The sequence below is a fragment of the Manihot esculenta genome, chromosome 5, assembly GCF_001659605.2.
Source record: "Manihot esculenta cultivar AM560-2 chromosome 5, M.esculenta_v8, whole genome shotgun sequence".
In the NCBI taxonomy this organism is placed as follows: Eukaryota; Viridiplantae; Streptophyta; class Magnoliopsida; order Malpighiales; family Euphorbiaceae; genus Manihot; species Manihot esculenta.
The window spans coordinates 4,817,771-4,934,761 of NC_035165.2; the positions used below are offsets into that span (position 1 = coordinate 4,817,771).

At 33.2% G+C, this 116,991-nt stretch overlaps 17 protein-coding genes across 23 annotated transcripts; 11 read left to right on the forward strand and 6 right to left on the reverse strand.

Annotated features, from left to right (window-relative positions):
* The first annotated feature begins 12,107 nt into the window (after positions 1-12,107).
* LOC110615631 lies at positions 12,108-16,543 on the forward strand. Its single transcript, XM_043957103.1, has 3 exons — positions 12,108-14,536; positions 15,414-15,570; positions 16,107-16,543. The coding sequence occupies exons 1-3, from the start codon at positions 14,467-14,469 to the stop codon at positions 16,225-16,227; spliced, it is 348 nt and encodes a 115-aa protein (XP_043813038.1). The 5' UTR covers positions 12,108-14,466; the 3' UTR covers positions 16,228-16,543.
* Positions 16,544-17,891: 1,348 nt separating this feature from the next.
* Positions 17,892-20,169, forward strand: LOC110615630 (probable serine/threonine-protein kinase PBL19). Its single transcript, XM_021757614.2, has 4 exons — positions 17,892-18,591; positions 18,679-18,939; positions 19,051-19,173; positions 19,410-20,169. Exons 1-4 carry the CDS (start codon positions 18,229-18,231, stop codon positions 19,959-19,961), a joined length of 1,299 nt encoding a protein of 432 aa, XP_021613306.1. The 5' UTR covers positions 17,892-18,228; the 3' UTR covers positions 19,962-20,169.
* Positions 20,170-21,353: 1,184 nt separating this feature from the next.
* LOC110615676 (probable dolichyl pyrophosphate Glc1Man9GlcNAc2 alpha-1,3-glucosyltransferase) lies at positions 21,354-26,053 on the forward strand. Its single transcript, XM_021757678.2, has 5 exons — positions 21,354-21,512; positions 22,186-23,120; positions 24,173-24,379; positions 24,782-25,019; positions 25,435-26,053. The coding sequence occupies exons 2-5, from the start codon at positions 22,377-22,379 to the stop codon at positions 25,836-25,838; spliced, it is 1,593 nt and encodes a 530-aa protein (XP_021613370.1). The 5' UTR covers positions 21,354-21,512; positions 22,186-22,376; the 3' UTR covers positions 25,839-26,053.
* Positions 26,054-27,916: 1,863 nt separating this feature from the next.
* LOC110614712 (FCS-Like Zinc finger 3) lies at positions 27,917-28,778 on the reverse strand. The gene is made up of 2 exons (XM_021756350.2): positions 28,570-28,778; positions 27,917-28,382 (listed from the first exon to the last, which is right to left on the reverse strand). The coding sequence occupies exons 1-2, from the start codon at positions 28,761-28,763 to the stop codon at positions 28,205-28,207; spliced, it is 372 nt and encodes a 123-aa protein (XP_021612042.1). The 5' UTR covers positions 28,764-28,778; the 3' UTR covers positions 27,917-28,204.
* A 3,274-nt stretch (positions 28,779-32,052) lies between these two features.
* On the reverse strand, positions 32,053-35,953 carry LOC110615692 (ATP synthase subunit delta', mitochondrial). Its single transcript, XM_021757722.2, has 2 exons — positions 35,583-35,953; positions 32,053-32,564 (listed from the first exon to the last, which is right to left on the reverse strand). The coding sequence occupies exons 1-2, from the start codon at positions 35,838-35,840 to the stop codon at positions 32,220-32,222; spliced, it is 603 nt and encodes a 200-aa protein (XP_021613414.1). The 5' UTR covers positions 35,841-35,953; the 3' UTR covers positions 32,053-32,219.
* A 138-nt stretch (positions 35,954-36,091) lies between these two features.
* LOC110615693 (40S ribosomal protein S11) lies at positions 36,092-38,250 on the forward strand. The gene is made up of 6 exons (XM_021757723.2): positions 36,092-36,189; positions 36,441-36,481; positions 36,605-36,705; positions 37,448-37,592; positions 37,737-37,826; positions 37,930-38,250. Exons 1-6 carry the CDS (start codon positions 36,178-36,180, stop codon positions 38,018-38,020), a joined length of 480 nt encoding a protein of 159 aa, XP_021613415.1. The 5' UTR covers positions 36,092-36,177; the 3' UTR covers positions 38,021-38,250.
* A 3,218-nt stretch (positions 38,251-41,468) lies between these two features.
* On the forward strand, positions 41,469-45,204 carry LOC110615719 (E3 ubiquitin-protein ligase RNF12-A). Its single transcript, XM_021757766.2, has 7 exons — positions 41,469-41,668; positions 41,742-41,869; positions 42,374-43,165; positions 43,369-43,548; positions 43,980-44,125; positions 44,773-44,883; positions 45,004-45,204. Exons 1-7 carry the CDS (start codon positions 41,488-41,490, stop codon positions 45,083-45,085), a joined length of 1,620 nt encoding a protein of 539 aa, XP_021613458.1. The 5' UTR covers positions 41,469-41,487; the 3' UTR covers positions 45,086-45,204.
* A 1,520-nt stretch (positions 45,205-46,724) lies between these two features.
* LOC110615720 (E3 ubiquitin-protein ligase ATL4) lies at positions 46,725-48,564 on the forward strand. The gene has a single exon (XM_021757767.2). It carries the CDS (start codon positions 47,190-47,192, stop codon positions 48,183-48,185), a length of 996 nt encoding a protein of 331 aa, XP_021613459.1. The 5' UTR covers positions 46,725-47,189; the 3' UTR covers positions 48,186-48,564.
* A 2,215-nt stretch (positions 48,565-50,779) lies between these two features.
* Positions 50,780-53,205, reverse strand: LOC110614658. Of its 7 annotated transcripts, none has more exons than XM_043956769.1 (4): positions 52,819-53,204; positions 51,269-51,772; positions 51,119-51,153; positions 50,780-50,959 (listed from the first exon to the last, which is right to left on the reverse strand). In XM_043956769.1, exons 1-3 carry the CDS (start codon positions 52,901-52,903, stop codon positions 51,122-51,124), a joined length of 621 nt encoding a protein of 206 aa, XP_043812704.1. In that variant the 5' UTR covers positions 52,904-53,204; the 3' UTR covers positions 50,780-50,959; positions 51,119-51,121. The 7 variants fall into 7 exon arrangements, with proteins under 7 accessions (XP_043812704.1, XP_021611958.1, XP_043812703.1 ...); XM_021756266.2 differs by having other exon boundaries at positions 50,780-50,970; XM_043956768.1 differs by having other exon boundaries at positions 51,254-51,772.
* Positions 53,206-53,752: 547 nt separating this feature from the next.
* Positions 53,753-56,177, forward strand: LOC110614436 (10 kDa chaperonin 1, chloroplastic). The gene is made up of 7 exons (XM_021755969.2): positions 53,753-54,005; positions 54,117-54,175; positions 54,342-54,392; positions 54,595-54,660; positions 54,742-54,789; positions 54,898-54,927; positions 55,812-56,177. The coding sequence occupies exons 1-7, from the start codon at positions 53,921-53,923 to the stop codon at positions 55,878-55,880; spliced, it is 408 nt and encodes a 135-aa protein (XP_021611661.1). The 5' UTR covers positions 53,753-53,920; the 3' UTR covers positions 55,881-56,177.
* Positions 56,178-57,497: 1,320 nt separating this feature from the next.
* Positions 57,498-60,572, reverse strand: LOC110614489 (protein TRIGALACTOSYLDIACYLGLYCEROL 4, chloroplastic). Its single transcript, XM_021756037.2, has 5 exons — positions 60,225-60,572; positions 59,759-60,008; positions 58,857-59,238; positions 58,116-58,420; positions 57,498-57,880 (listed from the first exon to the last, which is right to left on the reverse strand). The coding sequence occupies exons 1-5, from the start codon at positions 60,494-60,496 to the stop codon at positions 57,683-57,685; spliced, it is 1,407 nt and encodes a 468-aa protein (XP_021611729.1). The 5' UTR covers positions 60,497-60,572; the 3' UTR covers positions 57,498-57,682.
* Positions 60,573-62,658: 2,086 nt separating this feature from the next.
* LOC110616133 (putative invertase inhibitor) lies at positions 62,659-63,491 on the forward strand. Its single transcript, XM_021758458.2, has one exon. The coding sequence runs from the start codon at positions 62,775-62,777 to the stop codon at positions 63,312-63,314; it is 540 nt and encodes a 179-aa protein (XP_021614150.1). The 5' UTR covers positions 62,659-62,774; the 3' UTR covers positions 63,315-63,491.
* Positions 63,492-69,614: 6,123 nt separating this feature from the next.
* On the reverse strand, positions 69,615-72,322 carry LOC110614570 (acyl carrier protein 1, mitochondrial). The gene is made up of 2 exons (XM_021756134.2): positions 72,051-72,322; positions 69,615-70,016 (listed from the first exon to the last, which is right to left on the reverse strand). Exons 1-2 carry the CDS (start codon positions 72,249-72,251, stop codon positions 69,840-69,842), a joined length of 378 nt encoding a protein of 125 aa, XP_021611826.1. The 5' UTR covers positions 72,252-72,322; the 3' UTR covers positions 69,615-69,839.
* Positions 72,323-72,479: 157 nt separating this feature from the next.
* LOC110616288 (ras-related protein RABH1b) lies at positions 72,480-75,623 on the forward strand. The gene is made up of 6 exons (XM_021758667.2): positions 72,480-72,805; positions 73,803-73,873; positions 74,207-74,295; positions 74,557-74,668; positions 75,104-75,194; positions 75,275-75,623. The coding sequence occupies exons 1-6, from the start codon at positions 72,689-72,691 to the stop codon at positions 75,416-75,418; spliced, it is 624 nt and encodes a 207-aa protein (XP_021614359.1). The 5' UTR covers positions 72,480-72,688; the 3' UTR covers positions 75,419-75,623.
* A 2,417-nt stretch (positions 75,624-78,040) lies between these two features.
* On the forward strand, positions 78,041-81,323 carry LOC110615730 (probable purine permease 11). Its single transcript, XM_021757782.2, has 3 exons — positions 78,041-78,375; positions 78,668-78,904; positions 79,826-81,323. Exons 2-3 carry the CDS (start codon positions 78,898-78,900, stop codon positions 80,908-80,910), a joined length of 1,092 nt encoding a protein of 363 aa, XP_021613474.1. The 5' UTR covers positions 78,041-78,375; positions 78,668-78,897; the 3' UTR covers positions 80,911-81,323.
* A 5,277-nt stretch (positions 81,324-86,600) lies between these two features.
* On the reverse strand, positions 86,601-88,246 carry LOC110616055. The gene has a single exon (XM_021758363.2). The coding sequence runs from the start codon at positions 87,874-87,876 to the stop codon at positions 86,911-86,913; it is 966 nt and encodes a 321-aa protein (XP_021614055.1). The 5' UTR covers positions 87,877-88,246; the 3' UTR covers positions 86,601-86,910.
* Positions 88,247-101,918: 13,672 nt separating this feature from the next.
* On the forward strand, positions 101,919-113,680 carry LOC110615778 (NAD-dependent malic enzyme 62 kDa isoform, mitochondrial). The gene is made up of 19 exons (XM_021757873.2): positions 101,919-102,266; positions 102,376-102,472; positions 102,824-102,942; positions 106,167-106,334; positions 106,560-106,688; positions 108,076-108,136; positions 109,322-109,425; positions 109,523-109,606; positions 110,348-110,454; positions 110,940-111,051; positions 111,405-111,518; positions 111,650-111,715; positions 111,882-111,954; positions 112,082-112,168; positions 112,355-112,409; positions 112,493-112,564; positions 112,732-112,794; positions 112,878-112,992; positions 113,342-113,680. The coding sequence occupies exons 1-19, from the start codon at positions 102,084-102,086 to the stop codon at positions 113,414-113,416; spliced, it is 1,884 nt and encodes a 627-aa protein (XP_021613565.1). The 5' UTR covers positions 101,919-102,083; the 3' UTR covers positions 113,417-113,680.
* The last annotated feature ends 3,311 nt before the right edge of the window (positions 113,681-116,991 follow it).

Sequence of the window (116,991 nt, forward strand, 5' to 3'; positions counted from 1 at the left end):
ACTTTCGGCGGCACCTTCGGCGGTCGAAAGTCCCTTCCAGAGATGAAACTCGGGTAGGTTCGGCGGCAGGTTCGGCGGCCGAAACCCCAGGACAGAAACGAAACTCAGCCTTCGGGGGCACGTTCGGCAGCCGAAAGACTGCCTCCCATGCAGGTTCGGCGGCCGAAACTCCTTTCGGCGGCCGAACCTGGTCCCCTCTGGACGACAGGTCCGATTCTGCCAAGCCAAAAACCAAGCTCAATACACCCAAATCCTTACATACTCTCTCCCAAACATGCATACTCACTCCCACATGCATCAACTAGCTTAAACCTTCAACAATACATCATAAAAGCATACATATAACATACATTGGCACAAAGCCCACATAATCCTTAAACATCAAACTCTATAAAACTTACTTAAAACTTCATTAAACATAAGGGAAACAAGGATCTACACTAACCTCTTAGAGATCGAGGGTGGGTGTGACCCGAACCTTGGAGATGTGGAGAAAACTAGCTCCGGGGTCCCCAAGCTCCAAATCCTTGATCCAAGCTTAAAACTCTTCAAAACCAAGGATAAAACTCATAAAAACCATAGAAGATTGAAGGAAAACGTGAAATCGACCAAGGGAGGACATGAACACACCTGGCACGAGAATGGGGAGAAACTCGCCCATTTTCGGTCTGAGAGCCTTTTATAGGCGACCGGCTGAGCCACATTCGGCGGCCAAACCAGCACCCTAAAGTCCCCCATGTTCGGCGGCCGAACTTGAGGTTCGGCAGCCGAACCTGGTTTCTGCCCAACTAAACTTTCGGAAGCCAAAAGTCCATCCGAAACCATCTCATGTTCGGCGGCCGAACATCACCTTCGGCGGCCGAACCTGGGTTCTTCCTCCTTGTCCTTTTCTCTTCAAAACTCAATTTTCTTTCAATTAAAACCCTTAAAATCATTTGAAAATATTTTTAGAAAACACATTTTACCCCTCTAGAAGCCTCTGGCATCTTCAGAACTCCCGATTCCAACGGTGATTCCGCCGGAAGGTAGGGATTCAGATGCCGGAATCTAGCCGGGTATTACACTAATACTCATATCTTTACATCACATTACACTTTATAACATTTCACGAATCATGTCCACACTAAACTATTACATAAACAACCTTTAGCCTCGAAGACTCCCTGGTCTATCCTGAACCTGCAAGCCTGGGGGTTAAGGGAGGGGGTGAGCTAAAAAAGCCCAGTGAAAAGAACAATAAAACATTAATATAAAACATGCTTTCATGGAATGCATCACAACACAATTAATTCACATCACGGATGGACTGACCCAAAATTCCCTCTACTCTGTACCCGGCCCTCGAAGGAGCTCCTCAGGACTTCTGTTACATACAATAAGCTCTGTGCCCGGCCTTCGGTGGGGCTCCTCAGGACTTCTGTTATATACAATGAAGATCTAGAGGGCTAGTGAGTCGTCCTGTTATCCATCCACACCCACAATGAATAATGCAATGCGTCATATTCATGAGTTCTAATGCAATCAACCTAATATATCTCATGATGCATGAATCAGGCTTAAAACATTTAATTTCTTGAAATAAGAGATTAGTTAGTTCTACTCACCTCTGGCTGACTCTGAACTGACTGAAAAGCAGCTATCTCACTACTGGGGTCCTCGGTTCCTCGGGTCCGAACCTGCACAGGTGGACTCAAATGAGGGACCATGAAACAGCCCGGAAACTGATACCCTACCGTAACGGCCCGAACCGCCACCGGCGCTAGGATCCAGATCGGCTTAAGGCCGCCGGGACCCGTAGCAAGCCAAACATACCTCCTATCACCTGGTCAAATCCCATACATGATCAAAACTTTAACATAAAAACTCAACATCTGATGTACAAACCGAACCTGACCTGTATGCGACATAACTGAAAACATAAAAGGATCCCCTACTAGAGCCCTCATCAAAACTCTAGCTGGGTCAACATAACATACATCAAGCCGGAGTCACATCCAAAGAACCAAACCTAACCTGTGCATGCATCAAACCACAACACAAGACCTCCACTAGGGTCCTCATCCATTACCATAGCGTGGTACACAACACATGCCGCAAGTTTAGTTCAACTCAACTCAACAATAAACCATACATACATCATGTACTAAAAAGGGACTAACCAAGTCTTAGGGCCAAGCACAGTACTAATCCATAAACATAACTTCACTTAACTTTATATTACATCCTCTTACAAAACATTATATCAAAGTATAATACATGTCCACACTAAAAGTACTAATCTAATACTATTACATAAGCAAAACCTTTACTCTTGAGACTTCCCGATCAACCTCAAACCTGCAACACTGGGGTTAGAGGAGAGGGGTGAGCTAAAAAGCCCAGTGAGTAGAAACAAAGAAAACAGTTCATTAATTACATGCTTTCATGGAATGCGTCACAGCACAAACAAATCATATCACGGATTGGACCTAACCCCAAAACATCCCTTCCAGTCTCAGTATGCCCGGCCCGGTCGGGTCTCACAACCTTCGTATGCCTGGCCCGGCCAGGTCTCATAATATTTCTAGGGCTAGTGGGGTCATCCTTGGTCCAATCTCCATCAACAGTAAATAATGCAATGCTTCATATTCGTGTAACTGGTGCAATCAACCTATATAAACATGATGCATGAGCATACTTTAGGCATTTGATTTCATAAAATAAAGATTGAGTTAGTTCTACTCACCTCTGGCAGACACTGGACTAACTCCGCAACAGCTAACTCTGATGGCCTCCTCGGTCCCTCGGGTCCGATCCTACACAGGTGGACTCGAATGAGGTGCCAAACACACTCTAAACAACTCATAAACAACTCCCCAAAAACCCTCTAAAACATCACTTAAACATGCATAGAAAACAACCATGAAAAGGCTGGACAGGGCACTTTCGGCGGCACCTTCGGCGGCCGAACCCTCCCTCCAGAGACGAAACTCGGGCACTTTCTGCGGCACCTTCGGCGGCCGAAAGTCCCACTCCAGAGACGAAAGTCAGGCACTTTCGGCGGCCGAATCCTTCCTTCGGCGGCCGAAAGTCTGCTTTCAAGCCAAAACTCAGCTTTCGGGGGCAAGGTTAGGCGGCCAATCCATGCATCCAAAGGCAGGTTCGACGGCCGAAACCACCTTCGGCGGCCGAACCTGAGTTCTTCCCAGAAGGGCAGAACTCAGCTTCTCATGCATTCAAGCCTCCCAAACCTTCCAAACACCCCAAAACAAGCACCCAACCTTACCAAATCATGCATAAACCCTTAACCATGCACAAAGGAGCTTAATAGCTTGATTAAACTCCAAAAACAACATCAAAACATACCTAGATAGTTTATGACCCACATAGGCCAAAACCATCAAAACAACCCAAATCCTCACATACTCTCTCCCCATCATGCATACTCACTCTCACATGCATAAAGGAGCATAAACTAACAACATATCATCATACATGAGCATCACATAACATACATTGGGCATAAAACCCATATAAATCCCAACATGCATATCTACCCATACTCAACCATCAAAACCTCTTAAAACTTCATTAAAACATAAAGGAAAACAAAGATCCACACTTACCTCTTGAAGATCGAGGGTTGTGCGATCCCTAACTCGGAGGTGTGGAGAATCCAAGCTCCAAAAGCCTCCAAGCTCCCAAAACTCCCTTTCAAGCTTCAAAACTCTTCAAGACAACCATGGAGCTCATGAAAACATGAAGGAGATTAAGAAAAACATAAAAACGGCCAAGGGAGGACAAAAACTCACCTGAGCTCGAGAATGGGGAGAAAACTCGCCCATTTCCGATCTGAGGGCCCTTTATAGGTGGCCTGGTCAGAGACCTTCGGCAGCCTAACGTGCCCCCTAAACTCATGCATGTTCGGCGGCCGAACTTGACTTTCGGCGGCCGAACCTTGGCTCGTTCAAACAAGACTTTCGGAGGCCAAAGGCGCTCCCGAAGCCTTTCCATGTTCGGCGGCCGAACTTCACTTTCGGCGGCCGAACCTGGCAAACGCCTCCTTGGTCTTTTCTTTTTAAAACTCAATTCTTTTTCATTTAAAACCATAAAATCAGTAAAAACCTTTTAGAAAACACATTTTACCCCTCTAGAAGCCTCTGGCATCTTCAGAATTCTAGATTCCAACGGAGATTCCGTCGGAAGGTAGGGATTCCGATGCCGGAATCTAGCCGGGTATTACAGACCAAACATACACTGACATAACTCTAAACAACTCCCCAAAAATCCCCCTAAAACATCACAAAACATTCAAAGAAAACATGCAAAGGAAGGCTGAACAGGGCACTCTTGGCGGCAGGTTCGGCGGCCGAAAGTCCCTCCAGAGCTGAAAGCCATGTACCTTTGGCGGCACCTTCGGCGGCCGAAACTGCCCTCCAGAGCCGAAAGTCCAAACTTTCGGGGGCAAGCTTAGGCGGCCAAAAGTGCCACCACAGGCAGGTTCGGCGGCCGAAAGTGCCTTCGGCTGCCGGACCTGAGTTCTTCCAGAAATGGCAGAACTCAGCCCTTATGCACGATTAAGCCTCCCTAGCCTTCCAAACATGCATTAAGCTATTCTACAACATACATAAATACATTCTCAAGCATATAGGGGCATAAAACTAACCTAAACCCCAACAAACATCAACATAGCAACTCATTTTAGCATACATTTATCCTTAAACTAACATTTTTACAACTAACCTATACATGCATTTCTACCCCATAAATCTTCATAAAACTTACTTAAGACATCGAAGGAGGCGAGGATCGATGCTTACCTCTTGAAGATCGAGAGAAGACGTGACCCAACTTAGAGATTTGGGGAAAACGGGTTCCGGAGGTCTCCAAGCTTCCAAACTTCGATCTTTGCTTAAAACTTCAAAACCAAGCTAAAACTTGTTAAAAACTTGTAGGATTTGAGGAGAAAACACAAAATCATCAAAGGGTGGCAGAGACTCACCTTGCCCGAAAATAGAAAGAGAAAACTCGCCCATTTTCGGACATGGGGCCTTTTATAAGTGGCTGGCCAGACCACCTTCGGAAGCCAAAAGTGCCTCCGCAACTCTACCAAGTTCGGTGGCCGAACCTGGATTTTTCTCCTTTGTCCTTCTTCTTTCAAAACTCAATTCTTTCTTACTTAAAACCTTAAAAACATGTAAAAATGTGTACAGGGGAAGTTCAACAGGGTACAGAAAGAGTAAAGAGCTTTGTAATAAACTAGTGTGGGCATGTAATATTAATGCTGTGTATAAAGTTAGAGTTGTGCTTGACTATATTATTACAAAACTCTTCTCTCTTCCTGAACTCTTCTGGATTTCCCCTGCACACTGGACCTGCAAGACTGGGGTTAAGGGAGTGGGATGAGCTCTATAGCCCAGTGAGTAGCCGGGTATAACAAAAACATTTATAAAAACATGATTTTTCCCTTCTAGAGGTTTTCGACATCCGAGATTCCACCGGAAAATAGAAATTTCGATGTCGGGGTCTAGCCGGGTATTACAAAGGCAGTGCAATCCATCCCCACCTAATAAATGATTTTCTTCGTCAGTAAAAGCATATTCATTCGATTCAAAATACCAAAGATAGTGATCACCGATAATGAAACTCAGTTTGCAAGCTCCAGGTTTAAAGACCTCTTCAAGAAATGGAAAATTGACTTCAGATTCAGCTCAGCCTATCATCCCCAAACCAATGGTATGACCGAAGTGATAAACAGGACCATCCTACAGGGGCTAAAAAAAAGACTTGACTAAGCTAAGGGTAACTAATCCAGAGAGTTATTCCACATACTATAGACATACAGAACTACCCCCAGGACAGTTACATGAGAAACACCCTTTGTTCTTGTATATGGGGCAAAGGCAGTCATTCCGTGGAAATCTAAATAAGCAGTTTCAGGACACAACACTCTGAGATTTCAGGGAACCCCGAAGAAATGTAATTCAATTTTGATCAAGCAAATTCCTGTGAGAAAAGACCACAATCAGAGTGGTAATTTATAGAAACAAGATGTTCAGAATGTTCAATAGTAAGGTCAGGCTATGTGTTTTTAATATGGGGGATCTAGTCCTCAAAATAATATATATAACGGGTGGCAGTGTCGAGTCTAGTAAGTTGGAAGAGAATTAGAAAGGACCATTTAGGGTCTCAAAGGTTATTCACCTAGGGTCAAATAAGCTGTCCAAATTAGATGGTCGAGTCATTCCCTATTCATGGTTTTATCAATAAAAAGTTAACGAGGTTTTTTTTTTCTCGTATTGTGTTCTTCAGTGACAAGGAACGATGGAATTGCCTTATTCAAAAAAGAGATAAGAAGATGTCACAAGACGGGTTCTACCAGACCATTCGAGCATTGGTCCCATTAAACAAGACCATAAGGCGGGTTCCGCCAGACCATTCGGGCATTGATCCTATTAAACAAGACTACAAGGTGGTTCCGCCAAACTAGGTCCTAAGACAGATTCAGCCATACTACATATCCGAGTATTGAATCCATCAATCAAGTCATCTACGCCAGACAGTCATAATGCTGGTATACCATAAGAAAAAGATGTCACTTAAAGATTAATATCAGTAAGGTGAGTCTCATGACCAATAATCAAGAAAGATTGACCGGGTAAAAGTCCCTTATTATTCCTCAAAAGCATTTTGTGATGGAAAGGTGGGAGTCTGCCAAGTCAAAGTCTACAGGTCTAGGTATTAGTCTTATTTTATAAATTATTTTATATCTATTAAACCGAGTGTTGAGCCCTAAACAGTAAATATGTTTTAGCCTTTTTTTAAGTAAAAAATGGTGGTCACTATATTCATAATTTGGTTGAGAGATAGTCCATTGGCTAAGTATTTAAATCATTGGTAGCAACAAGGAAAACAAATAAACACACAAGAGTAGATATACAAAATATGAATTTTTATTATGAAAGATCGCAAGGGGATAAGGTGGACTTCATCTATCCCTATCATATCAAAATGTTCTAAAAATCTATTAGTAAAGACTCGGCTGAAATGTCTTCTACCTCTCGACCTCACTCTTTGGGAAGATGTCACTTGTCCATGAGAAACCGCATGAAATGGACTATCTCTCCAGCCGTTTTTCTGGCCTGACTCTCAAAATTAATCTTGCACAAACTAGCTCCTCCCTAGGGGTCGTAGCACGAAAAAGACCTTATAGTCAAACTTATGGCAGCCTTCAAGCGATATACTAAGTAAAGCGATGTGCCTTCAGCTGCTTTTCAAATACCATGATGATATCCTTCATATAAATCTGGTTATCCTCATGAATAGAAAAGGAAGTACTCCTATTCATCTCTTCCATAGATGACAGTTGTGAACAAAATAAGAGAAAGGAAGGTTCTTATATAGTGGTATAGCTGGCAAAGCGTTGAATATGACACACAAAAATAAGACAAACATCGGCAAAACGACGCCAATAGTGAAGACCAACCAAAACACTACGTGTCCTAAACCGAAAAGACAGACTATCACCTTCGAACCTAAAGAATTGAAGCTCAGCAGGAGGACCTCCAATGCTACATAATAATCGCCCAAAATAAGTCATAAGTTGTCATCACAAGACAGGTCCATGTGGTAAGGATCAGACAAGTGGGAAACGCGGTCCCACTCAAGGAAAAAAAGACCCGAACACGTTAACACTCAACTCACTATCAAGATTCGTCCTTCCTTCGACAGGGCGAGCCTTGACACAAAATTACTTTTATCAGACACAATCCAACGTGTCCCTATTACGCCGGTAATCATGAGGTTACCAACCTATTAGCTGGCGATATCCCTTATCACGCAGCCAGCCACATCATTGCCGGATTATCGGGAGATGCTATATTTATTCCCAACTTCTTACAATATAAAAGGAGAAGAATTAGAGAGGCAAAAGTACACTATTCTCTCTCACCACAACTCTTGAAATCTAAATATTATACTCGTCCTTCTCTTCCTCTTACTGATTTGAGCATCGGAGTGCCCACCTCACATTCTCTTCTTTGCAGTTCTAACTAATCACAACGTAACTCCATTTCAGTCAAACCATCAATCTAATTTCTGCAACATGAATTATATAAGTAATGTATGTTTCGTTTAACATAATTTTTATTACGTACTATATTATATAAAATAAAATAAAATAAAATAAATATAAACATCATTATTAATATGGAGATTTACTATTCAGTCCTTGAGTATTGCCATTATTGATAAATTAGCCCCTCCATTTTCAGAAACCTATTAAAACGTCTTTATTTTTTTCTCTCCGTCAATAAAATAGTCATTTCATCATTTTTTCCGTTAAAATTAGATGAAAAATAAAAGAGAAAAATTTTAAAATATAATTTTATCCTCAAATAAAACCTCTTATTTAGTCACTGGATATTGCATTATTAATAAGTCAATACCTGCATTTTCAAAAATCTATTAAAATATTTTTATCTTTTCTCAAATATATTAAAAAGTCCTAATCTTTTTTTTTATCAACGAAATAGTCAATTCTCCTACTTTTCTTTAAAGAATAAGAAGAAGAAGAAAAATGAGGAAAATAAGAAAAAAGAGAAGAAGAAGGAGGAGGGGGTAATTTAGTCTTTTACTATAATTTTAATAGTAAAAATAGATGGAAGGAAGGAAGGAAGGAGGAGGGGGATAATTTGATGTTTTACTATAAATATATAATGATTATTTTATTGACGGAGAAAAAAAATAAGAATATTTTAATAGATATTTTAAAATTGAGAGACTGACTTGTTAATAATGTTAATACTTAAAGATTAAATAGTAAATTTTAATAAATTACAATTAAGAGTTTTTATAAATATTATTTATAACGTTAATAAACTCTAATAAATAAATGAGATTTTTTAATAAATATTAAAGAATACAAATTTATTATATATATTCGATTGTATAAGTTGATTTATTAAATTTAATTAATAAAAAATAAAATTTTATGTTAATATAAAAATATTATTATATTTTAAATAATATATTATTTTGATTTTAAATTAAATATCAATATTATATTGAATGGTGCAGATATATAGAAAATTTTATCTTACAAAATAGTGACAGCAAAATTATTATTATTTTTATCTGAAATCAATATATTGCCAACTAATATTAACTTGTAATTGAATAATACAAAAATACATGTATAAGAAACAAAGTTTTTCAACTTAATATAAAAAATTCAGTACGGTAAAATTAAAATAATTTAATCTATCCTTTTTATATTGAATATGGAAAGAGAATTAGCCAAATCATCACTTTATTTTTAATTTTTAATTTTATCAAAACAGGAATCAGTAGTTAAATTTACAAATGATATATACATATGAAGTATTTAAAAATAAATAAATAAATAAATAAAACGCCAATCTGTTCCTTTTTTATACCAAACAAAAATGATCCCTCTTTTTCTATTAATTGGATCCACCACGAATAACGTAAGTCCTAAGATTTTTATTACTCATTTCATTTTTTTTCGTACATTTTAAATTTTGATAATTATATTAATTTTTACATGAAACTCTGATCAAACTGGTTGACTAAAATAATTAAATAATATTATGAGATCCAAAAAAAATAGAAATTTTGAGTATTTGTCTAAATTTTGGTTGGAAGGATCATATGTATTTTTCTTTTATTTGTTTTTTTCTTATTTTTTAGTAATATATAACCGCTATTCTATTATAGTGTCACATGTATTAGTCATGTAGATTCGTATATATAGATGTATTGCTTGTCCATTCTCGTCAAATGGTCAATTAATTCACTTTCGGTACGCATACTGATAGGGCTGTGATATAGTTGGCATGCTTTTTACTCCTGTCATATCAAATAAGTTAGACTATTCTCTGGCGAATTCATACTCTCAATCAGTCAGACTTTAATCACGTATTGAATGACGCATTGATGATCTGCCTGTTTAATAGATTTTGGATCTACTCCTCTTTTAAAGATTCTGACTTTAAATTTGATATCAAAAATATTGTGGTTATTATTAATTAAAAAATAAAAATTTAATAATAATAATAATAATAATATAATATATTCTAATTTAATTTAATAAATAAAAATATATTACTCAACTGAAAAGTCTAGATTCGAGTCTCTTACTCTTAATCTCTTATTAAAAAATATAACATAAATTCATTTATTTGAGACTGCATTTTTTTCAAACCAATAAAATCATAAATAAAATTAGATGCCAATTTAAATATATATGCAATTAATGAACTTGGATTTTAAAAACTATAATTATTAATAATAAATAATTTATCATCAACATTTTTCTTACAAAATCTCAATAAGACTCACAATTTTGAAAACTAGGAAAAAAAATGGAATTTAAATTAAATTTTAGAGAATTCATTTAATTTCATTAATAAATACTACAAAATTAAATTTCTTTATGAAGAAATTAAATTAATTTTACTTCTTCATTGACATTATTCTATTTACTTATAATTAAGATAAGTATTAATGAACTTAAATAAAAATGCAAGTAATGAACTTAGAGAGGGATGCAATTAATGAATTTAGATTTTCAAAATTATAATTAACAAATTAATAAATCAATAACAACTTTTTAAACTTAAGAAATCCCAAATTATACAATAAAATAAAAAATAGAGGGAAAACTAAAAAAATTAGAAAAATAGATTACTTACTATACGTTATTTTATGGTCATAAATAAAATAATAATTCGTTGTTTTATAAATAATAATATAATAATATGTCATGTTATTTTGAGATTTTAAATTAATAATTTTTAATATTAAAAATCACTAAACAAAAAATTGCATAATGAACATTTCATATTCAATGATATAATTAATATGTTTAGAATACCAGAAGTTATAATTAATTATAAATATAAATAATTATTAATTTTAATTTTAATTTTAAAAAAATATTAATTAGTCCAATCAAAACATGGAAAAAATTAAGAAGAATCGAAAAATTCCTAAAAGAATACAAACACTAAACAAAGAGAAAATATTGATTTTATCCTTTACCTTCGTCTCTGTATATATATATATATAAATAATTACCTTTCGTGTGTATATATATATAAATAATTATTTATCATAAAAAAAAATTTACTATTTAGTCCGAATATTATTAGTATTAATAAGTCGATTATTATATTTTTAAAAAATTTATTGAAATATATATATATTTTTTTTAAATAATTTTTTTACAATTATTTTTATTAAAAATATATAAAAAATGAGGATAAATATTTTTAAATTTAAATTTATTCTAAATAAAATTTTTTATTTAGTTTATAAATATTATTATTATTAACAAATTAGTTCCTATATTTTTTAAAATATATTAAAATTTCTTTTTTAAAAATTTATTAAAATATTATTATTTTATATTTCTATTAATAAAGAGAAAAAAAGAATATTTTAATTTTTTACTTTAATAATAAAAATAGATAGAATAATTATTTTATTGATGAAAATAAAAATAAAAATATTTTAAAAAATTTTTAAAAATATAAAAATTAATTTATTAATAATGATAATATTTAAAGACTAAATAATAAATATCTCATTCGATCAACCATACAAATAGAAATAGAAAAAAAATCCTTAAGATTTTATTCAAATTTGCTTAAATTTTTTACTCCATTGTATAGAAAAGTTAAGCAATATTAGTTATACATATGGACAAATTTTTTATGGGGCTATTATGAAAAAAATAAAAAATATATACATTTCTAATCCACTATTTATTTATGAAAATAAATTTGTATTTAGAATTTTTTTTTTACAAAAAATATCTTATATAAAAAATATTTTTAATGAGATAATTTATTTTTTATTTTTTAATTTTTAATTTTAAAAATAAAATTTATTAATAAATTTATATATAAAAAATACTTTCAAATTATTTTTTAAATGATTTTTTTTATAAAAAATATTTTTTATCAATTAAATTTTATAAATGTTTAAATATAAAAAAATATAAAAAATGTTTTGGGAAATATTTTAAAATACAAAAGGGACAATCATTTTGAAATATTAAAAAATATGAGAGCTTGAAAATTGCTAGTGGACAGATGCACTCGAGGAGGTTTTGTAAATTATCCATAGTAGTGCTTCAATTAAGCCATAATTTTCATCCTAAAAGTAGGTATATAAACGACTCGTCGTTCAAGTGTGATATAATCATGCAGGCATTGCATCTCACAGATATAGCAGGAAAGAGGTAAAAGATTGGAGTGGAAAATGGGATAAAAATCAGCAGCGACTCCGCCACCGCCATAATCGAGTGTCAGCGAGAACCCCCGATTTTCCATCATACCGTCATTGCACTATCTTTGTCAAATATAAGCTCTACTCTCTCATTCTTCTTCTCCTTCTTCTTCTTTTCTAGCTAATCAGCTCTAACCATGGAAGGCCAAAAACTCCAAGTGCACGAGGGAACCACCATCTCACAGCATCTTTTAAGGTTCTTTGGCATAGCAGCATGCATAAAGCTCCTATTGAGCTCCACCAGTATTGGCTTGCTTTTATCTGACTCACTATCCCCCCTCTTGATGGTACTTTGATGATACGAGTCCATGGACTTGTTTACCCTCCACTGTTTGCCTATTAAGAAGATATTTTCTTCTTCTTTTCCCATTTGGTTCACCCCCCAATCCCAGTGGTTGACATCCGCAAAGGCTTCAATTGTAGATCAAACACAGTAGTTTACTCCAAAGGATCACTGTGATCGTCTCAGATTTGTTGTTTATGTGGGGTTTATAGATTGATTAAGAAATTGGAGTTTACACGAGAACTTTAATGTGGTTAGTGGTGGCTTGGTGGTCAGGGCTTATAGTTTTCAGTACAAATGGGTTTTTGTTAAGGCCGTTGACGATGTGCATTTCCTAATTGCAAGAAGGGAGGGATTTGGTAGGTGGCTTCTTTGCAGTTTTATTATGTTTTTAAGTACTTGTTTGCAATGGCTACACCAGTTTGTTTTGTTTACTTGTTGCTGCATTATTGCTGGAAATGTTTGTTAGGGGGTAGTGAGCTGCTTACTTGGGGGTTGTTGTCATGGTGGTTCTGCTGCATATGGTTCATTTTTGTGTCATGGGCAGATAATTTATGTCTCCTCTTATTCCAATTAGCAAAAAATCATTTTGGCATTTAATTAACATGTCATACTAATATGTTCAACTAATCACATAACTGTATTTTTTTTTTCTATTTATTTTCCTAGTTATGATTTTAGGTTCCTGCAAATGCCAGTATAATATTGGAGTTTTAACACTGTATAGTAAGATCATGCTTGTCATTTTCTATTTAGCAATCTGTAGATTTTTTCAGTTCTAGCATATATCATATACATGTACTATTTTTGGAATTTTTCATATATTTATACTATTTTTAGATTTCTAATTGGACAGGGTATTTTGTTTTTTTTTTAATCACATTTGTTAATGTGTTTTATGGTTCTTTTCCTAATATTTGAACTACATCGAGTTCTTACCAGCCTTTTCAGTTGCCCGGCATCAGCATATACTACATTGAGCAATCTGTCAATTGCATAAAATTAGGAATATAACCTAGTCAAAATCCCATAGTGTATTGGGCCAATATAAAGCAGAGGATTTGCTAATCAGGTGTTTGACAAATCTCATTTAAGATGGAGTTTAACATGTATATGTGTTGAATTCCACATCGGTTGTGGAAAGAGGTAATATGTTCCTTATATGGGCAATAGGCAATCTCCTCTTTGAACTAGCTTTTGGGTGAGTTAGGTCTGACCCAAATTTAACAATATGTTAGGCTACAAAATCTGTTTCCATGGCGCACATACACGCACCCATGAGTAGTTCCATGTGTTACTAAGAAGAGCTTCTAAGCTAACTGCTTGTGTAAATCTACGATTTGCATATTTTGTGAAAACAAATGTGTGGTAGACCTAATCTTTATATCTGATATATTCAAGTCATTTCCTTTTTTTGTGACAATGTGCTCTCTCTCTCCCTCTATGACACACACACATTCAAATGTTATTGCAGATGTAGCATAGCTTCCTAATTTCCCAATTCCTATACGTAATTCATATTCTGCAGATGCAAAAATAAAAAACTCTATCTATGCTTTGCAGATACAAATATAGTGTTCTTGCAGATTTAATTTGATGACTAAAAACTTAATCATTAGCATCTTTTTTTTTTTTACTTTTGCATAGAGCATTACTTATAAATTTGTACCTTGTAAATACAAGAAATGGTTAATTTTGTACCTTGTAAATACAAGAAGTTAACCATTGCATGTTTCTCTCTTGCAACAGATTTTGCCAGGGCCACAAACTTTTGGATTTTATGTTAAATTAGATAAAGGGCAGGCTAGCTATTTTGCTATGTAACTATTCATCATAATGAGTGCTTCCCATCTCTTACTTAGCACGGTGTTATTGAGACAAGACCTCTTATGCCCACTCTTCCAATTGAAACTTCTCTTCTTCCAAGCAGAGAACTTGGACTAAACATCCAAGCATTTGGTAATCTTTAATTTTACTACGGCAAAATCCATCATCTTTAAAAGCATTCATAAAAGTCATTCATCTTTAAAAATATTATATAAAAACCAATTAGATCATTTCCATTTATTTGTTTGATAGAACTGATATGTGGCAGTGCCATAGTATAGAAATAAGAAATTAAACATAAAAAATGTCGCATAAAATATTATGAATATCTTATGGCCACTTTTGATTTCTTAAATTTCTTACTCTTGCATCATGGCACTGCTATATATTAGTCCTACTATAGAAATGAATGGAAAATATCGTAAGGGATTTTTGTAACATTTTTTTAAAAGAAACGAAGAATTTTGTGGTAACAAATTGAAGATGAGGGGCTGAAGTGTAACAATCTACAAAGTTGAGAGTCAACTAGCATTAACTACCCTCCAAGCACTATAAACTTGATTAAGGTGTAAAAGAGATCGATACCAATAGTACCTCTAATCAGCTTGATTCCATATATCTATTAAAGCAATTGATAAATAGTATGTTTCTCCAATTTGGTTCTTCTCTCCTCTCTAGTTCAGCTGCTAAATGCTATAAGCTCTTGCTTGATTTTGAACAATATGACTTGGTAGTCAGAGGGATCTTGTATTTTAACATCTTTTATTGTCTGAGCCATGCCTATTAGAAAGTTAGTTCTATTGAAAGCGATTGATTATTGAACTGATAGGATTTATTTAAGGAATTAGTAGCTGAAATTGACCCTAACAATGTTTAATTTGTTAATAATTTGACTACCAAAACATGGGAAAGACATATATGTTACATTTGTAAATCTTATCAAATGGCAGATCACCCCATGACAATATTTAGCATTGTCTTACTTGTTGTATCTCCTTGCTTTTTTAAGGCTTCAAAGAATCCCCAACTGCAGTCGGTTGCTACATGGATTCCTTATGCTTATACATGTGCCTTTTTGTATGGGTGGTATCAGGCATGTCTATGAAAAAGCATCACACCATGTTGCCATCTCTTGGCTATTGTTCATTACTTCTTGTCTGCTATAGGTATGTTAGTTCTAGCCAAAGTCACATCCGTTAAAAGATAACAGGGAGTTTTTGGGATGACTATATAATTTTTACTAGCTATGCCTCTGTATGGTCCTTTCTTTTTTTTCTTGCCATCAATAAATTTTCTGAAAAATTATGATCTTTCTCATGCAATGACCAATAAGCATTTTGTTTGAGATGAGAACTCACCCTCAACCCCTCAAACATCACATTGCTAGTTGCTACCAACGGTGCATGTTATTTCACGTTTTTTTTTTTTCATGAACATTACCTTTTCCTGCCAAACATTATTTAGTCAAATCCCAGATTTTTGTTACCCTTTCAGTTCAAAATTTTTGCTAAAGGTTCATTGGAAGTGTTTCATGTCAATGCACAGCCAACTCGGAAAGGAATTAAGAAGTCCAGCATGGACCTAATTTCTTATTGAAGAATTTTTTTTGTTCTCATCATCAGTTCTGTAAACAGGCATTGAATATGATACTTTATATGCGGAGACATGATACTCATTGTTTCCACTTATATATGAGGTTCAGGAACATTCTAAGTGTTGATGTTGCTATTGCACTCCATTCTTATATGGCATGGCACAGTTTTTCTGCACAAATCACTAAGAAGGATGCAGCAGCTAGAGTGACTATCAGTGAAGAGAGGTGAACAATCAAGTTCACTGGGAACTTCATGTGGAACTGTTGAGTGAAGAAAGAAATTTTGAAATACTTACTTGGTGGCTTGGGAAGTGATTTAACAGCCAAAAGAAAGAATAGGTAACACTTCCCAATTCTTACCACCTTAGTGATAAGCTTCCCTTTGGATCCCTTTTAGTGGTTTCTATTCTATATATTACGCCTTGTAAGTTATTTACTCAAGGATATGGCGGGTGAGACGTCTCATGATATCCACCTATTTTTCAATCGTTTAAGTGATGTTTACAGGCATCCGAGAATAAATCTTTTTTTTTTTTTACTTTTTCTGAAATCCTTAAGACAATTTTTTATAGCTTCACATTTTGATATAATTTCGTCAATAGAACTTGATGGACTAAGAAAGTATGCTACAACGTCTCGTCTCTTTGTTTAACAGGGAAGTCAAAGTCATCTTCCAATATTTTAGAATTAAATCAATTTTTATTTTTTTTTACTAATATGTTCAAAAGAGATATATTTAAGGAGATATTTTTTTTTTTTATCAGCTGTTTTAATAGAAATGTCAAATGTAAAAGGTATAGTAATCTTCCTGACAGCCAATTTTATCCAACAACTAAAGTTGAAATGCTTGCATTGACTTGTCAGAGCTGAGTTGGCTCACAAATTTTGTTCAACATGGACTCTCTTGATAGGAATCCTCCCTATTTTGGCAGGAAAGACAGGAGAATAGACTTCTGGGGGGATCTCTCAAAAGGATGAATTGACTATTGAGAAACCACATGTATAAATCAACCAAGCACGGATAGACAGTTGAAAAAAATACCATCACTGAAGCTAGACCTGTCCCAGATTGCTTATCAATGTTATATAAAATTGCAAGTATTGAAGAGATTGCATCAGCTTGCAAATAAATTATCATATGAAAAAAAAAATCTCTGTTCCTCTTTGATGAATGATGCTGACAAAGAAAATAGATACTTAAATCTTATCATGCTCAATTCTTTCCAAGGAAGAAATAAACAAGATTATATTGCAACTGTCAAAGATTTGGACACCTTGTCTTGATAATTGACTTAGCCAAAAAGCCAAAGTTGTACCTACTTGATCATTTTATTCTTTTATTTATTTATTTATTTTGAACAATCTATCTTTTATTCAATATAATATTAGCTCAACAACTGATTTACATTACTTTGCTATTTAATCGCTTCACTGTTTCAAAGGCTCAAGAGTTTTGGAACCTAACTGATATGAAAGATGGTGTTAGTAAAAATTTGAACAAATTATTAAAATTTATATGTTGGATTCAACGCTTTTAAGTAATAAACATTCGAAATAGTTGCTGATTTTTAAATGAAACCCTTGTGTGCATTTGCATCTAAAAACTTAAGTTGGTTGAACTATTCTTTTTCATTGAATTTATTATGTGTTAGGCACTGCTCTGTTTTCTCTTGCAATGAGTTGCCAACAGGGTAAAAAAATTTTATTGACTTCAATTAAAATTAAATGAATAAAAAATAAAAATCCTTCTGCTTTGTTTTTTTTTGGTTTAAACTTCTGACTTGAGTATTTTAATGCATAAATTGTTACCCAAGTCTCCATTTCAAGTAAATCGATGCAAGTCAACCCCCACCAGCTCTTTTGGATATTCTAGATTATAAAATATAATATAATAACTTGTTATGCGGACCAGTCTAGTTCATTCTCCTGTTTCCCATCTGGGGTTGCTTCGTCTCATCCTTTATTTGTCAAATATTCATCTGGGTTTCCTGTTGCTTCTTGCTAAAATTTAGAAAAGAAAGAGAGAAAATTTTCCTCAATCAAATTGCTAATTTGTCTTGCCCTATTTCTGTATCTATTCAGCCTTCTTCTTTGACGATAACAATATTCAACGCTTGCCTAACTTAATTTCACTTTGTTTCCTTTTTTGTTTTTAATTTAGTTCCCCTCTTTTGATCTCTATACTATTTGGCATTCTGGAGAAGCTTGCAGCCATCACAATTATTGAAAAATGAAGTGTTTTAACTACTTCAAGGACAAATCCAGAAGCAGGCAACAAAGATCAGCACCAGAGTTGAAAGAGCGATCAAAATCGGATTATTCAGGGTCAGGGACACGCACAATAGCAAAATCGGATTATTCATGCTCGGAAACTTCACCGCGTGGTATACCACAATTATATGAGGAGAAGGCTCATAACCTGCGAGTTTTCTCCTTTTCAGAGCTCAGGCATGCAACCCATGATTTCGAGAGACTACTAAAGATTGGGGAAGGTGGATTTGGGAGTGTCTATAAAGGCTCAATCAAGCCTGCTGATGGGAATGGTGACCCAATTGTGGTCGCAATTAAGAAGCTTAACAAAGATGGTTTGCAGGTTTGAGTTCTAAACATGTTAGAGTAAATTAATTTAGGATTTGCTCAAAGATATTTGTTTGTAAACTGTTCCTCCTTTTCATATTAGGGTCATAAACAATGGGTTGCAGAAGTTCAATTTCTGGGTGTGGTAGAGCATCCAAATCTTGTCAAACTCATAGGATATTGTGCTGCCGACGGAGAAAGAGGAATGCAGAGACTACTTGTATATGAGTTTATGCCAAACAAAAGCTTAGAAGATCATCTTTTTAACAGGGCATACCCTGTTCTTCCTTGGAAAAGAAGATTACAAATAATACTTGGAGCAGCTCAAGGATTGGCTTACTTACACGAGGGCTTGGAAATTCAGGTTATCTTCTACATATCATCTTTTGGTGTGTGATATTGCGTTGCCGTTGAGACCTACTTTTGCTTCATCTGTAGATTATGCATCTGTTGGTAAATCTGATTACTTGTGTAGGTCATCTATCGAGATTTTAAATCTTCCAATGTTTTATTGGATGAGAATTTTAATCCAAAGCTGTCAGACTTTGGGCTTGCTAGGGAGGGACCAGTGGCTGGACGAACGCACGTCTCAACAGCAGTAAGTTCCCCCCCCCCCCCCCCCCCTAAATTAAGCATTAATAGCCTGCAATAATGCAGACTACTCTCCGAGTCGAGCAAAACCCATTTTCCTTAGTTGATTGGGCTCCCACTGTAATTAAAAAAGAATACATTTTGATAACACTGGAGAGGCCTTCTTAGTGATGCAATTTTATGGATGTCCATGAACAATTGCTTGACATTAATGGCAATGGGAACTTGTTTTTTTATGATCAGGTGATGGGGACATATGGATATGCCGCTCCTGATTACATAGAGACGGGGCATCTCACGGCTAAAAGTGATGTATGGAGCTTTGGGGTTGTACTATACGAGATCATTACTGGCAGGCGTTCAATGGAAAGAAAACGCCCGAGAGCAGAACAGAGGTTGCTGGAGTGGGTAAAGCAGTTCCCCGCTGATAGTAAAAAATTTGCGTTGATAATTGACACACGACTTGAAAACCAGTATTCTATAGCTGCAGCTCGAAAAATTGCCAGGTTAGCAGACAGCTGTTTGCTGAAGAGTGCTAAGGATCGACCAAAGATGAGTCAAGTGGTAGAGTCTTTGAAGCAAATAATCCAGAATTCAGATGAAGAAGCAAGCATTTCAAAGGAAAGTTTTGAATCCTCAGAAACTGAGTCGATTGACTCGAGTAAGAAGCAAGATCAACTGGTGGCCGCCGAGTCTTGGAAAAGGAGGATGGCCCATTTGGCAAAACTTGGTGATCATGTAGAGGGAGCAAGTAGAAGAAGATATATGATCATGCAGAGAGCCAAAGTACCCTAGAAGATTTTCCATTTGTAGATTGAGTCGCACTTTACTGAGATCATCTAATGGATTCGTTATTTGTTTTCGAGCTGATCGGATGGATTGATCAACCACCCAATTTGGTGTATGGTGATGCCATTTGTACTGAATATGATGCCAATTTCATTTTGTATAGAGGCCTTTTCTGTGGACGGGAAATTATGTAATAGCATTTGTAACACCATATTTTGTCTGGGTAAATTAACCAAAAAAAAAAAAAATTAAAAATTAAAATAAATTGATTCGATTTTTCCAATATAAAATTTTCTCCTCCAACACTCAAACCTCAATTCAAAGCCAAATTCACCATAAAGTTCAAACAAACATTCGCACGAGACTGTATAAACAAATTTCCCTTACCAAATTCATATACAAAATACATTAACACATGATCACAATTACTCAAGCAAGATAAGGTTAACAGAAAATAAAATAAAATAAAAAATAATGAAAAAAGAAAGGGGGTGGCTGTGGTGCTCCGATCCTGCCATTGTTTGTCATGCTAAGATGCTTTGATGATGCAGCAAGTGAGGCTGCTGTTGTGCAAGTTACTGTGGCGTGTGGTGTGCGAAACTGCCATTGTGATGCGACGTTGCGACAAGTGAGGCTATTGTGACGTGCGATGTTGCTGCGACGGGCACTGTTGCTGTGACGCCATGGCCAAGCTGGGTGACACGGCCAATGTTCGCTAAGGGTTTTGAAAGTATAAATATATACTTTATCTTGAATGGCTTAGATTAATTGTGTGAGATGGACAGTTAGATTTTTCAAAATAAAAAGAAAAATAGGGTCAGTTGTACTTAGGAGCGTGGAACCTGAAACTCAAAACACTTGTGAGAAAATAGTAACTACAAAACTAAACTAGTAGTTGTTAAACTTTTTAACCTTTAGCTTGATATAGTGTAATTCAATAAATTAAATCAAATTGAATTAATTAATTTATTAAATATTTTAAATTAATCCAATCCATATTTTGTAAAAACTAATATATATTTTTAAATTTAATCAATTTAATTAATTTTTTTGATTTACACGTAATAATACTCATCCTTGCACAAAAATATTGACAACTTAAAAAAGAAAAGAATGACTTTCTTTCTTTTAGAAGAGAGAATATTGCGCAATTTTTCGGCCGTGTTAATGTCACTGTCCAAATACGAAGCCAGCTCCTTACAAACAATAGGCCATAGGGTGGCTTCGGCAGAAATCTTTTTAAATTTACTTCCGATTTTAATTAATTTGAGTGGCATTTTTATTTTAAAAAAACTTTTAAATTGAATTTAGTTGAATTAACTAATTTAAATTTATATAAAATAATTATGATGATTTTATTTTTAGTTAAATCGGTGCGTTTTGATTCCCAACAGAACACCAGTGTCGCTCTTACCTCGCCATCTAAATGAAACGACTCGTTGCTCATATAGAAGCAACTGAGGAGGTAAGTAGCGAGGAAAACATGAGTGGCAAATGGGATCGAAAAGCAGCAGCGCCTATGACCACCGTACCATCAGTCCACTGCCTTTTTCAAATGTAAGCTCTACTCAACTCTCCTCCTCTCAATTACTAAAATCAATCATCAAATTTCTCTTTTCCAGTTTCAATTTCCCTTTTGTATGCTTAGTAGACGTCGCTTGCCCTTGATTTTCCATTTATTCCCATCTTCCTCATCTCTTTCTCGGGCTATTTCGTTTAAAGACTGGTTATTTAGATTTTCTAATTTCCTTACAAGAGAAGCCGCCACATCTGCAAAATAACTCTTTGTTCTTTATATTTTATTTTATATTTCGGTATTATTGCCGACTGAATGCTCTTTTGTTATCTGCCATCAATTCCATCCTTGTGTAAGTTAGTTGTGCAGATCTCTCTCTACTGTATCTTTTCAAATGTAGTGTTTGTCTGAGACTTTGAGCTCTGTGCTTGGTTTGCTTACCCTGATTGTGTGACCATATCATTCACATGTATATAGGCGATTTCAACCTTAGCTATGTTATTCTCCAAAAAAAAGAAAAGTTACTAATAATAATAAGGAAATGGGTCATCTCCTTCCAGAATCCAGATGTTTATTATTTTTATCAGAAGGACTTTGAATGCAAATCAATATATTATGTTTAATTTGTGTTATTTTGCTTTCTCTGTAACAAAACAATGTGTTGTTTATGTAATTTCATCTTTCTTGCTCATTTAGTATCGCTTCTTTTTGCAGACTGAGAAGGCATTTTTGAACGAAGTGAAAAGTTTCCTACTCCTCTGCCTCCCATTTTACTAATTTTATCAATACATTGGTTTGACGCTGATAGCATTGACAAGCAATTATTGGATTCACATATAGATTCTTAGCCTAGTTATTGGATTCTCGCTATCCACATTTTCCATCTCAGCTAATCAGCTTCCACCATGGAAGGCCAAAAATTCCAAATGCATGAGACATCCACCAACTCACAGCTGCTTTTTTGGTTCTTTGGCATAGCAGCATGCATAAAGCTCCTATTGGTCCCATCATACCACAGCACAGACTTTGAGGTCCACCGACATTGGCTGGCTTTAACCCACTCTCTCCCTCTGACTCAGTGGTACTTTGATGAGACTAGCCCATGGACTCTTGATTACCCTCCATTCTTTGCCTATTATGAATACATTCTCTCCTTCTTTGCCCATTTGATTGACCCTCAAATAGTTGACATCCACAGAGGCCTCAATTATAAATCAAACACTGTAGTTTATTTCCAAAGGATCAGCGTGATTGTCTCAGATTTGTGTCTCTTATATGGGGTTTATAGATTGACTAAGAATTTGGAGTCTAGAAAAAGAACTTTAATGTGGGTATTGGTGGTTTGGTCCCCAGGCCTTATTATGGTGGACTCTATGCATTTCCAGTACAATGGGTTTTTGCTAGGGCTATTGATGTTGTCCATTTCCTACTTGCAAGAAGGGAGAGATTTGATGGGTGGCTTCTTTTTTGCAGTTTTATTATGTTTTAAACACTTGTTTGCTGTAGCTGCACCAGTTTATTTTGTGTACTTGTTGAGACATTATTGTTGGAAAGGTTTTTTAAGGGGTTTTGGGCGGCTTACGTCTATGGGTGTTGTCGTCATGGTGGTTTTTGCCGCTGCATATGGTCCATTTTTGTATCATGGACAGGTAATTCCTGTCTACTATTTTTTTTAACTTGTAAAAATTTCAAGTCAATGTGAAATTTAGTTCCCATGTTCTGCAATCTTTTGCAACTAACCACATATGCCGTTTTATTTTTCTGGTTTATTTATTTCTTTCCCTTCTTTGATTTTAACTTTTTGCAAATGTTTATCTCAAATGAACAAAATTTTTTTGCAAATATTGGTTTCATTATGGGGACTTCTAACACTATATACTAGAATCATGGTATCATAGTTTCATCTAGCTGCCTGTAATTTTGCCTAGTTTCAGTATAACCTTGATGACACTGCAGGAAATTTATGTACTTGAACTATTTTTAGAATGTTTATTGGATAGTTGTACTTGTTTTATACTTTTCCATTGGACTGTGCGACTTTTTTGATATTGCGCTAGTTAATGATTCTTCTGGTTATTTTCCTCAAACATTTAAAACATATTGAGTTGTTACCAGTCTCTTTAGGTTCCAACCATGTAATTGTGTTGAGCAATTTGTCACAAGCATGGATTTGGGAATATCCCTCTAGTGTTTTGGGCTAATACAATGCAGAGGTTTTGCTAAGCAGGCCACTTGTATGATGCATCTCTCATTTAATATGGCACTTTGTGTATATACCATATAGGCATATGTTAAGCTATATTATCTGTTTTCATGGAGCAGATGCTCACACCTATGAATAGTTCTATGTGTTTTAAAGAAGAGACGAACTGATTGTGCTGATCTCCAGTCCATAAATTTATGACAATCTGCATATTCTGTGAAAAACAAAGGTGTGGCAGACCTAATATATATTAGACATATTCAAGAAATTTTTTTTTTTCGGGCAATGCTCTCTCTCTCTTCCTTGTGTGCATGTGCGCACACACACACTCAAATGTTGTTTTAGGCGTAGCATGGCTTCCTGAATTCTATACATGATTCATTTTCTGTGGATACACATCTAATGTTCTTGCAGATATAATTTGACAATGGTTAAGTCATTGATGTCTCTTGTAATTCTTTTGCATGGTGCATTCATTATATAATTTGTGCTTTGCAGATACAACAAGTTATCAGCCGTATGTTTCCCTTTGGCAGGGGACTTTGCCATGCATACTGGGCCCCAAACTTTTGGGTGTTTTATATTACATTAGATAAAGGGCTATCTATCTTTCTCAAAAAACTTGGATTGGACATCCAAGCGCCAGCAGCTTCATTTACTGGTGGTTTGGTGGGGGATTCACCATCTTTTGCTGTATTGCCTAAGGTAATTTTACACTAAAAACTTGATTGGCGTTTGAAAGAGATTGATCCAAGTAGTACCTCTTATCGGACTGATGCCATATATGTGCTAAAGCAATTGATAAATAATATATTCAACATGTTATTTCTTCTTCTTTGGTCATTCACATATCAGTATAAGTCCTACTCGTGCATGCATTATGGTCTTAATTGATTTTGAATAACATGACCTAGTGATGAGAGAGATGCTCGAATGTTAAAAACATTGATAATCTGAGCCATGCCTTTGGAAACATAGTTACTGAAATTGTCATTATTGAACATGGGATTCATTTATGGAATTAGTAGCTGAAATTGACTATTTTCTAATTTGACTCTCAAAGCATTGGAAAGACAACGTTATATCTCTAAATTAATTAACTGGCAGATAACCCCCATTGCAACCTTCATCATGGTCTTGCTTGCCTTATTTCCTTGCCTCTTCAAGGCTTGGAAGAATCCCCAGCCGCAGTTGGTTGCCAGATGGATCGCTTATGCTTATACATGTGGCTTTTTATTTGGGTGGCATGTTCATGAAAAAGCATCGCTCCACTTTGTCATCCCTTTGGCTCTTGTTGCAGTGCACAGTTTGGAAGATGCAAGGCATTACTTCTTGCTAGCCATAGGTATGATCATTCATGCGAAAGTTCTATTTGTTAAAAGATGATAGGGAGTTTCTAGGATGAATATTGGATTTTTACCAGCCAGATTTTTGTGGTGCTAAGATTTGTATATGATTCAGTGTCCCCTTCATTTTCTTCTCGGGCATCAATAGATTTTCTGAACAAGCATGTGATTTTCTCATGTAATTAGTGTATTGTTTGAGAAGAACTCGCCCCACCCCAAGTATCACTCTCTCTGCATTGGTTCACGTTGTTTAAGTATTTTTCATGAACATCACATTTTTCCTGCTAGACATTATTTATTCAATCCCTGATTTTCGTTTCCTATGAGTTCATGATTTGTGTTAAACGTTAACTTTATGTATTTTCTCATAATCAGTTTTATTAACTGTTGCTGAATATGATGCTTTATGTGCAGTGTCATGCTACTCATTGTTTCCACTTCTATACGAGGTTCAGGAATATCCTATCAAAGTGCTGTTATTGCTATTACATTCAATTCTAATGTGGCACAGCTTTTCTGCGCAAACAACCAAGGATCCAGCAGCTAAAATGGCTGTATCAGCCAAGAGAGAGAAACGATCGAGTTCACTGGGAGCTTTAGATGCCACTGTTGAAAAAGAAAGGATCCTTATTGGGTGGATTGGGAAGTGTTACCTGTTCGGCCTTTTGGGCATTGAAATATGGGGTCAGTTTTTGCATCCATACCTCCTTGGCGATAAGCTTCCCTTTGTACCTCTATTGCTTGTTTCTTTGTATTGCGCGTTCGGAATGATTTACTCATGGATATGGCAGCTGAGATGTATCATGATATCCACCTGATTTTTAATCCCAAAGCGTGATGTTTACAAGGTACCTGATAATGCATCTTCAGCATTTCTTTATAATTCAGGTTGGCTTTCAGACTGTGTTCTACAATGTGGGTTGATTAAGAAAAACTAGGAACTTGTACTTGAAATTCTTGAGCTAAAATCCACCTGCCAGTCACTGAGCCATTGGCTCTTGACTTGCTATTTTAGTGAGGTCACTTTTTCGTATCTTTCCATTTTTATTGGACTACAAGACCTTTGAATGGAGCTGTTAAATACAGTGCCAACAATAACTCTTTGCTCTTAATCAATAACCAGTACCAGTTGAAGATAACTGGTAATTTCCTGTGACGCATTAATATTAGAGTAAATGCTGTTTTTGACAGACAAATGTATCCAACAACTGAATGGAATTGAATTTTGACATTTTCCCCATCAGAAGTTTTAAATGCTTTCGTTGACTCTATGGAGTTCGGTTGGTTCTTAAATTTTGGTCAGCAGGACTCTCACTCTGCGTTCGAGGGACCATCACAACACCAGGCAGCGGCCCAGAAACGAACGAGAGCCCATTATTAATTATCTGCTTTGCTCGTAAGAATACATGCTTGTATCTCCAACAAGAGAAATTCAAATTGATCGTTAATTATCATTGTTAACTAAGATCAAGGAAGCTCTGATTGGCCTATTGCACGCTAGAGGAATTAACTAGATATGTCTGAAAATTCACTGCTAATTAGGATTTGATTCTCCTACTGCTCTCTAAATAGATATCAACAAAAACAATAATGATAATAATAAGCGCCAGCTATTAGCCAACAAGAATCAAGTCAGGTTTTATCCTGAAGACATGAAGAGGGTCCCTCTGCTCCATCTTGTGCCAAATCATCTGTCAACTCATGTCTTGCACACGTATTATCATGGACTTTTCCTGTTCTTCTTTCTGTCTCCTCCTAGTGTTAGAATACCATCTCAAACAAGACACTCAAATCTTGAGACTCCAAATTCAGATCCTTTCGTGCCAGGCATCCCTGCTTGCAAAAACAATTGGTTGGATTTGAAACAATGGCCTGGCGCGATCCAATATATCAGTACATACAGCGTTCTGCATGGTTTCTTTGTCTGAAGCAACTCCCACTGAGATAGGCTCATTTTTTTATGCAAACCCAATGTATCGAGTCCTCTAATCCTTTAATCACACGTGTTTTACATATACACAACGTTAAATTGAATTTATTTCGTTTATTAATTTAAGAGCAAACAAACCCTCATTTAAGAATTTAAGCTTAATTTCCTATTGCTGCCTATTCAAAGGAATACAACAACCTTTAATCCTTAAAAATTGTGATTTTATTACACACGGAAGAGATGTCATGGTTATTTGCCTGTTTCTTATTGTTACAACAGCGAATCAAAGTGAAATTGAAACAAGAAGAAGATGAAGGTTGGTTGCAAATGGGAGGACCAAGTGAGCACAAGAAGCAAGCCCATAAATTAGATGGTAAGACTACAATGTTAGTTAGACAGAAGCTTTTATTACACATGGAAGGATTGAGGCTATGGTTCATTGCCTGGTTTCCATATCTCTTCCAAGATTACACGATAAGTATGCTAATCTCTGCAGTCCTTTTTCAATCATTTAAGGACAAGGATCAACCTTAAGGGAAGTGAATATGCTAATGAGTTCTTAATATCTCAGTTTGGTATCATTCGTTTTTTTTTCAAAAAGAAATTAAAAATAATAGATGATTTTATTTTCATTAAAAATAAAAATTTTATAGATTAAAAAAAGAAATCAATTACTTCATTTTAAATAAGAAAATGGATAGAAAATTTATAATTTCAAATACGGGAAATCGGATTGCTGGTGAAGTAGATTAGCAATTTTTAACTCATCGTTAACAAATATAAATAACAATCACATGCAAAGAAAATCATTAATCAAATGGTAACAGAATCAACAAGCTAACTTAATAGTTTAAGAATCAGGACATGTGGTTCTTATAAAGTGAATTTTATTTATTTCTAAAATTAATTTTTTAGGTTTTTTGAAAGAGAAACATGAAATTCAGAAGCAATTTTTCCTTCTGAACATGAAACTGAAATCTACCCTGTTGTAAGATTTCATTGCCTCAAAATTTTCTTTCAACAATACACAATATCCATGTCCATTCACTCCTTCTTCAACCCCATGAACATTCACCACCAACTCAAATAGAAAAAGAAAAATCTAAATCTGTGATGGCTCTTAGTTCCTTTCTTTCCATCTCTCAAATCTTAATTACCATTCAACCATCACTTCATTACAGATCAAGAAGAAATGAACCTCTCCCAATTCTTACATTGGATCATGGAAATTCAAATCTGGCTTTGTATTCTTAATTAAGCGACAGCAACCGTGTCTGTACGTACAGTTTTATTGGGCGAAGTTTCCTCCGCCTCTGATTTCCTCAGAGATCTACTAGAGGAAGATGACAATTTCCAGTTCTTATTCTTTCTGCACTCATCCATCTCTATCTGCTCTTGTCTGCACTCTTTGCTACAAAAAGGTGTATTCCCTCTGCAATACAATTTCAAATTCCCATCAGAGAACGAATAAATCCATTTCATCATTAACAATCATCAAAACAAAGTTAGTCGCAGGTCTTCGATCCAAAATTGATTCCTCAAATTGAAATCTATCCTAATTCGCTTCACAAATAGAGTATAGAGAGAAAATAAAAAAAGCAAATCGACGGCCGGCTAACCTGTACATGAAGATGTCAGCGTTACAGCCAAGCGGTTTCCGGCAAAGAAAACAAGCTTCAAGGAAATGAGGCTTGTGGCCGTAGAAAGACATGATTGATGTTTTTACGTTAAAGAAAAAAAAGGAATCACTGCGAAGAATGAAGCAATTCCGGGAAGGAGAGAAGAGCTTAGCACTAAGAACTGCGAATGGCATCCGCGGTATATAAAGTGAAGTTCCACATAATCAGGTGCTCGAAGGACCACAATAGTAGGGTGGTCTACGGCAACCACGTCCCTTGATATAGTATGAAGATGAATTTGATTGGTTGACAAGAATAGAAAAAGTGAATTCCGGGTGGGGTCAAGTAAATTTAATAAAACCAGCGGCCATCTCACGGAATCGAAAAGGGTAGTACTGGTTTTCTATTGAATCCACTGACGAATGGAATAGTTCATGCATCCTTCTGGAAAGTCACTTTTGGAATACTACCTTTTGTCTATTTAGCATTTGGTGCTTCCTCTTTTTAAGTATTTCTAACAGACACCCCATGAGTTTTAGGTATTCTCTTCTATGTGCATCAAATTAAATATATTTGCAATCACAGTCTATCTTTGCTTCTCATATGTTCATGAATCAATTCTTTTTGGGTATCCTTTAAAATGGAACCTAATTGAAAGAATTTAAAAGTATATAATTGAATTTTAAATAAATTTAGATTATAAATAATATCTATATTAAGTTTAAATTTTATATATTGGATATTTTTTATCAAATCTGTTTATATAAATAAATAATTAAATATTATTTTAATATAAATAATTTCAGTTTTGAATGGAACAATTTTTATGGATAATTTATCCGATTACTATACCTATCTGTAATATAAAAACTCATCTTTAATAATTGAAAATATTATTCTTTTAATTTTTAGCTAATAGTTATTAAAAATAAAATAAAAATTAATAAGCAGCTAATATACCATCAAATATTGCCTTAATTATGGAGAGTAATTTTATATTTTAAATTTTTATGCTTACTTATTTTCAGTCTTTACATTATTTTGTTAATGTAATTCAATATTTTTACCTGAATTTTATTTATGATAAATTAAAAAATAATATATAATAAAATTTGTATAGACAATAAATGAAATTTATATAGTTATATCCTAAATTTGCCATCATCCTGATTCAGTTTAGATACATTTCGTAATTTGATATACTATTGCAGCTAAATTTGAGATTTGTAAAGAGTGGGAGGAGCAGGATAGCAAATAAAAACTTATTGGGTCCAGGATCACAGGTCCACTTGTCAGTTATTTGCACTGTGACCTTGATTTGATGATGAGGAGGCCCCACAGTCCCATAAAAAACAATATAAACGAACTTGGAGCTGAGTAGATGTAGGACCCATGACTACACAATAACCCAACAAAAGGCCATGGAATCCAGGCCCCACCTGACAGGCACAACTTTCAAGGTCCACGTCTCTCGGCCCCACAACCCTTGCCCGTGTGCTCCGCTCAAACGTCTCTATTAACACGTGCCCTCATGCGCTCACCAGCGCATCTCTACATAATTAAAACCTCCAGCTACGTGGCAGCCGATTACAAAAATAAATGCTGTCTTTTATTGCGTAGTCGCGATACTCGAGGTCTATCAGATCAACGATGCAGATCGTGCCACGACGAAAATTTCAATGTGGGCTCAATTATTTTGGGTAGTAAAGTGACCATGCTGTGACGAAGATATACGTTACTCAAGTTGATGTCTTTTTCCCCCTTTATTATTGGTCGCCACAAGTTGATTTTATATAAATTTGATTTTTATTTGATAATAAATTAATATTGTGTATCATATTTCTAGAGAAACTTATTGTAATGTGTAATTAATATAATTAATGTCAAATTTATTATTACATAAAACTTCGTAGTTGTCAAATTTTTTTTAAATAGAGGAATCTTAATAATTCCATTTGGGCATGTGAAATAAGCCACCCACTTATCAATATTGAACACAACCTATCATTTGATGGGTACTATATATTTTATAAATGTGAGATTTACTATTTATTTTTTTATATATTATTATTATTATTATTAATTTAATTTTTATATTTTTAAAAAATTTATTAAAATGTTTTTTTTAAATTTTTCTTTATATGACAATATATAAATATATAAATTTTAATTATAAATAAATTATTAAAATTATATGACAATATATAAATATAATAATACTATCAAAACAATAATTATACTAATTACAATATTTATTTTTATCGGATAAACACATAATGTATTTATAAAAACTATATCTTAAAAATTACATATGTTATATAATAAATTAATAATTTTATGTTCATTGTATTAATAAATAAAATGTTATATATTCTTATTGAAAAGAATTGAACTCAACAATATCAATTTCATTTTAGCTCATAAACATTTACTTTAATTCGTTACTAATGAGAGTGATTAATTTTAAAAAATATATTAAAATATTTCTAATATTTTAAAAAATTTATTAAATTTTTTAATTAATTTATCGGTTATATATTATAAAAAATATAAATATTTTTAATATGAAAGAATTAATTATTATATTTTTTATAAAATTAAAAGATTAATTAATAAATTTTTTTAAATTATAAAATTATATAGTAAAATATTTAATAATTAAAATTAATATAATGATTAATTAATATATTTTTAAATATTAAAAAATTTAATATATTTTTAAAAATTAAAAAAATTATTAGTAAATAGGGACTAAATAATATTTTCTTAATTTTATTTATATAACAAGTCAATATTTGGGAGTCGTCCATAATTAAATTCTTGATGTGCTTTATAAAAAATAAATAAAAAAAAAAAGGCTTCTGATGTTCTTTTTCTTTTATTTGGGAGTTAAAAAAAAAAAAGACCCATTCCTGTGGTTGTCCACGTCTCAAACATTTTGGGATCCATTTTGATTCTGATGACAGTTTTATTCTTATAATATTGAGTTAAACAAGAGGACGACCATCGCTGACAACCACACCTGTACAATTTTTTATTTTAATTATTATTAAATAGAAAAACCCACACCGTATCATAGAGACAAGCCGCGCAAATTGCTATAGTAAAAGTGATATTATTTATTTATATTCACCCTCTCAATAGTTTTTTATTTTTTTATTTTTTTACGTGGCTGTGATTCATTCTGCGTTTAATCTTTTGTTAATATTTTTGAAATTAAATTCATAACTATACATATAAAGCTAATTCGGCCATCAATTTTTTTTTATTAAAATTAGATTAATAAATGTATAATGATTCTATGATTATTTTTTTTATTAAAAGAACAATCTATCTCCTCTGTTTTGTCCATTGCTTTTTATTACTTTATTAAAATAGATATCCTAATCAATTTGCTGAAATCATTGAAGGATTGGAATAAAATATATTAAGAACATATTTAATTCTTAATATTTCAATGTTTTATAAGTTAAGTCACCGCAATTCGAAAAAACTGGCGACTCCATCACAACCAGATGAATGCATTCAATTTTTAGTTGAGAAAATTCACGAGATTGAGAAAAGTTAACAATTCAGGCCACCAAGTTTCAAAGAGTCGATAAGGCAGACTTAATAGAGCAAAATAGGAGGCATAAGCAAGACGGTTAAAACTATCCTGTGAGAGCAGCGTTGAGAGCACTATGAACATCAACTCCAATTTGGGCTTCAGCTTTCTCAAGGTCAGTTGAGGCTGAGCTCAGTTTCTGGGTGAACTCTGCAAGTCCCTTCTGCACTAAGCTGGCATCAATTTGATCAAGGGGCACTGCCTCAACTGCAATTATATCAGCAAAAGAATTTGCATGGATAAATGCAAAGCCACTGCTAACAAAATACTTTGTTACTTCGTTTCCTTCATGCACAGATAACAACCCAGGTTTCAACTCTGCAATTGTTGATACGTGTCCAGGAAGAACACCCATTTGCCCTGTCGTTGATGGAATTATGACCATGTCAACCTGCACAAAGCATTCAAGAAATGTAATACTTGATGGTCATTACATATTCCTTTAGCTAATTGACTTTAAAGTTTCAGTTAACAAATTTAATCACATTATAAAATTAAAAATACGACCCTCCCTTGCAATAACGGAATCTGGTTATGAATCCTCAATAACACCATGTGAAGAATGAAATTACATATTTTTTAACAAGATTAAGGAAGATAACGTATTTCAATGCCAAAGTTCAATTGCATGAATCCCAGGCCTATCCATCACTTGTCATCATATTGCTCGTGAAGATCCATTGAAAATAATCGATGAAACAAGAAAAAAAAAAAAGTAATCTGTACTGAAGTAGAATAATTTCTTAATCATCATAATTTCAATAGCTATTAATCATATAGTTAGTGTAATTAAGTGGAACAGAACTCTCCCACCATTCAACTCAACTGCAGTTTATGCTCTCAAAACTTTGGGGAAAGGCAGCAGCATATCCAATTAATCTTTTATCCGAACAGATAATTTCAATATTTCATAAACTGTAATCAAACAAAACCTCTATAAAGTTTTAGATCTCCCCCCCCCCCTCTCCACCCCCTGTTTTCTAAGCCCACAAACAAAACCAGATAGAACAAAAGACAGTCACCAAAAGAGAGAGGGAAAACGGCAGGAGAAAGAGAAAAGGAGGGCCACAGTAGAAGTTCACCAGGAGGGAGTGTTAGGTTATGACGATGGCAATAAAGACAGAATAAAGCATGTGTTAGGTCACAAGTTGAAGAAGTAAATTCTACAAAAGAAGTCTATTACTCTGTTAGGTTCATGGGCAATGTAAATTCTACAAAAGAAGTCTATTACTCTGTTAGGTTCATGGGCAATGCACCATGGAGTGAACTACAAGAAGAAGAAAGGGGAAAAGAGGAAATTTCACCATTATGTTCATTTTCATCAGCTGAACCTCAATGAGTAAAACAGTGACAAGTTTATCATCAGAATGTGTTGACCAACAACATGATTAAGAACTCTCACAAATATCTACAGTCATTTCCACCACGCACTGTAGTAGCACAGAATTAATTTAGAGCTTGATCATGGAAATGCACGTGACACTTACCACTCTTTCACAGATATTTCTCCAGCAAATGATTTACAATTAAATTCAGTTCATCGAAACCATGTATTATTGAAGGAATATTGTGGTAAGTGCCTCATTCATCTTCACGATCAAGCTCTAAGTTAATTTTGTGCCTCATAGCGACTTTAGTATTTTTTTTTTCTCAATTCTGATCCGTTTAGAGCAAAATTGTGGTGCCATGAGATCGAGATTACCATGATAAAATAAGTGATAAGCTGTATTCCATTATTTGCTTGTCAAAGCTAAAACAAGAAGCTCATACTACCTGTCCTAGTTCTACGTGTCAAAGATGAAGCCACTTTCAGACAAGCTGTTTCTAATTTTCTCTCGCAAGATGAAACACTTCTAAGTATGGATTCTGTTTAGTGTTTATCTATTTCCCCAACCAGGCAACAAGAGTGACCATTCAACAAATCCACAGATTCCATGAAAATCATAGGCCCTCTCCACTTGTGAAAAATGGGTTAGTTTTCTAAGAAAATTGAGTGTAAATAGCATTAGCCATTCATCAACTTTGAAGATTTTCACTTGCAGTCCCTCATTGTTAATTTAACGTAAAAACCATTATCCTTAAAAATATTACATAAAAATTCCCTAAGCCATTCATTATATTTTCTCCAACAGAATGGATATATATCAATGCCATAGTATGAAATGAGAAATTAAAAAATAAAAAAATGTCTGATAAGATATTCAAAACATTTTTCTCCTCGCATACACCTCAGGAGAGAGAGAGTGTGTGTGTGAGAATGTTACTAAAATTTTATGTGATCCTTTTGCTTTTTTTAGTTCTTATTTTTACATCATGGCACCGCAACACATTAATTCCATCGAACAAATGAATAGAATTGTATGATTGATTTTTATGTGATGTTTTTAAAGAAGAAGGATTTTTGTGTAACATTTTTAAAGATGGAAGATTGTGTACAATTTTTTTAAAGATGAGTAATTTTGTGAAACAATTTAAAAATTAGGATTTTGTGATTGGTACTAAAAGTAATAAACTTCAACTCATATAAAATTAACCGAGAACTAAAATACATGTGTCAGTTCTCCAAATGATAAAGTGGGAAAGTTGTTTTTTATTTTTATTTTTTTAAATTTAATTAAGATTTGAAAAATAATTTTAAGTTGTTTCCCCCAATTTCCTTTTGCAACAATTTTTTTCAACTGTTTTGAAATGAAAAATAATGACTTCTCTATAATCAAAATTATACTATATAAAGAAAAAAACTTTTCATAATTAAAATTAAATAATTATTTTAAGAAAATATTTATTTCTAATAAATTTTATTATATAAATAAATGAATAACACACTAAAAAATTTTAAAATAAAATAAGTTTTTAAACACATTTTACAATGATTTATTTAAATAAAAAAACTGTTTTATATTATTTACGAGTTAAAAGTGTTGGAAATATTAACAACAGCATAATCTTTTGACACAAACAGGAAGGCGAGCATAAGCAATTTTCCTTAAAGTGTGAGTGGATGAAGTGAAGTGAAGTGAAGTGAAGTGAGGTTTTAAAAAGGAAGGTAAAGTAAGATGATAGAAGGTAATGGAAGGTATGATATCAGCTTAGGGGGATGAAGAAATTGCTTTAAAAACTTAAGCCCAAACAAATACATTATTCTGCAATCCCTTACCTAATTGAAAACGATAGGAACCCAAGAATTCGAGAATTAACGGGTCGGAAATCATCAGGAAGATCGGACAACCAACGAAAAGGTAAGCTTCAAAAGCAGAATTTAGGCGTTCCGCAGATACTCATATTGACAAATCCCCAGGATGAACATCAATAGCATTTCTATCCTAATCAAACAGGCAATCAAAGAAAAGGGCCAATTTCTATGCACATTAATTGAGAAAAGTTTTTAAAAAATCGAGCATATACGCACCTCTTTATTGGACAACTCAGAAGCATAGGGGAGCACGAAGTTAACAGTGAGTTTGGAAGGGATAGAAGAGGGAGTAGGAGGGCGGGGCTGCATGAAGGAGAGAGGGGTCTTGGGTGGCTCCATATTTGGGATCACTTTCTTCCACGCTTCAACGAAGTTGGAGTCAGTCGTCTGGGCGGCCGGGAGATCCGTCGAGAAGGGTCGAGCCCTGCTGCTAATAATGGGTCGGGCCAGGAGTCCGGTGGCTCGGCGCAGCATTTTCAGATAGTTGAGTCGCTCGGATCTCGCAAGGTCGGAGTGGAGAAACGAGAGCGTTTGGAATTGGCACTTGACAGCGATTGAATGCCTAATGTGATTGGTTACTGACAGTAGAACATCTAAATCTACAAAAAGAGATACGACATCGTATCAGACGCAATAAAAATAGAGGGGCGTGCAGGGCAGGCCTTATTTTCGAGTCTTTTTCAAGGGAAGGCCCAACCCGTATAAAATACAAAGCCCATACAGCCCACTATATAAGCAACCGTCTAGGGTTTTCACTTTCTCGTCATTTGCTTCCTGCTTCCTAGTTCCTATCATCAGCCAATACTCGACCATGGCGGAACAGGTACTGCTCTGTTCTCTGTATTTCACTCTAGCTTTGTGCTCTGTTTGTCTGCTGAGAAAAGGTTATCTGTTGGAAATTGTATTGAGCTATATTTTTTAATGTTTTATATGCTTTCTTTTATTATGCCAAAAAGTATTTGAGACATGACAGTTTCTAACAATCGTTTTGCTCAAGCGAGATGAGTTTATCAATGTTTTTGCTGTTTTATTAATATTTAAACAATTATCTGGTACCTACTTTTGTTGATGCAGACGGAGAAAGCATTTTTGAAGCAACCCAAGATTTTCCTAAGGTATATATATATGTATACACATTTTCTCTAATTCAGTAAACTGTCGGGTTCCTTTTTTCTGTGTTTAATTTATTTTGTTGTATTTGAACCTGCCTTTTATTTTTTATTTTTTAATTTCTATAGCTCTAAGAAATCTGGAAAAGGAAAGAGGCCTGGTAAAGGTGGAAACCGTTTCTGGAAAAGCATTGGATTGGGTTTTAAGACACCCAGAGAGGCCATTGAAGGTTTGTTAATTTTTACTCGCAGTTTTCTCCTCCTCCATTGCTTTTTTTATCCACTGTTTCTTTTGAATTTAAACTGTTATATATTTACTCCTTTCATTTTCACTTTTCTTATTGTTATTTATTATTATTGCTATTGGAATTTGGATTAGTTTTTTTTCATTTTTGGGTTGAGATCTTTGAGAAGAGAAATTGTTGATCTGTTAAAGAAAAATCTTGATGCTTTTGTCGGAGCAATTTTCTGAACTGCAAATGATTTCTGTTAAATTTAACCCATTTATAAGCATTCTTAGCCAGGTTTGGGAATACGAATACTATTGAAATGAGGCAACTATAAGCTTGTGTGTGTTATTTTGCAAAATACAAAATTGTTGCATTTTTCTTTTTTATTGTTATTTTGTATTTTGAGCCTTGCCTAGTCTTAAACAATTTATAACTAAATTATTATTCTGTCTGAATTATTTGGCTTGTGTTCTTGAGTTTCTTATAAATTATGTACTGCATGAGGTGCTTGGTCAAGGTACTTTGATCATGTGCATTTGTATACCTAAAATTACTGCCTTTATCATGTGGATGTTCTATACCTAAATACAACCCAGCTTCCATACTTTGTTGCTGCTTTCTAAACAAAGAAAGTACACAGTAGTTACTAGGTAGTGACCCCCTACAAGCTGTAGAGTTGATTGCATTGATAAGGTCATGCGGAATTGTGTTTTGATGGTCTTGACCTCATTGTCATTGACAGGAACTTATATTGATAAGAAATGCCCTTTTACTGGCACTGTTTCTATCAGAGGCCGTATCCTTGCCGGCACTTGCCACAGTGCAAAAATGAACAGAACCATTATTGTTCGGAGGAATTATCTTCACTTCATCAAGAAATACCAGAGGCAAGAAAATTTTCATTTATATAATTCCTCATGATTAATGTCAGCCACCATACTTCTATTCAGTTTCAGTGTTCATTACCTGTTTCTGCCTGCATTTCTTATTCCTTGTCTTTGAGCTAATTACCATGCTGGCAACTCTTTCAGGTATGAGAAACGGCACTCAAATATCCCAGCACACATATCCCCTTGTTTCCGTGTCAAAGAAGGAGATCATGTTATCATTGGCCAGTGCAGGTGTGTATTCTAATGTACATTAAATTTATTCATGTTTCAGAACATGCATTAAGACAGTGGGATGACAAAATCTTTCTCTGAATATCTGTTGTCTATTTTGCAGGCCATTGTCAAAGACCGTGAGGTTTAATGTTCTGAAGGTCATTCCAGCAGGGTCTTCTACTGGTGCAAAGAAGGCTTTCACAGCCATTTGAGAGGCATCATTTTATGTTACCTTATAATGCTGGAGACAGCTATCAAAAACTTATATGAGAGAATAGTGGCTGTTTCATGATCATTTAGATGAATTCCATGAAAGAGCTTAGTCCTTGTTTCCTCTAGATTTGTTCTAGTCCTTTATATTGTTGGAAATGAGACTGATTGATGCTAAATGTATGTTGACGCAATTTTGAGTGCATTTTTTCGACTTTTTTGTTGTGGGTGATGAATTGTATTCGGTTCTTCTCGAGTGTTTACATCTTTTTAGTATTCTAACCCTTTATTTGGATTGGAAAAAATGTAGAGAAAAAAGGAAATTTGGGATTGATTTTTTCTCCCCTAGTCTGCTCTAGGCTTAAATTATTATTTATATTAGTTTCTTTTTTGGAATGCTTTTTACATTGGTGAGAAATAAAAAGAATTTAATGTTATTTATATAAAATATTTAAATATCTTTATGTTTTTTAAAGTTTTGTGACAGTTTTTTTTTTATTTTCTAAAAGAGTGAAGTAAATCAAATTGTTATTTGTGTTTTAAATTTTCACAATTTTTGGTTAAGATTTGAAGTGGAGGGTTTCGTTTATTTATTTGTTTCTATTATTATTATTATTATTATTATTATTGGTTTTCAAATGCTTGATTGGATACCTGCGTACAATTGTTATGGTTGTTAGAAATAATTTACTATCGTGCTGCTTTAATATTCGTAAAATATTTCTATAGTTTGATTTTATCAATTAAAATGGACGTTTATTAATTTTTTTTATTCTTATCATTAATTTTCTATAAAAAATAATAATATTTATTTTCATACTCAAATTATTCCTTTTTATAACAAATAAAACTCTACTCCTTTTATTTTTTATTCTTTTCTATTTTTTTGCATCCTTATCAAAATTAAGATAGCTGAGTATATGCGATAAGTCAAAAAACCTATAAATTAGGAAGTAAGCTCATTCACAGTAATTATTTCCATGTAGCTTTGAGAGGTTTTTCATGTATTCACTCATTTTAATTCTAACCTTTGTAAGTGGGATCAGAACCTGCACTTAATATCTGTAATGCTGAGAGCATATAAAAGGAGTGGATTTTGAATTACTGGATTAAGAATGATTCGATCTCTCAATCCGCTGTTGTGATTGAAAGGTAAAATTGGAAAACTTTTAGCAATTTCTCTTCTCCTTTTAACTCTACACATCTCCTTAAAAATTTTATCCAAACCATAATTGAAGAATTTTAGCCTTTAAACTAAACTTTCCTTTCACACTTTCATTTATTATTTGAGTGCAGTCTTGCTGTATTTTTCAGTAGAATTTTAATTCTCCAACTTACAATGAAAAATCTATCTTCCAAGCCTCCTATTTTTAATATTCAAAAGCCATAACTAATTAAATAAGAACTTAAAGATCACTCACACTAGATTGTAACTTTAGTGCAAGCCACATTAGGAAATTGAGTTGTAAAACAAAATTGCCTCCAATCTCACGCATTTTCAATAATAATATAGGTTAGAGATTAGATTTTATTCAATTATGATCCTCTCGACTTTTGTGATGGAAAATAGTGACCATGCTTTTAAACTCCTTGGATAAACTTGTTAGCTTTCATCCGTAATTTGTTCATTTTCTTAAATACTTAATCTACTTGCATTTAAATCTGCTTATTTTTATAGGTTTAGTATGAGATCTTTCTAAACTAGAATAAATTTGGAATGTTGAGTTTTAGAAAGCTGGAATATGTCTCAATGGATTTGAGTGTGCTAAGTCCTTGCGTTGATAGAGATATGCCAGAGAAAATAAGAGGAAGAGAGATGTAAGGAGATAGGAGAGGATAGAGAGAATAGAAAGAGAAATGAGCTTTCGTTGTTATAAAATAAAATAATTTAAATACAAAAATAAATATTTTTAATTTTGATTAAAAGACTAATAGTAAAAATAATAAAAATTAATGGATATTTTTTTAAATGAATGAAATCAAACTATAGGAATATTTTAATATAATTCTAAAAATATAAACATTTTAATCAGTTATATTAAAATATAAAAATTCGTTATTACGGTTAGACTTATATTTAATAGATTTTAAGAAAAAAATTATTTTATTATTTAAATAAATATAATTAATTTGTTATATAATATATAAAAAAGAATAATATAATTATTTTTATAGATGTATATATAAAAATAACATTATTATTTATAATATTTATATTCTTTTTTATTTTTATAAACTATAAATTATGTATTGATATAAAAATTATTCTAATTAACATTTCTATTAAACCAATTATTTTGTGTTAATGTTTTCTAAGTTAATTGGCGGATTTAAATATTCATATTTTGTTATTGAGACGCTTTAAAATTAGTTTTAGCATAGTAAAAATGAGTATTCTTTTAATGTGATTTGGGAAGTCGAATTGATATCATGATAATAAAAAATAATTAAAGAAAACCGAAGAGTTTAATTTAATAATGGATAATAAATTTATAAATTTATATAAGGCAGTAACAAGTAAATTATAATTTAGTTATTATATTATATTAAAAATTATTGATTAATTTTATATTTTCAAGAAGATTGAGTTTAATTGTTAAGATTTTAAATTTTTTCAATAGAACGATCCTTCCATTTAAATTATTATTAATATTAATAATAATATGAAATGGTTGCCATTTTAAAATTGTATTAAATTCCATTTCAAAAAAAAAATTTATTAAATTAAATGGTCTCTCAATTTATGTTTTACATTTAAATTTATTTATAAAATTAAATAATATATTATTAACTACTATATAATCGAAATATATAATTATTTAAGTTTAAAACAATAAAAGTAATTAATTCAAAAGTAACATACTTTTCAAAATTTTAAGTAATATATCTCTTAAATGTTAATTTTTTAATATTATGATCTATAATTTTACAAAAAAATAAAATTTAATTATAGTGATATTTTTCAATAAAATATTATAACATTTCTTTAAACATAATCTTTTAGAAAAATTCGTACAAAATAGTGTTTTTTTTTATATAATTTAATGCATTTATTTGAAATATTCATAATTTTTTTATATTGGATAATTATGTTTTAATTATTAGTAATTCTTCAATTGTATTTATTAATACTATTTATAAATTTTTATCTTATATTGAATAAAAATAGATAAAAAATAATTGTATAGAAATAGTTACTTTACAAAGATTAATTACATGTAAATGATGGTAATAAACAATACTTTTTAATTATAATGTTAAATTAAAAAAATATAATAGTAATTTACTCTTAAATAATTATATTTAGATAAAACTATTAAATAAAATATTCAATTTTTTTGTTTGGTCAAGAATTACATTGTTTATCTGAAAAATCAATGTAACTAAATTATTTATGTGTTTTTTGAATTTTTTTTTTCCAATGCTTTAATCTGTCTGGAAAATCTCCGGCCTTGTCTCGGCTCCTTTCATGTCCAACGTTATGCTACTCGGAATCGTTACAAACAAAGGCAAGAGGGGTCCCAACTGGAGATCTTCCAAAGCACCGTCAGATTTCAAACATTATGCGGGCCAAAATGCTTACGTGGAATCACGCGGGTGGTGTATAATTTCTCAAAGGCGAAGACCGACTTCTGTGCTTGTGCTGTTAGGTAAAGTTAAAAATATTGGTGGTCGTTTCGTTGCCATTTCCATCTTCTGTATCTCTCACTCAGCTCTCCACAGTCAATAGACTCAGAGCAATGGGTTCCAGCAATAGCAGGTCAGTGTCGAGTCCTTCCAGGTCAGGGCGTAAGCGCCGATTACTCCCTTCCCTCTTCTGCGGCTCCTCTGTTTCTCACTCTCCTATGGAGGTAAACAATTTCTGTTCTCTCTGTCCTTTTTCGCTTGGATTTTGTGTAAGATAAATTTCTTTTCTGCTTTAATTTCATGATGATCGGTAGCTATGGTATTATTGAAAGAATTGATTTCACTGTGATTTTCCTTCGACGCTAAGGTAGGCTTCAGAAAGCCAAGAAAATTGAATTTTGATGAAAATAATAGAATCTTGAGATCATCACATATTTACTTCATCTTTTACTTACTGATTTGTAATATAATGATTGCTCTATGTCGCTTATCGATCCTGAGACCAAGCATCAAGTCCGCCACTTACTCTGACGCTTTTGACTTTTAATGGTTACAAGTTGTACTTCTGATCACCGAAAACCTGCAAGTTGTGTAAATGATAACCTATTATTATACGACGATTATATATGCTGTTCTTCCTTTTCTTTTTATTGGTTATGTGGAACTGTTTGGAAATTGTCTGGAATAGCATAAACTAAAATATTCTGAACGTGTTTTTGGCTTTTCAGATGAGTGATCATGTGGATGATTCTTCAACAGGGTCTCCTCAAAACTCGACTCGGCCTCGTCATATATCAGTTAGCTCTGAGCAGCAGTCTTCTTCAACTTTTCTACTTGAAACTGGTTTGAGTGGTTTCTGTGCGGAAACTGGAAGCAATAGTGATTCTGCTGTGGATACTTCCTTCACGCATAGCTTTAGTAATCATTCTGAGAATTCCGAATTACATTATCAGCAGGTAAATGTTAATGACAATCTCATGGAAGCTCATCGAGATGATAAGTCACTTTCTGCTGATGCACCACTCACAAGCATTGTGGGTCAGGATACTGGGGATGTTCATTCAGATGCGGAGACCATAGCAGATATGAGTGTGGATGGCAATACAGCTGATTTTAGTTCTGATGTATCTGGTTCTTTGGTGGATTCTCAACCACTTCCAAGGTCTCTCTTATCAATTGGGGAACAAGGTCAGATAGGCATGGGCGTGCTTTTGGTTGATGTGGTGAGTATTCATTCCAACACTTTGTCTAGTACCATTGATGAAATTAGTAACCGTGAGATGAGAAGGAATACTAGAAGGATGTTTTGGGATGCTTTCTCAAGAAACAGTTTTAGGCGGAATAGTGATTTCCCAACCATTGTTTTTACGACTCGTCATGCTGATGATCTAGGATCTTCTGACAGATGGCTCCTTGATTTTAGTGGTGATCTTCATTATGATGGTGTTGGTCGTGAGTCTGTAGTCTCTAGCACTAGGAATGATCACAGAAGTGGACGACAATGGCAATCAAGATACGAGGTAATAATATCCCATTTCCTGTGCTTGTATGTGGCTATATGGGGTTAATTTACTAGTTACCCTGAAAAGTTTTACACCATATTCAGAACTTCTTTTACCATGCAAGATGCTCATAGATGCCACTCATTTTCCCAATTTTTTTTTTTTATTTGTTCTGTTTGACATGTGCTTCACAGAGTTTGCTATCATAACTTATATTTCAGACGCCAGAAAGATTTCACGATGTCCATGATGAGCAAACATGGCAAGGTTCTTCATGTGCAACAGGGCGTCATCCACGCGGTACATGTTCATGTGAATCCTCATTCCTTGGTGAGGAGTCCAGTAGCCAAGCAAACATTTCACAATCACAAATATTCATGCTTGCAGATGCACTCTTTGAGGTAAAAGGCTTTCAAATTATCTAAATTTTGAGTCAAATTATGTGAAATCTTGATGTTGAAGATTTCTGCCTGATGGAGTGCTAACCATATAAATTATGTGATAAAACACCAATTCCCCTTTCTGTGTAGGAGGATCATTGATGAAATAAATATTTCACTTTTCAAGTGTCTTGATTTGCTGACAGCATTAGTGAGATAAATGAAGCTGCTTATCAAAACCCCTTCCCCCAAGAAAAGAAAAGAAGGAAAAAATTGAATATACTATGTTATTCGTGATCTAGGTTCGAAAACCTTTATATCTGTGTTAAATTTATTAGAAATTATGTGTAAGGACCTGTTACTTAAATGGGAGGAATACATATAGCAATCTTTGCTGAATGTAAAGGATGTTGAACAATCTTTCTTGATTTTTTATTGTGTTCCTCCTGTAGGTACTCGAGGAAATTCATCACCATCGCATGTCTCGTTCACTATCTATGCTCACACTGCCGGCTCCTGAAGCTGTTGTGAATTCATTTCCCCTTAAGAATCATAAAGTTTCTTGTAAATCTGAGAATGGGGCACATGATGTGCAACAGTAAGTCCCTTTGATTTGCTTTTTTGTTACTGTTGGCACTTCTTATGATCCTACTACTTTTACTATTTTCGTAGGATCTTTTCCAAAAAAAGAAAATTATGCATGGATGTTTTACTTTGTTTAACCAGACTGGCTTGAATAGGTAGGTTGAAGGTAGGAACCATGTAGTTAGACAGATGTAGTTATTTTATCAAGTTTGAAATTGAAGTTTTAAATGTTGTTGGTGCTTGAGTTGTACTAATATATCTGTCCTTGGATTTTTTTTTTGGTTGAATCAGGTTTCATGCATGTTCTTCCATTTTATTCTTTCATACTTGTTTTCATTGGACTATGAATTTATAGAGCTGCTGTAAGTAACAAGTAGACATTGATTCTCATGACTTTTATTCCTCATCGAGCTAATTATATTTATTGTATTTATGGTTTACAAACCTGAAACGAGTAACTGAAACTCGAGTATTTATTGGACATAGATGATCTTAAATAAACATGAAATGACAATGATTCTTGTCAGGTTTCTGCTACTAGTTTTTGTAATTCTCGACATTCTTTGTTCTTCAATTTAGTTCAAAACTTAAATTTTACCCTCTTTTGTTTGTTTGTGTTGTTTATATGTCCGGTATTTGTATTATTTTTCTCATTAACAGGTGCCACATTTGCTTGGTTGACTATGAGGAAGGGGATAAAATTAGAGTCCTTCCTTGTTCTCATGAATATCACATGTTATGTGTTGATAAATGGCTCAAAGAAGTACATGGGTAATCTATTGCTGCTTCCTTCTTCTCCTTTACTCTTCTTTTCCTTTTAACTTGAGCTGTTTTCAGAGTTGAGTTTGCTTTTGTTTGACATTTTGACCTTAACTCGTGTTGGTTCATCAGGGTATGCCCTCTCTGCAGAGATGATGTTTGCAAGGGTGTAGCTGAAGGTTCTTCCTCAAACCCTGAGATCCCATCTCTTTGATGCTTATGTATATAAATATGTAGATCAAGTAAAAACCTTTTTCTCAAAATGGCTTTCAGCCTGTAAGATTTATACAACTTGTAGTGTATAATATGCCATCTATAGATAGTACTTGGACATGAGATTTTACTAATTAGATATATCTATTGCCGGATTATGGTTCCATTTATTTCTTCTTGCTGAAAAAAAAAAAAATCACTGAAGCCTTAGGAAGTCAACAGAGAAGCTGTAATATGAGCTTGATACAAAGAAGAGTCCTTTAGGGTGGTTGAGGCCAGAAAGTGAGCGGCTTCATTTTCAGACCCTATGGATGAAACTGAAGTTTAACTGATCAAACGTCCTGGAAAGGATATTTATGCAATTGATAATTCCTTGAATATGTCATCATGATTTTGCCCCTTGAACAGCTGGGATTACCGTCCAATTGAAAAGCTATAGATTAGGTTTTTGAAATGTGTGAAATTTCATCTCATTCTGATATGTGTGCCCCATAAACATTGTTTCTCTATAGCTCTTATGCTATCTGGACTAATATGAGACTTACTGTACAAAAAGGTGGCTCGCGGCATCATACTACACCTTTGTTATCTCCTAATGACTTCTTGTGAATGCTCAATCTACTAGCAAAGGGTTTGAAGCGGTAGGATAGATCAGAGAGGATTATGCAGCGTGCTGAAGTTGATAGGTGCTTGTATCCCCTGGGATTATTGTGGAAATGCTGCATGAAATGGATCAGGCAGGCAGAGGAATCTTTAGAAACAAGCTAGGTTAAGTCTTGTTGAAAATAAAGTTAAAAGGATAATTTCCCTTTTGTCATTTTGGGGAAGCATTGACTTAATTTTAGCCGAAAAGGCCCAGAAAGGTTTTGGATCGAACCTGCTGTTATCTGCTCCATTAACTATTATATTTATATGTACTTAGGCGGGGCGATCCCAAACTATCTATTACTAAACGACGTGTCACTAGATGGTTAATTGAAACCTAATTCATCTAGGTGTCCGTTTGGTTACCGCCTCCTTTCTGTTAGCTAGCTAACCCAATGAGCAGTTACTAAAAAACTCTTAAGATTAAAGTTGAAGAGTTGAATTCATGGGACCTACCTCAGTAATCTTTGGGGCATGCCTAGAGTGCTCTTGAAGCAAAGTGAGAGTAGCTGTTATTAGGAACTATTGAGGGCTAAAGCAGTGTTAAAACCTGTCGGTGTTACAGTAATATCGAGTTCATTCATTTAGTATTAAAGCAAGAAACAAAATTACAGGAATATTGATTACTAGCATTAGATGCACCAGAAAAAAGGGTTCATGTCTACAACTTAAATGAGGTAGGTCATGGTCTTCAATTCCTATATTTAATGTTCAGTTGGAGTATAGGGTGCAGAGAGCTGATATCAATAACTCGTATGATAAATATTAGTTGCAATTATATTCTTAAACAATTATCTAATACTCTTTATTTTATTAATTGAATCTATTATATTAAAAACTATTTTCTATATTCTTAATTAATTACTATAGTATAATATTTTTTTATCTAAACTAAAAATATTAAATATTCACTTGAAAAAGTGACTTATACTAATATCTTTATCCATCATATATTTATGAGGTGGAAAGCAATGGTGTGAAGGAAATAAATGCCAAAGTCAAAATTGAAAGGAAAGAGGCGTGGCGTCACAGGCAGAAATTTACCCAATGATGCGGCTTACGGCTGGGCGTTAACCTAAGTCATAAGATAAGAACTCTACTTTTAGCTGAGCTAATCCTGCCAAGGTTACTTTTCACTTGATTTTACAAAGAAAAATATGCATGGCCATAGAGACACCAAAAAATATAATAAAAATTTAGGACAATGCCATGCTTGTGCATTTTTGTTAGGAAAATGCCAGTTAACCTCAGCAACTGTGAGCGAATGCTATAAATGAATCCACCATCCCTCATCCGCACGCACACCTCTCTCACGTGACCTCTCCCCTGTTCGCATTGTCGTTCTTCTTTTTCTTTTGATCCTTGCCAACGCCATTTGCCAAACGCAAAATCACTTATAAAACCAACAGGTAAAGCCCCGCAATTTTCTCTCTCGAAGCGCCACTCGGAGGAGCAGACCAATGTCGTCGTCGTCGCCGCTGTCGCCTCCTCTTCTTCCCTTCAACAGTAACACTCAAGATACGCATCCTTCTCCTTTCCAAAATCTTAAACCTAGCATCCTTGTTATTCTTTTGATCCTCTCCATTACTTTCCTTCTTTCCATTTCTCTCTGTCTTCTTCTCCGCCACCTTAACCGCCGTTGTCTCCTCCACCTCTCTTCTTCCTCTCATGTTTCCACTGCCACCATTCCCATCGCCACATCCTCTTCTTCTAATCGCCATTCCAACAATCGTGTTTCACCTGAAAGTCCTGTATCCTCTCTCATCGATTCTCTCCCGCTCTTCACCTTCAGCTCCATTAAACGCCGTTCGACAACCTCTCCCGCTGATTGTGCCGTCTGTTTGTCCAACTTCGAACCGCAGGATCAACTCCGTCTTCTTCCGCTCTGTTGCCATGCTTTTCATGTTCTTTGCATCGACACGTGGCTTCAGTCTAACCAAACGTGTCCTCTTTGCCGATTACCGATTCATGCATCCGAGTCTGATCTTTTGAAGGCGCTATCTAGCTCCATTGATGGAGGCATTTCAGAAAGCTTCCGCCTTGAGATTGGCTCCATTAGCTGCCGTCAAACAGCTTCCGATTCCGCCGTCGAGCATCGAAGTTCCTATTCCGTTGGCTCTTTCGAGTACATTGTGGATGAAGAAGCTGAGGTTACTATGAGTCACATGCACAGGAGAAGCGTTTCAGAGAAGGAAGTCGCAGCTCCAGTACATCAGTCGACGCAAGAGCCGAACCTAGCCTTCGAAGTAGCCAGCGGAAGAAGTTGGCTTCAGGATTACGTTGACAGGCTCTCGGCTTCGCTCTCATCACGTGCTTTTTCGTTTCGAAGTTCTGGAAGGTTTTTCACTGGAAGTAGTCGCCGAAGTGAGAATGTCAGCACCGGAGATTACGACTTGGAAGCGAATCGGGTGGTGGAAGAGATGAACGAAATATTTCGCTGGTTCTCAGGGGTATGAATGGTAAATACTGCACTTAGCTAGGGGAATTTAATTCTTCGGTTTAGCTTTGTCCAGTCCATTTTTTCCATATCCACTCCAAAACTATTCAGCATGGGCAGGAAAAAAATTGAAAGGGGGGGATTGGATAAAGCACAAAATGGAATGGAAGCAGTACTATACCTTGCTTTGGCGATTGGCATCCATCTTTAATGAGTCATGTAGATAGATAAAAGTGGTAGAAATGACAATTTCTGGGCGGATTATATGAGTTGCCTTTTTAGAAATGGATGGACGAGATTCTGGTCGCGTGGCTAAGGTTGGAAATTTAAAGAAATATCCATTTGAGATTTTGTGATTAATTGTTGATGCTACATATGCTGTCTTCTAGCATATTCCATACTCTCCTCAATAGTCGTAGCTCATGGACTCAAATTTCATTTTTAAAGTAGTTGGAATTTATCGGCAGCAACGTTAGAGAAAGTTTAATTATATTATAAAATATTTGAATTTATTTGCGGGCTATATATCTAGTTAATATATGAAATTCCTTTGTCCTTTATGGCTGTGCTTGGCGTAAATCCAATTGGATTGGATGGTACATAGAAAAAATGGTTGTTTTTTTGCAATTTTTTTGTTTTCTAATTTCCACCGTTTGCATTCAGTGATTTTGTGGGTTTTAGATGGGGCATCTATGGTTGGTGGTTTGGTGCTAGTATAAAGATATGCTTGGTAGATTTAGAGAGAGTAATTCTGTCATTATACAGTCGAGAAGTTTCCTTTCTTTTATTACCAGTAACTGTTGGTAATGGGCTCGATGATGATGTTGCAAAATACGCAAATTTACAGGCGAAGTGTCCCCTTCCAATTTCTGTTGTTGTTCAATTAGTTTGTCATCATTGGACGAACTTAACTAGCCTGAGGATTATAGTAATGTGACTTTTTCTTTAGAAAAGAAAGAAGGGAAGAGTTTTCGCAAGTTCATATATTGTTGTTACTCGATTGAACTTTCCTTTCTTGACCCGGACAATGAATCAACGAAGCATATTAATGAGCACGATATATGACAAAGTTAAAACCAGGTGAGATAGATTTTTCTTTTCTTTTCTTTTTTTTCTTTCTCATAAATGGAGGGGAATGCTCTTTGTTCTTACATTTCAGGCATGAAAAATAGCCCTCCCCCCCCCAAAAAAAAAGTTATATGATGATGGAAAAGTTTACTTACACCGGTTCAAGGTACATCTGAAACACAAATAATTTATATGATTTACATAAAAATTAAATAAAATTTATGTTTTGTGTTTATCATGAATTACACGTATGATAGAATAGATTTGCAAATAAAATTATCAATTGGATTTCACTTTTGATGACTGTTACTATAAATTTAATAAGTTATTATTCATAGTTGGATATGCTAATTACTATGAGTAAATTTAGATTAAATAGAAGCTCTTTTTTTTTTTTCCATCCTCCGGAAGCGACACTTTGAACTGAAAATTTTAAATAAATCTCCTACCCAAAATGCCTGGTTATACCCAGATACTGAATTCATTAATTTTAACGTAAAAAATCTTGGTTGATGTAGAGGATTCAACGGTGGGTTCCAGAATTGATAAAAGTTAGTTGTCTTAACTCTTACAAAAGCAAGAATGGTAACCTTGGCTTCGACTATGACACTCATAAAGGTTGATATCATGAACTCAAATAGCTACTTCCTTAATTTAGCATGAATTTACTGCTCTAGTTGTAATTATATTCATCTCGCTTTTGCTATTAACATCATACACATAAAATAAAAAAGTGTGCAAATTATTAATTTGCAAATTTCAGTAAAATTTTATTGTATGTGTCCTACCAATCATGCTTGTATGGTCGCGATCGAGAAGTAAGCAGTTAATAGAAGAAGACTAGATGTACGGTTGTGGTCCAACTGCTACAAGAAATGTCAGTGAAATTCATTTCTGTTAAATTTTTCCCTACCAAGAACTCCATTATACAAGCCAGTGTTTGGTCTAGAATTTTATCCTCTGCAACAAGAGCAGAAAATTTCAATAAATGAAATTAGATTTAAATATAAATTACTCAACAAAGTCTGACATTTTTGTTGGCATAATAATGAGAAATATGTATTGGGGGTACTGGTAATAAAGTTCTATGGAGCTTGCCAATGGCCTCCAAACCCCATCCATGCTAACGTGAAAACTGTCTCGTCAATAAATTAAAACTAGACATAGAGTCAGTTCTGCTTTGAAATTAGAATAGTGATTCAACTCGGGATCCAATAATTATGAATCTTATGGAAAGGAGTTGATTTTCCGTGAAGGGACTATAGCCAACTCTCATAGACAATTATCTTTCTAGTCTGGAATAGAAGTTTTAAACTGGCTTAAATAGCTTTTGGATATATTTTTTTTTATTTTATTTAAAATAAATAATCCAAATCAATTAATAGTTTTTTAGCTAGGATATATAAACCCCTTTATTTCCTTTAGCTAGCTAGCTGATATGGGATTCCAACATATTCACTGATTTTGGTTCTGTGTTTGAAGACCGGTTTTGAATCCAACCGGGCCGTGGCCACATCTAAATAAGACTATGATTATGAGAGGACAGGAGAGAAATGCAGGGTAGTCTTCTTATCCGCTGGAAGTATCAAATTTAGCATCTTCCTATGGAAATTGTCCTTTCGGCTTAATAGACAAATGCACGTTTACAAACATCCAAAAAAGAAAAAATTCCTAAAGAAAATCCAGGAAACGTGGACTAGGTATATCCGGGCTCGCTTCCTTAATCTGAGTCATGTCTTGACAAGTCACCATACGTGGATGCAATAAAAGGAGAATCAAAATTTAGATTGAATTCAACTGTTTTCTACACTCATGAAGAAACTAGAAAACTGAAACAGAGCAAAGGATAGACAAATTGGAAACATTGCAACTCTTACAACGTACCTTTTACAATATGGAATGAAAACTCCAAGCACAGTCTGCAAACAATTCAGATCATCAGAAACTGATTTTGATGCAAAAGTTGAAACAGAAGAATGTATAGAAAAACCAAGGTCATAATATTGTTCAATAACACACTGATTTTCTTCCCACAACTGCACGGAAAAGTGCTTCCGCTGTAGCACCCTGTCTTCTGCTTAATCCCTTTGCCACGATCTTCAAGAACAAATGTAGAATTCGTCTGCCCATCACTAAATAAAATACACCAAAAGAAAGGACCCTTGTGAAACCCAACCAAGCCCACTCCCACCTCTTTATGTGATTTGTTTCTCAGAAGGGATAAAGCTTTATTGTCTTTAATAATAACATGAGAAAAGGCTTCTGATGGTTGAAGATACTTGGATTCGCAACCTACAATGTGACCAGTTATGGTGCCAAAAGTGGGTAGCTCTACACCACAATTAGGAGCAAACACCTCAGTGAAGTCATCTTCAGGCGGTTTGCAGTTTACAGCTCTGTTACCAGTGCAGTTATCCTTGCATAATTCAACATATTGCAGGGCCATGCAGCCAAGGCCAGGGCTATCATTAAGCTTTGGAAGTTTCAGGGCTGTTCGATTCTCATTAATGATCTCTACAAGATCATTTGCGGGATTTCCTGTTTATCAAATGATTACATGACAACCAACCATTAGAAAAATATTAAAAGGTGGACATGCAAAATTACCTTAGCTAAAAGCACCCAGCAGTTTCTCATGACAAACAAAAATTTTCAACACCTGCTCAACTATTCTCCAAGCACAATTTTTCATCTAGTGAATTCTTAATATGTGGTTGTGCAAAATAATGAATTGCTTTATGATACTAAATATGTTTCATAGCAACAAAATTAATGAGGACACCTAGTAAAAGCTGATTGAACTAACATATGATGTTCTAAGGTCTCAGCAGCTATATATGCAGCTAATGTGCTGGCAAAGGGATAGGTATCTTGCTAAGTAATTGCAAACTGAGTGAATCTTATTTAGTTAGAGGTCAATATTTGGTTGTTTCCAAAGTCCAACAAGCAAATTCTATTCATTGCTATGGCTGCCCCATTATTTGCAAAAAGATAATAATATCGATAAGCAAAAACTCACATCTTTTAATTAGATAATAAGCCAAACACATTATAATGGTTGATACATCAAATGGGTTAGTTTAATCTCTTTTAAGTGTTAGTTTAGTCACTTAGTAGAAAGAAGGGAGGGGGGATTGGGGGGGGGGGGGGTACCTTAATCCTTTTGTTCCTGAAATGTGCTAACCCCTAATGGTCTCAGGTGCAAATAAAATGCCAGTAATAGGTGCACTCTATACTTGAGTGGTTCGTAATTAGCTTCCCTAAAATTCAATATTTGTTATGGTAAATTTTTTGGAATGTAAAAGCTTTAAACAATCCTATCTTGTTTTATTTCCAAGAAAAGCCTTAATCTCAATCTTAAACTAAGAATCCTCCACTCCAGACTTCTAGTATAAGCTAACTCAACTTCTTCCTGCAATACGTTAGACATAACAGAGCAGAAGCAACATAAAATCAACAAAAGAGCAAGTTAGGACTCGGGGAATATTTTCATTTCACACCCACGTTTCAATCAGCAGCCTATTACAAAAATATATTTACCACAGAAATCACAAAGTTTTAGTAACAAAAAGAGCACATATTACCATGGTCCTTGGAGGAAACAAAAGCAGGTAGAAGAAGATGATAGAGAACAAGCCACACAAAGCAGCAGAGCTTCTTGAGCATCATTATTTATGACCACCAAAGCTTAAACTAGTCCTCCAAAGTCCAAGGGCGAGAGAATGAAAAGGGAAAGAAGAAAAGAAACCCTAATCTCACAAAGGATTCCACTTCTTTCCCGACATTGTGCAACAAAGACTGTTGGCCTTAGGCCTACTCTCTAGTAGCGTGAAGTTGTGAAGTTTTGAACGGAAAAGATATTTCTTTCCTTTATTCAGCGGAAAAAAGCAGTAAGATAAAAGGTGCCGCAGAGCAGATATCACGGAAATGGTGGTCCCAAGTAGCCGTTGTTTGAACCAAGGAGAGGGGTTTTTGAGCTTCTTTTGCCTTGAAATGGAGCAGATTTTGAGGCACCTCCTTCTGTGGGACCCGTCCACTGACACCGACCCATTGGACCTGGGCTCGACTTCGGTGTTAGTTTCGGGCCTGATCTTGGGCTTTTGCTTTGCGTTCAATGGCCTGATTGGTATATCAGGACCGGTTGCAAAAATTTATTCGCACGATTTATCATAAATTCAAAAAATAAATAAGTCATATAAATTAATTATTTTAATTCTATTTTATTTTATTATATTTTAAAAAAAATTAATTATTTTTAATATTTTAAAATTTTAATGACAATAATTATTGTAAAACTAATAGTCATTTTAAGTAGCTAAGACAAATTACAAGAATATAATATCAGATTTTCTTAAAATTAAATTAATATATTAACATAAAACTTATAAAATATAATGATATTTTAATATATAATTTTAAAATTAAAATAATATTTTAATTAATTAACTTAAATTATGAGAGCAAGATTGTAATTATTCTATAGGTTTATTTTTAAAAAAATTCCTTAACAAATTAAAAAAAAAAAAAAGAAGAGTCTGGAACTCGGGTCTATAGTTTGTTCGAAAATTCATCGAAATTTATCTTCACAATAATAGACGATACGAGAAGGGTTTAGGGAGGAGTCCTTTTGCTTTGTCTACGCTGCTTCTCTCTTGCTTAAAGCTCTCTCAGCGTCTGCTCTTATCCATGGCGTCCTCATTTGCGTTTCTATCAAAACCTGTCTTGCTTAACAAGACTAGTTCCCCTTCTCTCCCTCAACAGAGGCTTGCAGGTCTGCTAAATCTCTTTACATTACGTCTCTTTTTAATCCGCGAATTCTCCATTCTGTTACCTATACATGTAATATATGCATTAATTTTGCCCAATTTCTTTCTGGGTCCAGGGTTGAGGAGAAATTCTCTTAGAATCAATGCAATTGCCAAAAAATGGGAACCCACGAAGGTATTAAATACTCATTTCTATATATAATGCAGTTTGTTCTTCTTTCCCATTTTAATTTCCATTTCCAATGTTCTGTTTTTTTCCCTTTCCTCTCCCCTCCAGTTCTTTTAATTTATCATACTTGTTTTGTTGGTTATGCTTGTTGGACTAAGTTTGAGGGTTGTAGGTTGTTCCTCAAGCTGATAGGGTTCTTATCCGTCTTGAAGAATTACCCGAGGTATGTTTGACTGCTTTTTTCCCTCAATCCTTCATAACAGAATAAAATTATTTATCCGTGTTTATGCTGGGCTTGACTCGTTATGATATTTACTTGCTTGTATTAATGGGAATAGATATTGTGAAATGCATATTTACAAGCTTTATGCATAAAATCTTCCCATTTTGGGTAGTTGTTTTCATCGCTTAGTTCTGTGCCGCAGAAATCAACTGGTGGAGTTTTGTTGCCTAAATCAGCTGTGAAATTTGAACGCTACTTAATGGGGGAGGTGAGTAGCATTTCAATTCTTGTATCTATGAAGAGACATTGAAACTTTTTTTTTTTTTAATATGAAGTATGCTTTTTTTAGGTCCTATCTGTTGGTACTGAGGTTGGGGAAGTGGAGGCTGGAAAGAAGGTTAGCAATAATGCCTAACTTGATTTTGTAAAAAGATTTCAGTCATGTTTTTGCTGTCAATTTTACAAGTACTGCTACCAATTTTATTCTCTGGTGCTTCTTTCGCAGGTTCTTTTCTCAGACATAAATGCTTATGAGGTAAGCAGTGTTATCACTATAGGAATATGTAGTCATTGCCTGTGTATTTTCCAGTTCGCTTAAAATTTTTTTCTTATATGCCTGTGCTGTGACCTACAGACTGTGGTGCATTGTCTACAATTAGGTTGCTTGTGGTTACGTTTGTATGAGGGTTTTAAAGCTTTCATTTTAAGGCTATTAAGCTTACTAATAGTTGGAGAATTTAGACTGGAGAACCACTTCTTCTAGTGCTGCATTTAAAGAAATGATCACTTTACAGATGGTTGAAAGACATCTTTACTCCTCTCTCTCTCACGCGCGTGCACACACACACATACACACTTGCCATTTGACAATGGGTTCTTAGTGTGTGTGTACTCTATGTAGCATGTTTAAGCAAAGTCATGCTTATGACGAATAATTATGACTTCTGAAATTCTTTGCTTTATTTTCTTAATGCCTATAAATACAACAGCATGGGATATGGGTACCTATCATCTCCATCTGCTCTTTCCCTATCATAAGTTATGGAGTGAATATCATGTACATATTATTCATCTCAATTGCTGGGTATTGTGATGATCATTCTCATAATGTTGAATAAGTCCTGTGTAGTTGAGTGAGATAATTTTTCATCAAGTTAGAGTCATTGAGGCACATGCCTTTGATTAATGATTTCATCATCAAACCAGCATGTGGACATTCAACAAGGAGGTTTCTGTCATCTCCTAAACTTTACTGCCTATGGTTGTGCAGATTGATTCTGCCTTCTTCAGGCATGACTTTGTATGCTTTCCCGTAAAAGATGTTCTGTGGTTTCCATTATCATTACAATTAAGTGTTGATCGTACATGCTTATTATTTGCTTGTGCATGCACTCATCAAGCTTTTTGGGAGTTGTGCAGGTTGATTTAGGAACAGATGCCAAGCACTGCTTTTGCAAAGCTGGGGATTTACTGGCTGTGGTTGAGTGAATTTCAGCAGTTGCAGAAGATTTCCGAAAGATTAATTTTCTTTGTTATGGGGTAGGATGTTGTTGTCACTTTTATATCAAGTTATATGGAGTCTTTTGCCTTGTGCATTGATTTCTCGAGCAAACTGTACTATCCGTAATTCATAAGATTGGGGTACAGAACTCGGTTATTTTGCATTCTTAACTTCAATGCTTCTTAACTTCAATGGGCAAAAGTGAGGGTTTCTACTTGTAGTGACCAATAATTTTTTGCATCATTAGCGGATATGCAAGGATTTGATTCTGTTCTTGTTGGAAATTCACCATTCCTCGATGAACTTGAACGTCTTTGGGAGTTGGTTGTGACAGATTGGACCTTACTCATGGTTTTGTTTCTCGTAAAAAAACTTTTAACGAACCAGACTTTAATTGCATCCTCAAAAGGGTAAAATGCTAGAATTCTGACCAACACCAGGGTTGGCTTTAATATCCTATTTAGGTAATTTTCACGCGTTTAGTCACTCAAATTTACTATTTTTAAGGGTCTTTATAATGAAGTGTTCTAAACTACGATGGTTGGTTTTCAAGTTTAATAATAATGAATTATTTCTTTTATTCTTTATTTCTCTCAATTTATTTCCATTTTCTTTCATAAAAAACTCTTAACAGTTTAACACCTTGATTTTTCAAAATTTAAATTTTCAATTCACATATTATTTGTTAAATATATTATTTTATTATTTTTGTTATAATTTTAAAGAATTACTCCATAAAAAACGAATTACTATTGTTATATTTTATTAAAAACCTAACTAACTAATTTAAAATCTTAACGTCTCCTGTTAATCTAATGATGACATTCAGAGAGATTATGTCGTTTAAGTCATTTTAATTGTTGTATTATTAGTCCCAACACGCTTTAACTTGAAAAACTTCTTTAACCAAGCTAATCGTGGACCCTCGGTAGAGCATGTAAATAAATAAAAAAATAATAATAAATCAAGGAACTAATTTAATTACATTTTTCTTATTTATTTATTATATTATTTTATTACTTATTTATGTTTAATTTTAAAGTATTAACATTAAAAAGTATTTTAATTAGATAATACATTTAAATTATTTTTAAGGATGGTTGCTCATGATAACCATAACATTAAAATTAATAATATTTATAATAATATTTCAAAATTTATAAATTATTAATTTTTTTAATATTTAATTTCATTAAAAAACTAAATAGATAAAAATGAGTAGAAAATTGTAATACCATTTATAAGTATAAAAGTTTATATTTAATAAATAAAAACAATAAAAAGAAAACCTATGTGTTATTAGTGAAAATATTTTATTAAATTTTAATTAAAAAAATGAAATGATAGGATAAAAATCTACTATAGCAGGAAGAGTGAATTTAATGAAAATCAAATAAAAGTTAAAAGACCCTTAAGAAAGAAATTGAAATTAAAAATATTTTCAAAATTAAAGGACTACAAGTGAAAAATTAGCCCAACTTACTTAGAAGCCATTTGGATTTGTTCAATATCTGAACATAAAGTCGGGCTGTATGGCGAGTCCACTGTCCACATTTCCTCTATTTTGAATTTTTCATCTTCACAATTTAGGAGTAAATTGAGAGTTGAGAGAACAAGAACTCCTAGAAGTTGAACGCAAAAGATGTGAAACAATAATGTCAAGACTAAAAATCCATCACGTTCAGAAGCAAAAAGAGATGCATGATTTCTTGTGCAATGAAATTTCTAAGGCAAAAATTTACGAGTATTTCAGGCAAAATAAGCGTTCGCCATAATAAAAAGACGTGGTTCAAAACTCAAATAACCGCAATTCAATCATTCCTTCTTTTCTTTTTGGAGAATACCAAGCAACAACCTTCCCAGAGCGTAGAAGCCTCAATGAATAACTCAAACTGTATATGAGATCCTCCACATGTGGACCTTGTTGCCCTGATGTAGAACCAAGCGAAAATCTCGAATCCACTCGGAAGATTATTGGGCCAGCAACCTGAAAAATTTATGTGTCAGGCACGAAAACAAATTCAGTATTCCAAAGTTTGCAGTATTCTCCTCTCTCTCTCATGTTTAACTTTGCATTCTCATTCAAATTCTCAGCCAAAAATATGACCCTCATTTTAACAAACTGTCATTAACCTAATTAAGTTGTAAATGCTTATCCAGTTCAGCTTTCCTATGCATTCATAGACCACAAAAAGGAAGGAAAGATTCAACGATCTCAGTACCTGCTGTTGAAGAGTTAAATTCAGCCTAGGAGATGACAACGGATTGTTTGCACTACTAACTGAAGACCTCCGGAAAAGATTGAAAGCCCTTTCAGTAACAGCAAAAGCTGAGCATATGTCCAGGCGGGCATCCACTCTAGTTAGATCTCTGTATAGCTCTATGAACTGCCCGTGTTGGAAAGAATAGCAAATTGAACCAAACAAATCAGCACTGAATGGACTTCTCTTCCTTGTACTTGTTGAGATTTCCCCATCTGCAGATGCTGAGTTCCCCCAGCCCCTGAACCATGCCGCACAGGAGCCACCTAATACGTTCATCAACAAGTGATAAGTAATAATAATAATAATTAATAGAGAAGGAAAAGAATCTGGGTAGTAATCAATGTGTCAATAATACAAGTAAACTTATATCAACAAATTTGATGATCAGATTGACAAATAGGGCTTCCTTGTCCCTACCAAAAGACCATTATCTAGTTATATCAAAGAAGATTCTTGAGGGAAAGAACAGCATTTCAAAGCCAACTGCCAGTTAAAATTCAGAAATAGACAACAGTTCTTCTTCAGGCACAATCTAAACATGATACAAGTATACAATAGAAAACAAGAGGAATTTTTTTCCCAAAAAAAAAAGAGATAAATCATAATTACTTAAAATGTGCGAATCAAATTTGTATAAGTTGAATAATTTCCAGGCTAATTAGCAACAGAAAGAACTATTCTTCAGTGCAGCAACATTACCAACAGTTGCAGATATGGCTGAATGAGGTTCACTAAGGCGCACATCATATGAGGGATACAAAATGCAACCGTCATCCAGTGTTATCATGACGTCCTTTCGAGACTGTTTCTTCCTCCAGAAATCCTTGCTCTTCTCATAAGAAAAGGAAGCCTTTCCACATAATCCAGGCATCAAAGCAAGAGGTGGCTCATCATTTATGCCATCAACAGCCTTTGGATGACCATTGCTTTTGTGTACCCCAAAACGGTACCGGAAGCCAGATTCAGAGACAAGTGAAGACATATCTAAGGATATTGACTCAGGAACATCCCAATATCCACCTTTATGGTCAATAAATAGCTCAGGCCATGCAGCCTCCAAAGTTATATCATGAGAAGGAAGCTGTATTAAAGCACATTGTTGAAGACAACAGTCATCACCGCGAAGTGAAACTTTTTTCAAAAATGAAAATTATGGTAGTAATAACAAGGTAAAGTTCAATAGCAATGATCTATGATCCCAATAATCAATAACCACAATAAATTATACAATTTGGTTGATTATTCATTAAAAACCTAATAAAACACACCTTTTCGCATCACCTCACCTGCGTATTCATTAGCTTAGATTTCTACTTTTTTGGTCAGACCCCCTAAATTCAACCTAAGACAAACTTTAACAACTATTTGTTAAGCAAAGCAAAGTTGACAGGAAGAAGTGAACAGCAAACAATCTGTAAAGCAGAGCACCAAGTTGGTGACCTAGGGATTTTCACAATGTAAGCCTTCCGTTACATTCAAAAGAGGGAAATTCCAGCTATTACAAATAATTATAGAGGAAAAAATTCCCACATCCCAGCAAGTGCAACAAGTTTTGTAAAAGTGAAAGAAACAAATGAATAAGAAAGAACTCAAAAGCATGCCTGTTGAAAGAGCATCATCTTGTACCGAGGTTTCGTCTTCTCACCATGCCGTTCAGTGCTAAGCAACACAGAACAAGAGGGAGTTGGAGAAAACTGTGAGGATAAACCAATAGAATAGAGTGATTTATCCAGGAAATGTTTTGCCGCATCCTTAAATACAGAGAATTCAAGTTTCTCAGCATTAGAAAATTCAGTTTTGATTGAAGAAATCAATTTCTTTGGTCGAAGCTGCCCGATTAATCCCAGCCAGCTGTGCACATAATGATCATGTATAACAAACTATTAGCAACTCTGATAATACATTTGGGGTTTGAGAAACAATTCCAAAATCAACAATTGACATAAATTTTCTAGGAACTGAGAAACCCCATTTCTCACTCCCAAGGAAAAAGAAAAAAGTTTTCATTTTAATAACTGGGTAGCTACTAGGCAGAAAAGAAACAGAAACGTATAAGTGAAAAATTACCAGTTAGAGGTGGCAAGTTTAAGCAAGACGGACTGAAGAGAGAAAGAGCCAAGGTCCTTGTTAGAGGTGGAACAGTAAGAGGGAATGATACCGAGAGGGAAGCCATTTCCTAATAGGGAAAGCTGTTGAATCCTAAGGGCTCGGCTGGCTCTAGTGGCGTCCAAGGGGAATGGGTCGCCGGGGATGGAGCGGGCACACCCTTCTAGGGTTTTTGGAGAAGCAACGGGTTGGTCCCAGAATGCTGAATCCATAGCCGTCCTGAGGTTCGCCATTTGCTAATTCGTTGAACTGAGTTCAGCAGGTGGGGTGGGTTCCTTATCTGTGTTGCCTAGAGTTTGAAAAACAAAAATCGTGAGGGAAATACCGAGGAGGCCATTGAATTCATGCTGCTGGTTATGGACTGAATTTTTTTTCGGCCCATTCAGCCCATCATCCGTCCCCACAAGAGAGCCCAAACATAAGTGGACCTTGAAAATTTCACTAATAAAATATTTTTTATTTAATTTTAATTTAGAAATAAGATATACCATCAAATTTATATATAAAATTACTAATAAAATTCTTAAAATGTGAAAAAATATTTTCTCTTTATAATTTTCTTTTAAATAATTAAAATTTTTATTTAAACAATTTCTATTCATTGATTTCCCTGAGTGTTCCAAATATTTTATTGATTTTTTTTTACTATTAAAGTTTTAATCTTATAATTTAAAAATTATATTATCCTGAGTCCTTCAATCTAAATTTGTCGTTAATTTGCAAAATTAAACTATTATTTAATATTTTAATTATTTACAGTTTTATTATAAAATTTTGAAAAGGAAGTATTTTTTTAAATATTAAAAACTAATATTAATTGGAAATTATGAGTCCATGGTGGTGCAAAATCCAAAAGAGAGCATACCAAGGGTTGAGAGAATGTGTGGTAAAAGCCAAAGAAATGAAGGAAAATAAGGGGAAAATAGGGGTTGCCTTGTAAGCAAAGGTGGTGTGAGTAGTTGTCCAACAATGACTTCCCCATTTTCTCATAAACCTCAACTCAAGCAAACGCCAACACTCTCTGTGACCTCCTTCTAAACCAAGTCTACACGTTGATTTTCTGTCCAAAATAAGCTATTATTTATTTTTTAATATTTTAATTATCTCTTAATTTTTTTATTAGATACAATTCCATCTCTTAAAAGCTTTCAAGATAAATACAATAGGGATTTAATCCACACATATATCATAAGATTTAGAAATTCAACCCATATCAAGGCCTAATCTCTTGACTCAGTGAATCTAAACTTAAATAACAAAACCTCTCTATTAGCACTCCGAGACTTAACCTGGTGAAAAGTGCATCCTTGTAACCTTGAGAGGTCTAAGGTTCGACTCCCCCAACCCCCTATTTCAAAAAAAAACCTCTCTATTAATCGCAGATTGATAGCCGCCTCCAAACAGAGACTCAAACAACACCATTGGCAAGGGGTAAAAGAGATGAGCTCTTCTGTGAATCCACTTGGGCCTTTTCAGATAGTGTACCTACAACCATAATCCCACAAGCAACTTCCAACGATTAAGGAAATTGCATTCCCACTGAGACAAAGATCATTGTTATTCAAAACATACATAATAAAAAAATAAAATAAATTATAAGTAGGGGCGGAGGGAAGGTACAGCACGGGGCATGTGCCGTACCGGTGATCGGAAAATGCTTTGAAGGGATGAAGGTATTGCAGCGGCGCAGCCGATGCCCTACTAAAGGGAAATTTCTGGCTCCGCCACTGATTATAAGTGTGTTAAAATGAATAATTCAATACTCTTTATCTTTTAAATAAAGTCGAGCGTTTTATTCTTTGAAATAAATAATTGTTTGAAACACTTTAATAAATAGATTCCGTGAGAATAATATAATTATTTTAAAAAAAGTAAAATAATATACTAAACCTTCAAATTATTAGGAGAGTGCAAACTCATGAACCAGTATAAAAGACTTCTGCTTTTTTATCTCTTTAAAATTCTCTCTCTTTCATGAGAGGGAATAAATAAAGGAATAAAAATAATTAATAAAATTATAAATAATTGTAAAATTATAAAATAAAATTATAAATAATTATAATATTTAGAGTTATATAATATTTTATCTTAAAATACATTCAACCGCGAAATGAATAAAATAATTTGATTGATGGTTTAAATAGTCTAATTTTTAGAATATAAGAATTAATTTATGATTAATGAATAAAATTCAACGACTAAATATTAAATTTGGCTAAACAATATGATGATTCATTCATAAGTACCTGCAATATAATTTTATAGTAGATAAATAATACGAATACAACATATATATATTTTTTAACAGGCAATTCAAATATCAATCCATAACAAGTAATTCTTTTTAAAGAAAGAAAGAAAAAAAATCAAAAAGAGAAAATCAAAGTCACGGATTCTCCAGCATATCCTTTTCTCTTATCACATTCGTTATCTGCCAATAAAAAAGCACTCCACCTTCGTTATAAAAATTAAATTACTCTGTCTCAAACAACCACAGCTGAAGAAAACAATATGAAACCTAACTTCTCTTATTTTTATCTCCTACTTATCTTCATCACCTTCCTCGCCATCACTGCAACCAATCTCATCATCCAAGAAACTTGCAGGAAATGTGCCCATAACGATCCCAACATTCACTACAGCTTCTGTGTAGCTTCTCTTCAATCATCTCCTGATGCCCACTGCGCTAATAATCTTCGCCAACTTGGCATCATCTCCCTCAAGTTAACTCGCCTCAACGTGACTGACACCAGGCACAACATTAAGGATCTCTTGAAGAACAAAAGATTGGATTCCAGCCTCAGGTCTTGCTTAAATGATTGCTTTGATCTTTATTCAGATGCCATCCCCACTATAAAACAAGCCATCAAAGATTACAACTCTAATCACTATGAAGATGTTAATATTGCAGTCAGTGCAGTTACTGATGCCTCCACTACTTGTGAAGATGGGTTCAAAGAAATTGGTATAGTTTCACCATTAACAGGGAGGAATAACAATACGTTTGAGTTGTCTGCCATAGCGCTTTCGATCATCAATATGCTCCATTGATATTTCCTGTTTTGTTCTGCAAGGTTAATGGTTAACTAAGTTCATTACAGACTTGTTATTAACTCCATTATAATAAAAACATGTAAGTTAATGTTCTGAAGCAAAATTTGGTGAAAAAAAAATGGATATATAGTTGCTATTTCTATCTCGTGAAGTCGTCGTTCAAAATCACAGAAAGGAACCCTCTTCCTGGCCAGTTTGTTTTATTCTATTTTATTTTCTTATATCAGAGTTTTTGCAATGAGATTTAAATAGCCAAAATTGGATTATGATTGATCATATGAGAGGCATAACGAAAGCAGAAATGAATAAAGAAATATGTGTGATTGGTAAGGCGAAGAGACCATTCGTGGTTGGTGGCGATCACTCTTGAGTTGAGAGGCCTATCGTCTTTCTAATACTATCCCACCGGGGGGATCCGACTGGCCAATATTCGTTTTTGCGAATAAGAAAAGCAATACAATTGAATAAATTCCACTCCACGAAATGTACATTCTCTGATCATATTCCGTCACTACAAGCTCAAAGGTGCATGTGATTCTGCTTCTCTATATGTAAAACTAGAACCAACCCCCAGGAGGAGGAAAAAAAGGCCTCTAATACTGTAGCCAAAGGAAACTTTTTTTTCTCCAACGAGATAAGATTAAGGGGAAAGTGAATTCCACCACAAATAAAAGTCCGCAAGTCCGTGATAAAATGGTGGAAATGTTAACAAAATCACACATATTGTCTCAGTTAAATTCAAAGTTATAATCATGTCATAACACACTAAGTTTAGTTTGAGACGGGTGAAATAAAAGGGCATTCCCCAATTTTCACTCGACTTATAATTTCGGATTCGAAGCATTAAGATCTGTTTGGTAAAGCTGACAGGAAAAGAAAAAAGGGAAGAGAAGAGTCTGGAGAGTGCATGCAGTAAGCCAAGATTCTACAGCGTATGTATGGTTGCTGATGCAACTGCAATTAGAAAATAATTCTTTAAACAGTATTAGTTTTTTTTTTTTTTTTTTTTTTGAGTAGTTCAAAAATATTAGCTAGAATTGTTAAAACACATTTAATACATTTCAATCATAAAAATTCTAACTGCACTAAATCGTTTTTTTTTTAATAATTATTATGATGTTTTCTTTTTAAAAAATTGCTTGTATAGTATACTGGCCATTCAAGAATCACACATCTCCCTCCGACATTCCATCCCTATTCCCCCCCCCCCCCTCACTGCGTGCTTTTGTAGCGACTTCCTACAGTTATTGCACAGAATTACAAAATTTAGGAAAATTATTATTGATGTTACAGAAGAAAAGAGAAAGGTAGTAAGCTTGTAATACTCCAAATGTATTTATCCTATTGGTTAGAATAGCTCAGTTCTTTTTTTTTTCCTTTTTTCCGTACAACAAGTGAGCTGTCAACTCTTATATATAAAGGCTATTCTAGCAATAAGAAAGTAATAGATTTCTTCCCTCCATTTCGCGATTCCTTTTCTGTTATGATATCAGAGCACTTCTGCTTCCATAACCGTTTTCCGTCTTCTCAGTAATTTTTCCTTCTCCTTCCTTTTTTTTTTCAATGGTGAATCAACCTGTTATTGCCGTAAATCAAGTCAATGACTACTTGCAGAATCCATCCAATCCATACTACCTTCATTCCAATGAGAATCCGTCACTTGTACTCGTGTCCACTGTTCTCAATGAGAAGAACTATCATCCTTGGGCTCGTGCCATGAAAATGGCATTATTATCGAAAAACAAATACAGATTTGTTGACAGAACTCTACCAGCACCACCGATTGTGAATCCGATGCGCGTTGCTTGGCAAAGATGCAATATAACAGTTTCATCTTGGATTACAAGATCCTTATCTCCTTCCATCGCACAAAGTATCATATAGATTGATTCAACAGCTGAGATCTGAAAAGATCTGAAAAGATCTTCAAGAAAGATTTTCACATGGAGACATTTTCAGAATTTCATATCTGCAGGAAGAAATATATGCCTTCAAACAAGGTGATCGTATTGTCACTGAATATTTTATAGAACTCAAGATACTATATGATGAGTTAATGAATTTCAGACCTATACCTGTTTGCACATGCACTGATCCTTGTGCTTGTGGTGTTGTGGTAAAATTTATTACATATCAGAAAAATGACTATGCAATTCGCTTCCTTAAAGGACTGAATGACAGATTCACTCATGTTAGATCTCAAATTATGCTTATAGATTCTTTGCCTTCCATAAATAAAGTTTTCTCACTAGTTGTACAGCAAGAGAGACAATTGGATCTTGGTGAAAATGTGAAGGTATTTGTTAGCGCAAAGGCATCAAATCTTGAAGGAAACTCTTAAAGAGCAATTAGTTTTAATCAGTCACAGAACAGAAACACTTTCTACAGAAATCCTTCTGGCAATGCAAAGGTGTGCACCTGCTGTGGAAAACAGAGGCATACTGTGGATACATGCTATAAGAAACACGGATTCCCTCCTGGTTTTAAGTTTAGAAACTCATCTATCAATCAGATTGCAATGCATGATGCTACTAAAACAGATGAGAGTGTACAATTGTATCAGATGCCGACAACTGTAAATTCTGGTGGATCATGTGCTCCTTTTACTCAAGAGCAAATCCAACAGTTATTAGCTTTAATTCAACCTTCAGATTTAGTAGTTTCACACACCACTAACCAAGTCAGTACTAGTAATGCTTCAATCTCAATTCCCATAGGTAATTTACTGTCACTGTCATGTTTTTCCAAGTCTCATTTTTGGCTTTTAGATACAGGAGTAACAGATCATATTTGTTTTTCTCTGTCTTTTTTCTCTTCTTACAAAAGAATTCACCCTATTCATGTCAAGTTACCAAATGGTGAGCAGCTAATATCACATTTTTCAGGCACAATTAGCCTCAATGATGATCTCTGCCTCACAAATGTCCTTTATATTCCTTCCTTTACTTTCAATCTAATCTCAGTCACTAAACTTACTGCTGCTCTTAATTGCTGCTTGGTGTTTGGCAACAATTATTGTTTCATTCAAGCAATGAAACCTTGGAGGACGATTGGTACAGCTAAGGTTGAGGAAGGCCTATATGTGCTACATCAAAAGAGTATTAACCAAGTTTCTCAAGCTACCAGCAGCATTGGTTCTCACTCCTTTAGTGTTTGGCTCTACAGATTTGGTCATCCATCTACTTCTAGACTCAAAGTTTTGCATTCCAAATGTCTATCTGTACTTGTGGATCATATATCAGATTCCTGTGATATATGTCATTTAGCTAAACAAAAGAGAATACCTTTTCCTATTAGCCAATCCCAAACCACTAGACCTTTTGACATTGTACATGTGGACATTTAGGGCCCGGTTTCTACAGTTTCAATAAATGGAGATAAGTATTTCCTTACTTTGGTGGATGACTACAGTAGATATACATGGATATATTTGATGCAGAATAAGTTCGAAGCAAGAAAATTATTGCAGAATTTCATTCAAATGGTGGAGGTTCAGTTTGAAACAAGTTTGAAAAAGATAAGAAGTGATAATGGTCCTGAATTTAACATGCCTAAATTCTATCACAGTAAGGGAATTATACATCAAACAACATGTGTGGAAACCCCTCAACAGAACGTAATAGTGGAAAGAAAGCACCAACACATCCTTAATGTGGCAAGAGCTCTTTTGTTTCAATCTCATCTCTCTAAATCTTTTTAGTCCTATTTTGTTCTTCATTCAGCTTTCCTTATCAACAGAATTCCAACTCCCATCTTACAAGATAATTCACCTTTTGAGACTTTATTTTTGAAACCTCCAGATTACTTGCAACTGAAAGTCTTTGGCTCTCTGTGCTATGCATCTACTCTTGTATCAGGGAGGACCAAATTTGATCCAAGAGCTAAGAAATGTGAAATGTGTGTTTCTTGGTTATAAGGATGGCATTAAAGGTTTTGTTGTGATGGATTTGAAGACTAGACAGATATTCTTGTCCAAAAATGTTACTTTTCAAGAACATGTATTTCCATACTCAGACTTATGCAGCAATGAGGTTATTATCCATCATGAGCATTCTGATCTTGACTATTCTGATTCTCTTCAATTGCCTAGTTTTGTTGATATTCTTGAGTCTCCTTCTGCCACTGAGTCTTCTTCTACTATTGAGTCTCAGTTAGTTCCTGAGCCTCATAGTGAGTCTTCAATTCCTCTCACAAGAGTCTCTCAAAGGATAAAGAAATCACCAACTTATTTACAAGATTATCATTGCAATTTAACATCTTCAAACTTCAATATGTCTCAATCTCCTAGTGTCCTTTATCCTTTATCTTCTGTCATTTCATATGATTCTTTGTTACCATCACACTTGCACTTTACTGTAAGCATTTCTAGTACTACTGAACCCAAAACTTATACAGAAGCTGTTAAATCTGAGGAGTGGAGAAAAGCTATGGCTGCTGAGATTTCTGCCTTGCAGCAAAATCAAACATGGTTGTTGGTAGATTTGCCTATAGATAAGAGTGCCATTGGCTATAAATGGGTGTACAAAATTAAACAAAAGGCAGATGGTAGCATTGAAAGGTACAAGGCTAGATTAGTAGCTAAAGGCTACACACAAACTGAGGGCATAGACTATTTTGACACTTTTAGTCCAGTAGCTAAAATGACCACAGTAAGGATCTTATTGGCTTTGGCTTCTATTCATCAATGGCATTTACAGCAGTTAGATGTCAACAATGCCTTTTTACATGGAGATTTAAATGAAGAGGTGTACATGGTTCTTCCACCTGGTTTTAAAGCTGATAGTCCAAATAAGGTCTGCAAGTTACAAAAATCTTTATATGGACTTAAACAGGCTAGCAGGCAGTGGTTCTTCAAATTGTCTCAAGCCCTTACTACCTGTGGTTATTGCCAATCCAAAGCTGATTACTCTTTGTTTGTTAAAAGGAACTCAAAATCATTTACAACCATTCTGGTCTATGTTGATGACTTAATTCTTGCTTGAAATGATTTAGTTGAAATTGACTCGATGAAAGTTTTTTTAGATTCTACTTTCAAGATTAAAGACTTGGGCACTCTTAAATTCTTCCTGGGACTAGAAGTTGCTACGACTAAGGCTGGCATATCCATCTGTCAAAGAAAATATGCACTAGAACTTCTTTCAGAAACTGGATTTCTTGCAAGCAAACCTGCTAAAAGTCCCATGGATCCAGCTTTGAAATTATCAAAAGACAAAGGTGATCCATTGCCAGATACTTCCTCTTATTGAAAACTTGTTGGCAAACTGATCTATCTAACTACCACCAGACCAGATTTATGCTATTCTACCCATCAGTTAAGTCAGTTCATTTCATCCCCAACCACTGATGATCAACAGGCTCTTCGAAGGGTATTGAGATATATTAAAACTTCTCCTGGACAAGGATTATTCTTTCCTTCTACTTCTGCTCTCAAACTTATAGCTTTTAATTATTCAGATTGGGCAAGATGTGAGGATACTAGAAGATCTATCACTGGTTATAATGTCTTTCTTGGAAAGTCCCTAATTACCTGGAAATCTAAGAAACAAAGTGTTATTTCTCGTTCTTCTTCTGAGGCAGAATATAGGGCACTTGCTGCTACCACCTGTGAACTTCAATGGATTCTTTATCTGTTAAACGATCTTCATGTCACTACTCTTTGCCAACCAGCAGTAATTTATTGTGACAATTAATCCGCTCTTCACATAGCAGCTAATCCAACATTCCATGAGCGCACAAAACATATAGAAATAGATTGTCATGTTGTTAGGGATAAAATTCAACAAGGTATTATCAAGCTTTTGCCTGTCCAATCTTCTAACCAACTTGTTGATCTGCATACCAAAGCACTTGATATAATTCCCTTCCAGGGCTTGTTATCCAAGCTAGGAGTGATAGACATTCACTCTCCAGCTTGCGAGGGTGTTACAGAAGAAAAAAGAAAGAGTAGTTAACTTGTAATACTCCAAATGTATTTATCCTATTGGTTAGAATAGCTCAGTTCTTTTTTTTCCTTTTTCCCGCTCAGCAAGTGAGTCATCAACTCTTTGTATATAAAGGCTCTTCTAGCAATGAGAAAGTAATTGATTTCTTCCCTCCATTTCGCGACTCCTTTTCTGGTAATTGACAATTGATTATGATGAATCTTTCACAAGAGACACCATAATCCTTTTTTTTTTCCATTCACCATAATCAATTACTATATTAAAACCGTTGTAAATATGGTAAAATTTTTCTTTTAATTGACCACATAAGGCCAGACCCAAGACTGCAATTAACCAATCCACACACGAGAAAAGGTAGGAAATCTTGAGCATCCCAATGCGAGACATGAAATTACAGGTGTTCCAAAGTAAACTAACATGAAAACATGCAAGTTCTGTTGACACTACTCTTATCAAGCAGATTCAGATTATTTTCCAACCCATTACCAGATCAAGTCCATACAGACGCGACTAAGTTAAACAAGAACAAAGAAGAAGATCGCTGCTTTCATCAAAATTCAAGGCAAACCCCATGCCGATATCAAGCAGCCATTGGATGGTTATAAACATACTCAATAGCAAGATTACAGGAGTCTATCTTAACTGCTTCCTTGTCTGGAATTTCCAGCTTGAACTCCTCCTCTATTGCCATTATAATCTCTACGTTGTCCAAGCTATCTAAACCCAGATCTTTCTGAAAATGTACATCTGGAGTCACCTGCAAATAATTGTTGGATAAATTTTGGTCAGTAAATCATTTGCTGAAAACCAGAAAGTAAGATGCTGAGTTTTACAGTTACAATGGCATCCATGAGCATAACTGGCCTGCAAACCAAAAATTTAATATGACCGGACAAATGGGGCCAAGTTCATGGGGTAAAGCTCATGCCAGAAAATGAGATAGAAAAAAAAAATAGTGAAAAAAGAGACAAAGTAACATAGGGCCAAAACCATTGATTCTATTATGTCTTAGCTGCAACCTACTAGCTCACAGGTGTTGTCACTAGAAGCCAGAACTTTATAGGAGCCAAGAACAATCATGTCTTGTCTTATAAAATGAAGAATGGGACAGCATCAAAATGTGAAAATGCCTCCAAGAGATAATATATTTATCTATAACGTCTAAACTTGGACCCTCTTCCTTCTACAGGTGCCAAAACATGGCTAAAATAGATCTTTCTGCATACTACATGACCACAGCAGCAGTGGTCTCATATAGCTAGGATAATGACAGAACAAAATCAAGTAAAAGAAGAGACGAGAGGGGGAGAGAGGGAGAGACTAGCAACCATCGTTGTTTGATATTTCTACATGATCTTTACTTTTTGCTTGGAGATTGAGATGAGAGATCAGTAGAAGATTACCATAAAAATTCTAACCTTGGCCAGGTTTTGATTCTTAACCAATCCTTTCAATTAAGTGCAACTTTTGAAGTTGGTAAAATTATATTCAATTGAATAAAACTGATGAAAAAAAACTTAGTTGCCGACTCACATAAATACTAAAATTTTAGTTGATTCTTTTTCCCTTCTGTTTCCAACAAATCTCTCCTCCCCTCTGTTCTTCCTCGACCTCCATCAACATTCAATTTCTCTGCCCTATCATGGCTCTCCCTTTTTTCCTTCACTTTCTTTCAGCCACTGCTATGCAAGAAATACAACTCCAACAACTTGGCCATGCAAAACTTCATCTTTCACTATCATCCTACTGCGTTAACTGCAATCTTCTGCCGTTAAAACTAACTTTCCCTTTTCCAAATACATGCGTTCAATATAATTTATCACATTAACAAACCAATTGTCTATGTATTTAATTTATGTTTCCATGGAAAGTGCACAATTCTCCCAGTAAATACACATTGACAAGTATGTTGGGGCTCAAAACAAATTAGAGAAACATGTAGAAGTAATGATTCACATCAGGCATCTCTAGAAACATGTAAACAAACCGAGCCAAGCCGAATTTTGAAGAGTTCAAATTTGATTAAATCAAGATCTTTTTGAGCTCCACTCATTACGAATTCAAGCCAAATTTAATAAGCACAAACTTGATTTGTTTAGCATCTCATCCAAAACGACTGAACTTTTATTGAGATCTATTCAAGTTTTAGTATAAAAAATAATAAGTTAACTAAATAATTTTAGTTAAACAAACATATTGACGAGTCTCATAAACATACATGAACAAAAAAATGAGCTTTCCTGTCTTAAATGTGCTGAATATGTACAAACTCAAGAACGAATCTAAAAATTAAACTCAAGCTTAGCTCATTTAGAAAATAAAACTTTTTTGAGCTGAATCTTTGAATTGTTCACGAGCAATTTGGTTCATTTATTGACCTAGATGTAACAACAAGATATACTGTTTAGATGGAGCCAAAAATGAAAAAAAAAAGACTGAAACCATTTCTTCCTCGATAAAAACCTTTTGTAGCTAACCAGTGACCAGAAACAGTGGCCACAACAATCGAACAAGGAAGCTTCAGTTCCCAATGTGATAGAAAGGCAAAATCAAATTTTAAGTTTTCTATTATCAGCTTCCGAGAAGTAAATAGACCATATTAGAAAAGAAAACAAAACTAATCAAATCGAATGCCAAATCAAATGAGGCCCTAATTAGTATTTGATTCAAAACAATCTCGAAATTGAGCATTCGCTTCTGTTGCCACATTTGAGGGGAGTGAAATATGGAATGGATAACAAAAGGAGAAAGAGGTGAAAAGAAGGAAAGAAGGAGCAATGATTGGACATACCCTGGATGGATCGACTTTAGGGAAACTCTTGATGACATCGAGGACTCTCTCGATGACCTGTTCCTTGCTGAGATGATCGTCATGCGATGACATTAACCGGATAGAACTAGAGAAGCTCCATGGCTGAGATTTACCTCCGGCTAGGGCTAGCGATTGCACAGGGATGCGGAAATGGCGAAGTACGACTGCTCTCAATGCCATTTCTCTCTCTTCCTCGCCTCAGTTTAGTTGATTTGGGCACTCGCAAGTGACGGGCAGAGAGCCATAATAGGGAAACTAGGCTACTGAAGGTCACGGACTATGCACGTGCCTCTTTCCAGCGTTTGTGAAATTTTTGGCATTATTTCAATAAACGACTTGTCGTGAAAGTAAGTGTGGTCCCCGCAGTCTCAGGCTCAGTTCGTATGGGCTGAGTAGGTCCAACCCAACGCACACCACTTGACCAACGTACGAAGCTGTTTCAAAATCAAATCCCTCACGCGGATAGTCAGCTGACGTCAATCCCTCTCCGGCTCTCTCAAAGTGTAAACACATCAGACTATCGGAGAGGGATTCTCTGATCTCGCGATCTATCTAGCGACATCATCGATAAATTCTCGGCGAGATTTCGACTTCGGATACTGTGATAGATCCGCAAGATGGCTCCAGTTTCGGCACTGGCCAAGTACAAGTTGGTGTTCTTGGGTGATCAGTCTGTGGGCAAAACCAGTATCATCACTCGCTTCATGTACGACAAGTTCGATAATACTTACCAGGTAATTTCTGCAAAAAAAGGCTCTACTTGCTTTGGTTCGTGCTTTGCAATCGGATTACTTAGTTGGCTTTCCTCATATTATATGGATGGATCTCATTAATATTACTTTCTTGTTAATTGTTTGGCCATTTCTGCAGTATAATTTGATAAGTTGTTTCTATAATTATATTTCATTTGTTGCGTTGATCTGGATTTCAAGTGGTTGTTCTAAGAGTATTTGAATAAGACACTTTGGTGCAGCTGCCTGAACAGCGAGCCATTGGGTACTTGGAGGAAGGGAAAGTTTTAAAGAGGAAAACGGTCTTGATTCACCAATTTGATGGTTGAAAATGGAGCTTTTTGAATCCTTTAAAACTTTAAAAAACCTCAAGCTCTCTCAAGCACAACTTCAGGGTTTTTAACCTTCCATTACAGTAAAAATACCTCCTTCCAAGCAATGGCTAAATCATTAAGGAATTGACTGCTAAAATACTATTAGGATATCAACTTTTATCAAACCTACGAGTTTAACGTTTTCACTTGCGTGAATTTCAAAATTGACTAAATTACTTTGGTCAAGATGGGCGCCTAGTTTTTCGTACATTTATTCAGGCAATGTTTGCTTATTGATGATTAGTCATTGCTTATAGTTTTTGTTTAATTTGATAAAAGCACTTCTTTCGGGAATAGTATGGTTCTAACTGACTATGAAGTTGATTATCGGTCATTTGAGTTGAGAGTTGAGGGTTAATGTGAGCAGTCATGGCCTTACAATAGTTTTAGTGATAGTTTAATATAAGAATGTAACATTGTAGAAACCATTGGTGATGAGATGCAGACCTGAACTGCCATTTTTGAGCATCTGTTCACACTGACGTGCCTCTTATGCATAATCTGAACCTCATTTGTGTAAATTCTACTATTTTTCCTTACAAAATCCATTACATGATTCTGATTCTTTCGCTGCTTAATTTGTTTCTCATCTTCCAAACTTATTTCTCTCTTTAATTGACAATCAGGCTACTATTGGTATCGATTTTCTATCAAAGACAATGTACCTTGAAGATCGAACAGTTAGATTGCAGCTCTGGTGAGGTCTTATAACAGCACTATGAAGATAAATTTGCATACTGCTCATTTTTCCTTTTAACTTTTCCATATGCAAAGGCTATAATAGAATGATGATAAAATTGTTTGTTCTTGAGATATCTGCTTCATTTGTGTTTTGTGACAAACGACCTTCAAATAAGCATTTGCATGTGAATGCAATAATGCTGCTATTCTGCCTTGAAATGTGATACATGCATTAGCTATCTGTTTCTTTTATGATAGTGAGTTCAGTTGCAAATGCATGTTATTTATTTCATTTTCTCTAATATCATGATCTCACTTCAAATATAAATCACAATCAAATATACAACAGGGACACTGCTGGACAGGAAAGGTTCAGAAGTCTTATTCCAAGCTATATTAGGGATTCCTCAGTGGCAGTTATTGTTTATGATGTTGCAAGTATGTGGCTTTTCTTGTTTCCTTTTATATTTCATGAACTCTCTTTCTTACATGTCTCTCTGCTGATCTGCTCCTTCATGTTGCATTTATTGGTATTAAAGAACAGACTATAAACTATAAAGTCATTGACATGCAGAAATTACAGTTTCTGCTCTACTATATCATACTCATTGATAGTTTCTCTTTTCCACTAAAAGGTTCATGTCTCGAGATTTCCTACTGGCTTTATGCTTCACTACTTGGCATTTTCTTGTGGTTTAGGCAGGCAATCATTCCTTAACACTTCTAAGTGGATTGAGGAGGTTCGAACCGAGCGGGGCAGTGATGTCATTATTGTACTAGTTGGGAATAAGACAGACCTTGTAGACAAAAGGTGATGAATCTAATTTCTTTGAAGTTCAGTGTGAAAATGTTTTATTTTTGAGGCTTCACTTTTTAATGCTTATCTGGTTCAAGGATGTATCTTGGTTCTAAGAAAATGCATAGTTTTAAACATCTTTTTAGCATAAATATACACATGGTTTGTGCAGTTCAAAATTTGAGAGCTCATTGCACAGAAATCTTAAGAAGGCCGTGAAATATAACATGTGCAGTTATGAAAGATAAGGCGTGTTAGCATCCTTTAACTGTTTCATTTAAATTGAATGTGTTTCTTGTGTATTTTCAAATTGTTGAAATAGAAAGTAGTATTATATATTGTCCTATTGTTTTAAAGGCAGATGCTAAACCCTATTCCATTTATTTTATTAAACAGCCATTCAATGGAAAATTATGTTCATGTCTTAGGACTTTATGACTTGTTTAACAGGCAAGTTTCAATAGAGGAAGGAGAAGCCAAAGCTCGTGATCTTAATGTCATGTTTATTGAAACTAGTGCAAAGGCTGGCTTTAATATAAAGGTAAAACGCATGTATTGCGCACAGCAATTTTGTGTCTGGATTTTAAAATTTGGACTTAATCTTCCTATTTCTCTTTTCAGGCACTGTTTCGGAAGATTGCAGCAGCCTTGCCAGGAATGGAAACACTTTCTTCAACTAAGCAAGAGGAAATGGTGGATGTCAATCTGAAGTCCAACACAAATGCATCACAGTCTCAGCCACAATCTGGAGGATGTGCCTGTTGATATACAAAATTGGGATCTAAGCTTACTCTTTTGGAAGCATTTTGTTTGCATGCTTCTGTAATCCTACACATATAAAGTTTGTGTCATCCCTTTGTAGCATCTGGTGTTTGACTGTTTGTTTGATTGTTAAAGAGAACTTGCCAACAGGAGACTATACAGATATGAATTGTGGAAAATCATGTGTTATTGCAAATGTTTTTGCTTAGTGTATTTGTTTTATAGACTATTTAATCCCTAGTTTTGCCTTTATTCCACATTTAGGTTATTCAGTATGCCATTAGTATTATAGGATAAATTACTAGTTACTTCTAGATATTGTTTATTTTTTAGTTTTGTAACTTTTGACAATTTAATTAGTTAATTTTATATCTTTATTTCTCCTCTCTCCTCTATAGTGAAGGGGGAGGGAGAGAGAGAGGAGAGATGAATATTGGGAATGACATTCTAGCTCAAAATAATTCTAATATTTAAAATTTACTATAAAATAGAAGTAAAAAATGAGCCACTAAGTAGTTCTATTTTTACAATATATAGATTTAAAGACTAAATAGTAAGTTTTTAATAGTAAAATAATAATAATAATTAGATTTTTCTTTTTTAAACAAATCTAAGACACATAAGATGCATTTTAATAAGGCATAAAGGCAATTTACAAGATGTGGATGTAGAAGAAGGCTAAAGTATACAAAATGGGTAAACCCAAATCCCTTTACTGACTAGCCCAAACCAAACCCATGATCCACCGACACCCAAACCCATTAGAGATTTTAAGCTCTTCGTCTGTCTTTCGAGGTCTCCAACTCCATCAGCAACCACAAGACTATCGAGCTCCATCCTAAGCATCTACAGGTAGATTTCCTAGAAACTTTTGAACCACGAAGGACACGTGCTAGAAGATCCATAAATGGCCAAACTGATTGCATGCAGGTAAGGAACTTCTCAATTGAGGCACAAGTATAAGCTCCAGTATTGTGGCCTATAAGAAGCCAAATCATTGAAACGTGTAGCCATCAACTCCCCGAAGCTCCAGCCACCAAATGATTGTACCATCTTCATCGAGTACAAATTCAGGGCTACACCCAAGTAACAGAATGATGGAAACCCTCTCCATACAAGTCAAGATTTGTAAAACATATAGAGAATCAGAAAACCAAACAAATCAATGCTGAATCAGCACTGGTGAAAGAAACCAACATCATAAAGTTATCCAAAAAGCAAAACAAATCAAAACAGACCTTCTTCTAGGCAAGCCAATACAAAATGGTCAAACCAAGAGAAGCTCCCCGAAGTATTTTTCTCACTTTCTGATAACATTTAATAAATAATAAAACGATGTATAGTGCTCTCTCCCTGCACTTGTCAGAGCTGTCGTTTTATATATCCAATCTTGTGTTTTAGTAAATTTAAATCGTTAATTTATGTAATTCTGAATTGTATTGAGATAAATCGTTAATTTATGTAATTCTGAATTGTATTGAGAAAAAACGATTAAAATTAAATGAATTTATTTAATTCAGTTTTTTTCAGTACAACGATTTAGTTTTATTTTTAATTTTTAAAAAATTCAATTATTTAGTTTTCACATTTGTTTGGATAGATGAGAAATAAAGTATAAGATGAGAAAAAATATGATAATAATAAAATAATATTATTTTATTAAAATTATCATTTTATCCACACTTTCGTAGGTTTATTTTTTTATTCTGCCACAAAAAGTTTCATACAATTGAAATAATTCTATAACAAATTATTATAAAATTTCTGATAAAAAAATTATTATAAAATAATAATACATTCTCATATCCATCAAAATTTTATATTATATTTTTATTATATATCCAAAATGAAATAAAATTTACTTTTTATTTTTTAATAATGCAAACCTGTAAATATATCGTAGGGCTAAAATCCCTACTTTCTTTTACAATTGCTCACAAAGCTATAAGTAAAGCTGTAAAGGTCTATATTCTTAAAAACGGCATATATTCTTCAAAAAAAAAAAGCCTTATATTAAAAAATAATAATTAAAAAAAAAAAAGTTGAGGGATGTGCATTTCATTTCACGAGTAACAGCACGCTTTTCACTTTAATTCTCGTGCTTTCTCGTTTCTATCGGTTTTGGACAGAAAATTAGGGTGACAACGGATTGGGTATTTTTGGCTACTCGATCTGAATAAATTTTAATAGAATAAATTTAAGTAGTTATAATCGGATTTGATATGGATTCAGATTTTAAAAATAATATTCATTACAGTTCAGATCGGATTCAAATTTTATATATAAGTGTTCACTATCTGAATTTATTTATATAAATAATTAATTTAATATAAAAAAATATATTTTATAATAATATTTATAAATTTTTTATATATTTTTATTTAAAAATTTAAATTTAAATATTCTTTAGAAATATTAAATTTTTTAAATGAAAATTATTAATGAAAAATATTTTTTATATAAATTATTAATTAAAATATATAAAATTAAATAAATTTAAATAATAATAATTGAATTTGAGATGAATTTAAATAATTTAAATTAAATTTTAAACAGATTTAAAATAAATTCAAATATTACTCGTATAAATTGGTTCGGATAGTTTAAGTTTTGAGGGTACCATTTACATCCCTACAGAAAATAACTGAAGGAAAATCCTCTTTTGTTTTTGTTTTTTTCCATCTTTCCAATACCATTTTTTCCTGAGTTTATTTTCTATGCTCTCCTCTTCCACGCAGAGGGTCCCTTACCTTCTCTATATCTTGCTCGATTGTCCCATGAGCAGACGACACAGGCGGCGAGCAGCAATTCATCTTTGGTGATCTGCATCTTCATGTCTCGTAGGTCGAATACTTGAAACCTTATCGGCGTCTCTCGTTATTCACAAATCTCCATACATCTGTGCTTCTCGTCGTCGTTGCTTCACCGGCCACCATCACTGCATCTTCTTTATGAAATGGGTTTGTTTTCTGTTTTGAGTTTGTCTTGATTTATTGTGGAATGGGTTCTGTTTGCCCATGGTTTTAGTTTTTTTTTTTCAGTTGAATTATAGGAAAACTATGGATTGTAAGTGAATAAATTTAATTTTTCTAATGATTGTTGAGATTTGATGACGTTATTTTTGAAGGGAAACTTAGACTTGAGAAGGTTGCTTTTGAATTGTGTATTGCCTTTGTAATTGAAATGCTTTCTCCTAAAAGGGCAACAAAATGCACTTGGCTTATTGACTATTGAAATGCTTTCTCCTAAAAGGGTAACAACGTGCACGTGGCGGCGGTGGTAGGTGGGGACTGGGGAGGGCAGCCTGGCTGTTTTATAACGCTAATATGGAATGGAATTCAAGGTTTCTTATCACTCACGACTCTGCAACTCCGAGCATAAGGCCTCCAAATTATGGCTTACACAAATGCGGTAGATTCTTTCTGATCCTCCAAAATCGATTTCTCTCTTGTCTGCAGTAAGCCCTTGCGACTTCAGCCACCATGACAGGTTTTTTCTCTGCTCCCCATTTGTTTGTTTCTTGTTTTCTCATATGTGCGTTTCTCAGTTACAATAGAAAATTAAAATTTTATTTTCTGTTTGGTTGTTGCGGATTCGAGCTGAAACTAAGAAAGAAAGGGTTATTGAATTTTGGATTCGGTAATTACAAAAAAAAAAAAAAAAAGGCCCTTTTGGCAATTCTGTGGTAAGACAAAATAAGTATGCATCTGGCTGTGGCAAATGACGTCCAATCATCTGCCTTAGGTGGCTGCTTCTTCAGCAACTGGTGCAGCTCGGTTAATATTCCTTCTTAGTTTCGCCTATGTTTCCGATGAATTCAATTTTATATGTCCAGATATTAGAATTTGCATAATCCAATTCTCTCTCTTTGTGTTCACACTTCTCACTGATGCTCTAGTGCGGTTATACATGTCTTACTATTGTATCCTCAGTCCTCTGTCATTTCTTTATTATTTTCACAAGATTCTACAGAGCAATTTTGCCAGTCTCCTTAGGAATGAAGTTAATATGTAACCTTTTGGATTGGTGATTTTGGTATTGTGTGCTAATAGGTCAATGCAGAAGATATTTTTGTAGAGGGTAGATATTCTAAATTGCAAGCAGGGATAATATTTCAAGTTTCAACTCCACTCCAACTGTAGCATCTTTCTGAGGTTATATGTTCCATATAATTTTCACTGTTAAGTGGATTTCAGCTTTGCAATATCATGCTCATCCTGAAGTATTTGAGGCATTATACACTATATTTGATGGGTCATATAAGAATCCATATGAGTATCCTTGGGCGTTATCATTGGTTGTATTAGTGATTAAAATATTTAACTTGTAATTAGTCTCATTGATGTTAGAATATAACACATTCCAATTTTAAATTTTATATGAATTCTTTTCTTATTTTCCCTGCTGCAGATAATCAAGAACCAATTCTGAATAAGGATGAAAATACTACTGCAGAATCAACATTCCTTAAACTCGCACGCTGGCAGTGGTGGCTTTTGGTGGCAATCAACATTTTGTTCCTCATTGCAGGCCAGTCTGCTGCTGTTCTTCTTGGGAGATTTTATTATGATGGAGGTGGAAATAGCAAATGGATGGCAACCCTTGTTCAAACTGCTGCTTTCCCAATCCTTTACATCCCTCTCTTTCTACTTCCTTCCTCTCAAGAACCTTCAACTTCTTCCGCCTCACCTTCCATTAGAATTCTTGCCTTGATATACTTCCTTCTTGGAGTACTTATAGCTGGCGATAACATGTTATATTCTACTGGGCTTTTGTACCTCTCTGCCTCTACTTATTCTCTCATTTGTGCATCCCAACTAGCTTTCAATGCCATTTTCTCATACTTCATCAATTCTCAAAAGTTCACTTCTTTAATTCTCAACTCTGTGATTGTGCTATCATTTTCTGCAGCCCTTATTGCAGTCAATGATGATTCAGATGGTCCATCAGGAGTGTCTAAGTGGAAGTATATCATTGGCTTCCTTTGTACTCTTGGTGCTTCAGCAGTATACTCTCTTCTGCTTTCTCTCATGCAGCTGTCCTTTCAAAAGATCATAAAAAAGGACACTTTTTCTGTGGTGTTGGAAATGCAGATTTACACTTCACTTGTTGCCACCTGTGTTTCTATCATCGGTCTTTTTGCTAGTGGGGAATGGAAGACTTTGCATGGAGAAATGTTGAGTTTTGATAAGGGGAGGGTGTCTTACATTATGACTCTAGTTTGGACAGCAGTATGTTGGCAGGTTTGTTCTGTTGGCGTTGTAGGCTTGATTTTATTGGTGTCTTCTCTCTTTTCCAATGTAATAAGTACTGTTGCCTTGGCTGTTTCTCCTATCGCTGCTGTCATAGTTTTCCATGACAAGATGAATGGTGTGAAGGTGATCTCTTTGCTTATGGCTTTTTGGGGTTTTGGCTGTTATATTTACCAGAATTATCTTGATAATTCTAAGGTGAGGAGAAAACGACATGATGTTATTGAAGAGGGGATAATTTGATTGGCTAGTTTTCTAGCTGGATCTCCTATAATAAACTTAGATGATACCTTCATTGTCCAAAAACTAAGAAGGGAAGGGAGAGTTAAAATTTTAGCTTATTGCCTTTTGTGATAGCTTGCAGAAAGTGTTGCTTTTCAGTTTTCACGTATCCTGATCCTGATAAGGGAAAAAGAAGCATGTTATTGCTGGAAGTCTGCTATTACAAGAGGAGTTGACTCTAATTTCTCCTGAAGTTGATGTTTGCTTGGATGATAATGTAACTATTAGTTAGCTTCTCTGTAAACCCACCTTATGTGGAAACTGATTTATTTTATATCCCTTTCGCTGTTAAACCACGTCATCTTTTCACACATGTGCATGCTGGAAAAGGCATTACTAATATATAACAAACTTTTCTTTCTTTGGCTTTTGTATATATCTGTAAACCATTTTTTTTTTATGTGGGAATTATTAAGTCTGTAGGGATTGAGAAGGAAAATTTCTGCACTTTTTGGCATTTGTGATGCTACAGACGAGGAGAGTGTCATTGCTAAAATTATGACCTGGTTGTGGGCGTGTGATTGCAGTGAATTTCAAACTGTCAACAGGAGTTTTTTTAATCATAAAAAGCCTCTTTCTGCCGACTTTAATCTGGAATCACCACATCAGATATGTAAAGAGCCTTTTTTTTTTTTTTTTTAAATAAAATAAAATAAAGTAGTTATCCTTGATTCCAGGTCACATGATTGCAACTTGAATTTGCATTTTATTAAAAGATTCTTGGATTTAAATTTAATTTTGTTTTCATTTAACTGGCATCACATGTTGGATGTGCACCTACCCACTCTACTTAAACCATTTAAAAACTTCTAATCTCTTGAAAAAAAAAAAAAATCAAAATTTTCAATTCAACCTCTAAAATTGAAGTAAGTTGTTGAAGCTCCACCAAAGCACTACATCAGCAAGAGTGTTTACTTCGATATTGAATAAGTCCTCAAAACTAAACTTAAAAGGGATATTGATAGGGTGTTTAGTTAATCCTTTTCAACTAGTTCATTGTTGTTAAGCTTTTGAATATTTAGTTTATTTGTTTAATAAACTTTTTAAGAAACAATTAATAACTAATATGTACTCTAACAGTTGCATTTCCAATTAGTTTATAGCTATTTATTATAGTTGCTAGCTGATTAAATTTTATTTTTTATTTAAATCATTAATTTGCAATTATAAATAATAAAATAATTACATTAATTATAATATTTATTTTTGTATAATAAGAAATAAATTATATTTTATTGACAATTAGGTTTTTAATTTATGTATAGAATAAATTATTAATTGTAAGTATATTTAAATAATAAATAAAGAATGTGATATATGTTGAAGGGTTAAACAAATGAAATGCCCCTACACTCACATACAGACCAGATAATAACAATATTGACTTAAACTATAAAAAAAAAAAAATGCATATTTTATAGTCTTTAGAAGGTGTGAATCCTGAGAAATTTGTTTAATATGTCTCTATTCTATTCTATTCTAGAAAATTCACAGAAAGAATCATCACATTTCCCATCTCATCCTTAAATGCAGCCAACACCACCTTCCAACACGAGTAATTGTTCACTGAATTTGTAATTCTATGTCAGTATTTAATATGAAAAATGATTATTTGTATCGAGAATAATTATAATTATTTATTTAAATGAGATTTACTTATATTTTATTCATTTATTATATTGTGTGAGTAAAAAAAATACTTTGATATTATATCATTTCTTTTATTATTTTATTTTATAATATTAATTGTTTTAATAATTATTAATTATTTTATTATAATGTAATTATTTTGCTAATAATTAAATAAAAAATGATTTAATCTTTAAATGAATCAAAATATTAATTTTTTTTTAAAATTATTATCGAACAGATTCATTTAAATCTAGCCATTGCAGAAGGTTGGTTGTTTTGTAAATTATGCTTTCAAACTTAACTCTTCCATAAATGCGTTGATGCAAAGTGGTGGTCCATTTTATAAATTAGAATTGGTCTCGGACTACAGAAGGCTAGGTCATAGCCACAAATAATAAAATCATATTCTACCCTTTTTTTAATTATTATTTCTTAGGAATTAGTTTCATTTTTATAATTTTTCTTTCTTTCTTTTTTTAACATTTATTTATCAATTATCTGTTGCAAGCTGTCCATTTAATTTAATTTTAAAAAATTGGAAATTAATTAGAAATATACTTTTCAGGAAGTAAAGTATTTTGAATTAAATGAGAACTAAGAAAAATAATTTTTTAATTATATTTATTTTAAAAATAATAAATTTTATTAAATATAAAAAATATTTTAAAAAATAACATAAAATTATAATAGTTATTTTGTATATTATTATAATATAAAAAAAGTTAATAATAATTTTAAAATAATAAAAAATTATGAGATGGATATAATAATAAATAAATAAATATTATTTAATAAAATTCAATAAATGCAGTGTTATAATTATTAAAATAATAGTCAGACAACATACGGTACAAAGATATTAAATAGAGCCACTGAGCAAATGCCAACAACATGCTAGACCTAACAATCTAACAATTAATTTTTTTGTGATGGCCGTTTCAAATTAACTTTTTTGTGAGAGATTCATTATACTGTGAAACGAAAAGACTATTTTTATTATTTTATTATTTTATTTAGCATTATAAATTATTTAATTTTTTTATTGGATAATTTCTATCCATATTCCTTTAATTTTGAAATATTTAAGATTCATTTTTTTCATTTTTAAAATCCCTCAATCTGTAAGTGTGATATAAAAATCTCTTGATACATTTTTCATTTAATTGTCATGCAAATTTGATAAAGTAATATAATTTTATAATAATTTATTTAATTTTTTTCTTATAAAATTATTCCTATCAAACGAAAAGAGGATGAAGCTACACGCAGTGATGATGGTTAATTCCTTGTGCTGAGGGAGAAATCATCAAATAATTTTGGTTCTGAGTATCTAGCTATGATGGTTTGATTAGTGGAGGGAGCTACCGACGGTTGCTGAATGTCTTGTCGCCTAAGGCAAGCAAGCCGGTAGCCAAGGTCTAAAGAGGGAAACGCTAGAGGAAAGAGACAAATAAATTATGAAAATTAATGGAGAATGGAAACTAGTTCAGCACGCATTATTTGGTTATGATTCAATAATTAAATTAAATTAAATTGGTGAAATTTGGTTGTTTCGATCATCAGTTTGGATACCTCTTATCTGGTAATTGAAATAATTTCAATTTTATTAATAAAATATTATTTATAATTTTTATTTTTGTAATTTCATGAATAGTTTTTTTATAATCATTATTTTATTAAAATAGCCATATTTATTATTTTAATAAATTTAAAATATTATTATACATTTTATTTGTATGTTTGATTTATAAAAAAAATAGAAAATATTATTTTATTTTACTTCAATTAATTTGATTATAACGAATAAACAATAAAATATTTTAGTTTCAACTAAATTTATTATTTTTATTTCAATTTAGTTAGGTTAATATTTTAAGATTCAATCAAATTTCAGCTAGTTGAAATTTCAGTTGGTTAACCAAAAGCTCACTTTTATTACTGTTGGTTTATGTCTAAACACTTTGCCGATTGTCAAAAATTAAATTTTTAACCAAAAAAACAAAAAGCTTTCCACCATCTTATATATTCATTTCCCAATAAAATAATTTAGATTAAATTTTATAAACTTTTACATATTTTCAAAATGAAAGTTATATAAATTAAAAGATGAATAAAATTTAAATAACAAAATTAAAAGAAATAATTAAATTGAATTTTTATGAAATATTTAATTTATAAGGAAAGTTGAAAAATAGGAGAGGTGGCAAATTTAGGGAAGAAATATCAATATTTCTCCGTCGACATTCCGTATTACACAATGAAAAAGACTAATATAACCCTACAGTTTTATAATTTATTTTGGATTTTTTTTTTTTCACTCACGATGTAATCCCTGTTATTTCATATATTTCAATTGTATTTTAAATATATATAGTAAATTAGTCCTAAAAAAATTAAAAATAATGATAATTTAATTATATTTTTATGTAGAGACTATTTTATTAATTTTTTAAAATTAAAATTACTGAAAAGTTGATTTCTAAAAATATATTGACTAATGAGTGAGTTTCGTTAAATAGTTCATTTATTTATTTTTAAAATATAGGAATAAAATGATAATTGAAATTTTGTTATTTATATTTATATTTAATTTTTTAATATTTTTCATCCTACTTAAATTATAAAAAATAAAATTATGAATTACTGTATAAAAATTTATTTAAATTATTTTCTTTTAAATAAATTACTAAAAACAAAATCTATGGGTATGACAATTGATATAGATTTTTTTAAAAAAAAAATCTGTTAATTTTAGATAATTCAGGAAAAAATTTTAAATTAATTAATTTAGACAAAATTAAATTAAAATTTTAATTTCAATCGAATACTTTTTTTTAAACAAATTCCGTTGATAAATTGGTCGCGAGTATTTTTCAAAAAAAAAGAGAAGAAGAAAATAATTGGTGGTGAGTCGGGCCAAACACGTGATACGATGACACCACGCCACCATGACCAGTGACCAGCACTCCACGTTACACGCCCAAAACAGTGTGAAGGACAAGATTGACTTTTCGATTCCTTTTAAAGCCGAAAAAAAAAAGGTCAGCTGTTTCAATTATTTCCAAATGAATACAAATTGAATTTTCGTCAGTCCTAATATATCAAATATTAATTGCTCATTGAAAACTGAGACAAATACAAGAGATTTCCGCAATTTACAATTTTGAATTATTTCCTTTCTTTGAATCATTCCTTTACGTTCTTCTTAGGAAAGAAGGGAAAAAAAGGGAATTCCTTCACTTTATTTCTTTAAATCAAATTATACTAAAGAAAAAGTTCTAATTTTTTTAAATTAATCTATGTTGATAAAAATACAAGGTTCAATTTTATTAAAAAATAATTTAAAATTGTTTATTTATTGATGTTAAAAATACATTTCCAAAATCATAGTAAAAAAACACTTAATCTTACTACATAAAACAATGAAGAAAACTGTGGCTGTAAATATCTCACCTTTTCTGACAGTTATTAAGGTAGATTTGCTCACGTAAGGTCATTGTCATTTAGCCCACAATTTACTCACTTCGTTAATTTATTTATTTATTTTATCTAATTTAGAGAAAAAAAAAAATACTTACCGTAATAAAATCAATCCCAAACTAATAAATTCATTTATCATCATGAATCATATTAGATACATAGGAATAAAATACAACATAAAAAAATAAATAATTTAAGATTAAAAATATATTTATGAAACAGAAAATATAAATTAATTTTGGAGTTGAGACAAGGTACTCACTTTAGACGAAGAAGATTGGGGTTCCACCACCCACCACTAGAAATGGAAGAAGTCGATGCCACCTCATTCTTAATTGTGCCTGTGGCTCCACCATCACTACTGCTCTCATCAATTTTTCAACCACTTCCCAGTACGCCTTTAACCTTTTGCCATATCCATCGTCCAAATCTTTTCATATTTTTATATTTACACACAATTTTCCACATTTTATGTCCACAATAAAAATGGCAAAAAAAAAAAAATCATATCATTGCGTAGTCAAAAAAGGGCAAAAAGATCATCACAACATATATATAATATCATTAAAATTAGATTTCACTGTAACTCGAACGTAAATATTTCACAAATTATACAACAAAAAAAGATATATTTCCTTTTGTTCATGCTAATAATAGACAACGGTAATGTGCAGAGAAAGCCAAACGCGACTTTCACTTTTCTTTTTTTTTTCCTTTTCCCTCCATCTATGATTTAATTTATCCAACGTTTAAATGTAATGAAACAGGTTAATATCGCAAATGATGAGGGCAAAACCGTACTTCTATGTATTATTACCACCACCGTGGACAAATGTCAACGATCCGTTCTCAACGGTTGTGATTAACCCTTCCAAAGTCACACAACTTCCTCGACCGGTTCGCTTGAAATGACGCCGCCGCTGATAGATGAGGTTTCATGGGGACCCTCGTTTCGCCGGAGAATCCCATGTCTGGTGGTAGCCCGCTTTTATGGTTCCAGTGATGGTTAGGGCTGGCTCTCAGTAGAGGGCTCAAACAAAAAGCTAATCCTGATGACACGTTTTTGCCGTTTCCCGGCTTCCCTCGCCTCATCGCCGCATGTGCTGCTACTGGTGTTCTCTTCCACCACTGTGCTGATTCCGAAGAGGACCCACTTCCAGACGGAGACCGATTGCAATCGTCACAATCGTCGTCGGAATTCTCCACTCTTACTGGCGACATTCCTCGATCCATCCTCTGGCGTGGCTTATGACATACAACGCCGGAATATTGCTGCGCATATTGCTTTTTCCTGCGACCAGAAAATATTGCAGAGAACCAGGAAGGCGAGGAAGATGATGCCTCGCTCGGACTTCTATGAGGAAGTCCACGACCGGAACCAGAAGGATCCGGACTAAATTTCTCGGATCTGGACCTGAATAGATTCGATAAACGGGAGAATCTGGCGGGCTTAGGTTTACAAGTTGCAGAAGTGGTGAAGCCGGCTGCGGATGAAGAAGAGTTGTAAGTGGGGCCCACTTGGGGAGTACTGTAGAAACGGAGATGGTGGGACCAGGAGGTGTCGTCAGACTTCCGGCGAGCAACATAAGGAGAAACGGAGCGAGGGAATATGAGAGGTGGAGGCTGAGCGTCTGACTTGCGACTATCATCTACGGCAGCGCGTGAATGGAGCCGAGCAAGTTGAGGAAGGTGATTTGTCTGTTGAACCTGAACCTGAGCCTGTGCGGCGATGAGGACGCGAAGGCGTTCCCGGAGACAGGAGGCGCAGACACCGACGGTGCTACTGAGGTCGCAGGGATGATGCTTGCACCTCATTTATCGGGAGCGTAAAAATGCAAGGTATATCGCGCGATTATTTGGAAATACAGTAGTGGATTATTCATGCGGCGGTGGCGATCTCCTGTGCCATTTTTCTGGATGCAGTTAGCTCCTGCTGCAGGATGAAGAGATCTGATGAGGAAATCAAAGGGGAGAGTTTGTCTTCTTCTTAGTTTTTATTAATAAAAAGAAAAAGCGCGAGTAAACTAGCGTTTTTAAAGCAAGAGAGTGAGCATTCAGGTTTTTTGGAGTTCAGATGGCCACTGTTTGGAGAGAGAGAGGGTCGAGATTTAAAAATTGAAAACCTTCTTTTGCAGCACCAAACGGGACTTGATATGGGTTTTGAAGATTAGGCATGGTTCTAATGCTTTATAAAAAATATATATATACAAATTTGAATATAGTTTGCTTTTTAAGCTTTTGTTTCTCAATTTACTTGATTGTTTTACTTTTGTAATTATTGTTTTGGTTGACTGGCCAACGATTTAAGTCGGAAGTAGGAACAGGATAGGAAGGTAACGTGGATGTTACTTGTATTAGGGCAATGAGTGAAAGACGCGCCATTTCAGGGAGCGTGCATAAAGTGAAATCAGTTAAAAGGGAACAAAATTAGGTGTCCTCTCATGTGGGCACGATCCAGCAGTGCAATCATATGGGCTTTTATATCACACGGCTGTTTGTCAGTTTGTAAACACATGCACGCGCTGCTCTGCTGAAGTTTTGTGTGTGGTTATGTATGAATTGGGCCTGGGCTCAATGCTCTCGGTTGACTGTCCCCTATTATTATTGAGGGACTTTCAGATTGGTGGGAGTAATTAAGAGAAAATGATGAATTTTCAAGGACACCCAGCGATGATAAACTTGAGAATGATGAAGCCATTTTCATTTTGTTGGAAGTGGGGCTCTCTAATTATTTAACAATCACTTTCTTTTTAGGTTGGAATTGATAGAGTGTATGCTCTGTCTAACTAAAACATTGCAATTTTGACTCCTGTGGGCTTGTTACCCACCCATGTCTCATTATGCTGTTTGCCCTTTGCCACATTACGTATCATTACCAGAGTGACGAAATGCTGATGCATTAATATTTCATCTCATTGTAATTTCTTTTTTCTTAGTTACTTTTAATTGTTATAGAATATATATATTATTTGTATTTTGCTAATATTTGGTCGGGTAAGGCCCTAATATAGCTGATTATGGCATGATTATCTATTCAAAGTGCGCATTATCACATCCTAAATCAACTATACGACATTAGACGATCATGATTTCTCCTTGCTGGACTCCATTCTAACATCACAATTTCTCCATTTCCTTTTCATAATAGAGCACATTAAGTCTTGCTTAGCATAATCACAAACAGTTAACTGATAATATTTTAAGTTGTTTGCTTGTGTGCATATATATGAAGAAGTACTTTAATTATTGAGGATAAGACATTGATAAAGAATAAAATTTCTTTTACTCCTTCAGGTTATATATTTAAATTAGCAATTATTGATAATTTATAAAAAAAAATAAGTTCTTATAAAATCATAATATGTATATTGGTTATACGAATTTTTTTATCTGATTAGACTGGACATTAAAAAACTTGACAAATGGAATACGAAAATTAGACCTCTAATAGATCTAACTTTATTAAAACCCGCAATGGATAAATAGACCCCTTCAAAATTAGTACTATAAATGAGAATTAAATATAAAGACTTCTATTCTTATTGATTGAGATGATTCCACCTCAATACAGATTAGTTGAATCGAGCACGACATAATGAAATCAGAATAAGAAGCCAAACTCCAACATATTGATCATCTTTACGGTACATCACCAGTTTCGTATTTATTAATCGATTGACCACCATTTATGAGTCGATTGACACACCTATAACGTATATACCAAAATTAATCCAAAAAAAAACTTTCTTTATACTATCACTCACACTCTTTGAAATTTTTTTCTTACTCTTTTTGCATTAATATATTTCCTAAAAAAATTTTAAATCTGATTTGAGCGTCGAACAATCTCCACCAAAACGTCTTCACTAAAACATCTCCAGGTAAATCCTTAATTGTCTTTTCATATTTTGCAAATTCTATTCTTCAATATTGAATACGAAAATATCTATATAAAATTTTAAAAATAACTACTCTCTTCAAATCAATTACAAATCAATAATCAATTTATAGAATGAATTATTTATTTAAATATCTATATTTAATAACTGCGTTAAATCTTAATCTGTGAATGATATATATGTTTTGTGATAAAATGAAAATAATAATAATAGCAGACGTCAGAGTCATGACTAATTGATACAAGGGCTACTTATTCTTTATTAGCTGGAAATTACGCCCAAAAAAAGGGAATGCAGAGCAGAAACAACCATGCAGATCTTCTTATCTAGGAAATGATCTGAGCAATGTTCGATGCACCATTTTGTTATGGCTTGTCCAAAGTATAATCACACTGTCTAAATAGTAAATATCAAGGCTCCATCACCTTCATTTTCTTATTATTGTTTCTTTTTGAATAATTCAAATGGTTCTGATAGCTTCTAATGCCTAGTATAATCGTGGGTTTTAATCAGATCATTACCCCACCATTCCCCTATTACGATGAGAATAATTAGGTTTTGTTTATGATTGATTTGATTTTGATTGATCTCAAGAGCTAGCATTTTCATAATTTTTTATTATTATATAAATGTTACATTCTACGCAGCCGCCAATATTAACACACTATAAAATTAATATTTATATTTCATTTGATCGATGAAATTGAAAATTGGAAAAAGTAAAGGAAAAGGAAAAGATCTGCAGTGCAGACATTCTGGGACAAGTGAATAGGTTAACGGCTCTATCATTTTCCTAATACAGTTTTCGACACGGACAAATGGAATTGAGCAACCACTGATTTTCCAACTGCTGATAGTGTAATTGTGGACTTTATATTTTTGGTTCTAATCAGTAGTTTATCTATGAGTAAAGCCTAACTCCGTCAAATCCAATCAACAGCCTGCCTGCCCTACATAGATTTTATATATATATTTCAACTCGCAATTTGTTTGTAAGAAAATTTTTATCTATTAATATAATTAATAAAACAGCATGATGTATCAAAAGTCTAATAAATTAATTTGTAATTTCATTTTGAAAAAAAATTAAATATTATATCACTTAATTTTTTATTAAAACTCGTCTTATTCTAAATAGATCGAATCTTTTTATAAAATTACCATTAATATAGATAATTTCTATCAATTAGTCTATAATCACAAAATGATTGTTATAGACTCAAACTACTTCATATTTTCCACCAAATCACCAATAGTAGTATAATTTAACGTCAATAATAATCTGTTATTTTATTTTATATGTAGCAAACACAAATTAAATTATATATCCAATTTCTTGATTTGAATTTTCTTTCTAATTTTAAATAATCTCTCCTCAAGAAGCCGAAAAACTTGAATGAGTATGAGATGAATAAACATTATTTATCCATTCCGTGAAGTTATATCATTTGCATAATTAATTAATTAATTAAATTGATTTGGTCACAGTGTTGCACCGGACTTGTTCAACTAAAGTAGACTTCTCGTTAAGATATTGCTAACAGCCAAGCACCTTGTTTATTTTGTGCAAAATAGTTTCATTTATATGTTTTCTAAGAAAATTTATGTTTCATTTTCGTTAAAAAAATACCAAAAAATACGAAAGAACACATTCTCCTGTTAATAATATATTTTTTTTAAAAAACTATATTTTTATAATTAAAAACTAAATTATTATAAAAAATATTTTAGAATATGCTTTACTTTTAAATATTTATGTGTTTTTTGTTTTTAGCATCGAGACCTATCAAATCTATATTATATATAAAGTTGTTTGAGGAAAAATATTTAAACTTCTTAAAATAACCTTATATTGTTTATTAATTAAAAATTTATTGTTATTTAAAAATTTGTAATTTAATTATTTATTTATATTATTATTTTATTTAAATTTAAATTGATTGATAAAATCTCTTAATATTTAAATTATAGTCGATTAAATTTTATCAAAAAAATTATTTTACTATTTAAATTACTTGTATTCAAATTTTATTTTAAGTTAAATTATAATTTTTTTAAAAAATAATTATAATCCGTTATTATTTAAAATTTTTAATTTAATTATTTAATTATATTATTAGTCTATTTAAATTTAAATTATTGAAAATATTCTTCATTAAATTTTATTATAGAAGATTTTTTATATTTAAATTTTATTTATTGAAATTTTATCATAAATTAAATTATTTTTTAAAGAATAATAAATTACGTATAAAAATAATTTTAAATTAATGATTGACGGGAATTGATTTTTTTAATAAAAAATGCTACTACATTATTAGATAAATTTATATTATTATTTTTAATTAATATAAAATAATTTATTAGTAAATCACATTATATCAAATTTAAAAAGGATATTTTTATTTGTTTAAAAAATTATAAGTTGTTATCAGTATTTTTATTTATTTAAAAAATTATAAGTTATGATAATAATAAATTTTATATTCTTAAATGAAAAAATAGAGAATAATTGAATTTCTAATTATATTTTTGATTCATTTATATATTTTAAAAATATATATATATCACATTAAAAATGAAAATTTTTATTTTTTTTAACTTTACAAATTAAAATTTTTAAATTGATACAAATTTAATCTATTTTTAAAAAAGAATATTAAATATTATCGTAAATTGAGTAATATTTATAATATTTAAAAATTAAAATTTTATAATATGTTGAATTTACTATATCATTTAATAGCAAATAATTATTATTTATTTAAAATGTGATTGAATTTTAAAATTTAATCAGTATACTGTGAATATGCATATTATGAATATTTGAATTAGCAATATTAAAATCCAACTATATTATATTGTAAAATAAAATGGAACAATTAAAAGATTTTTTAGAAAAAAATGCGATTTATGCTTTTAGTGGCAATATGGATGGTAATCTCACTTGCAAAATTAAATCAATATATTCTAAGAATAAATTTTATAAAATCAATATCATCCATCTCATACGGATCATATTAAACCGATCAATTGAATCACTTTTTTAAAAAATATAAAATATTTAAATCATACAAATAAAGAGATTTATTCATTTATAACAAAAGAGTAAAAATAAAATTTAATTTCGTTAACGAAGGGTTTAAATTGAAAAAACTACTATAAAATAAATTAAATTTAAATTGAACTAAATAAATTATTATGAAATAAATTAAATTTAAATTGGACGAGATTTATCAAGTATTTTCTTCTCTCATACTATTAAATTTGTATCATTAATTTTTTAAATTTAAGTATATTTTCAATTTTTTAGATTTCAATTGCATTACTCTCTTAATTTTCATAAATATTATTTCTACCGCTCTTTTAATCTCCAATAATAATTTGTGTATCTTTATTTAATTTAAATATTGGATTTTTATTTAATATTTTTGAAATTTTTAAAATTTTTAAAGGTTAAGCAATTTTTTCTTTCATTTAATAAATTTTTTATTATTAGATTGGTTTTATTTTTATTTAATTTAATTTTCTAAATATTTTATACAATCTTCATATAAATTGTAATTTTAAAAAAACACATATAATTTTTAATTTAAAATATATTTTTTTTATATATAAACATCTCATTAAATAAAAAAGTAATAAAAATAAATAAATGACCGTTTTTTCTTTAAATTTAAAGATAAAAACCTTTATAAATACTAAAAGTACTAAAATTTTATTTTTTGACTATATATATTATTTAATATAATAATTGAGCAAATTATTTTAAATATTTATTTAAAATTAATATTTTTATTTTAAATTTAAATTTAAATTATTTTATCCAATAAAATATAATTAATTTAAAAATAAAATTGAATGATTTTATAAAAGTGGAAGGACAAACAATAATGAAATTTCTAAGAATGAATGTAGTTAAATTTGATAATTAATTTAATTGGTTAAAGTATTTTCTATTTGAATATAGATTTTATTTTATAAAATAATATAATTTTAATTAATTAAATATATAACTTTATCATTGAAAAATTATTTTTTAATTAAAATTTTAAATAAAACGTTTCTCTTTTAAAATTAAAAAAAAATATTTTTCATTAATTACCTTATCATATAAATTTAAAGAATATTATAAACATTATTTTTTTTTGAAATGACAAGAAAATTTCGTTGATTCAAAGAGAATATAGAAACAATGTGAGGAGGAGAGACATCAACCCAAACTCCTTAACCTAACTCAGAATGAGCCGATATTGCTAAAATATGAGCGACATCATTCGCAGATCTATGACAAAAAACACACTTTGCTTCCTCATAATTAGATAGAAACAGTTTACAATCTTGAACCAAAAGGCCAAAAGACGATAAATCATCAAACAAAACACAATTAACTGACATCACAAATACTTGAGTATCCAATTCGAAAAAAACTCGATTCCATTTACACTCTTTAATCCAGCTCAATACTTCTCAAAATGTCATAACTTCAGCACACTTTGTATCCATCTAGCTATAAAAAGAGCCTGTTCTAGCAGTCACAAAACTCCCATCATCATTTCTGATTATACAACTGAAACCTACCGAATCTCATTGCAAGCTTAAAGAGGCATCAATGTTCGCTTGATTCAACTGTGCGGCGGAGGAGACCAGTGAGCCGAATCAACAATGTAACCATTTAAAAAATTTCTATATAAAAGCTTTTTGTTTTGTTGTTATTATTTTATAAATTATAATAGTTAATAATTATGAAATTAATGTATTTAATATTTATTTTTAATTTATTTATAATCTATTATATATATTTAGAGTATAATATATTTATAATATAAATAAAAGTTAGATAAATATATATTATTGTTATTATTTAATTTTTTTAAATTATAATAGTAACTTATTGAATTTGAATGAATATTAACATTTAAGAATTTCAATTAGACTATTATTTAATAATAATAATAATCAATTTAATAATTCTAAAATGACATTTTATTATCATATAAAGCATTTTAAAAATATAATTATATATTTAATAAGTATTCAAAATTGTTCAAATGATAAATTATAAGTTAATATAAAATAAATTAGAATAGTTATATTTATAATGATTTTATTTTGATAAATAGATAAAATAAGTACATGAATTTAAAATTAAAATTAAAATTAATTTTAAAATATTTAAATAAATATTAGATAATATATTATTCTTTTAATTATCAATAATTATATTTGAATATTAAAGTAAAAAATTAGTATTTATTATAAATAAATATTTAAATTTTAGTTATATACATTACTAAATAAAAATATCAAATTTAGATAATATTATTAAAATAAATTTAACTTGGATAATATTAAATTATTAAATAAAATTTTAAATTAAAATTAATTCTAAAATAATAAACGTTAATATATAATAATTTAAATTTTTAATGAAAATATTAAAATATTATCATCAAATTTATAAGATAAAAATTATAAATTATTAAAGTGATAATTTGATAATATAAAATTATTAGATAATGTTACAAATAATTTGATAATTAAAATAAAATCAAAATATAAATAATTTGATAATATAAATTTTTTAGATAATATGATGTTGCTTTAATTATTAATAATATATTTAATTTTAAAATAAAAAATATAAATTATTAAAGTGATAAATCATAATATCAAAAACTAATATTAACAATTTAAATTAAGAATTAATATAAATGCAAATTAAGTGCAATAAAACTCATTTTTTATTTTTATAGAATATTATAAAAATTCATTATATTAATTTTAAAATTTAATTTTATAATATTAAAAATAAAATAATTAATGTAATATTTATTAAAGATAATTAATAAAATACATACAGTGAGTAAAAAGATAAGTAATTTTGATATAATTATATATGTAAACAAAATAAGAAGTTTCTACATAACACGAAAGCGAATACCTTATCGAACAGAAATTGATAAAAGCAAACAATTGAACAAGTGATTTGAAGGGACTTTGGTTTTTCTGGAAATGAAAAGCAAAATGAAGATTAGTTTTGCTGTGCAGTGATCCAGATTCATCCCCTTCAATCTGTTCTACTGCACAAGATGCCTGTAACGACCAAGAGGAGAGGAATCAAACCAATAATAAGTAATGTACGAATAGAAGAAATTAAAGTTGGATAAAAGTCGACATCTATGGTATAGATGTTTTCTATTCTTTATTGTACATTGGTTTTTATACAAAGCCGCTCATATATAAAACAAACGACTACATGAAAATTTTATTACAGTGAAATCCTTAAAACTTTAGAATGTCGATTTCGACACTGAATTTCTCTTCAGATATATATAGTTTTTGAGTCTCAAGATAGTTGAACTTTTTTTTTAGGAAAAAATGGATTTTTCTTAAAAAAAGAAAAGCTAAAACAACAACTTATTTTTTATTATTTAATTTTAATTTTAAAATTAAATATCTTAATAAATTTATATATAAAAAACTCAATAAAATCTTTAAAATATGAAAAATAATCTCTTTTAATAATAGTGAGATTCAGCGGCAACAAGTGACTAATACATTCTAGGTTTGTCACTAACTTTTTTGCGACAAGTAATTCGTCGCTAATAATTCTTAACCATCAACATTTATTTATCAAGTTGAATAGGAATAATTTTTAAATATTAAGATAAATAAATATAATATTATTTAGTAATTTTATTTTTTAATAATATAAAAATAATACATTTAGTAAATTTAAAAATATTCAAATTTTTAATAATTTTACATTTTTACAATAAGTGAGCACATTATTTTAAATTTTTTAAGGTGAAGCTTCCTATACGTCCATATACAAATAATTTTTAAAGTCATAATTCAATCTGATATTTAATTTATTATTTATAAGTTTTAAAAATTTTATACATTTATATTCAGATTTTAATAAGTTGTAATATCTTATAATATAAATTAAATACATAGTAAAACAATTTACATAGTTTAAATTTATATTAATATGAATAATAATAAAATAAAATAACAATTAAAATAAAAATATAAGATTTATTTAGATAATGTAATCATTTCAAATTTTATTTTCTTAATTAATTTTAATATATTAACTTTAATGATAATCGTTAAAATTTTAATACTATTAAAATAAAATATCAAAACATGTTTAAAAATTTCTAAGAAGAATAAAGTTTTGTTAATAGTTTTTTATTATATTAAAATAAAATTATAAACAAAATAAATTAATAATAAAATATTTTATATTTTGAAAATTTTAATTGCATATTTAAAATTATAAATGGCTAAATATAATTTATTAGTAAAAACCAATAATTTTAAGTAAATTAAAAATTAAAAATTCATATTTTGAAATTCTAAAGTTTATTTTACCTATATATTATAATATTTTATTAAAATATGTATTAATAATAATTTTATGAAACAATAAATATTATTCATATTCTATTAACAGATTTATAATACTTATTTTTTGAAATGATTTATATTTTTTATTTAAATAATAAAATTAACTAAAATAGTACATCTTCATAATTTTAATCTTATAAATTTTTCAATAAATATAAATTAAAATTATGATAAGTTAATGATGTGGTCAAAATACAGAGGTGTATTGTAATTGGTTAGACCCGTAAGAAAAAACGTGAGATGGTGGGTCCCCACAACAGCCATTCTGATGCTTAAGTTAATATATTGGAGAATAGGACGAATGTAAAGAATTGTTTAGAACTTTAGCACTTTAGCAGTGTAAGATGATATCATATATTTGTCTCAGTGATCCTTCTCGTTTTATATTGTAAGAAGATAGGGATAAATATAATATTTTTTGATAATCTCGTGATGATACGACCGAATGCTTGATAAGGAATAGCGCTAACTAACAGGCCGGTGATCCTGCGATTCTAGACTTGAAGATATTCTAGACTGTGTCTGATAACGGTAACTTTATGCCGAGACTCGACTTATCTAGAAAAGGGCAAGTCTTGATAATGAACTGGATGTTAAAGTTTTCGGATCTTCCTTTCCTTAGGTAGGACCTGTTCTATGGAGACAGCTTATGGTCTACTTTGGGCAATTCTTATGTAGTATCAGAGGTCCCTAAGATAGTATTTGATTCTTCAGATTCAAGGGTGACGGTTTGTCTTTTCGATCTAGGACATTCGGCGCGATTTAGTTGGTCTTTTACTATTTGCGTCATTTTATCTGCCTTTGTCTATGATAATTACCTTATTTCTTGAATCGTATTCAAAGTTTTGCTGGCTATGCCACTGTATAAGAATCCTTTTTTCTCTTCTTTAGCTTACAACAGTCGTTTGTGGAAGAAATGGATAAGGGTATTTTTTCTTCTTTTTCCCTCATCGATGGAAGTTCTACCTTTGACTTTTCTTTCATTAGGGATACTTTCTTTTCTTCTCCTCATGAGGATAAGCAGATTCAAGTGGAGGATACCATCACGGTATATGAGGAGCAGTTGAATGTGAGCCTTCATGAAAGTGCAAGCATATTGCTCAGCTCTATGTATTGGCTGAGTGCTGCAACCAGCCTGACTATAATGGTGCTCATTGCTACGATCCTTGAGAGAGGGTTGGATTGTACAATATTGCTTATGAGGACCAAGCCACTTTGTGGTCTGACTTGACAATACTCGCCTTGTAGTCTTAATTAGTAAAACCAATATCCAAATTGTAATTTGGAAAAACCCGCCTTGTAGCCTTGATTAATGGGACCAACACTCAAATTGTGGTCTGGCGGAACCCGTCTTGTGACCTAACCTGACCTGATAGAATCCGTCTTGTGGCTTTGATTAGCGGGACTAACGCCAGAATTGTGGTCTAGCGGAACTCGCCTTGTGACTTGGCATAGTGGAACCTGCATTGTAGTCTTTGATTAGTTAGACTAATGTTCGGATTGTGGTCTGGTGGAACCCGTCTTATGACCTGACCTAGAGGAACCCGCCTTGTGGCATTTTCTACTCCTTAATTTTTTTTGAAGCAATCCCAACGTTCCTTATGACTTAAGAGCACAACACATGAAAAAATATTTTATTAATTATTATTAATGAAATTTTCTCAAATTATAAATATTTCAAGAATGAAGAATAATTCGGGCAACTAACTTGGACAGTTTATATGACTCTAGGTGAATGACCTTTGAGATCCTAAGCGGTCTTTTTTAGTTCTCGCTGAATTTACCAGATTGGCTGTCATATTTATGGCCTGCTTATTTTTCCTGATGATCACGAGGTCCTTCCGCTATTACATGAATAATTTCTATAGGCTATTGGTCAAGGGTAGTTTCAAGAGTTGTTATCTTGGGTTCAGGTCTCCTTTCTTCTCTATGCTTCTCGGTGAACTTTCAAAGGGTACCGTCCCTAATCAACCTCTCGATCTCATCTTTCAACTACAGGCACTCCTTCATTGTATGACTATGATCTTCATGAAAATGTCAATTCTTGGTCCTGTCTCATCTCTCCACTTTCTCGGGATTGAGCTTGGGTACCCACTAGGGTGAGCAGTATTTGATTCAAACCGAAAAAATTGACCGAACCGAATTAATTTAAAAATTCGATTTGATTTTTTATTCATTTCGATTTTGTTTGATTTTTAATTTTAAAATTTTCAGTTATTTTGGTTCGATTTTGATCAGAAAAAAATGAACTGAACTGAATAGTGATAATAGTGTATTATTTTTAATAATATAGAGAGATTAGATCATATTAAAGTTAAAATATTTTAATTAAATTTCAAAATATTAAAAATAAAGTGTGAAAAATAAAAAAATTTATTAAAAATTTAAACTGAATCGAATCATACTAGTTTGGTTCGATTTATTTTTTAACCAAAATTGATTCGATTTGATTTTCATAAATATCAAATTTCAGTTTTCGGTTTATTCAGTTCGGTTTGATTTAAAATCAAACCGATTGATTGCTCACCCTTAGTACCCACCTAATTTTCTTGTCATTTTTCTTGATCCACATTAAAATACGTATTTGTGAGTTATTCAATGGAGTATAATTCTTATACTTACTTTGGTCATTTCTCCTTCGAGAGATGGGATAACTTCTGTTGTCTCCTTCATGTCCTCGCCTCTCCAGCTTTTAGCATTATTTTTTGTTTGCCCTCTTGTCCTCTCTTAATATTTAGACTTCATTATCCAACCTAATATATTTTTGTGCTTTATCTATCAATTGTTGATACTTTGTGACTGAATTTTTGATTAAGGAGTAAATGAACTTAACATTGTGTATTTCTTTCTTAGGTGATTCACAAGCTATCTCATAATTTAATTACTCCACCTGTATTATATCTATTATATCAGCATTGAACCGTGAGATCAAACTCCTTAAAGACTCGCCCTCTTCTTGGCGGATTTTTCGCAAGTCAGAGAAAAGTTTTTTAGGAAGTATATAAGTAATAAATCTAAATTTAAATAATTTAGCAAACTGTGTAAAGTTTTAACTTAAATCTGGGGTCAAATGTTGGTACTATTTCTGAGCCAAATCTATGAGTGTTGATAGAAATACTCAGCATAACACAAAGTCATTGATATCTTGAAACTGCATAGTCATCTTGAAGATCCGCCAAGTGGCTTATGGGATCTACTGTTCCATTACACTTGTTCAAGTTAGGCAGCTTGAATTTGGTTGGAAAAATTTCTACTAAGATTTATTTCGAAAGAGGTGAGACACCATTTAGGCCAAAGTCCTCCTCTTATTCTTTTTAGTAGCTTTGCACAGACTGTACCAGCCTCCAATCGATACATTTCGGAATTTCGGAATTTCGTCTGATTCATCTTCGGACTCGGTCTTTCCTTTAGGCTGCATTTTGATTGCTTTTATCTGAGCTCTTGAGGTGTCTACAGATACTTCTTCCCTTCTTCTGGGAGCCATATTTGACTCCTCCCTCCGAGCTTTATACTGTTCGAGGGTAGTCTGCAATCTTTGGATTTATTAAAACACCTACTCATTATTTAAATTATTGAAATCTACTTTATTGACCATTGGGGGTGTATTTTATCCATTGTAAGGGTGAAAAAAACAATGACGTCCTTATTGGTAGTAATATTAGCAGTAGCTCGTGAACTATCAACCGTTTTGAGAGAGAAGAGAGAGATTTCTTTCTATGAGAAAAAAAAGTAAGAGACCAATCATAACCCAAATGAACAACGAAGATTCAAAAGATTTTTCAGTAATGGAATCAAATGGTGTAGTTAGAAAAGCAGAATTGTACTGTAATTGGCTAGACCTGCAAGAAAGAGAATTTGAGGTGGTGGGTGCCCACGGTAACCATTATGACGCTCAAGTCAATATACTAGAGAATAGGGCGAATTTAATGAATTGTTTAGAACTTTAGCAATGTAAGATAATAGCGTACCTTTATCTCTGTGATTCTTCTTTTTTTTATACCGTAAGAAGATTGAAATAAATATAGTATTTCCTGATAATACAGTGATGATATGACCGGCTGCTTGATAAGGGATATTGTTAACTAATAAATTGATAATCTCGCGATTATAGGTATAATAGAAATATTATTGACTGTATTTGATAATGATAACTTTGTATCCACACTCGACATATCAAAAAATGAGCGATTTTTAATGATAAACTGAATATTAAAGTATTCATATTTTTCTTTTCTCTCATAAAAATGCATTATTCAGATTTTTATCATGTGAATCTTTTCTATGATCATAATTTATGACCTACTTTGAACTATTATTATGTAATATCACTTAGTATTTAATACAAAAGCTAAAATTTTATTAGCTGTTTAAGATAATATATAATGTTATGTATAAAAATCAGTAAAAATATTGTAAAGTAATATGTACAATCAGTAAAAATAATATGAAAGACACGTTAAAAAAAAAAAAAGTTTATTAAAAAGAAAATTCGTACGCCAACTCGTGGCGTACAGCCCATTTCGTTAAAATATCCTTCGACTCAACGACCAAATTTGTCAAAGAAAGAGAAGTAGGCGGACTCTTTAACTACTCTGCTTCCGAGCTCTCCTCTCTCATTTTACTCAGTTCTTCCCTGCTTGGGCATAGGGTTTCGATTCTTATCTTTCATCTTCATCCATCTCTGCATCCCTTTCATCCAAAGTAATGTCGAACTTCGTTAACCAGATCAGAGCATCTTCGTCTCTGATCAACCGGCTAAGACAAAGATTGATGAATTCGGCGGTTCTAACGCAAACTGCTAGATCTTTCACTACAACCGAGGGCCACCGCCCCACCATGGTGCACAAGCGAAGCCTTGACATTCTTCACGATCCTTGGTTCAACAAGGTAACAGTGTTATTTTTGTTTTATGACTTAATTGTTCTTTTATAGTTAATTTTTCAATTGAATGATTTGATTCATTTTTTTTTCAATATTCCTTGAATACAATGTATAGGGAACAGCGTTTTCTATGACAGAACGTGATCGTCTCGATCTTCGGGGACTTCTTCCTCCCAATGTTATGTCTTCTGATCAACAAATTGAACGCTTCAGTAAGTTTTTAAGTCCTTCTGATTTCATTTGTCAATTAATTAAACAGTTGCTTTTTGTGTTTTTGTTTCTTCCAATTTGCATGGCCTTTTTGTTTGATAGGCGTTAATGCAATTCTGTTGAATTCAATAGAAAACTTGATTACATTAAAGTTTCCTTTTCGGTATACCAAACATAGCCTAAGTGCATGTTTGTTAAAATGTAATTGAACATTATAGATTCTAATCGAATACAAGACAATGACCTAAAAATTTCATTTTATTGATTATGTTAAATTTCATGATTCTCTTACTAGACTAATATTCTTAACTTAACTGTCTTAAATCCTAATTTGGAAATTTGTTCTTTCACAGTGGTTGACTTGAAGAGGCTGGAAGTGCAAGCTAGAGATGGACCTTCTGATCCAAATGCTTTGGCCAAGTGGCGCATACTTAATCGGCTGCATGACAGAAATGAAACAATGTACTATAAGGTGTGTCCTATTTTCTACTTTGTCTTGATAGTGTAAAGCCATTCATTTTAAAGACATTACTTTTTTTACGGACTTGCATATGCTCATCAGTATTCAACATATTCTGAACGCTAATGAAACTCTTTACTATCATTCAATTAAAATTCTACATAAGTGCTAGGCTCTTAATAATTTATATTTATTGTGCAATTGCTCTATTATTTTTCTTGCATGGCCTAATCACCAGTTGTGATAAATGTTTAGCATTTAATAATGGTATATTACTCTTGTCAATGAATTTCCATGTAAACTATTGTAAAAAGTTTCCTTATGGTTCAATTCATTAATTTTTTAGTGTTTCTAGTAGTGATGAGAAAGTTTGCAAAATATTATGGTTGTCTTGATGAAAAGCAATAGGGCAGTTTGTGTTGCTTGTCAGAGAAAGGGCAGATTCATTGGATAAATTTCACTAATCATGTGATATTCAGCTGTGCGCTTCCCGTCCCACGTAGGCGGTTTACGGCAAATCGGATTATTGTATATAATAGTTAATACGAAACTACTAAAATAACTTGGGTTAACCAAGTGAAAAGTGGTTTCGAAAGTTATTTGGGTCAGTTTGCGCTGTACTGTTTCAATTGGTATCAGAACCACTCTGAGGTTCTCTGAGTCAGATAAATTAAATTATGCAGAGCTAGTGGACCTGCGAGGAAAGGGTTACCCGTGTGAGACGAGGTGGAGCCACCCGAGGTATTAGTGAACCACAATACTCGAAGGTTCGGTCATGGTTTAACAATTGTATTCGATTGTCGCAAATTTAGTAGGAAAGAGTGATATTCAGCTGTGCGCTTTCCGTCCCACATCGGCGGTTTACGGCAAATCAGAATTGTATATAATAGCTAGCACGAAACTACTAAATAATTTGGATTAATCATTTTGAGCCAAGTGGAAAGTGGATTCAAAAGCTATTTGGATCATTTTGGACTGGGCTGTTTCAAATCATCCCTGAACTTAGATATTGTAATAGTGCGTACCTACGCTTTAGTTTGTAACGTATTTCTTAACTTTAATTTAAATAACAACATACCATTTCTTACCTTTAATAACCATCTTACCAGTTGCCATCTATTGGGACAAGTGTTAGATAAATAACTCAATTCAAAGCTCTTGATTTGGCTGGAGTTTTGTGTCAAGATAGGTGTTTTGGAACAAGGTGCAGTAACAGAGTTTTGGAGGGATTTGGCCAAAAAAGGAAATTGTAGATGGCAATGATTTTGAAAGGCCAAGATCACGTGGGGGAAGAAAACCTGATATGCTTTTTTCTGCTAGGCCTAACTGGACCAAAAGAATAAAATATAGAATTTTATTTATTGAGTAATTTTCTTTTTCTTTTCTGTTGTATTTTGACTCAAATAAAGTCTTCAATGAGTTTTAATAAAATGTGTACATAAGGAGCAAATCTCTTGTAGATGAACCCAGTTCACAAGAAGATTCATGTTCTCATCCACAAAAAAAATTCTGCGCTATTTTTTTCTTCTCTCTTGTCTTTTGATCCTCACCAAAGAATCAAGGATAAATGCTAATTTTTTCAACAATAAAGAGTATATATATATAATGAAGTTGGCTTTTTTCTTGGGTTGGACAAGAGAGGGAGAACTTGTCACCCTAGAATCAAGATTCTTTGGTTTAAGTTTTTATGAAATTTGTTGGGCTCTAATTGTGAGAGTCATGCCACATCGGCGGATTACGGCAATTCCGAATTGTATATAATAGCTAACACGAAACTACTAAATAATTTGAGTGAACCATTTTGGGCCAAATAGAAAGTGAGTCTAAAAATTATTTGGGTTAGTTTGGACCGGACTATTTCAATTGGTATCAGAGTCACTGGGTTAGACAAATTGTGCAGAGCTAGTGGGCCTGCGAGGAAAGGGCTATCCGTATGAGATGAGGTGGAGCCGCCCGAGGTACTAGCGAACCACAATACCCAAGACTCCGGTCCTGTTTTAGCAATTGTATCCGATTCATTGCGACGAGGACGTTGCAAATTTAGTAGGGGAGTGTGTGAGAGTCACTTGCTAGCTTGATGTGGAACGTCCCACATCGGCGGATTATGGCAATTCCGAATTATATATTATAGCTAGTACGAAACTAATAAATAACTTGGGTTAACTATTTTGGGCCAAGCGGAAAGTGAGTCCAAAAGTTATCTGGGTCATTTGGGTCGGGGCTATTTCACTAATTAAAAGATAAGGAATTTATTATAGTATAAGATTAATGGAGGTGGGGTGGTACCTATGAGAGCAAAGAGCATTGATGGAGAGAAACAAAGAGATAAAAAAAACACTAGAAGAGAGAGAATTGAGAGGAATGAAGTAAAAAAGAGAAATGAGGATGGGAGATAGAAAAAGGATGGAGCTGAGAGAAAATATTTTTTATTTATTTAAGGCTTTCCAGGTCAGATGATAACCTTTAAATAGGTTATCAAAGGTAAATGGGATCTTATTGTTATTAAAAATAAAGTTAGGAAAGTTTTATATGACAAATTAAAGTTTAGGTACTGTATTATTATAACACTCTAGTTCAGTGACAATGAGTGAAATTTATCCCAGATTCATTACAATGTTGTGCATGCACATGATCCATATAAGAGATTCCACAATCAACACGTTTCTCTCTCTCTCTCATTTTGGTTAACAGCTTCAGAGTGATTCTTATTATTAAGGATCACTTCATGAATAACCATTTGAAATCATCTGAGCTACACTCAACAGATTTTGAGCTATGTAACAGCAATTTGACAATTCCAAAAGGAAGAAGAATAGAATAGAGGCAGATCTGCTAGAAAGCCTGAAAAAGAATGCTATAATTATCTCTGTGAAGCTTTCTAGTTCTTACATCTCTGCCTTCACGACAATTTTCCTTAGTAACTACTATACATTTTTATACCACAACAATCAAAATAAACATCATCATGGCATTCCTTCACGGTGCTGCCTTCCAGTCTTTGCACTGTACTGGTGTATCTGTTCCATCTGAGGAAATTTTCTTTTACATCCTTCTTTCTGATTAAATTAAAGTGTCACAGAAAATTTTTTATTCAGACATTATGTCACACTGGTTGGAGCAGTCTACATTTTGTGCAACTATCCTCATGGCTTTATAGTTAAGCCCAAAAGGGCCAAAACTTTATTTTATATCATAATTTTTATTTTAAAAAAATAACTTAATTTCTGAATTAACAGGTTCTGATTGCCAATATTGCGGAATATGCACCCATAGTATATACTCCAACCGTGGGTCTTGTTTGCCAAAATTACAGTGGTTTATTTAGAAGGCCAAGGGGAATGTATTTCAGTGCTGAGGATCGTGGAGAAATGATGTCCATGGTTTATAACTGGCCTGCTGAGCAGGTATTTAGTACTTGTGAGCGTTACAAATTTCTGCAACCTCTTTGTGGTATTTCCATTTACTCATTTAGATGACAATAAAGAGGAAAGAAAAAGGTCAGTGTAACTGCTTTTTTCTACAATAAGCTTTTTAGGATTGCTGTGATGTTAGATATACAAGGGCTCAGAGTTGCTTCAGTTTGAGGTTCTTAACATTGTCCTTACAGTTTTTTCCTCCTGACACTACAGGTTGATATGATTGTTGTCACGGATGGAAGCAGGATACTGGGTCTTGGAGATCTTGGAGTTCATGGAATTGGAATTGCAATTGGGAAGCTGGATTTATATGTTGCTGCTGCTGGAATAAATCCTCAAAGGGTACGTTTTTGCCATACATTTCCTTGTTTTGCATGGACATTAAGAGCAATTCTCATTTGGCTTTGTTGTCTTTGATTTTGAATGAAGGCTCTTTGCATATGATATGACTGTTAAGGTTTCCATTTCCTCTGGATAACTTTTCTTCCTTTTCATTGTTAGAAATAGTTATAGTATATATTTTATTTGTCCATATAATTATGTCTATGTTTTCACTATGCAATTGGAAAAAAATAGAGCGGAACTTGTTAAATTTGAAGAATTTGAGTAAATATTTCATCCCCTTGTACCTGTACGGTCATTGTGCCAATGGATACATATAATGTAGATTCTTGTGACTTTTAAGGAGAAGGTATTGTCACAGATGATTAAAGAATCACAAATAATATGCTTGTGACCTTTAGGTGATTTTCTTAATAATTCTTCACAAACTTGATGTTTTCCAAATAAAATATCATTTGTCTACCATGATTCCTTCTCCTTTTGTCTAAGTGTTATTTAAAAAAAACAAAACAGTCTTTGGGATATGACAGTAGCAAGAATCTCACCAATTTTCTTTCTTCCCTGCTGCAAATTCATGATGTCTAATTTTCAAGAGTCATGGTTGCTAAAGGAATAATCATCTCAATTTCCAAAGCTACGAGGATTTAGTTTATAAGATATTTCCTATTTCATTTTGTGTCATTTCTGTTTGGTGAGTGTTTTGTGTTGCTTTTAACAAATGGACCCATAGGATTTCAAATGTGAAATTTTGAACTTATATTTAATGTGATGTTTGTCTATTTGTTTTCTGCTATTTTAGATTTTCATTTGTTGCTTTTTGGAGATTGCACAGTAGCATTTCTGCAGTTCTGATTGTTGATTCTTCTCTAGGCCATAAAATTTCATGGGATTTGGTTTGGAGAGTTTAGTGATTTGAGATGTTCTGTATTTTGTCATCTACCAGCCAATATTCAATTGTTCTATAGTTTTTGAAAGAAGAAAGAGAGAAGGGGAAAGGCAATGGCGTGGAAGCAAGGAGGGATAGAGTGTAAAACAGTTTTTAATTTAATAATAAAATAGTAATATTTAATTAGGTTAAATTCCATCTCAACTGTCATTTCATTTGTTTACTTGTTTTATGCATGAATCTATAGATATTGTTGATGAAGCAAAATAGTGTTAATTGTTATAAATTTGGCTAATTTTTTTTTTCTAATTGATTTTTAATTGTCTTGCAGACAAATTTATGTTTAAGTATGATTACGCTGGCTGCTGCTTTTTTTATCCATTTCTGAACATGATGACAATTATTTTTATCTTCTGCTAACCTGTTATTCTTGAATTCTTACTTTTGATGAATTAGTGTACTTTTTTGATAGAATATTGCTGTGGTTTTCCCCTGTACTAGGTGCTTCCTGTCATGATTGATGTTGGAACCAACAATGAGAAGCTGCTCAAAGACCCCTTATGTAATTATTCTCTGTTTAATTATTTTAAAAATTTTCTGAGCACCTAAAAAAGAATTGCATTTTCTATTTGTAAGAAGGAACTGTTTTCTCATTCTAAACACTTTGTATAGGTTTCTACAAGAAGATATATGCCTCAGAGATGGTAAAAGTGATCATATTAAAAACCTATATTTCTCTTTATCATTGGATCACTTGGAAAACTAGTAAAAAGTTGCTAATGAATGATGATGAATGAATAAACAGCAAGCATTTTTTTCTCATGTGTGCTCATCAACAAAAAAAAAATTGTATTTCTTCATCTGTGCAAGTCACTGGAATGATGAGGGTGAGGGTACCTTTTTACCCCCAAAAAACAGCTGCATAAAAGTGCGGAAAGAGATATAAATAATAAGGATGAGAAGCAAAATTATGTAGAATGGAGAATTGATGTTCTCCCAGAAAAAAAAGCACTTTGTTTGCAGAATGAGAATCTCCCATCCATACTATCTCTCCAAAGATTTAAAAGATGTGTTGATGCAAATAGAGTTTTATATTTCTTCCTTATTGCTACCTTTTATGATAAAAATTGCATTAACTTTGCAACTTTGCAAACTCATTTCACTATCAGCAATGTTTTTGTGTATGTGCTTGGGGGAATTTGAATGGTACTATTAGTGTAACCTTGTTGAGCTATCACACCTTATAAAGAAGAATGAATGTTAGAAACATAAAGGGAGAGCTTGATATAGAGAAATAAGCAATTGACAGGGGAAAAGGTCAGGAAGATGAGAGAAGATAAGAGTGGACTCTTTTACTTGCTCAAATAAATACTCATTCATTCATCTTCAATTCTAAAAGCCTATTTTCTATAATGCATACAATTATTAACTTATTCCTAAAAGCCCTCCTACCAACTTCGGGAAAATGCTATTGCTTATTTGATTAAATTTTGAAGAGATTATTGCAGTTATATGGTCAATGGATCAAGGTCCATGTCAAGGTTAAATGGTCCCTCTCATTGTGGGAAATTTTACCTGATTGTTCACCTTGCAGGATTGTGGATTTTTAGAGAATTTAGCGCCTTAACAGATTCTTGTACTGTGGCATTATATCAGTATTCAATCTTTTTATTAATTATTAGCATGTGCTTTATACATTGATTTTATCCCGATAACAAGGAGATTACCATTTTATTTTTTGTGATAGATTTGGGATTGCAAGAACACCGTCTTGATGGTGATGAGTATGTTGCAGTAATTGATGAATTCATGGAGGCTGTGTTTACTCGGTGGCCGCATGTGATTGTGCAGGTGATTTAAATTTTTGTGTATGTCTAGTTGATTAATAAATCGATGACGTTTCTCAATTTGCACTTTCTCGAGATACTAAGACATTATGTTTATTCAGTTTGAAGATTTCCAAAGCAAGTGGGCGTTTAAGCTATTGCAGAGATATAGGAATACCTACAGAATGTTCAATGATGACGTACAGGTATCTGGGTTTCTCTACTTATGTGATCACACTTTGTTATCTAAGCCCAGCTATAGGAGCTACTATTGATAATATTTCGCAGAAATAGCTGTTGTCTAATCACGTTTATGAGCTGCACACATAACTTGCATGGCCTGCAACGGAATATGAATAGGTGCAAATAAGTACTGCTAGATCTAGATGAAATAGGTGAAGTTGACATACTTCTTTGCACTGCCTCTTGGCATTACAAATTCAGATCTTCTATCATAGCTTACATTTGGCAATCCTGCACAGCCACATTACATTGTTTTATAGGTTGTGGTCTAAATATCAATGTTGTTCTTGATTGATTCTAATCATAACGGGGAGCACATATACTTCTTGGTGTGCAACGCTATTCTTCTAAACTGCCCCCAAAGTTCCTAATTTAAAATGTTATAGGTTCTGTTGGTGAGGAAGGAAGGGCATGAATGCAAAACAGAAAAAAATTAAGTGTGTTTTTGGAGAATAATTCCTTTTAACAAGAAGGAGATGTTCTATGCATCATTGCAGGCCCTGTTTTTCCAATCTGTGAATCCAAGCAAGCCTTCCATATTATTTATGTATGCTTAGGAAGAAGGGATTGATGTGGGCCTCCATGGGGGTAAGATAGTACTGTGGCTATAATGAACCAAGGGAAAGCATTCTACTTTAGTATGATCAGATTATCTGTTTACTGTCTTTTCTTTTACATGCTTGTTTTCCTTGCTGCACATACAGGGTACTGCAGGGGTTGCAATCGCTGGCCTTCTAGGAGCTGTGAGGGCACAAGGCAAGCCAATGATTGATTTTCCAAAGCAAAACATTGTTGTTGCTGGTGCTGGAAGGTTAGTTGGCTGTCCTACTATGTTAATGCCCAATTATGCATTCCCAGGTTTCAAACACATGCAAACAAAGAAGGAGAATATTTATGTCTATGATCCTGAACTAAACTCTGACAAGCAAAAGACGAGAATTAATTTTTCATAATGTAGACAACCTCTAAATTAAGACATATAACTGACAGTAAACTGTGATCGCTAGATATCGTGCTATCTTATTAATATAATGAACTTGATATGCCCTGTGACTGACTTTAAGATATAATCCCAGATGAATCTATAATCTTAATACTAAATAAATGTAATTGGATTGATATTGCTGATATTTCCCAGGCCATTTTGCTCATTTAAGTTTAAGATTTAGCAACTTAAAATTCACCAGTAAATGTGCCTCTTCTTTCTATAGCAGTTACTGCATGAAATTTTAGGAATACCTGACACTTGCATGTTGCAATATCTTAAGGCTCCTTTTCCTCTTTGCACATCTACAGTGCCGGAATAGGGGTTCTGAATGCTGCAAGGAAAACAATGGCCAGGATGTTAGGAAATAATAAATCTGCCCTTGAAAGTGCAAGGAGTCAGTTCTGGTTAGTTGATGCTAAGGTGAGAAGCTGTTGTCCTAAATTTATCATGTACACGTCCTACTTTCACAACTCTATTTTCACTTTCTAATGTGCTTAATATAAAAGTAAGGATGCTTGCTTTTTCTCCTCCAATAAATATTTCAGCAACTGACAGACGTGTGTTGGCAATTGGACAATCAGTGGTTTATTACATTTGCATATATGATATGGGGGAGCCTGTTTGTACCTTGTATTGCTATTCAATCTCTCTGCATGATCTTGTGCTAAAGTTGGATCTGGATATCTTGCAAGCTTGCCATAATGCATAATTGCATATCCCAGGGTCCCTTTCCCTACTAAACATCATGATTGAATTATTATTGCTTAAACCAGGGTCTGATCACAGAAGAACGTGAAAATATTGACCCAGAAGCCCTGCCATTTGCAAGGAAGATCAAAGAGGCTAATCGTCAAGGACTAAGGGAAGGTGCAAGCCTTGTAGAAGTGGTTTGTATTAATGTTGTTTTTTAAGAATGTAATGCTATATTTCTACTGGAAAAGGAAGATGTTTTGAGATATATATATATATATATATAGAGAGAGAGAGGTGTTCTCATCTTGGTTAATCTGCGTAACAGGTGAGAGAAGTAAAGCCTGATGTGCTTCTTGGATTATCTGCAGTTGGAGGATTGTTCTCAAAAGAGGTACAAGTTGGATGATGAAACTCTAACTATATTTCAATAAAATGAATTTATGCCAAGCATCTGGATCGCATAAAGGTTTTTTCCCCTTTTTATAAATAAAATATTGAACGTGAGCCTCTAATTAATCCTTAGTGCAATCGTGACGTTGTGCATTTATTATTGTCAGGTATTAGAGGCCCTCAAAGGTTCAACATCGACTAGACCAGCAATTTTTGCCATGTCAAACCCTACAAATAACGGTATGACAATTTTGTGTTCCCTTTGCTTGTGGTAGGAGGGATGCCTGGTTAGTTCAGGAATTATGACGTGAACTGTTATTTGTTTATTTATTTATTTGCTTTCTCTTTTTTCTCCTCTTACTGACAGCTGAATGCACTCCTGAAGAAGCATTTTCCATAGTGGGTGACAATATTATATTTGCAAGTGGAAGTCCTTTCAAAGATGTGGATCTTGGTACTTATTGGACTTAATGTGACCTATGGTTTTTCTTCAAATCTATGAAGCATCAGTGTTCTTTATTTAACCAACTGCTTGATAGAAATCTTTAGCTTCACTTCCACTTGAGATGGATAGTTGTAGGAGTTTACTTGATGATACTAAGATGATTGGCAGATATGTATTAACTTTTCAATGCCACAGGAAATGGCCATATTGGTCGCTGTAACCAGGGAAACAACATGTATCTCTTTCCAGGGTTAGTTTCTTCAGTAAATTTCACCATGCAAAATGGACTTTTTCCACATAACTATTCATCTGTTTGTCCATGTATCCATTTAGTATTGGGCTTGGGACGCTTCTCTCTGGCTCTAGGATCGTCTCTGATGGCATGCTACAGGCCGCAGCTGAATGGTATTTTCTCATTTATTCTTTCTGAATTAGCTTTTTTTGTTGTTGAACATTTCATCCAAATTTTGGGAGAAGCATTCATCAGCTGAAACAGTTAATCTGATTTTATTCTGTTGGTGATTCTTTAGTCATTGATTTCAATTTGTTTGACCAAAAACTGAACTTTACAGCCTAGCTGCATATATGACAGAAGATGAAGTTCTGCAAGGGATCATATACCCTTCAACATCAAGGTACACGTGTTCCAAGACTGTTTATTCTCTGGGAGTTTTGGAAGGTTCTGTAATCATGTTTCTGACCTCGTACATGTGTTCAGAATACGAGATATAACAAAGCAGGTGGCTGCAGCTGTGGTGAAGGAAGCCATAGAAGAGGATCTTGCAGAAGGATATCGTGAGATGGATGGTCGAGAGCTTCGAAAACTTAACCAGGTCTTTTTCCTTTCACTCAAAAATGTCATTTTGAATATGAAACTGGTATATGACTTGAGGTTGAAGTTGGCCCATCTATAAAAATGGTTATAGATAAAAGGGAATGTGTGGCAGTTCTCTGCGCAAATGTGGTATTATACCAAATCAATAGAAGCCGATGAGTTATCCATTTTGTCTTGTTTTCGGTGTACGGCTGATCCATTTATCGAAATTTAAAGTTTGCTCTTTTTGTCCATTTTTTAATCTGGTCATCGTATTGCTTCTCTCTCTCTCTCTCTCTCTCTCGCTCTCTCTCTCTCCAATGAGGATTCTTGAAAATGCGAGACTTGACAAATGCATGTTAATGCAGGAGGAAATCTTAGAATTTGTGGAGAACAACATGTGGAGTCCAGATTACCCAACATTGGTCTATAAGAGGGAGTGAGCAAAAAAGTCTTGCTCTTACATGTCAAGATTTAGCATTTTTTTTTTAATGTATCCATTCCGTTAAATTTTCTGTTTAGTTGGCATCGATAAGTTTATTTCAAGTTTATTTATTCATTGTAAGGGGCGTGTGTCTATAGAGCTTATGGCATGACGAGATGCATCTTCATTCAATCACCTCCCCCCACCCGCCCAAAAAAAAAAAACTTTGTAATTAATTGGCCGCAACGTGACTTATAATAATTTTAATATTTTTATGTTTAAATTCTAATGTTTAAAGATAAAATAATATTGTAAATTTGCATTCACATACCTGATAATAAATATATCTGATAATAAATATATCTGAATAAATTTAGAATATTTTATATTTAATTCTCTCAATTTTAAATTAAAAAAAATTAAATTTAAATTTCATATTTTATTCTTATTTTTTATGTAAATTAAACTTTTTACCTCAAGTTTTTATGATATTTTATAGTAAAATTTTAGTAATATTATTTGACAATAATATTAATGATATGAACAAGTAAAAAATTGTAGTGAATAAAAACAAAATTATATGTATATCTATTTATTAAAGTTTAGGTGTATGAAATAAATAAATAAATACTAATTTTGTGACTTACTTATAATAATTTTCTCTACTTATTATGATATTAAGAGGATAATTATTAACAACCCGCGATGTGTGTATATATACAACCAGGAAATCCCAAATTTTCAATCGTAAGTATATATGTAAATTTAAAATATGATTTATTCATATTAGAATATAGTTTAATTTTAAATTAAATAGCAGGAGTTGATAACTCTCAATCTCCTTGGGTTCCATATCCGATAGATCTGGTTCTCCCTCGTATCCTATTATATGGATCTGATTTCTTTTTGGACTCTCTGATGGGTCTGTCAAATGGGTCTCTCCATGTTTTCTTTGAGGAAATGACATGCAAAACAAGGGAAAAGGGGGTCAGGGGTCCACCGGGGATGTCCCGGCGGAGACCCTTCGACGTTCAAGTCAGGTTTCCTGAATAAGAGTCGTGTCCTTAGACAAGAGTTGCAGATAAAATAAAATGGAGTCCATGCAGGAGAAGAAAAAGAAGAAGATACCCCATTGCAAGAGAAGACCCCCCAGTATATAATGCTTCCTGTCCTTGTCACTCAGGCCCGTACGTACGGGCGTGTCAGGCACCTGCTCCATGCGTAACGGCCATTTAATGCTCTCCAGAGCGCATGCGGGTAGGGCTGGTGAGTGATTGGGCCTACTCCCTTATGGGGCTTGTGCTCATATCTGATCCGGATCACCCTGGGTTGCCGGCCCAGGCTCGTGAAGTCGAGTCGCCTCTCGAGCATATGATCTGATGGGCTTTGGACCTGTGGCCTTCTTTTGGACCCAACCTTATTCCTGGGCTAGAAAAGATCTGGAGGTTATCAATTGCCCCTTTACCTCCTCAGCAGTTATTTCATGACTAGTGAGGGGGTAAATACTTAGGCTCCACTAATGACCGTACAGCTCAAGAACGGCTCTTGTCAAAACGTCCTTTTCTTGCCTTATTTTTTTATCTCTTTTACTTTGGTGTTTAAATGTATGGCGATCTGGAGATGTGTATTTGATGATGAATGATATTTCACCTCGGCCTGTGCCTCGTCATTATTTTCTACTCACACTGTCTTCTGGTTTTGTCAACTTTACTTATTTGATGGACCAGCCGGCTCTACTGGGTCTGTGCTGGTCGAACCGACCCAGGCTAAGAGCTCGGAGTCTGGTTAAGTTTCTGACTTGCGAGTTTTTCTTATTCTCATGAGGGCATTTCTATTTTTGGCTCACGATCTCGTCATTATTGCGAGTTCAGGAATATAATACCTTGTTCCTCTTGAGATAACTTTCTAGTAGTCGGTGCGGTTTGATAACTCTCAATATCCTTGAGCTCCATATCCGATAGATCTGGTTCTCTCTCGTCCCCTATTATATGGATCTGATTCCTTTTTGGGCTCTCTGATGAGTCTGTCAAATGGGTCTCTCCATGTTTTCTTTGAGGAAAGGACCTGCAAAACAAGGGAAAAGGGGGTCAGAGGCCCCGGCGGAGATGCTCCGACGTTCAAGTCAGGTTTCCTGAATAAGAATCGTGTCCTTAGACAAGAGTTGCAGATAAAATAAAATGGAGTCTAGGCAGGAGAAGAAAAAGAAGAAGATACCTCCTTGCAAGAGAAGACCCCCCAGTATATAGTGCTTCCTGTCCTTGTCACTCAGGCCCGTACATACGGGCGTGTCAGGCACCTGCTCCATGCGTAACGACCATTTAATGCTCTCCAAAGCGCATGCAGGTAGGGTTGGTGAGTGATTGGGCCTACTCCCTTATGGGGCTTGTGCTCATATCTGATCCGGATTACCCTGGGTTGCCGGCCCAGACTCGTGAAGTCGAGCCGCCTCTCGAGCGTATGATCTGATGGGCTTTGGACCTGTAGCCTTCTTTTGGACCCGACCTTATTCCTGGATTAGGAAAGATCTGGAGGTTATCAGGAGTAATTTATAAACAAATATTTTATTGAAATTTAATAAAAATAATTTTAAATACATTGCGATTGATTTAAGTAATTTATGAAATCAATAAAGAAAAGTAAATATTTATAGAATTTTAATATTAAATAAAAATACAGTAAAGTATTTATCAGATCAATGAAGAATCCCCCCTCTATTTTTCTTATTTATAAGCATACTCTAAAAAAAAATTCTAAACAAATGATCCACCTTAAAATTATAATTTATAAGTTGATTAATTAGTTTGTAGCCTATTACCAATTGGATAGGTAGCCAAAACATATTTGAAAATTCCTGTTTTTTGATAGAAGTAATTGTTATAAACTTTATCATAATCATTCTCAGCTAATAATGACTGTGTTGGCCTGCTATTATTTTTGTTCATGAGAGTTTTGATCATATAAAATTTTCTTTTTATCTGTAAAGTTTATCGCATTAAAAGTCCACTAGACAAAATTACAACAAAATAGATAGAAAATTTTGGGCCTAAATAGAAGCCCATAAACTAAGCAGAGCAATCCTAATACCCATACAACTAAAACAAAGCAACTTAGAGCTAAAGCTCGCCGACGTGAAGGTAGTGTTGCCCCCTAGACTAGCGTGCAAACTCCAACCTCATAGAAACCAGGAAAAATAGCCTTCTCTAAAACCATGCAAATTTGGATGCCCTTGGAGCTCTAAAAAGAGAGCAACCAAATAAAAAAACTCGATGCCCATGTGAGATTCCCAAGATGCTTACTGGTGGCTTCGTAAGAGAAGAAGACTGAGATTCTGCCATCTCAATCTCTTTATAGGCAAGATGGATTGAATCTACCAACTCCATATCATGAAGAGTCTTCCTTGAGAACCCCTCCCGCAGTTGTCTCTTTCAAAAACAACCACTCTTGCAATCAATAACCTTCAAATCAAATCACCACAAAAAAAAATCCAAAAGAATTATCAAATATAGACAAGAAGATTAAAACCCTTAAATACATAGCATCTTAGATGAGGCTAGGTGCGAAAGAAAATGAGACCCTCCCTTACCCGACAGATAG

What these genes read in the sequence shown, in the direction of transcription:
- LOC110615631 (XM_043957103.1), top strand. Translation starts at nt 14,467, where the DNA reads ATGCCCACTCTTCCAATTGAAACTTCTCTTCTTCCAAGCAGAGAACTT. An exon ending in ACTAAACATCCAAGCATTTG is followed by an intron (nt 14,537 to 15,413) that starts GTAATCTTTAAT and finishes TGCTTTTTTAAG; the next exon opens with GCTTCAAAGAATCCCCAACT. An exon ending in TTACTTCTTGTCTGCTATAG is followed by an intron (nt 15,571 to 16,106) that starts GTATGTTAGTTC and finishes TATGAGGTTCAG; the next exon opens with GAACATTCTAAGTGTTGATG.
- LOC110615630 (XM_021757614.2), top strand. Translation starts at nt 18,229, where the DNA reads ATGAAGTGTTTTAACTACTTCAAGGACAAATCCAGAAGCAGGCAACAA. An exon ending in ACGAGGGCTTGGAAATTCAG is followed by an intron (nt 18,940 to 19,050) that starts GTTATCTTCTAC and finishes TTACTTGTGTAG; the next exon opens with GTCATCTATCGAGATTTTAA. An exon ending in GAACGCACGTCTCAACAGCA is followed by an intron (nt 19,174 to 19,409) that starts GTAAGTTCCCCC and finishes TTTTATGATCAG; the next exon opens with GTGATGGGGACATATGGATA.
- LOC110615676 (XM_021757678.2), top strand. Translation starts at nt 22,377, where the DNA reads ATGGAAGGCCAAAAATTCCAAATGCATGAGACATCCACCAACTCACAG. An exon ending in CTTTTGCTGTATTGCCTAAG is followed by an intron (nt 24,380 to 24,781) that starts GTAATTTTACAC and finishes ATTAACTGGCAG; the next exon opens with ATAACCCCCATTGCAACCTT. An exon ending in TTACTTCTTGCTAGCCATAG is followed by an intron (nt 25,020 to 25,434) that starts GTATGATCATTC and finishes CTTTATGTGCAG; the next exon opens with TGTCATGCTACTCATTGTTT.
- LOC110614712 (XM_021756350.2), bottom strand. Translation starts at nt 28,763, where the DNA reads ATGCCATTCGCAGTTCTTAGTGCTAAGCTCTTCTCTCCTTCCCGGAAT. An exon ending in GCTGACATCTTCATGTACAG is followed by an intron (nt 28,383 to 28,569) that starts GTTAGCCGGCCG and finishes ATTGTATTGCAG; the next exon opens with AGGGAATACACCTTTTTGTA.
- LOC110615692 (XM_021757722.2), bottom strand. Translation starts at nt 35,840, where the DNA reads ATGCTGCGCCGAGCCACCGGACTCCTGGCCCGACCCATTATTAGCAGC. An exon ending in CTGAGTTGTCCAATAAAGAG is followed by an intron (nt 32,565 to 35,582) that starts GTGCGTATATGC and finishes TGCTTTGTGCAG; the next exon opens with GTTGACATGGTCATAATTCC.
- LOC110615693 (XM_021757723.2), top strand. An exon ending in CAACCCAAGATTTTCCTAAG is followed by an intron (nt 36,482 to 36,604) that starts GTATATATATAT and finishes TAATTTCTATAG; the next exon opens with CTCTAAGAAATCTGGAAAAG. An exon ending in GTTATCATTGGCCAGTGCAG is followed by an intron (nt 37,827 to 37,929) that starts GTGTGTATTCTA and finishes TCTATTTTGCAG; the next exon opens with GCCATTGTCAAAGACCGTGA.
- LOC110615719 (XM_021757766.2), top strand. Translation starts at nt 41,488, where the DNA reads ATGTCCAACGTTATGCTACTCGGAATCGTTACAAACAAAGGCAAGAGG. An exon ending in TTTCTCACTCTCCTATGGAG is followed by an intron (nt 41,870 to 42,373) that starts GTAAACAATTTC and finishes TTGGCTTTTCAG; the next exon opens with ATGAGTGATCATGTGGATGA. An exon ending in AATGGCAATCAAGATACGAG is followed by an intron (nt 43,166 to 43,368) that starts GTAATAATATCC and finishes CTTATATTTCAG; the next exon opens with ACGCCAGAAAGATTTCACGA.
- LOC110615720 (XM_021757767.2), top strand. Translation starts at nt 47,190, where the DNA reads ATGTCGTCGTCGTCGCCGCTGTCGCCTCCTCTTCTTCCCTTCAACAGT.
- LOC110614658 (XM_043956767.1), bottom strand. Translation starts at nt 52,903, where the DNA reads ATGATGCTCAAGAAGCTCTGCTGCTTTGTGTGGCTTGTTCTCTATCAT. An exon ending in TGTTTCCTCCAAGGACCATG is followed by an intron (nt 51,773 to 52,818) that starts GTAATATGTGCT and finishes TTTGATAAACAG; the next exon opens with GAAATCCCGCAAATGATCTT.
- LOC110614436 (XM_021755969.2), top strand. Translation starts at nt 53,921, where the DNA reads ATGGCGTCCTCATTTGCGTTTCTATCAAAACCTGTCTTGCTTAACAAG. An exon ending in AAAAATGGGAACCCACGAAG is followed by an intron (nt 54,176 to 54,341) that starts GTATTAAATACT and finishes TGAGGGTTGTAG; the next exon opens with GTTGTTCCTCAAGCTGATAG. An exon ending in CAGACATAAATGCTTATGAG is followed by an intron (nt 54,928 to 55,811) that starts GTAAGCAGTGTT and finishes GGAGTTGTGCAG; the next exon opens with GTTGATTTAGGAACAGATGC.
- LOC110614489 (XM_021756037.2), bottom strand. Translation starts at nt 60,496, where the DNA reads ATGGCGAACCTCAGGACGGCTATGGATTCAGCATTCTGGGACCAACCC. An exon ending in AAACTTGCCACCTCTAACTG is followed by an intron (nt 60,009 to 60,224) that starts GTAATTTTTCAC and finishes TTATGTGCACAG; the next exon opens with CTGGCTGGGATTAATCGGGC. An exon ending in ATTTAACTCTTCAACAGCAG is followed by an intron (nt 57,881 to 58,115) that starts GTACTGAGATCG and finishes TAAATTTTTCAG; the next exon opens with GTTGCTGGCCCAATAATCTT.
- LOC110616133 (XM_021758458.2), top strand. Translation starts at nt 62,775, where the DNA reads ATGAAACCTAACTTCTCTTATTTTTATCTCCTACTTATCTTCATCACC.
- LOC110614570 (XM_021756134.2), bottom strand. Translation starts at nt 72,251, where the DNA reads ATGGCATTGAGAGCAGTCGTACTTCGCCATTTCCGCATCCCTGTGCAA. An exon ending in CTAAAGTCGATCCATCCAGG is followed by an intron (nt 70,017 to 72,050) that starts GTATGTCCAATC and finishes AATTATTTGCAG; the next exon opens with GTGACTCCAGATGTACATTT.
- LOC110616288 (XM_021758667.2), top strand. Translation starts at nt 72,689, where the DNA reads ATGGCTCCAGTTTCGGCACTGGCCAAGTACAAGTTGGTGTTCTTGGGT. An exon ending in AGTTCGATAATACTTACCAG is followed by an intron (nt 72,806 to 73,802) that starts GTAATTTCTGCA and finishes ATTGACAATCAG; the next exon opens with GCTACTATTGGTATCGATTT. An exon ending in TATTGTTTATGATGTTGCAA is followed by an intron (nt 74,296 to 74,556) that starts GTATGTGGCTTT and finishes CTTGTGGTTTAG; the next exon opens with GCAGGCAATCATTCCTTAAC.
- LOC110616055 (XM_021758363.2), bottom strand. Translation starts at nt 87,876, where the DNA reads ATGAGGTGCAAGCATCATCCCTGCGACCTCAGTAGCACCGTCGGTGTC.
- LOC110615778 (XM_021757873.2), top strand. Translation starts at nt 102,084, where the DNA reads ATGTCGAACTTCGTTAACCAGATCAGAGCATCTTCGTCTCTGATCAAC. An exon ending in AACATGTATCTCTTTCCAGG is followed by an intron (nt 112,410 to 112,492) that starts GTTAGTTTCTTC and finishes GTATCCATTTAG; the next exon opens with TATTGGGCTTGGGACGCTTC. An exon ending in ATATACCCTTCAACATCAAG is followed by an intron (nt 112,795 to 112,877) that starts GTACACGTGTTC and finishes ACATGTGTTCAG; the next exon opens with AATACGAGATATAACAAAGC.